The following is a 144179-nucleotide window of genomic DNA, read 5'->3' as shown; positions in this document are numbered from 1 at the left end:
GCCTTTGAGGAGGAGCACTTACAACATCTGAAGCAGGTGTTTGAACTGTTATAAGAAAATAAGTTATATGCTAAATAATCAAAGTGTGATTTTCTCAAGGAGGAGATTCACTACTTAGGACATGTTATTTCAGCTGATGGGCTACACATGGATCAATCCAAAGTGGATGCCATTAGGAGATTGGCCCTCTCCTAGAAATCTCAAAGAGCTTCAGATTTTATTGGGATTTGCGGGTTTTTATTGAAGGTTCATTTAAAACTATACTCATATTTCTCTTTTGATGACAGACCCCAACTCAAAGCCAAGGGGAAAACCTTTCAATGGGGTGCATCTCAACAACAACGTTTTGATTCTTTCAAGGACACATTAGCTACATCTCTTATTTTTGCTATTGTGGATCCTTTGAAACCATACGTTTTAGAAACGGGTGCTAGTAATCATGCTAGTGGAGTTGTCTTTCTATACGAGGGAAGGCCAGTTGCATTTGAAAGCAAGAAGCTTGATTCAGCAATCATCTTTTAATCCTAAGCAAAAAATAGATTAAAGAAAACCAATAAGTTTTTGAAAGTCTTTATAGAACAAACTCTATAAAACCAATGAACTAAGTTTTTAGCACGCTTTGGAAGTGATGGCAAACTAGGCCATGATTAAGGGCAAATATACTAAAAGCGTTAAATGGAGCTAGATAAGAAAATTTTGTCACATCTAAACAATAAGTGGGCTTATAAGTTCCCCGCCTTTTTTGGATTAACTTCTATTGATCTTGACTGTTACCATATACATATGGTAGTGATGTGTGTGAACACACTAGGACCGCCAGGGCATTTTTCCCCTCTTTAGGAAATTTTCCCCCCGAGAATTGTATATACGCCCATCACTCTAGGGCTATCTATCTTTCCATTGCACGCTAAGTAACAAACTCTCTATTGTGTGCCTTGAGCTTCCTTCATCTTCTCCAAGCTGTGTGCGTTTATCTACAACCCTAATTCCAACAATTAGTATCAGATCACGTTACATCCTCCCGGGCTTAGTCGCTTGCTGCTCCAGCACACGCCTGCTCACTTTCTGCTCAGAGTTTTGATTCACGCTCATTTCAGTCTCCGTTTCCACTACAGGCAGGTTTGCATAGGCAATTTTGTCATTTTGTGCAGAAGATCTGTCAGTGCCAATTTCTTCATAACAGGTGACTTACAGTCTTCTACGGCTTGCGCTATATAGCACGTGTTGTTCTCGCTTTGTTTCTCCTATTTTCGGGCAGTTTTCACATCAAGTGCAACATTTACCATGGCTAACAACAACACAAATGTCTTCAAGATGTTTGTTGCTGAGGACAGGTTGGATGGGGACAATTACCCTATGTGGGCTTAATAATGCAACACGTTCTTGTGTCAAAGGGCGTCTGGAATATTGTGCAGGCCATTGATGTACGACCTGGTTCCAAGGATGTAGGCGATGTTGAGGATGTTGCAGGTCTTGCTGCAACAATTGCTTCTATTAGAGTTGTTTTGCCTACGGAAGAACAAGCTCATTGGGATGTAAAGGATGCACAGGCTCATGCATTGATTTCCTTGTTTGTGAAGCGTACCATTGTTCCTCACATCTGTTAAGCAAAATTTGCAAAACAAGCTTGGGATATTTTGGTTGGTCTATATGCAAGTTGCAATGAGGCTAAAATTGCTTTGCTGCGTAAAGAGCTGGAGTCGAAGATTATGCATGAGGAAGATGATATGGACACTTTCCTTGCTAGTGTCAAGGATATCAATGAGCAACTTATTTCTGCAGGTGAAGTCATTTCTGACAGTTCCCTTGTGCAGACTGTTCTTGATGCCTTACCAGATTCTTACCAGAATTTTGCTAGTACTTGGAGACTTATGACCAAAGGAAATCCTGAAGTTGTCAAGTTTGATGCATTATGCACATTGCTGTTGCAAGAGTCACTTTCTAGAAAAAAACAAGACTAGGCAGCGTGCAGTTGAATAGGCTTTTATTGATTCTCACAGAAAGGGTGGTAACAGCAATACAGCCACTTCTTATGGTTTTGTTGTGAGTGGAAAAAATTATGTTCCTAATGCTTCAGCTGGCAGCAATTCATCTGGAAATTCTCGTGATAAGGGAAAAAAGAAAATGCATTGCCATTATTGTAAAGCTAATGATCACTTGATCAAGTCGTGTCCTAAGTTGAAGGCCAAAGAGGCTAAGAAGAAAGAGGGTGGTTCCACTGCAAATGTTGGTTCCACTACAAATGTAGCCATTGTTGAGTCTTCTGTGAAAGGAGACTGTGTTGCTGATGTTGATGCAAAATGGGCTTTTAGCGTAGAGTACACTTACAATCGTGTTGTCCATGATGCATGCTTGTCAGTTGCTGCGGATTCACATGTGTGGTATTTTGATAGTGGTGCTACAAAGCACATTACCTCACATCGTGAATTGTTCACCTCTCTCGAGTCTGTCCCTCATGGGAATTCAGTCACTTGTGCCAACAATTCCTGTTATCCGGTTCAAGGAGTTGAAAAGATTGTGCTTACAGCTGCAAATGGAAGTTCCTTCACACTTGTTGATGCACTTTATGTACCTGGGATCAAGAAGAATCTCTTGTTTGTATCCGCACTTGCTACACTTGGACTTGTAGTCAAATTTGTGGATGACAGATGTACAATTCATGATCTCAGTTTTGGTGATGAAATTGTTGCATCTGCTCTTTTGTGACGTGGGCTATATAAGCTCACTTTGTATGACAAGTGTGGACAAAATTTTACAAATTCTGTTGTAGATTCAAGGGCTATTTCAGATGCAAAACTTTGGCATGCACGTTTTGGTCATCTGGATTTTGCCAGTTTGCTGCATTTGTAGAAATCTCATATGGTTGCTTCTTTGCCGCCTCTGAAGCACCTATCAAACATGTTTGTGAAGGCTGTATTTTTAGGTAAGATTCTAAGTTTCCAAAGGATGGTTTCAGTTCAGGCCACATGTAGGTTGCAGCTTGTGCATAGTGATGTTTGTGGGCCCATGCAAACTCCGTCCTTGGGCAATTTCCTTTACTTTGTGACTTTCATTGATGATTGCTCCAGGCATGCATGGGTATTTCCGCTGAAAGAAAATTCCAAAGTTTTAATGGCTTCAAACAATTTATGGCTATGGCTGGAAATGTCTCGAAATGTACTATGGGTGCCCTCCGTTTTGATCGAGGGGGGGAGTATATGTCTCATGAATTCAATGCATTTCTGGCTAATCGTGGGATAAAACACCAATGTACAGTGCCTTATACACCTCAACAAAATGGTTTTGCTGAGAGGAAAAACAGGTCACTTACGGAAATGGCACGATGTATGGTCAAAAGTCAAGCTTTGCCGCATTCTTTTTGGCTTGAGGCCATCATGTGTGCCACTTATGTACTAAACAGGTTTCCTATGAAAGCTTTGCAGTCTATTACTCCATATGAAGCATGGCATGATAGAAAGCCTTCTATTGAGCACATGCGTGTTTTTGGTTGTTTGGCATATGCTTTGGTGCCACAAACACCGCAGAAAATTGGATGATAAGGCTGTCAAATGTATTTTTGTTGGTTATAGTGGTGAAAGAAAATGTTATAGGTTTCTGGTTTCACGGGATGTAGTGTTTGTGGAAGATTCTGTTCAGCCCTTGCTGTCATGTACTAGAGATAGTAATGTAAGCTCACACGACATTTATGACACTTTGTTGCCTCTTTTCAGTGGTGGAAATACAAATTTAAGATCCAATGAGGCAAATGTACAACCTATGGGGGTTTCTGAAAATGTTTTAGATCAGCCTATTACTGATGCAGATGTACATGATGTACTTGATGAGGAAAGGGTTAAAAATTAGCAGGCTAGAGGTATGCCAAAATGGCTGGTGCACACTTTACGTGACAGTAAATTGGATGCACCTTTGTCTAGTCGTACTCGTTCAGGCTCTCGCCATGCATCTTATGCATCAGATTGTTATCCTTTGGCTGTGTCTAGCTTACATGATGTTGAGGAGCCTCTATCTTTTGATGAAGCACAGAATTCAAAAAATTGGATGGCTGCCATGCAATCAGAATATGATGCACTTATAGAAAATGACACATGGACTTTATGTGATTTGCCTCCTGGCAAAAAGGCCATTGGTACAAAGTGGGTTTACAAGTTGAAACGCAAGCCGGATGGTGAGATTGATTGCCATAAGGCTCGACTTGTTGCAAAAGATTATGCACAACAAAAAGGCATAGATTATGAAGAGACTTTTGCTCCCACTTGTCGTATGACTACTGTGCGTTTTCTATGTGCATTGGTAGCTCATTTTGCTTGGGATGTACATCAATCAGACATTGTTATTGCTTTCTTGAATGGTGACATATTTGAGGAAGTTTATGTAACACAGCCTCACGGTTTTGTCATAAAAGGACAAGAGGACAAAGTGGGCAGATGTAAGAAGGCTTTGTATGGGTTGAAGCAATCTCCTTGTGCTTGGTATAAGAAAGCTAACATTCATTTGGTCAAACGAGGCCTTCGTAACAGTCCAACAAAAAGCACATTGTATGTAAAGCGTGAGGGTGATGTAATTCACATTGTGGTTCTTTATGTCGATGATTTGTTGATCACTGGACCAAATGAGAGACATATTGCTAAATTTAAGGCTGATTTGAATGCTACTTTGAAGATGAAAGATTTGGGGTTGTTGCATCATTACTTGGGTATACAGTTTAAGCATTGTGATGGTGGTATTGCCTTGTGTCAGAAAAGTTACATAGAGACATTGTGATGGTGGTATTTCCTTGTGTCAAAAAAGTTACATAGAGACATTGCTATGTAAGTTTGGACATGAGGATTTCAAACCTATTGCCACTCCCATGGAAACAGGTTTGAAGTTGAGTCTACATGATGCTGGCGATCCTACTGATGTCACATTTTATCAAACAGCTGTTGGTTGCCTCATTTATGTATGCAACACGAGGCCGGATATTCAGTTTGCAGTCTCACAAGTCAGCAGATTTATGAATAGCCCAAAGTCTAAGCAGTGGCAGGCTCTCAAGAGGATTCTACTACCTTAGTGGCACATTACATCTTGGCTTGTTTGTTGGAATTAGGGTTGCAGAGAAATGCACACAGCTTGGAGAAGACAAAGTAAGCTCAAGGCACACAATCGAGAGTGTGTTATTTAGTGTGCAATGGAAAGATAGAAATACCTAGAGTGATGGGCGTATATACAATGCTAGGGGGGGAAAAAAGTCCTAAAGAGGGAAAAAATGCCCGGGTAGTCCTAGTGTGTTCACACACATCACTACCACATGTATATGGTAACAAATCCCCCCTGGAGTGATGCGGTGAACGAGAGCTGGCACATGAGTAAAGGGAAGTGCCATGCCCTAAGGACATGATCAATCCACAAAGGGGAGTAAGCCCAAAGATTTGCATAAATCTTCAAGCTTCTCACGAGACAATACCTTTGTGAAAAGATCTGCAAGGTTGTCCTATGTTGGCACATAAGCCAAGCTTATCTCTCCTGCTGAGAACCTCTCCCTGACATAGTGGTAATGCACCTCAATGTGCTTTGTGCGAGCATGAAAAAGTGGGTTCCTCGCAACTGACATGCTCTCTGACTGTCAGTGTAGATAGTGTTGAACACCATTTTAGATAATTTGGGAAAATCCCGTTTTCCAAATTCTAAACGTATATGCTAGGATTGTGTTATTTTATGATTTCTAAGCTCTAGTTGCCTTTAATTTAGATAAATTATCATGATTGTATGAGTCTATTTTAATTTCTCTACTATAAACTTTAAGAATAAACCTCCAATATAGTGTTTGGAAAGAGGATTTGTATGACATCAGTGCTTTTCAAAATTCAACAAATGCTTCTAGAAGTAGCTTCTCAAAAAATGAGGTGTCAAAAAAACCAATTGATATGATTTTAAAGCTGCATTTAGATTGATTACAGCAATTAAAAAAGATAATATGTAAAGGCAAATACTATTAAACACTCTTGTCATAATTTCGTGACCTTAATCCATGTATAACAAAATATTTGGTCATGGTTTTGTAGCATGCTATCAAGTTTTAAATACACGATAATTTAAACAACATTCAAACTAATATTTCACACTTAAAAAGTCAAAATAATACTATATAGTATCCTATGGCTATAAGACCATGAGATGCCATCTATTGCACCTATGGCCTTAAGGCCATATGGTGCACTTTGTAGACATGTCTATGACTTTAAGATAATCCAAAATATGTCTCTTTATGACCTCAAGGCCATAGGGTTAGGATTGTTAGCTGGTCCCAACATATAAAGAGATCCAGTGCTTCAAAGCCATATGGGACTCTATTTATGTGCCACCCTATGTCCCTAAGGCTGTAGGTTGTCTTAGGGCCACAAGATGTTTTTTATGCCAATAAGAAACCCTTCTATGCTCTATGTTGGCACTCTATGTCCCCAGGCGCACAAGGTGTGCCTTGTATGCTAGTTAGAAACCCTTTATTCTATATGGTGTCACCATATGTCCTTAGACCATAGGGTGCCCTCTGTGCTAGTAAGAAATCCTCTATACTCTGTGTTTGCACCCTATGGACCTAGGGCCACAAGGTACCCTCTATGCTAGTAAGAAATCCTCTACGCTCAATATTGAGACCATATGGCCCCAAAGCCATAGGATATCCTCTATGGTAGTGAGAAAAACCCTCTATGATCTATGTTCACAAACAATTAAAAAATCTAAACAATACTATAGAGTATCCTATGGCCCTAAGACCATAAGATGTCATCTATTGCACCTATAATTCCATTTGGTATTTTATTTAACTATACAAAGTTACATGAGGCACTTACTTAGATAAACTATCATAATTATAACTTTGACTTTATTTCTTAACATAAAACTACAATATGAAAACTCCTAATATAAGTTTGTGCCAAAGAATCAATGTTAAGATGAAGATTTTTTACATCAAGTACATGCTTTAAAACTTCACTCAAAGGTTTTAGAGATGGTGTCTCAAAAATAGGAGGTGTTTAAAAACACCATTTGATGTGAATAATACGAATTGTATACATTGATTATGTCAAAATAGTATAAAGTATAGACATAAAGATTACCACCAACTTGACAGTTTCATAAAAATGATGGTCTTCATCGCATGTACAATAAAGTACTAACTAAAAAGAGTATGATATCTCCAAGATTGAGGGTGTTCAAAAAACACCGTTTTGTAACACTACCAAATGTCAAGAACATTTCGATTGTTTGGATTACTTAATAAAGACAATTAATAAGAAGAAAAAGTTAACAATACCATAGAAGCATCAAACAATGAAACCAAAGAAGTTGGATGAGAGAAGTCTCCTCACAATAGGATGCACTTCATTAAAAGAATAGTTTAAAGATGTTTCAAGATATCCCACAACATTCCATAAGTTTAAATTTTAAAAAGTACACAATGCCAAATACTTGGTAGATGCTATTTAGAATACTTAACTAGTACACTTAAAATGACCTCCTTCTCTTGAGATTTTGAGTCCTTTGAGACATATAACATTGCATTACATAGTGAGTCTTAGGTTCAGGATGGAACATTACAAAATTTCTTATGGTATAGTCTCTCTTGTCTTTAGCATACAACCATCCACATAACCATGGAACAATTTCATCTTTTAAAAAACTTTGAAGCAATTGAGTAAGTTGGTTCCAAAACTTTGGAAAAATCATATAAGTTCCTTGCATATTCCACATCACTCGATATGGACTATCATCAAATATTATAGTGTTGCCCCCATCTAAATAATCAAATAGCTTCCATATGGTCGAAAGATTTTTGTGATAGGCTCTTTTGTAACCGATCATGAAATTTGAATTTTGGCAGCACCGTTTATCCATAATCATCTTGAATTTGTGACTTTGTGTAGGAAAAACAGGTCTTGATTATGTGTTGGGCTTTTTGTAAACTATGGGAGCTCCAAATCCAAACCTCAAAGAACTCAAAGCAAAATCTTAAGAAATACTCTGCATCTGGATGCACCGCATACACCTCATTGTTATCTTCTACAATGCACATGTACTTGGTCCACGTTGGCCTTGATTGAAGCTCAAATGTTGCAAGAAGCACACCCTCTAAATCCAAGATAAGCATTCTTTTGTCCTGTTTGAAAGATGTTCATAGATAATGAAACCATTGCTCTTGGTTTGAATGTGATATTTGATGTAATATGAAAGGGAGCTCCTCTATTTTGTGAAAATCTAATAGCAAAACATTTTTTCTTAGAAGCCATGAAATTATTTTTTAAAAAAAAGTTAATATAGAGATCTTAAGTGTGTTGTAGACCTTAGGGACATAGGGTGCTTATTTGTGGTTACACTTAGTAAGTCCTATGCAAGAACATATGCCAAACTATGACCCTATGGCCTTAGAGTCATAGGGTGTTGAGACCATAAAGTGAAATTCCCCCAAGGTTATAGAGCAAGATTTGACCTTATGAGCATGTAGATTGTCCTTGACGGCACAATGAACTCAAATTTCAAAGAAAACAACTATAAAAGATTTTTTAAAAGAGAGCATTTGGCACATGAAACTCAGAAGTTACTTATAGTATTGAAAGACAATTTTAAAAACTATTAATCATTTACATCTTCATATATCTTGAAACCCTAAGCACTCTAACAAAGTCTGTAAGTACATAAAGATCTTTGTAAATGACAAAATGTTACAAAACATTGCTCCATCATTTCTTAATATAGGGCCATTTGAGATCATACTGAATTTTTAGATGCTTTATATAATTCCTGGCTTCATGTACTTTGATCACAGGCTCCTTGTATCCCAATTTTTGGGCAAGCATGATTGCTTCTGTACCTTTCAAGGCTGATAATGATTTGATATTCTTTAAGACCCTTACTTTTTCTCGATCACGTGCTGAAAATTTCTAGTCTTCACTTCGAGTGGACATTCCACTAGTGCTAGATGTTGTAACTTTCTCATCGTGAAGAGGACGAGAAACTTCTGGTAGCCTTCCCGTGGAGTAGGTTTTTCCTAGAAAAATTAGATTTCTCTCCTCCCACTTTGCAACAACCTTGTGTATATGGTTATAAAGCTCATGACCTTGAGCAATGGGTGCTTGTCCATATAAATGAGACCATGTAACTGTGCGAATGTTATTAACATGATTGAGAGCTTTGAAATATGGTAGCAGCTCCCCAAGGAGGATATTATCCTCCTCATCATCAACATTAAATGATGGTGGAAAAATACAATTCAATGCAGGATTCACACATCCCTTTTATGGTTCATCATCTACAAGAAGCAATCTTCTTGCATCAAGCCCAAATTTTGATGATGCAATAGCCAACGGTTTGAAAAGTGCTTCTACTCGTGGATTATCTAAGCGAGTGATCCTTGATTCTACGCATGGTTGACATTGTCTTTTCCCCCAGATCATAAAGAATGGAAATTTTTCTTTAGCTTCCTTTTCTAAAATCTTGATGATGTCCACAACATGCATGTCATTAGCAGCTGACCATATCCCTACATTGAAATTGCTAAGTAGAGCCTTTAAAAACTCAATGCATCCTGGACGAAGAACAATATGCTCATGTCCAAACTTTAAGCTCTTCATTTTCTTGGACTTTTGCCAGCATCTCCTCAGGAACAATCCACACAAGCTCACTATTATAGTCAGCATTAGTTTGTTGGTGGATGGAAGGTATGACTCACCATGCACTTCAATTTCCAAATCCTGTGGTGCTAAAATATTTGTGTTGGATTCTCCTTCTGGCGTTGCACATGTTCTGGAACTTCCATTGCCGTCTACTTTCATTGTGGTGTCATGCAATCCAATTCCCAACTCTTGGGCTACTAGAATATTTTCATTGGATTCTTCTTCTTTCCTTGCACATGTTCTGGAACTTTCATTGTCTTCTTCCATCGGATTGCTCTTTAAATTTATCTCCAGTCGTTGTAGCAGCTGACCTTCAAAGACTTGTAGATTCTTGTCATCTTCGTCAAAAACTCTTTGGTTGACATGGAGATTGATAGAATCTTTCTCAGTAGGGTCAATGGAATTAGCATCCTCTATACCAACTATCTCGAGTAAAACTTTGTCAGCCGTAATATCTTGTTGAAGGACTGCAAGTTTAAAGAACATCTAATTTTAGATTCCAAAGTATCTACATTTTGATAACTCTTTTTTGTCACACTCTTAGAAAAAACTAGTCGCAAATAGCAAATTTACTAACTGACAACACATCTAGAATGAATTTATTTTTATGCTCCTTATTGTCTAGAGATTCCTAATCTTTATCTAGCTACATTAGTTCTTTGTCCATGATGGTGGCGCCTAGAAGTATACTTGGAGAAACATTTATGCCTTTAATCTCTAGAGCACAAGTCTTATTTTCTATTGCCATGATCTTCTTGCATTGGATGATTTCCTTGACTAAGTTTCTTATGGCCTTCAGGCCGTACGGTTCTCTTTGTAGATATCTCTATGACTTTAAGATAATCCAAAATATGTCTCTGTATGGCCTCAAGGCCATAGGGTTAGGATTGTTGGGAGGTTCAACATATAAATAGATATATGGCTTCAAAGCCATATGGTACTTTATTTATGTGTCACCTTATGGCCCTAAGGCCATGGGTTTTCATAGGGCCACAAGATGCCCTCTATGAGCACTAGTAAGAAACCATATATTCTTTATGTTGGCACCCTATGACCCGAGGGCCACAAGGTCTGCCTCTTATGTTAGTAAGAAACCCTTTATGCTACATGTTGTCACTCTATGGCCTTTGGGCCATAGGGTGCCCTCTGTGCTAGTAACAAATCCTCTATGCTCAATGTTTGCACCCTATGGACCTAGGGCCACAAGATACCCTCTATGATAGTAAGAAATCCTCTATTCTCTATTCTTGCACCCTATGGACCTAGGGCCACAAGGTACCCTCGATGTCGGGCCATAGAGTGCATCAAATGGCTCCTAGGCCACAGGGTGCCCTCTATGCTGAAAAGGAAACCTCTGCGCTCTACATTGACACTCTATGGCCCCAAGGCCATAGGGTGCCCCTTACGCCTAGTATGAAACCATTGAAACTCTATATTAGCATCTAAAGACCGTAGGCCACAAGGTGAGCTCTATGTTAGTAAGAAACCATCTAAACTCTATGTTGGTAACCTATGGCCCAAAGGCCATAGGATAGCCAAGGAACCCTTTAGGAGCATTCCCCACAAAGACCACCTTATGGCCCCATGGTGATTTAGTGGCCTAGGTGCCCTTCTTAAGACTCTTTTATTTTTTGTATCATATGGCCCCAGGGAAATAAGCTATCCTCTATGCTATCCAAAAACCGTTTATGCTCTTTGTTGGAATCATATGGCCCCAAGGCCATAGGGTGCTCTCTATGCTAGCAAGAAACCCTCCATGCTATATGTTTTCACCCTATGGCACCAAGGACACAGGGTGTCCTCCATGATAGTAAGAAACCCTGTATGCTCTAAGTTTGCACCCCATTTGACTATGTTGACACCCTATGGCCCCAGGGCCATAGGGTGCTCCCTAGGGCCACAAGGTGCCCTTGAACCTAGGAAGAGACCCTTTATGCCCTATATTGGTACTCTTTGGCCTGAGGGTCATAGGGTGCCTTCTATGCTAGTAGGATACATTATATGGTCTAGGTTTCCACTCTATTGCGTAGGTCTAAAAGGTTTGCTCTATGAAGAAACCATGTATACTATATGTTGGCAGTGTATGGCCCTAGGGATAGAAGGAAACCCTAGGGCTATAGGGTGTCCTCTATGCTACAATCATATGGTCCAAGGGCCAGATAGTGACCAAGGTATCATGTGTGTGAGAATTCTCTACTATATATACAAAAACCACTTTATGGCATTATGGCGTCCCAAGCGCAACAAGGTGCTAATAAAAAGCCCTCTATGCTCTATGTTGGCACCCTATGACCCCAAGGCCATAGGGTGATCTTTATGCTAGTAAAATTCCCTCTATGCACTATGTTTACATGTATACTTATAAGAAGCCATTTATGCACTATGTTGGCGTCTTATGACCCTAGATCAATAAGATGTCCTCTATGGTAAAAGAGAAATCGTACATGGGATATGATGGAATCCTATGGTCCTAGGGCCATAGGGTGTCCTCTATGCTAGCAAAATGTGTAAGTTAATACTGCGATAAATATGCAATCCAATATACAAAATTGAATCATTATCATACATCATACATTTGTTGCTTTGCCACACAGTTGAAGGGGTCTTTGCCTTCAAATATCATCATAACATTCAAACATTTAAATCAAATTTGCAAGTACTTTAATTCAAAAATGCATTGATCTGTTGGTGGATGGAAGATCCGGCTCACCATGCACTTTGATTTACAAATCTTGAGGGGCAAAAGTATTTGTGCTGGATTCTCCTTATGGCATTGCACATGTTTTGGAACTTGCATTGCCTTCTACTTCCAATTTACAAACTTAAACAATGGTTATACATTATACAATCATTTCTTTGCAATAAACCTTGATACAATGTTCTGATTGCTACATGACAAGCTAAAAATTTCTACTAGTCCTAGCTTCCCTCCATTGAAAAAAATTCAAGATATAAATTCCAATTCTCTACTTCATCTAGAAGAGAAACAAAATCATAGTTTTGAACAAAATACTGGCACTTTATATCTTTGAATAAAATCTTGTTACAATTAAAGAACTAGATCTTCACATAATCCAAAGGACAAATGCTTTAATAACCATTTATACTCAATGTTTACTATCTAAGCAAATAATTGACATTTACAACAAATGTTGAATATATGTTTAATCTAGTTAGTTGCAATACAAAGATAATTATTTCAAAGCGAATATGTTTAATCTAGTTAGTTGCAATACAAAGATAATTATTTCAAACTCTTACACCATCAATTCACAATAGAAGAACTTACACCTAACAAAAAATGATCATACATCAATTGTTCAAACTCTCATTTTGGAATTTTGATGACTAAATACTTTTTAGTTTTTTCTAGCTTATTTCATTCTCAATAGAATATTAAACCTTAATCACAAGATAAGAAATATATGTCCCTAATGTATATGGACACAAGATATAAGGCCAAAGAAAAATGTTTTTGAAACACTTAAAGAGTCTTTAGGTGACCTAGAATAACCAACCTATGGTCTAAAGGCCATAGGGTGTCATGTGATGTTTTATAAGATGTGTCCATAAGAGCTAGGTGATTTGCATCCATGGGGTGGTTTAAGTGCCCCTGTGGAGATTCTATGTCACCACCCTATGGCCCTAAGGCCTTAGGGTATCCCAAATGCTCTTGGATAACTTATGTTTCCTTCTAGAATAGCCCAAATACTCATGTGCTTGTTTAGAGACTTTATGTAATCACTCTATATACATAAGATTGTAGGATAGCTGTGTTGACACCCTATGGCCTTAAGGCTATAGACTAGCTCAAATGCTTATGTGTCCTTTTAAAGACTCTATGTAATCACCCTATATCCGTAAGATTGTAGGGTAGACAAATGCTTTTGGGGGATTCTATGTTGACACCCTATGGGCCTAAGGCTATAGAGTAACCCAGATGCTTATGTGTCCTTTTAGAGACTTGGTGTAATCACCCTACATCCGTAAGGTTGTAGGGTATCCCATTTTCTTTTGGGGGATTCTATGGCCCTAGGGCCATAGGGTGTCATGTCTATAGAGAACTCTATGATCCTCAAGTCTACAAAGAACTCTATGATCCTCAAGTCATAGGGTATTCTTCCCAAACCTCATATGATCAATTAACTTTAAGTATTACATAATATATATCTTATGACCATATATAAATGTAGATTTCTATTTACCACAACATGTCCATATAATATCATACACTTAAGTCTAATTCACTTATTGTGAAAAAACTCAAACTCACAAGTTCACATTTTTTCAAAGATAACAAATTGAGAAAAATAACGAGCCAAACATCAATGTTTTTAACAGCATGGGCAGATTTGAGATGGGACAAATAAAATAAAATGACAACAATAATAATCTAAATATCAGTAATGTAATATCATGGGTGGTTAGCTTAACCTGTTTCCTATAGAATTTCTAGAATGGACTCAACACTTGCATCCAATGGTTCTTCAATTTCTTCTTCCTCTGAATCATTGGCATTGACTTTCTCTGTGTTATCCACGCCTACCCACCTTCTAAGATCAAGGTCTTCTTCCACTATGAAATGGAAAAGAGATTCCAATTGTGTTATTTGATCACTACTACATGCAACTGATATCACCTTTCTCTTTTTTTGTAGTGCCTCTTTAGTCCCATAGCCTAATGAGAAGATTTCTATTACTCGATCATCTTCTTTGAGACAGATGCATTTGATTGCACGACGTACAAAAAAGGATTTGGTCATGGTCACAGCATCATACTCATCGTCATTGATGCAAAGAGTATGCATTGGCTCCAACGGTGACTCTTTAACACTAGAGTAGTTGGTGTACTGCTCTCCTTGACTAAAAAATGCCCAAAACCCAAAAATTACTTCGAGAAGAGCACATGTTTGGATGGTCTCTGATCCCATTAAGGAGCTCAAAGGTAGAACGTGCATTTCATACCATTTAGCTTTTTCAAAAATTGCCTTCTCTAGGGAAGCAGCATGCTGATACTTGACTAAGCCGGCAATTAAAAACTCTGATGGTTGATGTGCTATCCCATATACTCCATCAATTACTTTACCAAATTGGGCAGCACTCCAACCACTAGATGTAAGACTTTTGTGTGTTGTATCTATGATGCAAACACCAACACGAATTTTAGAGCTATTCTCACTGCAGAGAAACTCAATGCCTTCCAAATTCTTTCCAACACACTTGATTGTCCATGGTAAAATGAATTGAAAACTAGAAGTGCCATTCTTTTTTGCAATGATCCACTGCACATATCCCCTAGTGATCTCAGGAATTGGCTCTTTCTCCTTTCCTTTTTGTAGTAGGAGATTTAGCCATTGCGTACAACTCGTGAAGAGAGATTTGTAAATCTCATCTATAATGTTATAATGAGACTTATATTTATCCCATGAAGTAACTATTATTGCTGATGTATCTATCTCTTTAAATGCCATCAACATTTGAGGCTCAAAAACCTTGGTCTTCTTTAAGACCGTTGCACGTGCAGTGAGGTCGAGCATGCCCGCTTGACGTGGTTGCTTCACTAGGCAGATCTTCTCATTTGTCAACTCCTGTTGTAGTAGCTTGACATCATTATCTTCTAAACCATTTAGGCATCTAAAGGTTGTTATGTTTGGTTGTCGCCCACGAGCAGTTGATGTCTGATGCTTCTCCAAGATGTTTATCCACTGATCATAGATTTCATCCTCGTACATGACCATGTGTGCTTCTTTGTTGGCAAATGATTTATGGTTGAACACAATGTTTGCCACATTTACAAAGGCCTTCAAAACAAAGAAAAGAAAATTAACTTTATTTCAATACATATTTATAACAAAAACAAGCATAGGGAAGTGGAACTTACATCCCAACCTGCTCGACGTGGATGACCGACAGGAACACCTGCCTTGGGTTTTGTTGGTTTAGAATATGCAAGCCATTGACTATGGCCATGCTTCAAGACCTCCACATAAGGCTGGTGTTTCATTGTTGTTATTCTCTCCATGTTGTCCATTTTGGAAATTCGAACAGCAACCTCTTTCGGAGTGGCTACCACTATCCTTGCAGTTCTAAACTTGTAGAACTCTTTTCTCAAATCATACTTAGTGCTGTTTTTACACAAAAAAGCTCTAGCCGCTATGATGGAATGCTGACCAGCTAGAATCCAGTAGTGGTATGTTGATAGCTTGTCTCCATGCACTTCAGCTGTTTGTAAAGGCATTTTTGTAATTGGGTTATACTGCATCAAGTCTGTTGCACTGGAGGCTGGCCTAGAGTGCCCTGCAAATTGCTTCAAGAGATATTTCACATACACATCTGACAATGTTCTGCATTTATAGCCATCTGGTGCAAGGTTGCATTGCTCAACTAGGATCAATTGGGTAAATTGTACACCAAATTTAAAATAGTGTGAAATTCCGATGTATCCATCTAGCCCACTCTGAGAAGGTTTGGCAACTTCTTTATCAAGATCTTTTTCTTTGGGCTGTATAATAGAGTCCAACACAGCTAAGGATGCTGAGTCCACAACCACTGCCATTGAGGGGGTTCCAACTGTTAGGGTTGCAAGTCCACTAGAATCTCCTGCTTCTTGAGTCTGTAAGGGTATAACTGAAAGATTTTCTTCAGCCACATTTCCACTATTTTCTCCAAGTGAGGGAGTCTGACTCTCCTTGAGCATCTTAGATTGATTTGATGTACCTGTGTCTTCATTCTTTCGCTTCTTATTCTTCTTTGTGCTGCTCAATTTACCTAAATATTGATTGACTTTCTTAAAGCCCTCAATATATAAGTCTATAAAGTTCTCACTTGGAGTGTTGTCTTGAAGCTCCACCCACCCTGCTTTTGTCATTGTCACTCCTTCATAATCAACCTTCACCAATTTTTGAGCAAAGGCCACAAGCTCCAACAAGTAGGAGTCACCATTGAGTAGTTTTACTCCAAGGCATGGAGACATTTCAAGATCTGAACAATCTTTCTTTATAACCTTGACAATACCACAGTCCTTGAAGGGCAATTGCTCTTTATCTTGAAAGAACAAGTGGACTTTCTCATCACTTCCACCATTTGGTAAGTGAAAATCTAGATACCAAGAACTTGGTGTTGAGTTTGTTGCATCAACTGACTTTGACTTTCTCTTCTGAGACATTTTCTATAAAAAGAATGACATATATTTAGACAAGATGGATATTATTACATCCATATTGACCTAGGGCCATAGAGTCCCCTCTATGTTAAACCATGTGGTCTTAGGTCCAAAGGGTGCCAACAAAATGGTTGTACAAGTGTACCTAGGCCACTCTATGGTAGTGTGATCACATGTTCTCTTATGACATTAGAGGACCCTCAAAGAAGTATCCTTTGAATGGCCTAAATACCCCTTTAGAGCCTCTACACCAACACCATATGGCATCATGTGGCTTGAAGGCCATAGGGTCCCCTGCATGCTAGTAAGAACCTCTCTACGCTCTACATTGGCATGCTATGGCCCGAAGGCCACAAGGAGGCCTCAATGTTTTAAAGAAACGCTTCATGAGGATTTTCTGGTAACCTATGACCTCTGGGACATATGGTGCTCTCCATGCAAGTAAAAACCACTATTTGCTCTATATTGAGGAGACCTTGTGGGATGAAGTCCATAGGGTCCCCTCTATGCTAGTAAGAACCTATGTTTACTCTATAATGGCACCCTGTGGCCTGAAGGTCATAGGGTTCCTTCCCTCTATGCTACTAAGAATCTCTTTGTGCTCTATGCTCTATGATCTATATTGACTTCCTATGTGCCCTCATTGTTTCCAAAAACACCTCATTATTTTTCTATGGCCCCAGGGCCATAGCTCTCTATGCCGATATAAAGCACCATTTGCTCTATATTAGCTCCCTAAGGCCTGAAGGCCATAGGGTTGGCCACAAGGGCCCCAAGGGTGCTCTGTATGCCAATGAAAAATACTATTTGCTCTATATTGAGAAGACCTTGTGGGCTGAAGGCCATAGGAACCCTTCTATGATGGATTTTTAACAACCAATCCCCCTAGGTCAGGATGTTCTATATGCTAGTAAAAAAACTATTTTCTCTATATTGGCACCATGTGACTTGAAAGCCATATGGTCCCCTATATTCTAGTAAGACCCTCTACATGCTCTATATTGGCACCCTTTGGCCTAAAGGCCATAGGGTCCAATCTTTGCTAGTAAGAACCGATATATGCTCTATATTGGCACCCTATGGCTTGAAGGCCATAGGGTCCCCTATATGCTAGTAAGAACCTCTCTATGCTCTACACATCCGATGACCCCAAGGCCACAAGTTGCCCTCTATGTTTTGAAGAAACCCTTCAGGAGGGTTTTTTGGCAACCTATGGACCCAGGGCCATAGGGTGCTCTCTATGCCATTGAAAAACCCTCATTGTTTTGGTACCCTATGGCTCCAGGTATAAAGCACTATTTGGTCTCTCTATGCTAGTAAGAACTGATCTTTGTTCTATATTGGCACCCTTTGGTCTGAAGGCCATAGGATCTGCTCTGTGCTAGTAAGAACCGATCTATTCTGTATATTGGCACCCTAATTCAGGCCATAGGGTCCCATGTATGTTAGTAAGAACCTCTCTATGCTCTACACATACTATGACCCCAAGGGAACAAGGTGCCCTCTATGTTTTGAAGAAACCCTTCATGATGGTTTTTTGGCAACCTATGGACCCAGGGCCATAGGGTGCTCTCTATGCTAGTAAAAACACTATTTTGCTCTATATTGACATCCTATGGCCCCAAGGCCACAAGGTGCCCTCATTGTTTTGAAAAAACCCTCATTGTTTTGGCACCCTATGGCCACATGTATAAAGCACTATTTGGTCTCTCTATGTTAGTAAGAACCGATCTATGCTCTATATTGGCACCCTATGGCCTTCAAGCCATAGGGTCCCCCCTATGCTAGTAAGTAACTCTCTATGTTCTACACATCCTATGACCCCAAGGCCAAAAGTTGCCCTCTATGTTTTGAAGAAACCCTTCATGAGGGTTTTTTGGCAACCTATGGACCCAGGGCCATAGGATTCTCTCTATGCCATTGAGGAGACCTTGTGGGCTGAAGGCCATAGGGTCCCCTCTATGCTAGTAAGAACCTCTGTCTTCTCTATGTTGACACCTTGTGGCCTGAAGGCCATAGGGTTCCCTCTATGATAGTAAGAAGCTCTCTATGCTCTATGCTCTATGCTCTATGCTCTATGCTCTATGCTCTATATTGACATCCTATGGCCCCAAGGCCACAAGGTGCCCTCATAGTTTCGTAAAAACCCTCATTGTTTTGGCACATTATGGCCCCAGGTATAAAGCACTATTTGGTCTCTCTATGCCAGTAAGAACCGATCTATGCTCTATATTGGGACCCTATGGCCTTCAAGCCATCGAGTTCCCTGTATGCTAGTAAGAACCTCTCTATGCTCTACACATCTTATGACCCTAAGGGCACAAGGTGCCCTGTATGTTTTAAAGAAACCCTTCATGAGGGTTTTTTTGGCAACCTATGGACCCAGGGCCATAGGGTTCTCTCTATGCCAGTAAAAAACACTATTGCTCTATATTGAGGAGACCTTGTGGGCTGAAGGCCATAGGGTCCCCTCTATGCTAGTAAGAACCTCTGTTTTCTCTATATTGCCACCCTGTGTCTTGAAGGCCATAGGGTTCCCTCTATGGTAGTAAGAAGCTCTCTATGCTCTATGCTCTATGATCTATGATCTATGATCTATGATCTATGATCTATGCTCTATGCTCTATATTGACATCTTATGGCCCCAAGGCCACAAGCTGCCCTCATTGTTCTGAAAAAACCCTTATTGTTTTGACACCTTATGGCCCCATGTATAAAGCACTATTTGGTCTCTCTATGCTAGTAAGAACCGATCTATGCTCTATATTGAGACCCTATGGCCTGAAGGCCATAGGGTCCCCTGTATGCTAGTAAGAACCTCTCTATTCTCTACACATCTTATGACCCTAAGGGCACAAGGTGCCCTGTATGTTTTAAAGAAACCATTCATGACAGTTTTTTGGTAACCTATGGACCCAGGTCCATAGGGTGCTCTCTATGCCAGTAAAAAACACTATTTGCTCTATATTGAGGAGACCTTGTGGGCTGAAGGCCATAGGGTCCCCTCTATGTTAGTAAGAACCTCTGTTTTCTCTATATTGACACCCTTTGGCCTGAAGGCCATAGGGTTCCCTCTATGGTAGTAAGAATTTCTCTAAGCTCTTTGCTCTATGCTCTATATAGAGATCCTATGGCCCGAAGGCCACAAGGTGCCCTCATTGTTTCAGATGGAATGTAGGGCACCTTGTGACCCTCGGGAACATAGGGAATCCTATGGCCCTTGAGATTGTAGATTGTCACCCTATGGCCCTTGGACCACAAGGTCTTTAGATGGGACAGGGGGCATCCAAGGGCCCAAGGGTGGCCTATGTACATAGGGTACACCATGGTGCATATTAACGGGCACCATGGAAGCCCCATGCACCTAGGGCTCTAGGGCCATAGGATCTCCAAAAGGAACATAGGGAATCATATGGCCCTTGTGATTGTACATTGCCACCCTATGGCACTTGGGCCATAGGGTCTTCAGATGGAACGTAGGGCACCTTGTGACCCTAGGGAACATAGGGAATCCTATGGCCCTTCAGATTGTAGATTGTCGCCCTATGGCCCTTGGGCCACAAGGTCTCTAGATGGGACGTAGGGCACCCTGTGATCCTATGGCTCTAGGGCCATAGGATCTCCAAAAAAAACATATGGAACCCTATGTCCCTTGAGATTGTACATTGCCACCCTATGGCCCTTGGGCACCAAGGTCTCAAGATGGAACATAGGGCACCTTTTGATCCTATGGCCATAGGTTCCTTATGTTCCTTTTGGAGATTCTATGGCGCAAGGGCCATAGGATCTTCAGAAGGAACATAGGGAACCATATGGCCCTTGAGATTGTACATTTCCATCCTATGGCCCTTGGGCCACAAGGTCTCTTGATGGGACATAGGGCACCCTGTGATCCTATGTCCGTAGGGCCATATGTTCATTTTGGAGATCCTATGGCCCGAGGACCATAGAATCTCCAAAAGGAACATAGGGAACCCTGTGATCCTATGTCCGTAGTGCCATATGTTCATTTTGGAGATCCTATGGCCCGAGGACCATAGGATCTCCAAAAGGAACATAGAGAACCCTATGGCCCTTGAGATTGTACATTGCAACCCTATGGACCTTGGGCCAAAAGGTCTCTAGATGGGACATAGGGCACCCTTTGATCCTATGGTGCAAGGTTCTTTATGTTCCTTTTGGAGATCCTATGGCGCGAGGACCATAGGATCTCCAAAGGAACATAGGGAACCCTATGGCCCTTGAGATTGTACATTCCCACACTATGGCCCTTGGGCCACAAGGTCTCCAATAGGTCACCCTTTGATCCTATGGCCCTAGGTTCTTTATGTTGCTTTTGGAGATTCTACGGCCCTAGTGCCACCCTATCTCCAAAAGGAACATAGGGAACCCTATGGCCCTTAAGATTGTACATTGCCACCCTATGGCCCTTGGGCCAAAAGGTCTCTAGATGGGACATAGGGCACCCTTTGATCCTATGGTGGGAGGTTCCTTATGTTCCTTTTGAAGATCCTATGGCCCGAGGACCATAGGATCTCCAAAAGGAACATAGGGAACCCTATGGACCTTGAGATTGTACATTCCCACACTATGGCCCTTGGGCCACAAGGTCTCCAATAGGTCACCGTTTGATCCTATGGCCCTAGGTTCTTTATGTTGCTTTTGGATATTCTATGGCCCTAGTGCCACCCTATCTCCAAAAGGAACATAGGGAACCCTATGGCCCTTGAGATTGTACATTGCCACCCTAAGGCCCTTGGGCCACAAGGTCTCTGGATCGACGAGAGCACCATGTGATCCTATGGCCATAGTGCCATATATATGTTTTGGAGATCCTATGGCCCTATGGCCATAGGATCTTCAATAGGAACATAGGGCACCCTATGACCCTTGAGATTATACATTGGCACCCTATGGCCAGATGGGACATTGGTCACCCTATAGTACGATGTGAGACTACCCTATGGCCTTATGGTCATAGGGTGCCTTAGGGCCATATGTTACTCTTTAGTATGAGGTGAAACCCTATGTAGCCACACCTTGTCTTCCCTTCTAAAGATTCTATGTCTAGTTTTATTTTAGTGACTACAAATGAATTTTAAGAAACTATATTACACCATATCTTACAAACACATATAGTGTACACTTTCTTTCCCACCTTTTTGCGTCTCTTTTTTTCCATCCTCGTGCAAATGAACCCTAATCCATCCTCATACAACAACGCGCTCTACTCGTCCTCTTACAACGTGTGCCCAACTCCCCACAACCCAATTACAGGTATCCATAGTTTCAGCATTTTCTGTAGTTATTGTTTTTTGTATTTGCAGGTTTCTAATTTTTTTGTAATTAGAGATTTTTGCAGTTAGAGTTTTACAGTTTTACAGTATTAGGTCACTTATGAGGAGTTTTTTGTTTTACAGATTTAGGCTTCTAATAAGAGTTTTTTGTTTTACAAATTTAGGTCCCTAATTAGTGTCTTCTGTTTTACATTTTTAGGTCTCTAATTAGAGTATTCTGTATTATAGTTTTAGATCTCTAATTAAAGATTTTTTTTTTTATAGTTCTACAGTCTACAGTTTGAGATGTAATTAATGATTTTTGTTTATTGTTTTAGAGAGAGGTGATTCACAACTTAGCTAAAACGTAATTAGATTAAGAACAGTTAAAATCGAATTAAGAAAAAAGATTAGGGTTTCTACAGGTTACCTATGAGTAAATCTGTGTTGATGAAGAGAGGCTGCAGCAGTAGCAAGCAGTCACTTAGGTGTGTTGAGGCCGCAGCGATGATGGCAACAGATCTGTGTTTGGGAGGTCGCGGCAGCAACCCTTCTATTGAAGGTTGTGGAGATGGCTTCGCGTAGATCTGTGTGCGTCGCAACGATGGCGTAGAAATGTATGCGTAGGGAGAGAGGGAGAGAGAGACAGAGAAAGACAAGCTCTATGCAGGTTTCTGTGTAGGTTTCGAGCAAGAAATGAGAGAGAGAAAGAGAGCGACAGCGAAAAAAATTGTGGTAGAGAGAGAAAGAGAGAGATAAGGTTAGTTAGATAAGGTTAGAAATTCAAAATCCGAATTTTGAATTTAGGGGCTGTTCTCACGGGGTTGCAGTCGAGATTACTAGAGTTCTAGGCTTTGTGCAAAAATGAGACATAGCTCATCGGCTCCGAAATTGAAAGAGCTTTTCAGGAAAAAAAACAAAAAAGAGTATGGAAAAAAAAAAGTTGGTGCAAGGCTTTGTCAATGTCCATATCTTTGTAGTACGAGTGGAACGACACCCATGAAGCAAAATTTGACTCCAGAATCAAAATTTGCATAATAAAAAATACACTAAAAATAGCTAAATTTAAAAAAAATTATCCCAAAAATTGTGCGCTATTTTTTTATCCGATATCAATAAGTGTATTTGAAAACCCATTATGACAAAGTTTGCCGCAGCGTAAATTTTTTTTAATTATTTTTTGCCACTTGCGGATATCCCTTGAATGGCTGAAATTATTATGAAGACACCTCAGCCACCCCCGGGCTCACACATAGGGCGGCAATGTTGGAGGTCAAGGATCAAAGCGTGCACTTAGTTCCATTTGAAAATCCTATGTCGTAGGGTTTTCTTCTTCTATCTTGTGAGATCCTTGTGGCCCTATGGTGGCAATGTGAAAGCTTGTGGACCTAGGGCCATAGGGTGGCAATGTATAAGCTCAAGAACCATAAGTTGCCCTATATTCCATTTGGAAATCATATGGCCCTAGGGTTTAGGAGTGACAATGGATAAGCTCCAATACATAGCCCTATGTTCCAGTTGGAGATCCTATGGCCCTAGGTCCACGACAATGTATAAGCTCAAGAGCCATACGTTGCCCTACTTTCTAGTTGGAGATCCTATGGCCCTAGGGTCATGGGGTGGCAATATGTAAGCTCAAGGTCCATAGGGTGCCACATGTCCCATATGGAGATCCTACAGCCCTAGGGCCATGGGGTGGCAATGTATAAGCTCAATGGCCATACATTGCCTATGTTCCATTCGGAAATCCTATGGCCCTAGGGTAATGGGGTGGCAATGTATAAGCTCAAGGGCCATAGGGTGCCACATGTCCCATATAGAGATACTATGGCCCTAGGGCCATGGGGCTGCATTGATATCTTGGCCACCCTTGAACCTGCACCCTTGAGCTTAGGGGACTTAGGTTGTCTTATTGTATGTTGTGAGATCTTGTGGCCCTAGGGCCATAGGGTGGCAATGTATAAGCTCAAGGGCCATACATTGCCTATGTTCCATTTGGAAATCCTATGGCCCTAGGGTCATGGGGTGGCAATGTATAAGCTCAAGGGCCATAGGGTGCCACAAGTTCCATATAGAGATCCTATGGCCCTAGGGCCATGGGGCTCCATTGATATCTTGGCCACCGTTGACATCTTGTCCATAGGTTGTCTTTTTGTATGTTGTGAGATCTTGTGGCCCTAGGGCCATAGGGTGTCAATGTATAAGCTGAAGGTCCATATGTTGTCCTATGTTCCATTTGGAAATCCTATGGCCACAGGGCCATGGGGCTGCATTGACATCTTGGCCACCCTTGAACTCACACCCTTGGGCTTAGGGCCATAGGTTTTCTTTTTGTATTTTTAAAGTATTGTGGCCCTAGGGCCATAGGGTGGCAATGTATAAACTCAAGGGCCATACATTGCCCTATGTTCCATTTGGAAATCCTATAGCCCTAGGATCATGGGGTTGCAATGTATAAGCTCAAGGGCCATACATTGCCGTATGTTTCATATGCCGATCCTATGGCCCTAGGGTCATGGGGTTGCAATGTATAAGATCAAGGGCCATACATTGCCGTATGTTTCATTTGGAGATCTTATGGCCCTAGGGTCATGGGGTGCCATAGGATGTATATATACTTGACATGAAACTCCGTGAGGTGATCTTGAGGACAACCCTATGGCCTTCAGGCCTTAGGGACTAATATATAGCAAATAGTGCTTTATACCGGCATAGAGAGCTATGGCCCTGGGGCCATAGCAAAACAATGAGGGTGTTTTGGAAACAATGAGGGCACCTTGTGGTCTAGGGGCCATAGGAAGTCAATATAGATCATAGAGCATAGACGATAGAGCATAGAGCACAAAGAGATTCTTAGTAGCATAGAGGGAACCCTATGACCTTCAGGCCACAGGGTGCTTCTCATGAAACATCTACATACATACTTGTTATGCTTTATGCTACGTAAATCAATATACTCTGGAAGCGGTTTTTTTAACAAATATTCTTGCAAATCTTCTTCCAGGTATGGCTAATTTCAATCATGGTGATAGAGTGTGCATGTTTGTAGAGACACAAAAGGTTGCCATTGGGACTGTATTTGAAATAAATCCAAGTGCATATTGTTTTGGCATGCTTATTGGGGAAGGCAATGTATCGGTGTCAATTGATTTGTGTTTTGAAAAGAAAGCACTCATCCCTTTTCCAACAATGGATGCATTGACAGTGGGAGATGCTTTTCATAGTATTGTGAAATGGAGTAGTGGGTTGTTGCAACATATAAATGAGATGCAGTACAAAGGGGCTTCTATGCATGAGGCTGACAAAGCAGAAGGAGCATTGGATGAACAATGGAATGGAATGAGCTACAGAGAGGTTTGGAAGGATAAGAGGGTTCAACTTTGGGATGAAAGCAAAACACATGTAGTAGCCGAAGGGGTTGTCATGTATGTGTGTCTGTTTGACTCTATAAACTTTGGTGAGCTAGGTGAAGATAAAATTGGTATTGGTATCAAAACATCCTATGCAAATGAGGCTACTATGTCTGCAGAAGCTAGTGTATGCAGCATTAATCTAGTTTGTTGGCCTATGAAGAGAGTAACAACTATGGATGGAAAAGAATTGCTATGCTATGAGGATCTACATGATATGCATGCATTACAAGACACATGCATTGAATCAGCTTATTTGATAGAGCCTATTTCAAAAAAGCGGAAATATTGCTTTGTAAATAGGAAGCCAAAAATGTCAGTGAAAGCTTCCAAGAGATCCAATCAAGCATCTCTAGCATCTGTCCCGCTTGTTTCAACCATAGATTGTTGTTCCAAAAGGTGATGTCAATATGCCAATTGAGATAAGGTCATGGCTATGCGCAATGAATTTTGGGGACAGAGTTTGCAAAATAGAACAAACTATGTGTATGATACAATGTTGACTGCATGGTGTGAGAACAAAACAGCTACAAAGACATGCTATGTGTTTTCTTTTAATGGCAGTGAGGTTTGTAGTAGAGCTTGGTACGAAATTCATGGCATTCCAAAAACTTCATTTTATCGTTACCGTGAACATTTTGAGAATGGGGTTAGACGCTCAGTGCATGGTAATGATGGTGTCATGAGAAAAGGAAGAGACCATACAGAAATGGGAAGAGCATTGATGAGATCTTCAGTTGATGAAAACTCGGAGAGAATGCCACATAAGAGTAGAACCATGGAAGATGGTACTAGGGAAACTTTTCTTGCAATACCAAACACGTACAAGCAAGTAGACATTTTACATGATGTCAATAAAGCACTTGACACTATGAGTCTCAGGCCAATGTCTAGCACGACATTCAATAGGATTTGGAATACAGAGTTTGCTAATGTGACATTGTCAAAAACAAGTGAGTTCTCCAAATGTGTTGTGTGTAGTCGGATAAAGTCTCAACTAGAGTCAACAAAGGATGACGAGATGATTGCACGTTTGAAGGATGAACGTCGAATTCACATGTTGCAACAACAAAGTTGTAGGAATGTGTACTACACCTGGCGTAAGTTCTCCCAGTTTCAAAAGGATAAGTATTTATGCATTATACATGATAAAATGGATCAAAAAAAGACAGCGATACCTACGTTGCGTGTGAACTCAAAAGATTATGCGAATGCATATCAATTGCAAGTATCATTAACAGGTATGATAACACATGGACATGGTCATGGAATGTATGGTCACTTCTCACTTAATGGTCTATGGTCTTCAGATCCCAATGCTACAATTGGTTCCCTTGCATTATACTTACAGAATCTGGAAAGAACAGAAAACCATGGACTAGGAGATTTATGCCATGACGGTATGCCACGCAGCAATGTAACATTATTCAATGCATTGAACTCAAGGAGAGCACTAGACCTCCAAAACAAAATGAAGTAAGAGCGTGAGAGGAATGCATCAACAATGACACCACCGTTGGCCATCCAAGGATGTAATGAAGAGATTGTACACATACAATCAACTTCCTCCCAATGTGTTGTGGATACCATATCCACTCCTGTATTTCAAAAATTGCTTGAGAATCTTTTGCTACAGCTAGATAATTGTGCAGGAGAGAATAAAAATCGATATTTATTTGCATACCTTTCCTTGTTAGTAGCAAAAGGAGTTTTCAAAACCGTGCATTTGGGATTCTTAATGGTGGGTCATACACATGAGGACATAGATGCAATGTTTAGTAGGTTCTCAGAAAGATTGCGAACAGGAATGACATTCACTTTTCCACATCGGATGGAACATTTTCAAAAATGTGAAAGCTCAGCTCCAGCACCATTTTTTATGACACAAGTTCCCGACTTTAAATCCTTTGTGCAAGGGTACATGTGTGACGGACAAGATGCTCTAGTCGGACACTCTAAGCCACTTCAATTTTTTTTCTATATGCAAGGTGAAGTCCCAGTAATGCAGTACAAAATTCATCCCAAATCACCCGATTGGATGCCAAAGGAGTCGGGAATTGAGTTGTGTAAAAAAGATGACCAAGGAAAACCAAAATTACCAACAGGCTGTCCAGATGTGGTACCTATAGCAGACTATGTGAGAGATAGTCCGCTTGTTATTCAAGGGATTAAGTCATATCTTGAATTTTGGAAAAGATGTTCTCTATTAAAGGGAAAGGACCATGACTCCACAAAATACATGGAGCCAGTTATCATTTATTGGCAAAACATAGTCAATGAGCTTGAACAACCAACCAATAAACACATTGGTGAATATACAACATTTTGGCCAAAGACTATAGGGAGTCATCGAATGCAAGAGATAGAGGAAGACAGAGATGAGTTTCAAGGATATGAAGAATTGAATGATCACTATGTTGGTCCTCAAAGTGCAAGGCCACAAGAGGCCTTTAGGCCTCAAATTGATGTAAGAAAAGGGGATCTTGTTCTTGTGAGACCCGCAGATCCTGAATATCCGATATGGCTAGGAGTGGCAGAGTCAAACGTTGATGTAGACAAATCATCTCCTAACTACAAGAAATTTTTGATTCAGTATTGGGCCCCAAAACATCGAAAAATAAATCCCACAATCCAAGAACAGTATGAGGATTGTTGGAAAAAGATTTGGTGCTGCAATCTTGCTGACCCAAAGCACTGGGAGTGTGTTGATACAATTGTATGGTCATGGACTCCAAGGGGTGGAAGAATTGCGGAAACAATCAAGATCCCATCAAATGTCGTGGAGAAGGCACAGGCTAGCTTATTAGGAGAAATTGAATAGCATTTCATATCTGGCTCATTGTTTTATTTCCCCACCTTATGTATGATTTTATGAAGTATTTTTAAACACCCACATAAAAATAAAAATTCTAAAAGGTGTTTCTCAATACCACCATTTTCTTGAGAATCTGTCTCTTTTATGAAGTGTTTTGAAACACCCACATAAAAATAAAAAAATTAAAAGGTGTTCCCAAATTAAATGAAATTTTTCCAAATTTAATGGGAAATAGGAATCCATAGGCGTTGAAATTAGTCCCAAAGTTGTGGGATTTTCCCATTTCATCTAAAATGGTGTTGTTGGCAGTGTCTTGTCCAACACCCAAATCAGCCATAAGGCATCTGAGCCATACACACTCAACCGTAGCTGTGAAGACTCCCCTGTACTCAGCCTCACAACTCGAAGTGGCCACAGTAGGTTGCTTCTTGCTCAACCATGATATACATGAACTGCCAAGCATGAAACGAAAACCATGTCTGGACACTCGTGTGTCAAAACAACCAACCCAATCTGAGTCCGAAAAAGCATGTAAGTCTGGTGGCAATGATCCCCCCTTAGGATAAAACAAGCCAAGATGTAAAGTGCCACTAAGGTAGCAGAAACTCCTCTTGACAGCCTGCCAATGCTTAGACCCTGGGCTATGCATAAATCTGCTGACCTGTGAGACTGCAAACTGAATATCTAGCATCGTGTTGTATACATAAATGAGGCAGCCAATAGCAATTTGGTAAAGAGTGACATCAGCAAGATTTCCAGCATCATTTACACTCAACTTCAAACCTGTTTCCATGGGAGTGGCAATAGGTTTGCAATCCTCAAGTCCAAACTCACATAGCAATGTCTCTATGTAACTTTTCTGACACATGGCAATACCACCATCACACTGCTTAAACTGTATACCCAAGTAATGATGCAACAGCCCCAAATCTTTCATCTTGAAAGTAGCATTCAAATCAAACTTAAATTCAGCAATATGTCTCTCATTTGGTCCAGTGATCAGCAAATTATCTACATAAAGAACCACATTGAGAAGTTCATCCTCACGCTTTACATACAATGTGATTTTTGTTGGACTGTTATGAAACCCTCGTTCAAGAAAGCAGTAACAATGTCTCATTGATGTGCATCCCAACAAAAATGCGCTGCCAAATGCACATACAATCACACAATAGTCATACGACAAGTGGGAGCAAAAATCTCTTCATAATCTATGCCTTTTTGTTGTGCATAACCCTTTGCAACAAGTCGAGCCTTATGGCGATCAATCTCACCATCCAACTTGCATTTGAACTTGTAAAACCACTTTGTAAGAATGGCATGTTTGCCAAGAGGCGAATCACGTAAAGTCCATGTGTCATTTTCTATAAGTGCATCATATTCTGATTGCATAGCAACCATCCAATTTTTTGAATTATGTGCTTCATCAAAAGAGAGAGGTTCCTCAACATCATGTAAGTTAGACACAGCCAAAGCATAACAATTTGATGCATGGTGAGAGCTTGAACGAGTACGACTAGACAAAGGTGCATCCAATTTACTGTCACACAATGTATGCACCATCCGTTTTGGCATACATCTAGCCTGCTCATTTTCATCCCTTTCCTCATCAAGTACATAATGTACATCAGCATCAGTAATAGGCTGATCTGTAACATTTTCAAAAACCCCCCTAGGCTATACATTTGCCTCATTGGAATTTACATTCGACCTTCCACCACTGAAAAGAGGCAACAATGTGTCATAAATGTCCTGTGAGCTTACATTACTGTCTCTAGTACATGACAGCAAGGGCCGAACAGAATCTTCCACAAACACTATATCCTGTGAAACCAGAATATGCTTTTTTTGTGGATGATACAACCTGTAACCTTTTCTTTCAGCACTATAACCAACAAAAATACATTTGACAGCCTTATCATCCAATTTTTTGCGTTGTGTTTGTGGCACCAAAGCATATGCCAAACAGCCAAAAACACGCATGTGCTCAATAGAAGGCTTTCTATCATGCCATGCTGCATATGGATTAATAGACTGCAAAGGTTTTGTAGGACACCTGTTAAGTAAATAAGTGGCACACATGATAGCCTCAAGCCAAAAAGGATGCGGCAAAGCTTGACTTTATACCATATATCATGTCTTTTTTGTAAGTGACCTGTTTTTGCCTCTCAGCAACACCATTTTGCTGAGGTGTATAAGGCACTGTACATTGGTGTTTTATCCCATGACTAGCCAAAAATGCATTGAATTCATGAGACATATACTCCCCCCCTCGATCGGAACGAAGGGTGCCCATAGTACATTTCAAGACATTTTCAGCCATAGCTAGAAATTGTTTTCAGCACATAAGAACTTCGGACTTTGCTTTAAGCGGAAATACCCATGCATGCCTGGAGTAATCATCAATGAAAGTCACAAAGTACATATAATTTCCCAACGATGGAGTTTGCATGGGCCCACAAACATCACTATGCACAAGCTGCAACCTGCATGTGGCCCGAACTAAACCATCCTTTGGAGACTTAGAACGTTGTATCTTACCCGAAATACAACCTTCACAAACATGTTTGATAGGTGCTTCAAGAGGTGGCAAAGAAGCAACCATATCAGATTTCTACAAACGCAGCAAACTGACAAAATTCAGATGACCAAAACGTGCATGCCAAAGTTTTACATCTAAAATAGCCCTTGAATCTGCAACAGCATTTGCAAAATTTTGTCCACACTTGTCATACAAAGTGAGCTTATACAACCCACGGCACAAAAGGCCAGATGCAAATATTTAATCACCAAAACAGAGATCATGAATTGTACATCTGTCATCCACAAATTTGACTACAAGTCCAAGTCTAGCAACTGCGGATATAGACAAGAGATTCTTTATGATCCCAGGTACATAAAGTGCATCAACAAGTGTGAAAGAACTGCCATTAGTAGTAGTAAGCACAATCTTTCCAACTCCCTATACCGGATAAGAGGCATTGTTGACACAAGTGACAAAATTTCCATCAGGGACAGACTCAAGAGAGGTGAACAATTCAAGATGTGAGGTAATGTGCTTTGTAGCACCACTATCAAAATACCACACATGTGAATCTACAGCAACTAACAAGCATGCATCATGGATAGCAGGATTGGAAGTGCACTCTGTTCTAAAAGCCCATTTTGCATTGACATCAGCATTATAGTCTTCTTTCAAAGAAGACTCAACAATGGCTCGATTTGTAGTGGAACCAGCATTTGCAGTGGAACCACCCTATTTCTTATTAGCCTCTTTGGCCTTCAACTTAGGACACTGCTTGATGAAGTGATCATTAGCTTTACAATAATGGCAACGCATATTTCTTTTGCCCTTATCACCAGAAGTGTCAGACGAAGTGCTACCAGAAGAAGCATTAGGAACAGAAGTTTTGCCACTCACAGCAGAACCATAAGAAGTGGGTGCATTGTTGTTACCACCCTTTCTTTGAGAAGCAATCAAAGCATGTTCAACTGCACGCTGTCTAGTTCTGTTTTTCTGGAAAGTGACTCTTGCAACAGCAATGTGCATAATGCATCAAACTTGACAACTTCTGGATTTCCTTGGGTCATAAGTCTCCAAGTACTAGCAAAAGTCTGGTAAGAATCTGGTAAGGCATCAAGAACAATCTGCACAAGGGAATTGTCTGAAATGACCACCTACAGAAATAAGTTGCTCATTGATATCCTTGACACTAGCAAGGAAAGTATCCATATCATCTTCCTCATGCATAATCTTCGACTCCAGCTCTTTACGGAGCAAAGCAATTTTAGCCTCATTGCGGCTTGCATAAAGACCTGCTAGAATATCCCAAGCCTGTTTTGCAGATTTTGTTGAACGGATGTGAGGAACAATGGTGCGCTTCATAGACAACGCAATCAATGCATGAGCATGCGCATCCTTTACATCCCAACAAGCTTGTTCTGTCGTAGGCAAAACAACTCTAATAGCAGCAATCCTTGCAGCAAGACCTACAACATCCTCAACATCTCCTACATCCTCAGAACTAGGACGTATATCAATGCGCTGCACAATATTCCAGACGCCCTTTGACACAAGAACATGTTGAATCATATAAGCCCACATAGGGTAGTTGTCCCCATCCAACCTGTCCTCAGCAGCAAACATCTTGAACACATATATGTTGTTGTCAGCCATGGTAAATGCTACACCTGATGTGAAAACTACCCAAAAATAGGAGAAATGGAGCGGGAACAACACGTGCTATATAGCACAAACCGTAGAAGATTGTAAGACGCCTGTTATGCAAAAATCGACAATGACAAAAATACTGCACAAAATGACAAAATTGCCTATGCAGACCTACCTGTAGTGGAAAGGGAGGTCGAAATGAGCCCGAAATATTTGTCGACCTGCGAACACTCACCAAACCTCACCGTAATCGAAGAAAGTGAGCAGGTGTGTGTTGGAGCAGCTGGCGACTAAGCCCAGGAGGATGTAACCTACTCTGATACCAATTGTTGGAATTAGGGTTGCAAAGAAACGCACACAGCTTGGAGAAGACTAAGGAAGCTCAAGGCACACAATAGAGAGTGTGTTACTTAGTGTGCAATGGAAACATAGATAGCCCTAGAGTGATGGGCGCATATACAATGCTCAAAGGAAAAAAACTCCTAAAGAGGGAAAAAATGCCCCGGCGGTCCTAGTGTGTTCACACACTAGAACACTAGTGATGTGTTCACACACATCACTACCACATGTATATGGTAACATTGTTTTATCCCAAGGGGGGATCATTGCCACCAGACCTACATGATTTTCCGGACTCAGATTGGGCTGGTTGTTTTGACACTCAAGTGTCCACAAGTGGTTTTTGTTTCATGCTTCACAATTCATGTATATCATGGTTGAGCAAGAAGCAACCTACTTTGGCCACTTCGAGTTGTGAGGCTGAGTACAGGGAAGTCTTCTCAGCTACGGTTGAGTGTGTATGGCTAAGACGCCTTATGGATGATTTGGGTGTTGGACAGGACACTGCCAAAACTATCTACACTGACAGTCAGAGCGCATTGGCAGTTGCAAGGAACCGAGTTTTTCATGCTCACACAAAGCACATTGAGGTGCATTACCACTATGTCAGGGAGAGGCTCTAAGCAGGAGAGATCAGCTTGGCTTATGTTGCCAACACAGGACAACCTTGCAGATATTTTCACAAAGGCATTGTCTCGTGAGAAGCTTCAAGCTTTCCGCAAAGCTTTGGGCTTACTCCCCTTTGTGGACTGATCATGTCCTCAGGGCATGGTACTTCCCTTTACTCATGTGCCAGCTCTCGTTCACCGCATCACTCCAGGGGGGATTTGTTACCATGTACATGTGGTAGTGATGTGTGTGAACACACTAGGACCGTCGGGGCATTTTTTCCCTCTTTAGGAGGCTTTTTCCCCGAGCATTGTATATACGCCCATCACTCTAGGGCTATCGATTTTTCCATCGCACACTAAGTAACACTCTCTATTGTGTGCCTTGAGCTTACTTCGTCTTCTCCAAGCTGTGTGCGTTTCTCTGCAACCCTAATTTCAACATTGACCCTTCCAAAAGAAGAAAGATTAAAAATAAAATTTTATGTTACAAAAATGAACAAACATTTTTCATAATTCTCTTGAAGGAGTATCCTTTCTCAATAAATAAAGAAAAAGATGGCACACTTGAACAACAAAATCAAACAAAGATTTTTTTTGAAATCTAAATAGCTATGAACAAATAACACCATATTTAGAAGGAAGAGAGATGCTTCAGGAAATGTAAGGCATACAAAAAATATTTGGGTTTGCATCCTCTAGTTCAAGGCATTTATCATAGATAAATACTTCCAAACCCATGAGAGAGGATCCATTTAGGTCAAAAAAGCACAACAATCATGCAATTAAGTTCACAAACCTCCGTAGGATAAATTTCTCCATTTAGAGACCTTGAATTCAAGTTCTTGAAAAGAAGGAAGTCAAGAATAAAACAATCTGTTACAAAGTGATCTATTAGGCAAGAGTTAGCGAGGACAGAATGCAATTTAAAATCATAGTTATATGTCAAAAGACAAAAATTAGAGAGAAATATAACTCGATCGGTCCATAGAGATACCAATTGATTGTTTGAGAAGAAAGCCCTTGATAGTATATATCTAAATTTTCCAAAAGAAAATCTAGTCACAACATGAATTCAATGTCATCTACAATCTTGGTGAATCTCTTCATCCCTTGTTCTATGTCTCCATTGATTTTTACCTTTTAATGGAAAAAAGTCAAAGTTCCAAGCTGATTTTCAATTGGCAATGCATATTGTCCATCCTTTAAAACTTGTAAGTAAAAAATTTTACGATCAAAAAATTCATTCTCTATTTATAACCCTACAAATCAATTTTATAAATAGATTTGTAATGTCAAAAGTTTGGAGACATCAATGAGAGAATTTCCCGAAGATATCAAAAACATTGTGGCATGTTTTTGAGGAATAATGTGGGACAGACTTTGAGAGATGTTTTTTAATGCTTTTGGACCTCATGGATTTGAATAAAGGATGCTTGTACAAAATGTACAAAGGGGTTGTGTGCCAATTGTCTCTACGAGTGTGGGCCATTTGTGAAGGGTACATAGTTTTGTTGTTTTAGTATATAGAACTGTTGAGACTTTAAAGAGTGAATAAGTTCTTTTAAAACATGAAGAAAAGTAAAAAATTTATCATCTTTTGGTCTTGATTGAAGTGGGAGTTTTATCAAAGAACAGGAATCTCCATGTTTATGCAACGTGCGATGAAGGTTGGGGGTTTTCCTATGGTGATGCCCCTCTTGCTTTGCGAGAGCTTGGTGTGGTGAGCTGAGAGTGTGTCTCTCCTCAATAGGCTGACTAAAGTAGGTGTTCATATTGACCTCTCTTCATCTTGGTTTGGGGTATGGTAGCTATGTTGTATGCAGCTCCATGTGGTGCAACTCCTCAAGGGTAGAGTATGCATTGCAATACCTTGCTTGAATATATGTGAAAGGGCAAGGTTTCCCCCAAGTTTTCCATCATTTTTTTTGAGATATTTTGCTGAATTTTGTGGGTTTTCAAATTAGGCTTGATTTAATTGGGTTTTGGTCACCCTATTTGTATATATGGGAGGGCCTATGGAGTTTCTACTAGCACATGGAAGGGAATTTAAAAAGAAGTGAAGCCCTTGATTTTATTAGAAAAAGTGTAGAGATTTCTATTGTTTTTTCTCACATTTTTTTTAAATTTTATTGATCCCTTTTCTTCCTTTAGTGCAACCAAGCATAGTGGGATTTGTAAGAGAGGGAGGCTAGTGGAGGTTGAGTGTATGTAAGGTTGAAAACATTTGTGAGCAAAGATCAAACCGTATTCTTGTGACAAAGATATTCTCTTTACCCTGTTTTCTTTGTGGTGGTTTTAGGTAATATAGAGGCCAACCCCCACCCCCTCCCCCCCCCCGGGGGGAAAAAACATCCTTCACATAAATTGGTGGCCCCACTAAGAAGAGAGTCCTTCTAACAACGTTTTGATCTACAGATTGGCATCCATTTGAAGATCAACTCAAGGCCTATAGCGGGAGAAAAATATGGTCTTTAAAGGTGGAAAAGGAGAAGATGTGGAAAAGTTCATCCAAAGGATCAAATTGATTGCATTGAAGAGAGATAGGGATGATGGTGCATTCAAGGTGGCTTGAAAGTGAATGGTATGAAGATAAACTTGAAGATGAGATAAAGGTCAATTGGAATCTTCTTAGCTTTTAGAGAAGAGTTTGAGAAGGATGATGATCTCGAGGATTTGTAGAGAGAGCTAAGAAAGTTGCAACAAGGAGAACATGAGGACATCAATGTACACATAAATAGGTTTGAATCTTCTTGGAAAGGATTATAAAGGGATCTGAAGAAAACCAAATGCCCCCTAATTTCTTGAGGAAAGATATTTTCTTTATTTTTTTGCATCAAGGCATTAGAGACAAAGTGGAGCTCAACGACCCACGGACCTACAAGGAGGCAAGGAAGGTTGCTAAAGAGAAATGGAGAAAAAAGGTGAGAAGACATGAGATAGAAAATAGAGAAAGAGAATAAAATCTACATCAAAGGGATGTTTATGTACCAATGAATAATGTGGTTAATCCTTTGCCTCTGGATATGCATGTTAAAAGGGAAATCCCTGTGGAAGATCCAAGAGTGGACAATAGAGGACAAGAAGCCCTCGACTACGACATCTAAAGATTGACAGAGAAAATAGGAAATCTCACTAGCTATGCAAGCTATCCAGCAAGAAGTAAGGTGACCTCAAGGAGACCATCCTCAACAGAATAGAGGTGATAATGTACCATGTTGTAATTGTGGGGAGAGATGCCATAATAAACCTAATTGCACTTGACCAAGGAGAAATCTAGGAGGTATATACCCTATCATAAAAAGGCAACTAGGTAATGAAATTCATATCAATGGAAACTTGCAACCATTGCAAGGCCAAGGACATACACAAGCCCGAGCACCTCCATAGTTTAATGTAGGGATTTTGGAGGCGGTTGATGAAGGAGGTGAGGATGATGAGGTTTATGTCTTTAAAAATAAGAGAACAACAGCACAAAAATTAGAGAGTGAAGGCCTTTTCAAAGAGTGAAGAGCAAGGACAAATCCAAGGAGGAATGTAGATAAAAGCAAGGCACCTATGGAAGAAGCTGAAAGTAATAAGCAAGCAAGGGTAAGGGCAAGGAGAAGGAAGATAGGCATGGATGATTTTCAACTTGGGAAGGGTCATTCATCCTACAAATCTTAAAAGAATCAAATAATGAGAGGTCCAAAATATCATATGGCAAACTCTTGCATTTGAGCTCAAGTATGAGAAGGTAGTGGCATAAACTAGTTACTGCTAGAAGGGTGAAGGTGAAGATGCATGATGCACATGTAGTGTAGCTTCATAAATACACTAATGTCTTGCATGGATTTAATTCTTAGATGCATTGAAGAAGGGTGAACAAGTATTACATAGATGGTGGAACACAAGTATGCGTTATGACAAGAGGAAACAATGCAACAATTGGGATTGTAGATCACGGACAAATCTTTGTTTAGTGTGAAGATAGAAAATAGTTGTAGAGTGAAATTCTTGGGAGTCATTCATCACTTTGAGTTTAATTTTTTGGTTCAAAGTTCTATCATGGACATTCATATGATTGTTGCAAAGCTTAGGGCATATCCAGTTATATTGGGTAGAGCTTGGTTGATTGTTATAAGGTCGCGAGCAGCACGTCTGGTACGGGAGATGTATTGACCTCTTTGTGGATAGGCCTAAAGAAAAGAGGATTAAATATGATATGAAAACATGTAAGGTTTTGGAAATTGATGGTGAATTGGCTATGCATCAATATTTATCTCCATCCACGTATGACATGTGTGATAGTAACTTACGCGAGTGCGTCCTCTACATGTACTGATGATGAGACTTATGATGAAGGTCTTCTTGAGCTTGATGTAGATCTTTGTGGGGTACATGTAAATGATGAGAATGTTGATTAAGGGTTTTCTATGAAATCATAAAATGACCATGGGGCTGATCATGAGCCACAGGTACCAAAAGTTGATTTAATAGATATACTTGTAGATGATCTCACTAGCCAAGAGAGAGAGAGGCATACGATGCATTATTTGATAGGTATCCCAAGTTTTTTGAAAAATATTATGCTCAAATGAAAGAGAAAATAGTGTTCTTCATGAAATAAATCTCAAAGAAGGTGCAAATCCTGTTGTTCAAAAGTTAAGGAGATTTGGCACCATTCACTGATGACAAGTATTGGAGATAGAGGTGAGCAAGAAGTGAGAAAGCTTCAAAGGCTGATTTTATTTACATTCTAGACGATGCAAAGTGGGTTCCCCATATGGTTATAGTTCCAAAAAATGGTGATAAGTGGAGGATATGTGTGGAGAGTGTGTAGACTAGAATCCATTAAATGTTGCAACAAAGAGGCATCACTATCCACTTCCCTTTTAGGATGAAATTTTGTACGTTGTTGCAGGTCATAAGAGATATTTTGGTATGTGATGGGTTTAGTGGGTATTTTCACATTGAAATCGCTTATAAAGATCAAAAAAAGATCCATCTTTTTTATCCCATGGAGGGTGTTTTGTTATAGGATAATGCCCTTTGTCTTTATGAATGCTTATGCTAGATTCTAGAGTTGGATGGACAAAGTCTTAGGGCCTTACCTTGGAAGCTTTGTAAAAGGTCTTTATGAATGATTTTTGTGTTTATAGCTATAGAATGCTTCAAGTGCTAAAACTTTCTATGATTTTTAAAAAGGATTGATGATGATGGGGGTCAACTCAATCCTTTGAAATGTAATATTGCAAGAGCTAGAGTGATACTTCTTAGCTGTGAGGTAAATGAGAATAGGAGAGCTGCAAATCCTTCAAAAGCGGAATGTTTTTTTATGATGAAGAATCCTAAAAGTACAAAAGAGTCGATGATTTATGTACAAAAACTAAGGTTCTTGTCTAGGTCTTCTTGTATGCTTGTTGAGTATGTACATCCTTGGCAAAAGGAAACACAAAAAGACCCTTTTGTGTGGATTGAACATGAACAGACAGCTTTTGAGGATGTTAAGGAGAAGCTATCTACATTACCTTTGAGTATGCCTCCTTGTTGGGATGAAATGTTTTACTTGAGTTGAGTATGGGTGAGCATGTTACTGGTGCAATATTGATGCAAAAAGGAAAGAAGCAGTCTTACATAAAACTCGTTTACTACATAAGTAAAGTGGAGTGATGTTAAGAAATCTTGGCATGAAATTGAACAATTTGTTTGGGCTTTGGTATATGCGACAAAAAGGTTGAAGTCTTATTTTACTTTTAAGCCTTTTGTGGTATTCACATCACGTAGTTTATTGCCTCATGCCCTACGGTATCATCGAGATAGTCCTAAATTGCAAAAGTAGGTACTTAGCTTGCATTAATTTGACATGATTTTTATGAAAGAGGATATAGTGTGAGAGAAAATATGGTGGATATGCTCACTATTAAAGATTCATGCAAGTAATGAGTTGAAGAAATATTTGGAAAAGAAGATAGTATCAAATCCAACTATGCATGCAGAGCTTCAAGATCTGGAAGGCACCTTACACTTTGATGGGGCTTTCAAAAGGAGCATTAGCAACAACATTGTTGGTTATGTATTTGTGAATAAAATGGGATTGAATGTTGGTCTAAAAACCAAAAAGTGGATGTGAAGGTAAATAATGAGGTTGAGTATGCAAGCCTTTGCTTGGGCTTAGAGAATGTGTCAAAAGGCATGTAAGGAGTCTTCTAATCAAAGGTCATGCTATGTTGATTTTACGACAAGTTCAAGGTACATGGAAGGTGAATCAAGAAGGCATGAAGAGTTGGTTTTAAAAGTGAGGAATTTGTTACAAATATGGCATGTACCTCAAAACATGAATGTAAGAGATCATGAGTTGGCAGAATAGGTGTTTGCAAAGGATGTGCATGTAGTGAGAATTAGAAAGCCAAAAATTCTTGGAAAAGAGTCCTTTCATGAAAAAGAGTATGTATTATAAAGGTGTTTTCAAGGAAAGTATTGGCTTCTTAGCAAAGTCATGCAATTCCACGAAGGGCTATGAGATATGTCTTGATTGGAGAGCATATATATCAAAAGGGGACTCATAGTGTTGTGAGAAAAGTGTCTACCATGATGAGATTTTTTATCACTTAAAAGCTTATCATGAGGAGATATGTGGAGGTCATTTTGGGGTGAAAAATACATGAAAAAAAGTGTTGAATGCTTAGCTTTTGTGGCCAAGTATGAATAGGTATATTGTGCATTGGTGTAGAAGTGGTCGCGAATGCCGAATGTATGAAAAGAGGAAGTTGATGTCTGAGCTTTTGAGGCATATTGTGAGCTATGGACCTTTTTAAAAGTGGGATGTGGATATAATACATCCTCTTTTGAGCACCAATAATGGGAAGAACTGTTGGGATGCGAGTTTTGTTGCATCTCTTATGTGAACAGTCTCTTCCACCTAGAAAAGCCTTATGTGTCAAGCCATGTGAAAAGCCTCTTGCAACCTTTGTAAAGAGAAATCCACTTGTACTGTGCATTGGAAGCCACCTTTTGTGCTCATGTGTCAAAGACTGCCTATTTGTAAAAGCCTATATAGAGGCAGGTTCTGCTGAATAATATTAAGATTTATCATTTGCAAGTATAGCCTATTGTATTGTGCAGTAGTTTCTCTCTCTCAAGCTCTACACTAACCTCTCCACCATGCTTATGCCATGATTGGCACACTCACTTATCCACCTTAACCCTACAACTGGTATCAGAGCTATTCCTAGATGATCATTTCCTAATCTAATTAGATCCTAGGCATCCCCTCCTATGCTAGGTTGCATTGGCTCTCTCTCCCTAAGCCATTGCAATTGCTAATCATACCTCCCATGCATTGCATAATAGAATTAGCACTAATCTATTTTCTAATTTCTCTTGCTTTTGGGCATATTCTTGGTGTATACCTTGGGCCACTACCCTTACATGAGCAATTGCGGTAGAATTTTGTGCCTAATTAGCATTCATTTTAGCCTACTTTTTCTTCTTCTTCTTGGTGTGATTTTTCTTGATTTTGCACATAATCAAAAATTCCCATTTCAATCTTACAATTGTGTGCTTTAAATGTGCTCTGTGAGAGTTTTTAGCAACCTACTCAAGCTCTGAAAATAGAGGACAGTAGCTCCCTCAATTGCATGGTTGGTTGTGTGTGTGTGTGTGTGTGTGTGTGTGTGTGTGTGTGTGTGTGTGTGTGTGTGTGTGTGTGTGTGTGTGTGTGTGTGTGTGTGTGTGTGTGTGTGTGTGTGTGTGTATAAGGACAAACGGTGTGGGAGCCACCCCTAAAGAGGACAACTGTGGCCAACTAGATGCCCAAACCTTGGTCAAAGGAGGCCTAATCGGGCGGATCTCAAAAGCAGCAAAGTTGGGTTTTTTGCCCTTTTTCGGGCCCGAATGGATCGGCCTGCCTCGTTTATTTTTCGTCCGCTCATGGCCAGTCGGTGGCTCCCAACCGATTCCGTCCGTCTGTCCGTGCTCTACCCGGATTGCCGACCGCCCTGCCCACGCGCTGCCCGAATCTGACCTGTTGTCTGCGCGCTACCCAAACTGCCCAGAGTGCCCGCACGCTGCCCAATCTGCCCGGGCCTGCCAGTCAGCGCCCTAACCAGACCCCCTATTACACATCAAACATCACAAGGCTTCACCTCCAAAGGCCATAGGTAAAAACCTCCACCTTCATTCTCGCTTGCCATGTTGCTTCATCACCAAGTCGAATAAGCTCATTCCCTCAAGCCTGAGTTCCTATAACCCTCCAGATATCAGCATATCAACAGAAAATCCACGAGCCTTAACCTTTGATCTCGCATTATATTTTGTGCTCGCCCTACACAAAAATTTTAAAGTTTTGTAAACCCCAAATCAAACATCTCCTAAAACTTCAAGCATATTGAGAACTTTGTAAAGAGGTGCTCTGTAACATTTAATGGTCTAAAAACTTATGTGTAGCGGAAATTAGCATGAACATAGTGGGCATTTCATTAGAATAGATTCCTAATGAGAATTACAAGAGTGCTTGGGTGGAGAGAGCAACAAAAAGCATAACACCTAGTTAGATAGCATCAACAATACTTTCAAAAGAGAGAGAAATTAAGCTATTGACAACAATTGAGGACCGGATTTGCATGGAGCCGGTCCCCCCTCCAAAAGGCTTTGTATTATGGTTTCTCCCATCAAGAGAGACATTGTACAATACAATTCTTTGTGTTCCTTCAAGACTAGCTAGTGCAATGAAGATGAAAGCTTCATACCAAGCAAAAAACTTAGCAAACACAACTTTAATTATCCCCGTTCTCAGACCCAAGACCTCACACACCTTCGAAGATGGTGAGAGCTAGCAGGGTATGAGAGTAGATTGAGCGGAAGAAGGAGTATCTTACGAGAAATATGTACATCTCCTCACATAATCACTCATATTAGCATAGCTTTAGCTTAGTAATTAGCTTGGTAGAGGAGATGAGCATGCATTGAAGCTTGGCTCTTGGTTGGATTTGCATCCACATGCCAAGAGAGTGTTGATGTAGGCTTCTATCTCACAAGCTTGGAGTAGGTGATGAGTTCTCCATTAAAGCTTGGGAAGAGATAGTCTTCTCTTTCTTCACACATGAGATTGTGTGAGTGTGTATGTGTGATAATGCCTTGCAAAAATCAGCCCCCTCTCTCTCTTGGGCGAGCCCCCTTGCTATTTGCTCTTGCTCCAGCCTCATTGGCCCTCCCCAAGTCAAGCCAATGACTATTAAGCAGCATAACTGATAGCCTTTTGACATGTGTCCCCCTTTCCCCTTTTGTGAGAGCTTAATCAATTAAACTTAATTGATTTAAATGAATTAAATCCCCATTAGACCTTTCCCCATTCTGACCAATAGGAATTAAGTAGCCCATTGGGCTACTCAATTTCTATTGGACCCCTTCACAGGTTGTCCAATAATCATCCAGGAGACTTAATTTTCATTGATTCTTTTTATTAAGTGTTTTAAAATTAATTTTGCTAAATTTACTCTAGCCTAATTCTCATTGGTCCACTTCAAGGGTCATCCAATAGAAATTGGGCATACCTTGTGGGCATCTGGCCTAGGGAGCTAACATGTGTCCCTCATTCCCTTTGTCTAAAGGGGGCTTGTGTGTGTGTGTCTTTCTCTCTCATCCCCTAGAAGAAGGGCTCGCCCCCTCCCATGTAGGGATATGTGTTGACTTTGGAGAGCACACAAAGCATCCAATTCCCCCTAAGCTTTAACCCTTTGGACACAACCTTTGAATTTTGGAACCTTAGCATTTTGGAAGTCTTAATGGGCTGAACCTTAGGGTCTTTTTGGCCCATTGTTGCACATGGCTCTTTTGCAGATGGCCCCCCCTTTGGATCCCTATTGTGGCCGGTCTGCTAGCTTAACCAATATTCTAGCTTTTTCTCCCCTGGCACTTCCCCACATTAAATGATCAGTTTAATATGAGAAAATAATTTAGGAGAATTAGATATTGATTATTATGACATTACCTCTCTCTTGAAATCATAGTCGTCTTCGACTATGGTGTAGAGAAGATAAAGCATATTCATGAGTCCTTTTCTTAGCGGGTAGAGGATCCCTATGTTACCCTACGACATCATTCCTCAATGGATGACTAGTCCATTTGGTGCTTGAGAGCCTTAGGCTGCCACAAGCATGTCTGCACATTAGTCCTATCAATCTTCCATAGTAGAGTGACAAGCTCTACTTGGTGTTTGGGAGACATCATCTCCGCAAACTTGATCTAAGCATGCATACTACTTCATTTTTGTGCACAATAAAGAAAAAGAGAGTCTTATAAGAGAAAAAAACTTTGTTCATTTTTAACATTTTGTACATTTGCTTACTCTTGGGAAGCATTGTAAGCATTGACAAGGTTTAGGTTATCCTTTAATTGTATGCCTTGCATCCATCTAGCATCTTCAAAAGGATAATTCTTAAACTTAATAAGATATCGTCGGATAGTCTTACCGCCTCTTAGTACTTCATGTCGGAGAATAGACTCGGGCTGCAGCACCTCCTCTTGGTCATCGATCTCCGGTGGGTCTTCAATAGTTGGTTCTTGAGGTGGCTCTCCTTTGTAAGGCTTTAATAGGCTCACATGGAAAGCATTGTGTATGAGCCATTGATTGGGCAACTTGAGTTGATAGGCCATCTCATTGATTGGCCTAAGAATCTGGAAGGGACCATAGTACCTTTTTGCTAGTTTAGCATAGTACTTTTGGTGGCCCGTAGGATTCTTTCCCGTCATGTGCCTTAATCGAGCCTTGGGAAACTTTAATAAGATCCAATCGTTTTCTTTAAAGGCTTGGGCTCTTCTGTGCTTGTCAGCAGCAGCCTTTTGCCTTTGCTGTGAGATAGAGATAGCATCCTTAATCTTTTGAAAAGATTCTTGTAGGTCTCGGCTATACTCATCTGCAGCGAAGATCTTCCCATGTACCTTAAGTAGTAAGGGACTTTTTGATCTCCCCTCAATTACTTCGAAAGGTGCTTTTCCCGTGGAAGTATGTACAGTGTTATTGTAAGCATACTCCACTAAGGGTAAGTACTTCTCCCATTGGGATCTTTGATCTACTTCCGTTACATAGGATTTTAGTAGATCGAGAATTGCTAGGTTAGCTATTTCACTTTGGCCATCCGTTTGTGGATGATAGGCCGAAGAGAAGTTTAGCCTTGTCCCTAAATTCTCAAAGAGACCCTTCCAGAAATTATTGGTCATTCTAGGATCTCTATCCGACACTATGGACATTGGCAAGCCATGGTACTTGAAATTTTGTGAAATGAAGAGGGTTGCCATTTGATGGGCTTTGATAGTTTTTTTGACAGGTATAAAATGAGCTTGTTTACTGAACCTGTCTACTATCGTCCATATTCCCGTATTCCCATGGATAGACTTAGGCAATCCAAAGATAAAATCCATGGATATTCTCTCCCATGGTGAATTAGGGATTGGCAAGGGTTGAAGCAATCCAAGTTGCTTCCCTCTATCAAATTTTGTCTTTTGGCATACCACACATTTAGAGACATACTCTTGTATGTTCACTGTCATGGTAGGCCAATAGAAAAATGTTTCAATTCCCTTTAAGGTAGACTGAATCCCTCTATGCCCCGCATAAGGTGGAGCATGAGATTCATACATTACTTTCTCACGTAGTGAGTTAGTAACGCATAGTCTATTGCCATATAGAAGATAACCATCTTGTAAAGTACATGGTTCTTCTTTCTTCCCTAATGCAAGGGCTGAAATCACATCTTTAAAATCAGGATCAATAGCATACTCATCTATCATTGAAGATAGATCATTGTGAGTTGCTATGGAAACCGCATTCACTCTCAGCCGTCTTGAGAGTGCATCAGCTACTTGATTATGCTTGCCAGCAATGTGAGCAATATGAAAATGAAATTGCGAAAGGAAATTTGCCCACCTCATTTGTTTATCGGAGAGCTTGGTCTGCGTCATGAATTACTTAAGACTTTGGTGATCCGATCGCAGAATGAAAGGAGTCCCCAATAAATAGTGATTCCATGAGTCTAAGGCATGTAGAACTGCAAGGAGTTCCTTTTCATATATGCCTAGAGCTTGCTCAACAGGGTCGAGCCTTCGACTCTCATAGCCTATGGCGTGCCCTTCTTGGAGCAAAACAGCTCCAAGGCAATCACCACAAGCATCACATTGGACCTCAAATGGTTTTGAGAGATCCGGTAGTGTAAGCACAGGTTGAGAGATAAGCTTTCCTTTAAGCTTTTGAAAGCATTGTTCTCCTTAGCAGACCATGTATACCTAACGCTTTTCTTTGTTAGGTCATGTAATGGTCCCGCAATTTGTGAGAACTTTTCTATGAAGCGTCTATAGTATGCGCACATACCTATGAAGCTTCTTAGTTCATGAAGATTCCTTGGTTTAGGCCATCCTTTTATTACCTCTAACTTTGATGGATCCATTTGGATGCCATCTTGAGAGATAATGTGACCTAAATACTGAATCTCTTGCAAGAAAAATTCACTTTTCTTTCGATTAACATAAAGTTTATTCTCTCTCAAAACTTGAAATATTACCTGGAGGTGTTGCTTGTGTTCGTCTAATGAATTAGAGTAGATGATAATATCATCAAAGAACACTACAGTGAAGGTTCGATGAGGCCTGAACAGCTTCTCCATCAAGCGGCTGAATGTGGTTGGTGCATTGGTCAAGCCAAAAGACATGACAATGTATTTGTAAAGACCAAAGGTGGTGCGAAATGCGGTCTTTACAATGTCTTGATCAACTATCCTTATTTGATGATAGCCACTTTTTAGGTCAATCCTACTGAAGTAGGTCGATCCTTGTAGCTTATCAAATAGGTCTTCTACCCGTGGAACAGGAAACCTATTCTTGATAGTGATCCTATTCAGTGCTCTATAGTCGACACACATGCGATATGTGTCGTCTTTCTTTTGCACTAATAGCACAGGTGAGCAAAATGGAGACGAGTTAGGCCTAACCATGCCCTTCTCAACTAACTCATGCACTTGCCGCATAATCTCCTCTTGTTGAGCTTGAGAAACTCTATAAGGAGGTTTGTTAGGCGGTGAACTGCCTGGAAGAAGTTCAATTGCATGGTCATCATTACCTCGTTTAAGAGGTAGCTCACAAGGGATGTCGTCAATAAAAACATCTTGAAACCCCTTGAGAAAATTGGATAACTCTAATTCCTTTTGGTTGCTTTTATTTTCTTTTGCTAAAGCATTAGCTTCATTTTGAAAATCTTTAACAAAAATCATGTACATGGAAATAGAGCTCTTTATTGACTTGTTGAAAGCTGGTGTATGTACAATGGGGATAGTGTTACCCATTTCCTTAGCATCTATATACATGTCTTTTTCCCTGAACTTAAAGGAGATTCTTCTTTCAAGAAATTTAACATCGGCAGCCAGGCGGTCAAACCATGGTGCCCCTAGGATTACATCCTCATGCTTGAGAGGAGAGATAAAGAAGTCCTCTTTGTCCACATAGCCTTGGACATGAAGCCTCAATTTCCCGATTAAGGGAGTGACTGAAGCTTCTTGCCCCTTGAAGGCACTGTCTGCGGGTAGGACATCTCCCATCTCGTAGGATTGTATGCCTAGCTTGGTGGCCAACTCTATAGATATAAAATTGTGAGTAGAACCAGGGTCAAAGAGAATAAAAGCATCATGTTCTCTTACCTTTCCCCAAGCATGGCATAGAGGAGATCCTTTGTGATGAGTTTGGTGAGTCTCCTCCTCTTGGATTTCAACCAAGGAAGCTCTAGGAGGATCTTGGCGGTTGTTCTTTTGGGGACAAGCGCGGTACGCATGCCCTTGTTCACCGCACTTGAAACACCGGTTATCCTTGCGATAACGCTCAAGCTCTTCAGGAGAGAGTTTGTTCTTACCTTTGTAAACTCCCTTCTCTTTAGCTTTGTTGGAGTTGCCCTTAGGAGACTTTTGGACATTGTCCTTCCCCTTAGGCTCATTGGAACCCTTGTTTTTTGGGGGCTTATTATTTCTTTTAGCCCTCGTTTGGAAATTGATTCGAGAGGCCACCATAGTATGGTGTATTACCGCCGATATGGTACGTGGCCTTTGGGAGTTGCCATACTCCGCCATTTCTTCGGTTAAGCCCGCACAAAATTATTGCTTTTGCTCTCCAAAATCCAACTTTTTGAAGACAGTGGCTTTGAGTTGTAGGTCCCAAAACTTTTCTACATATTTGTGGATGGATTCATTGGGAGAGAGCTTTAAGCTTCGCCATTCGGTGAGTACTTTGTCTTTGGCATCGGTGGCCAAAAACTGCTTCATAATGAAAGCTCTTAAAGCTTTCCATGTTCGTGGAGCTTCACCGTTGGCTCGTAGGCTAGACCACCATTATCTGGCGGACTTTTGAAAGTGCATAGCTACATGGCGTAGCTTAGAGGACTCCGTGAAGCCCTCATCTCCAAACGCCGCATCGATTCTTGGATAAAGGCCAAGACTTTGTCCGTAGCACCAAAGGTACCATCATAGGTAAGGAAAGAAATGCTCTTCCCTCCCTCTTTGAATTTCTTCAGCTTGGACGACCTCTTCCATGTGGCATAGGATTTCCTATGGCCTCTTCTTTTTTATGGTTCAAAGGTTGCACCATCAATTTCTTCAGAAGGTGAAGAATTTGAAGAAGGTGGAGAAGAGGGTGACCTCTTTCTCGCCTTTTTCTTGTCTTGATCTTTGTCGTCTTCACCATCGCTTTCATAAGAGGAAGAGGATGAAGAATATGGAGAAGAGGGTGTCCTCTTTCTCACCTTTTTCTTCTCTTGCTTTTTATCATCCCTCTTTGAATTGTGGTGAGGAGAAGAATACGATGGTCTTCTCCGCTTTGGTGGTGATGGAGAGCGTTTAGCCCGCCGTCTTCGTGGAGCCATCTCCGCCGAGGTGGCGGGAGACTCACTTCTTTCTCATTCCTTCGGTGGAGGCTCTTGAGTTCTCCTTTGGAAAGGAGATGCATCGTCAAGAAGTAAATTCTTGAGCCCTTAGTATGGATTCTCTTCTTCTTTCCGAATCGGAGAGAGACCTCTTTTGGTAGTCTCACAAGGAGGCTTCCTAGGTGTTCTCTCGTCATGGTGATGATCTTGGAGAATACCGTGAGCACGGAGCTGCCGTTGCACTTCACTTTGGAGAGATGGATTGCCCATGGCTTATTGAAGCCTAGAAACAAGATAGTTAACAAGCATTGAAGCATCATTAGTAGCTTGCTCATGAGCAAAATCAAAGTTATCAACATTAATTTCACTCTCTTTACTATCGTCAGCCATTCTAACAACTTTTAGGTGTAAACTTTTTAGGTGTACTTTGGCACTTCAAGCCCTAGTTGCTACTCCTCTTTACCCCTTTAGAAAAAGCACTCAAGCTACTATACCCGCGGCTCGAATACCATTAATTGCAAGGAATAGAAGAGAGGGTCTTTCGACACCAAAATAGCATCGGCTCCTGTCAAGCTTCTAATAGCTCAATACTGGTTAAGCCGTAGGCAAGCCCCGTAGGACTCCACTATTAAGACCATAGCTCTCGAAGGTGATGCCCTGTTAACTGCACGAAGGCAGGCGCACTACAAGGCTAAAAAATCCCTATTCTACTTACTCACAGGCAATTAATAATACCAACCATTTATAGCTAGCTTGAGGACCTCCCTTCTTGAGCAAGAAAAGAGAAACCTTGTGCTCTGATACCAATGTAGCATTTAATGGTCTAAAAACTTATGTGTAGCGGAAATTAGCATGAACATAGTGGGCATTTCATTAGAATAGATTCCTAATGAGAATTACAAGAGTGCTTGGGTGGAGAGAGCAACAAAAAGCATAACACCTAGTTAGATAGCATCAACAATACTTTCAAAAGAGAGAGAAATTAAGCTATTGACAACAGTTGAGGACCGGATTTGCATGGAGCCGGTCCCCCCTCCAAAAGGCTTTGTATTATGGTTTCTCCCATCAAGAGAGACATTGTACAATACAATTCTTTATGTTCCTTCAAGACTAGCTAGTGCAATGAAGATGAAAGCTTCATGCACCAAGCAAAACACTTAGCAAACACAACTTTAATTATCCCCGTTCTCAGACCCAAGACCTCACACACCTTCGAAGATGGTGAGAGCTAGCAGGGTATGAGAGTAGATTGAGAGGAAGAAGGAGTATCTTACGAGAAAGATGTACATCTCCTCACATAATCACTCATATTAGCATAGCTTTAGCTTAGTAATTATCTTGGTAGAGGAGATGAGCATGCATTGAAGCTTGGCTCTTGGTTGGATTTGCATCCACATGCCAAGAGAGTGTTGATGTAGGCTTCTATCTCACAAGCTTGGAGTAGGTGATAAGTTCTCCATTAAAGCTTGGGAAGAGATAGTCTTCTCTTTCTTCACACATGAGATTGTGTGAGTGTGTGTGTGATAATGCCTTGCAAAAATCAGCCCCCTCTCTCTCTTGGGCGAGCCCCCTTGCTATTTGCTCTTGCTCCAGCCTCATTGGCCCTCCCCAAGTCAAGCCAATGACTATTAAGCAGCATAAGTGATAGCCTTTTGACATGTGTCCCCCTTTCCCCTTTTGTGATATCTTAATCAATTAAACTTAATTGATTTAAATGAATTAAATCCCCATTAGACCTTTCCCCATTCTGACCAATAGGAATTAAGTAGCCCATTGGGCTACTCAATTCCTATTGGACCCCTTCACAGGTTGTCCAATAATCATCCAGGAGACTTAATTTTCATTGATTCTTTTTACTAAGTGTTTTAAAATTAATTTTGCTAAATTTACTCTAGCCTAATTCTCATTGGTCCACTTCAAGGGTCATCCAATAGAAATTGGGCATACCTTGTGGGCATCTGGCCTAGGGAGCTGGCATGTGTCCCTCATTCCCTTTGTCTAAAGGGGGCTTGTGTGTGTGTGTCTTTCTCTCTCATCCCCTAGAAGAAGGGCTCGCCCCCTCCCATGTAGGGATATGTGTTGACTTTGGAGAGCACACAAAGCATCCAATTCCCCCTAAGCTTTAACCCTTTGGACACAACCTTTGAATTTTGGAACCTTAGCATTTTGGAAGTCTTAATGGGCTGAACCTTAGGGTCTTTTTGGCCCATTGTTGCACATGGCTCTTTTGCAGATGGCCCCCCCTTTGGATCCCTACTATGGCCGGTCTGCTAGCTTAACCAATATTCTAGCTTTTTCTCCCCTGGCACTTCCCCACATTAAATGATCAGTTTAATATGAGAAAATCATTTAGGAGAATTAGATATTGATTATTATGACATGCTCCATGACTTTGGAGAGTAACTTTACAAACTATTTGTAAAAATCATTGAGATTGACTTTGCACGAGGACTAGACACTGCCCATACAACCCGGGTAAGACCTTCCTTTCACGCACAATTAAGGGTGCACCATTATGGGGGGAGAGAAGAGAATCAACAAATTCAACGGCCATGGTTTCCGCACGTGGCAGGCAAAAACCAAGGGGTACTTAATGCGAAAGTAGTTATGGTCCATCATTAAGCCACCAAATGACGATGACAGAGGGGAAAATGTGATAGAGCTTAGCACAGTTTTCAGCTAAAGATGAGCAAGCTCTCGGCATTTTACTCACTTCACTTGTCGACAACTTTGTGCATTATTCAGATGATTGCATCACTACACATGATGCATGGAAAACTTTGGAGCAGCATTTTGGTGCTATTGCCAAGCATTCCAAAATTGCATTAAAAATACAACTTTATGGACTGCTTATGGAGCCTGGAGAAGGTGTGTCATCTCTAGTCAATAGGCTTAAAAGTATTTGCACAGAATTGACATATATAAAATGCCCTATAGGTAATGAAGACCAAATTGTTGTGCTTCTCAAAGCAGTACCAGATGCAGATTTTCGCCGAATTGTAACAGTACCCAAGCCCTAAAATTTAAGATGTAATAAACTCTCTTCAAGAGCACGAAAAGAAACTCAAAAGCAGTCAACAAAAATCAAGTGGTGCTTATGTGGTCTCATCCAACCGCTACAACCGCAATCACAAAAGCAACTTAAAGTGCACACATTGTGGCAGAACAAATCACCATTCAAAGGATTGCTATGAAATCAACCCTTGTCGCATCTGTGGCAAAAACATCCATGCTACAAAGTATTGCAGACTCGACAATAAATCTTCACAGGTTACCAATCACAAGGAACATTTCAAAAATCAACCAAAACCAAAAATCAACCTTGCCACCTCTAGAAATTCTGACAAAAATAACGACAACAATATTGGCTTGGTTTATGATGATGTACTGTGAGCATTCTCTCAATTGTACCTTACCCTCTATTTGTGCCAGGGAAGGCTTGTTTGTGCCTACACCCTGATGTTTTGTGTGCCTATACCCTTTGTGTCTAGGGGAGGCAGATTTGTGTCTAGGGGGAGGCTTGTGAATTGTGTGCCTCACCCTAGTGATTTTTGAGGGGAGGTTTTGTGTGAGTGATATGCAACCAAAACCCACATAGGGGAGGATTGTTGGGATGCGAGTTTTGTTGAATCTCTTATGTGAACAGTCTCTTCCACCTAGAAAAGCCTTATGTGTCAAGCCATGTGAAAAGCCTCTTCTTGCAACCTTTGTAAAGAGAAATCCACTTGTATTGTGCATTGGAAGCCACCTTTTGTGCTCATGTATCAAAAGGCTGCCTATTTGTAAAAGCCTATATAGAGGCAGGTTCTGCTGAATAATATTAAGCTTTATTATTTGCAAGTATACCCTATTGTATTGTGCAGTAGTTTCTCTCTCTCAAGCTCTACACTAACCTCTCCAGCATGCTTATGCCATGAATGGCACACTAATTTATCCACCTTAACCCTACAAGAACTACATACTTAGTGCAGTGGATTACATGACAAGATGGCCAAAAGAAAAGGCTAGGGCTACAAGCAAAGATGTATGAAACTTTATATTTGATTGCATACGTTGTAGATTTGGAGTGCCATTGACAGTTGTAAGCGATCAAAGAAAAGAGTTTATGAATGATCAGTGAATTTGTAGAGAAATTGGAGATCAAGCACAAGTATGCTACTCCTTATTATCCCATGATGCAATGGGTTGGTACAGGCATTCAATGGAGTTTTACAAAACATATAGTTCAAGCTTGTGGAAGAGCATCCAAAAGATTGGCATGTGGCCACAGCGGAAGAAAAAATTTGCAAATTTACCCCAGTTGAGTTTGAATGGACGCTTTTCGACCATTGTATCCTTAGAATTAACCGAAATGCCAACTAATCAATTAGTGTAGGGATGTCAGTGTCCCACAAAATACAAAAATGATTTGTGTTTTCCTCCAACCTAGGAGGGCAAATGACCTTGCCCAATTGAAATCCACAACTGAAGGAAGGAAGTGACGCCAAGTAGGAGGAAAATCCACCACCTCAATCGAGATGGGGCACTTATGATGAATAAGGCTCAGATAATCCTTAGTGAGAGCCCAAGCCAAAACATGATTCATTTGCGTATTATAGAAGAGAAGAGTTATTCCAAGCAAGGAATCTATAGCATCCATGTCTACTAGTAAGACCTCATAAAACCCTCTTGCACCAAACTAAACCCTCGGACTCCTTTTCCGCTTAAGCACGAAATCAACCCATGGCCTAGTAGACATTTTTCCCCGGAAGAAGAGAATCATTGCATTTAGGGCATATTGAGCAACGGGATCCATAAGCTCCTGCACAGGAATACGCACTTTTGTGGCACGCATTGTTTGATAAGAGTCAAGTCATCCATAGCCAAATCTTCCATGGCTTTCAAGCGCTTGTGAATGCATTGTTCATGCAAAACCATTGGTACACGTATTCATACACCCAAACCTGTGGCTAAGTTGGGTATACCACGCACACTACACGTTGTACACAACCGCACGCGTGCACACACACACAAAAATGCAAGCACACTGTAGCTGCGAGCAAGTCATAGGGCACACACACACACACACACACACACACACACACACACACACCCGTAGATCTTCCAGAAGCTATTGGCTACCCAACGCCGCGGATGAGGGAGACGGCACCAACACGAACATGCAAGGGCAGATAGCCACTCTAGGAAGATGGGCACAAAGGGACTTGAGTGGTGCAATAGGACACGCAAGGCAGAAGGTTGTCAGTGTCTCTCTCTCTCTCTCTCTCTCTCTCTCTCTCTCTCTCTCTCTCTCTCTCTCTCTCTCTCTCTCTCTCTCTCTCTCTCTCTCTCTCTCTCACACACACACACACACACACACACACACGAACCACTAAGTCTAGCACAACAATGCAGCTCTCAACAAGTGGTTTATTTAAGGGAGAGAGTTGATTGCACATGGGTAGACATCTCCTTGGGTGCCAAAGGACATAAAAATCATTGTGGGTCTCCTCAACATCACCATGTGGTATTCGTGGGTACCACCACACACACACACAGACACACACACACATACACATACTTTTTTTTGTAAATCTTTGGGATTAATTTACAAATGGGAAACCTCGATGCGAGGAAAACCCATAGAAAACATCACATACAAAGCAAAGAACACTAAACTGTCTGAATGAAAAGAATGGCTAAAATCATTCATAGGAGAGTTGGTGTATCTCTGAGGTGATATCACCAACATCCAAGGCAAAACATAAAGATTTTCTAAGAGAGAGCTTAAAAAACTAGAAAGGATGTGCATCAAAGCGGTGGAACATATAGCCATTACGTTGGCGCCACAAGGTCCAATAAGCCCAATATCTTACTCACATGAGGAAGACCGCAAATCACTGTAAGGAAGGCAAGAGAATGCCAAAAGCCCATAACCGTTGCTGGAAGAGCATCGAAGGTTAAAAAAAAGCCACATACAAAGGTGATAAGTGTCGAAGAAAAGCTCTAGCAATGCAGTAATTCTAGAACATGTGACTAGCATCCTCCTATGAAGTCAAGCAGCACACACACCGTGAAGAGCAGATACAATGTGCACCAAGAAACGTGCCAACCGGGAGAACTCCAAGCAAGCATCTCCAAAGAAACAAACGCTCCTTCAAAGGCAAGTGGCTCTTCCAAAGGGCAGAGAGAGGCTTCCTCCACCATCACACTTGTGCATGGACCGTAGGGCATTACAGTGATCAGCAAGTCAAGGTCGCGGTAGAAGAAGAGCATAAACTTTACTGGCAGAAATAGCCTCAAAAGGCGTGTGCCAGAACTTCCAATCAGCCAAAGGTGGAATGGGTAAAATTCAACCAACATATATTGAAGCTCTCTCCAAAGCTGATGATAATGCATACCCAATCAAAACCGGCCAGCAGCAATGGAAACGGAATGGTGTAGCCTACCTCATCAACCACATCATCAACTACACGAAGGTCACGATAAGAGAGGAAATAAGTTTGGCAAGGCGAACGGTCAACCAAAGTAAGAGAGAATGCCCGACTCCAATAAAGACTCTCCAAACGAAGCAAATTCCCTTCCCGTTGTTGTCGACCATGCCATGATAAATGACTTGTTGGATTCATCCAAGCCAAAATCAAACTAGAAGCAAGAGAGTAGCCAGGAATGTGCCCTTCCATCTTGCCAAACACTACCTTCCAGAGAGATGAATGCCAATGCCCAAAGGAGGAAGTAACCACATGCTGACACAAATAGGTAAGCATAGAAGTCCAAGGCTGAGTTTGTTGCACAAGGGTAGGCAACAACATAGCCTTCCTAGCAAGCGCATGCCTGCACAAGTCCAGGATATTGAGGCTCCCAAAGCACTTAGGAGTGCAAAATTTCCCAATCAACATTAAATGCGGGCCTTTTTTGTGAGTATGGGTTTTCGACAATTGAGACGAAATAACTGACATAAGAGAAGTGAGACAATGGTGAAGCCAATTGCATCAATGGCAATAGAACTTAACATAAGCCCATCAAAACACTTTGAACGATTTGCAAGCGAGCATGCAATGGCCAAGGGAATAATTCCAATAGTACAATTTGGCATTCAAGCGTTGCATAACCCAATTTACTTTTTGAATGTCAGTGACACTCCATCCAATTGGATACCATCCCATTCGGAGGAACAAACTCACTTGGCCGCAATAGATTATGTCAATCAGAAGGGTTAAGCGACACAAGCTTTGATTTACAAAATTGACTATAAAAAAGCAATCGCAAGTCCCATATAGTTCCAAAGTGTCCATAATCCTTGGACATCAGACTAGTGACGTGAGGCATAAACAACGAGTCATCTGCATAGGCCTGCCAAATAAGTTCTTACCCGAGAGTAATTGCAAGCCATAAAGACGACCATATGAAGTCAAATGATCAAGATGCATCGATAGTGAGTGAGTTGCAATAGCATATAGCAATGCACTGATGGGGCAACCTTGCTTGACCGAAAAGCCAAGAGGCCAAGATTCCGTCCAAAAATCCACGAAGACGTACTGCGAGCATACAAGAAATACACGATATTATCTAACTCAAGACCGAACCCAAGACGCCGCATAGTAGCACCAATGTAATCGCATTGGACAATATCAAAAACCTTTTGAATGTCAACTTGCATAACAAGCACATCTTGTTGCATGTATATTACATTTTCCATGCCAATCAGAACATTAGCCAAGTTGTAGTGATTTGGTGACGTGCGATGGAACCATACTGAGCGTAATGAATTCCGACATCTTCAATCCAATTCACCAACAACTTAGCCAATAGCTTGTAGACTACAAGCATCAAAGTAATTGGCCGCCAATGAGAAAATTGCTCGCAATTCCCATGCCACATTCAACATAAAAAGCAGTGGCTCTTTGAGTGACTCCCAAAAGGAGAGGAAGAATTCCATAGTAAGCTCATCCCAGCCAAGGGATTGCCAACGGCCCAACGCAAGTAGCACACGTGCAATTCAAAATCAGTGAAAGATTCCTCAAAGCATTGTGCATCATGTGAAGAAAGAATTGGATGTACATGAGAAAGCAACAATTGTTGAACTACTATGGAGGACTGGCGAGGAGCAGCAAAGACTTGCGGATAATGTGAGACCATGGCCTTAGCAAGTTCTTGTTTACATGATGTCCAAGCGCACGAAGGAAGCAAGACTCACTTAATGTCTTGGGAAACTCTCGTATGATGCAAATGCTTGAAAATTTGTTTCATAGCACAAATTTTATCCACAAAAGCCCATTGACAAACATGTGTTTACTATTTATCTAGTTTTCACTCGTCATTATTTTGGATACATACACAAGCTTCACACAACTCTTTCACTTCAGAGTCCAACAAAGGCCGCAAATCAATCAATACTTCCAACTTTACATGTTTCACAGTACAAGCGTCCCCCCAAGTCCGCCGATGCATGTGATGCTTACCATAATCATGAATAGCACATTGCACCCACATAATAAACCGAGAACAAGAAACATCAAGATCAAGATACATGTGATAAGCAAGGGGAGACAAGTTCAGAAATCATATCTCGAAACCCCTCATGAGTAAAATAAGCATTGTTGATATTCAATGGTCGATCATAAATGGATTGCCCAAAGTACAAAGTCAACATAACAGGATGATGATTAGATAGCTACAAGGTGTAATTCATCCTCATATCGCATACAAAGTCTACTGCACATTCGAACGATTGAGACGTGCGTGATATGAGGAACAAGCATCATGTCGAAAAGTAAATCCCAAGACATCCCGATGCAAATAACACTAGAAATCAAGCATTTGTGCAAATGCAAGAAGATTATTCCATCTCCTCCCCGCAACCAACATGTGTGTTTGCAGTGGTGCTATCATGCATATCTCGAGTATTATAAAAACACCACAAAGGAAAGCATTGGAGAGCCATGTCTCGCCATTAGGGAACCCTTTGCCCAAAGGCTGTATAAGCATAGATGCCTCTAAATTCATAGATTTGACCATTCAACAAGTATTGCACAATTGTCCAACGGCCACTTGGGTTGCTCCTCACAAGAACTAGATGAAGTTCATGACGAACCATATTAATAATCCTGAACAACCATACAAACCAACATACGCAATCCAATAACCCACAAAAATAGGAATACTAACCAACAAACTTGTGTTGATTGTGTTCTTGCAAAACAACTATATCTGCTCTACATGTATTTACATAGTGCCAAATTAGTCGCCATTTATCAAGGATACATAGCCCACATACATTGTGTGAGATGCATCTAATGCGAGTATGCATTGAAGAACATACTGACAATTGACAAGAGAACGTAAGGAATTAAGTAGAAGTGCCCATGGACACATCTCATCATGCTAGAACTGATCCACTGATTCAATGCATGGAACATTTCCACGGAATTAACATGAGAAGTGGAAACCTCACCAATAAGTACATTCTTGTAGGAATGCATCGCTTTTTCCCATGCGTCAATCAACATACGATTATCATTACATGGAAGTTGCTTGAACAACGCTTTCTTATTAGCATTGACAAGCGAAACATAATTACGAGAGGAGGGTGGAGTGCGAATTTTCACTGTCTTTTTAGGCACCTCCCAAGCCCACAACATTCCCATTTCCAAGGACATAGACTGCGCAGTAGGCATTAGGCATTTTCCCTGGCCATCTTGCGCAGTGGATCCACGAACTGCCAGTATTTGTTGATTAGCCAACACTATGTACGAGGCTACAACAGGTGCAGGTGGTTCGCGCGACAGAATTGGGGCAGGAATTCGCGCGACAAAGCTGGGCAAGAGGTTCGCAGGTCATAGTTAGGGGCAGCAGATCGCGCCATAGAGCTCCTTCACCACACACACATGCCCAAGCCCCATATACACAATCCCATGAGCCATGTTCACTCTGCAAATGAAAGAGTGTAGAACAAATGCAACAAAGTTTCCTCAAGGGAGTATACCTACAAAAGTGACGTAGTTGCAACTTTGTTTCACATTAAGACTCCTCCAAAATCTTAAGTCTTGACAAGACTATAGTATGTTCCCAAGTCACTCATAGCAATATAATACATGCCTCAGAAAAAGATTCACAACTCAAGATTAACAGGATTTTTACCCTTCCCATCCATTAAGGCTGTCAAATGGCCTAAACATGAGAGAAAATGCTTGGAAGCCCCACTTGGGCACTAACAAGTTCATCTGCATTACTATTTCAGTTGAAAAAGGGAGAGCGCCAAAGCCAGCCCTGTATGCTTCTTATATGGCCAAAGCAAACTCTTCTATCTACTTGATCACCATTTTGTAACTTTGCATTGCACCCAGCCGCGACCGCAAATACTGAAACGGACTCCTCAAGACCCTCGAAAAAGTATTCTACATTTTGTCATGCCTGCTTGAAGCTGAAAATCCTCACAGCATGATCAGCTCCACATGAAGCTAGCTGCATTTGCTCCAAAATTACTGGTTGCTCACCAGGCTTCCTCCAAGCTAAACGGTTGACACTAGCAACATGGCACAAAAATGCATCAAACTGGTAATATCGAACGCTTTCGAAGCCAACTACACCGTCTATGAACGCAGTTGTGGTCTCATCTGCTGCCTTAGCGAGAATCGGTTTCACTTTCCAGAGTTCAATAAGCCCGTCTTCCATCCCTATGCCTAGCAGATAGCCCTCTCCTACCATACATGGAGCCCAAGCTACTGCTGTCACACTACTCTTAAACATGGGGAACACCCCCATTTGCTTTGCTGTACAACCGCCATCCTTATCAGAGACACCCCAAATCTTCACCACCTTGTCTCTTGAAGCAGTTGCAAAGAACCTATCACAAGGGCTCCAGGAACATGACCAGATAATGCGCTTGTGTGCCTCCACTCTACAGACAAGCTCATATGCAGAATGCTCACTCGGTATACTCATGTCTGCAAAGGAAATCAATCAATAGTGATGAAAGCCACAACAATGATCATGCGCATATGAATACAACAGTAGCATACTTGTTCCTGGTGCCCGAAAAAGAGAGAAATGGCGGTCCCTAGAAACAGACAGAAGAAACTTGTCATCGTGTGAAAATTCCATCTGCGTTACAGTTAGGGAGTGAGAATGTAGCTGTTGAAGAGCTTTCCAACTGTGAACTTCCCATAGCCAAATGTCAGCCACATTTGCAGATTGTCCCTGAAAGGAAGGAAACTTGACCTTAACACGATTAAAAGCATAAGAGTCAAAATCTCCCAGCTACCACAAACTGACCCACCTTGCATGCAGTCGCCATTAGACGCCCACAGTAATCACTGCACATTGCAAAGAGCTCATTCCCATGACCATACAATTTATGAGTCTCTGGCCATAGTGTGTTCCAACCAAGGTCCTCTTCGAGAGGCGGTTTGCTGTGTACAACTGGTACTGCATCCGGAATTGCCTCAATATTTTCAACATTGGCATTCACAGATTTGGAGCTTTGACTTCCTGATAAACCATTCAATAATGTCAGTTGATTCCACTCTCAGAGAGCAACAAAACCAGCAGTTCATTTTTAACAAGCTGGGCAAAGACACAATTGTCTGGAGAGACTCTTTGTGTGTTTGAAAAAGTAGCTGTATACTGAATGCAAATAGACCTCTAAGGATGCTCCTATAGGCATGTGTGGTTGGCCAGGAAAAGATGTGAATTGGGCATCCACAGGAATAAACATGATTCTAAAGATTGCTCAAAATTTCACTGCATCTACTGGACATAGATATTTGAGTTGGCTAGCTTGGATCTATGAAATTACAGAGATTCTTTTTTTTCTAATTGATTGATACAAGCACAAGCATAAAGGTTTACCACAACAAAGGTGGGTTGCGTGGCCATGGGAACAGAAACATGCCTCTGAGATCCTACAAAGTTACAATGCACCAGATGACCCATATGCACAAAAGGCTGAGACAGGATGCTATGATTTAATTTAATCATCTGCATTGAACAGTAAACAAGGCAAGAAATGAACTTTTTTGATGGCACAACCTGTAACGTAGATAGGTTTCTGAGACAGCCCTAAAGCAGACATGTTAGCTCCAAGAACTTTAACATCCTCAGGTCTAATAAATTCTCCATTGCCATTATCTCTGCACTTGCTAATATGCTCCAAAGTCATCAGAAATGACCCTGGAGCTTCAAAAACTCGGGCAACCTTTTCCTCTGCCCCACTGACATACTGGTAGTTGCCTGTACCTTTGATTACTGCCAGGCAATTTAAATCGTGTCCATGAACCTGAGGCCGCGCTATCTCATGCCATGACAGCACATTCCTCGTCTCACCTGCTTTACTCTGATTCCATGATGCATAAAGACGAGTAGTCTACATAGTTGATAGATCATGTTAGCATAAAAACATACAAATAATCGACTCCAAAAGCAAAATACATTTGAGACTTTAAGACCTATGAAGCAGACCACATTGAAACTGCACATGCAATTTTGCTTGTTTTCCCGCACACAATTGATCACAGCTGTTGCAATTCACGACTTTCGCAAATCAGCAATAAGCGCGCTGTAATTAATAAAAAACAAGAATCTAATTTCACAATTTAGAAGGAGAAACAAAGAGAGGGATTTACATCCTGTCAAAGGCAGTTTTGAGTTTCCTACTAACCAGTTAATTAGATAATACCTGGTCATGACTTGTTGATAGTAGAAACTGACCATTTTTGGCCCATGCAATATCTGACACAAAACCTGCATGCCCAGATGGTACAAGCTGAGGCTGCCATTCAGAAGCTTGCATGCCAACATCCTTCCATAAGTGAAAAGATCCGCCAAATGCATGGGCTAAGATGGCATCCCCTGCTGGGCTCCACAAACCTCCATAAAATCCAAGTGCAGTATGACCCAGCTCCCCAACAGTAACTTCGTTCAACCATAAACCTGTCAACGGATCAGGACGCCAAATCATCATTGTTCTATCCATAGAAGCTGACAAGATGCTCATTTGTTGCGACTTTCCAGATGATTTTCTTGAAGAATCAGATGGAGGTGGCTGCCATTTCACTGAATAAACCCAATCATCATGACCAGTCAACAAGGACTCCATGGAAGCTTGGTACAGAGTTGATCCTGCTCTGAAAACAGGCCCTTCAATATACATCTTGATGCTCGGAGCTTGCTCCTGTGAATCTGCACTTCCAGCTTTGTTAGTTTTTGCACCGATCCTCCAAATCCTTATATTCCTATCCTGTCCAGCACTCGCCAAATAGATTACTTGCCCAACTCCTTTATCGGATACATTGTATGCAAAGTCCAAAGAACGAACCCAGTCCTGATGGCCTTTTAAGATACATGCAGGTACAAACTACAACAACAAAAAGATGTGTTAGAAGCAAACTTACAACCAATAAAAAATCATGCTAGAGACATGTACTTGTCCATCTTGCATTGCAGAATGAAGGTGAATGTTATTGTCAAGTCCACCCATTGCGAGCAAAACACCACTTGCAGAATCTGGAAGTAGAGCCAATGAAACTGCCACAACAGCTCTAGAGCCAGTTGCAATACATTGTAAAAATGACAGCTTGCATTCACCTAAGAAGGAAAACATATTGACATCAGTTTTATTTTGATTTTTTAACAGTTTAAAATATTACTAAAACATCAGGAATAAAAAGTACTACCTCCAACCTCTGAAGGTAATGTTGCCCTCCATACACGTACTGTGCAGTCGGAAGAACAAGAAGAGAAAAGGGCTTCGCATGGAGAAAGCATAAGTCCTGCTAAGCAAGAGACAGCTTTCAGATGTGAATTTGGCAACTGCTGTACACTTCTCCACTGCAAACAAGTTGAAATTGTCAAAAATGAGCTAGTGCAAAATTGCCATACACAAGATTGTGCCAGCAATGTAAGTGAACATGCACATGTTTGTGGTGTATGCACTGCAGTGCCTGTGTAGCTTACCTTATTTTTCATTGGATGGTAGGCCCAAAGGATAATGATACCATCGGCACTTCCCGACAATAGATAATGCGCCTCACTTTTGAGACCATCTGCAAATCATCCAAATTTAGCTGAGAACTTTAACCACGGATATCCAACACGTTGGACGAAAGTCCCACAATGTAGGTCCTGCAACTACAATAAAACATAGTAACAGACTCAAAAGAGATCTAATCATGCAATAAAAGATAAAAAATATTGCCGCACATACATGAAACCAGGTAAAGTAAGCTCAGTAACCAGACTTAAAAGGACATCGAGCCTTCAATATGAAGGCTAAAAGAAACCCTCTGAAAAGAGAGGGCTGAAGATGGGGTTAGACAAGGATGTGGAGAGCCCAAATAGAGGCTTAAGGATAGCACCAACACAATGTTGAGTGAAAAGGCAAACTACAAGTTAATTTAATATATAGATTGCTGAAATATCAGTTGCACCAGTCAGCCTCCAGTGGTACATTGATACTAGATGAGGTCCCCAACTGATGAATATGGTATGGTGTCCTCACCCACGTTTAGGACATATGATACAATACTGGAAATTCAACGGTGCATAATACAAGAACAAAACAGTGTAATCCCTTATTTAAGAAGCTGGAGCGGCAGTGTTTGGTATGTGCTCGAAGCATATCCCTCATTGAAGGAAGGTGGAGAAGTGCATAGTGTTTGGCATGTGCTAGAACCATGTAGCAGGGCTACAGTGTCACTGGCACGGACAGGCAGTTAGTCACAGTTGGCCACTAGACGGACTCTCTTGCCGGATCGGTGACACGTGGCGAGGATACGGGTGGTGGTCCAGTCGACACCGGGGTCAGCGCACCACCACCACAGTTCAGAGATATGCTTAACTCGATTAGATATTGGTGAGCCATTGGTGGCTCTTTATGGTTGTATATATCCGTAGCTGTTGGGTTTTATGTATCATCTACTTTTTTGTGGTCAGTTATTTGGAGTCTCTCATCAGAGTTGTACACAGCATGTCTGCACAATCCCTACACAGTTGAGCCTCAACACCCCCACTGTACCTATGGGATCTGGGCTGGAGCTGAGTGCGCTGCCATGCCAGAGTCTGTATCGGTTTCTTTGAGTTTGTCGATGTTCGCGTTGTTCATGATCTACTGAGTCGTATTGTTCTTGCTCTATTGTTCTTTGTCTTCTATGTTTGTGTTTTCATTCTGTGGAGTGAGATATCATGCACATTGCAATGAGGAGCACCCCGTACAAAGGCCACGACACATTATCTCCGCTACAGGTGCTCTCATTTTTGGCACGCCCGGTGGGACCTCAACTGAAGTTTCACTCCACTATGCCTACAGGTCGAGGAGCTAGCTCTAAGCTCTCGCCTGTGTTAATCTGAGCTTGGTCTGTCCAGCTCAGCTAGTCTAGGCACTCGTCCTAGCTCGTCTTGGTCTAAGTCTCTCGTCCTGGTCTAGTAGTCTCTAGGCTAGGTCTAGTCCTCTCTCGTCCAAGTCTAACCGGGAGGTCTAGTCACTCGCCCTGGTCTAGTGGAGTCTGGATCAGTGTGCAGTAAGTAAAGGTCTTCGCGCTAAAGGCTTGGTGGGCTTGTGGTTACTGCATGACACATACAAGGCAGTCAAAAGAGGGACAAAGCCCATTACTAAGTCCTTTGAAGTACTACCACAGGAAGCGTCAACCCTTCCTGCCAAGCAGAATTCCACCAACCCAATTACCCCTACCTTCCCTCTCAGCCAGTTCTACACCTCCCCCGTCACCCCCATCAATTAACTTCTTCTCCTATACCTATCCCTATTGCAGAAACTCCACCACCAGTATCTCCTCCACCAAAGAGGCATGCTCCCAGTCCACCACCAGCAGTGCCACTTGCCAGCCCTCTCCCACCTGACAATGTTGCGGACAGTTCCGGACTCTACATCACTTTTTCGCCTATCTAAGGATATATTGCAGGAGTCCGAGCAGGCCATTGCTATCATTGAGCTTGTGGTAGAGCGGCTGGTAGCTACACACTAGCGTCACTCAGCTACTTACGCAGCTATGGAGGGATCTCTGCGAGTCGCTGAGAGCACCATTGCCGATCGGGATGCTACTCATCAATTAGCTTCACATTGAAGACATTGCACTCCTAGAGGTAGGAAGGGCGAGGGTTAGTGCTTAGGTCAAGGTGTAGAATGAACTAGCAAGGGTGATTCTTGAGAGAGGAAAACCTTAATGAAAACTCGTTTGATTATGACAATCTGAAGCTCTACACGGATAGAGCACAGAGAGAGAGAGAGAGAGAGAGAGAGAGAGAGAGAGAGAGAGAGAGAGGGTATAAACTTTAGGGGAGAGCAATGGTAATAGAGTGACTCAAAAGCCGCACTTAGTAAACATTGAACAAGAAGAAGAAGGAACTCAGTAGAACTAGAAAGAAGAATGGAAAGAGAATGATTGCGTACACATGTTTCCTAATGACCTAACGTGTGTTACATTAGAGAGACCCATTGTGAGTGTCAAACAAGACTGATGATACAAAGCAATACAAGGTAGTCTGGAAAGAATGAGCTGGTTACAAGAAGTTCAGGACGAAACAAGCACCCCAGTAGAGAAGGTATACCGAGGACATGCATAGTAGAGACTGATAGCAAAGACTGAGAGTGTGCAGGGACATTATGATAACACCGACTCTGGTGCAGAACCTATACTATACTATAGGCAGAATAGCTACAGAGATCGAAACAGCTGCAGACGGCTTACTCAGAGGGATAATAGCATTTGATTCTGGAGTCATTTGCCAGCGGCAAAGGAACACCTTCCAAAGTTACTAGTTGGATTGCTCCTTGTGGCAAGATTTCCTGTACCATGAATGGGCCTTGCCAAGCTCGGACCAACTTCTATGCTTTTTTCTGATATCTAGCTTGATACAGTATCACCAGTGAGCCTTGCATAAATTTGGCTTTCGGAGATGGCGATCATGCCAAGCCTTGCGACGAAGCTACTTTGCTTCAAGAGCTTGAGAAGCCAAACTACGGCTTTCTTCTAATAGGGTGAGACGAGAGACGGAGGCAGACCCCAAACCCCCATTGGCACGCAGACTGCCTACTCACGGAGATCCCGAGTTGAATTCAAAGGGTGCTATTGCTTCCAAACCGAAGGCTAACTAAAATGGGGTGTGATTGGTCGTGGCTTTAAAAGAAGTGAGATAAGCCCAAAGGGTGCCGTGGATAGCTTGAGCCCAAGACGGCAGATGGAGATGACATGCTTTCCGCAGAAGGGCTATCAGATCCTTGTTGGTGCTCTCAGCCTGTCCATTTTCTCTACTTTAATAGGAACAAGACTTACGATGAAAAATCTTGTAGTTGGCTAGCAAGGTTGAAATCATTTCATTAACAAAGTGACTGCCCCTATCACTTGTGATCTCCAAGGGATATCCAAACCTGCACAAAATATTTTCATACAGAAACTTGGCTACAGTATTGCCAGTGCAATCACTTGTCGCCAGTACTTCTGCCCACTTAGTTGCATAATCTATAGCCACCAGCAGATACTTCAGGTTACCTGGTTGGGCCGGAGGAGCAATTAGACCCACAGATCCATGCCCTATCGCTCAAAGGGCAACCATGCCATAGAGACCTGCAGAGGACGGTTGGATTGCTTGCTTGGTATAGGTCCATATCGTTGACACACATCACATACTTTCACATAGGCAATTGCATCTCGAAAAACATAGGGCCACCATAGACCACTCTGTAGAATCTTCTGAGCGGTCATGCGACCAGGGTAATGCCCACCAGTGGGACCACTGTGGGCATCCTCCAAAATATTCTCAACTTCATGAGGGGAGACACACCGTCTTAGAACACCATCTGGTCATAACTTGTAGAGCTGGCCTCCAATCAGAGTGAATGGCCTAGATTTTAAAAGCAATCTTCTCTTCTGCAGTGGAGACGCATTCTCAAGGTACAGACCAGTAGATAGCAAATGCAAGACATCACCGTACCATTCCGGAGTGGTATCCACCTTAAAGAGACTGCTATCTGGAAAGTCATCTGCAACCCCTGTTGCTTCTTCACCTGTGTGAATGCGAGAGAGGTGGTCAGCAAGAACATGATGTTTGCCAGGTTTGAGTATCACTTCGAAATCAAACTCTTGAAATAACAATAGCCATTGCCATACTCGACCTGCAATTTGCGGCTTATTAAGCAGATAGCACAGGGCATGATGATCAGTAATAATTGTGAAGTGGACCCCTCATAAATAATGGCGAAAGTTTTGTAAAGCACACACAATAGCCAAACCTTCCCTTTCTGTGGTGCTATAGTTGCGCTCTGCTTTGGTGAGCAGGCGACTTGCATAGTGAACAGGGCGATCCAAGTTGTACTCCTTACTAGGCTGAGTCAGCACAGCACCCACAGCCAGTTGACTGGCATCAATATCCACATGAAAAGGAAGAGACCAATCGGGAGCCACTAGAAAAGGTGCTTCAATGAGGCGTTTTTTGAGGTATGCAAATGCTTCAGCCTCAGTTTTGGACCATTGGAACGGTACGGTAGCACTAGTGAGTCGGGTCAGTGGTTGAGCCACCTGTGCATACATGCATATAAACCTGCGATGATAGCCTGTATTGTCACGTGCCCATCTACCCCTATGTGTACGTGGACAAGCTACTTCATGACTAGGGTTCAGTTCAATTAGCTTAGGAAGTGTTATGGCACTTTTGTGAGTCTGTTCGCAGACCGGGCATGTCCAGGTACTTAGAGTAGATGCATATCCTCTGGTTGCACACAGCATGATCATCAGCAGTACCATCATAATCCATCAAGAGCATTTTACAATGCAAAAAACCTAATTTCCCTATTTTAGCCATTTTTCACTTATTATTAATAAGTGACTTTGTTCGAAAACTGGGTAGGGCAAAGCACCTTCTCAGCAAGACCCCCCCCCCGGGCAGAACTCCTAGAGTTTTCAGCCAACAAAGAAGCCAACGTTTTCAGGATTGCAGATCAGCCCAGCGTTTTGCAGTTGCAGATGGGGCCTGGCGATAGCAAGACACAACAAGATCCATAGCGTTTTTGCATCAGACCTCAAATCAGCCCAGCGTTTTTGCATTTGCAGACTTCCCTCAGCATTTGCAGATTCCCGGCAACAGAACACCTATCAGCGTTTTCAGTTTTCAGCATATAGACTCCGTACCGCAGTCCCCCAAACCTCGCAGATCTCACCTTCTCACAGTAGATCCTCGCCGCACGGTCACATCAGCCAGCGTTTGCAGATTCAGCTCGGAAAACGCAGATTTCAGCATCTGCGATTTTAAGCACGGCGGTGTCGCATCGTCGTCACCGACATAAAGCCAAAATTCAGCAGATACAAGATTTACAGATTTCAGCCCCTAGCGTTTTCAATTTTGCCCGTCTTGTCGTCGTCCTCATCATCGTCGACATCGTCAGGAAGACCATTGCATTGTAGAGATTTGTGCAATCAATAGTAGACCGCGCTCGCCATAGAGAGTGGGGCCTTCGAAGGAGGGTTTGACAACATTCTGGTGTCGTATTCTTCTCTCTCTATCTCTCAGTCTCAGCACCTTCATTCACAATATCTTTCCACTTTGTTTATGATCATTTGCACTCTCTCACTAAAAGAACAGAAGGCTCTCCCTTCCGTAAGTAAAAGGAACCCTTGAGCACAGTTCGGAGCTCTCATCTTGAGCAAAGTCCAACATTCACATCCATTGCACCTTATATTGGTATTAGAGCTTTGGCAGTGTTCTGTATTACTCACGGAAAGAACCAAAAGAAATTTTTTGCTTGTTGCGCTCGCACGTAACCCAAGTCCTCTTGGGCGTGTCGATTCCTAATCGTGTTTTTGAAGAGTGAAAGGAAACCCAAGAAAGAAGGGCTTGTCCAGCCTCCCCTTGTTTCTCTTTTTAGTCATTGAGAGTGGACCGTGCACTTAGCGGCCGGCCAATCGACGTGAGGTGGGAAAAAGCAACCTTGGTGTGAGCGCAAGGCCGCCAAGGGGTGTGCCCACGGGAAAGAGAAATGTCCGGCTCTAACACAGATTGCAAGCTAAAGAAGAACCTCAAGACTCAAGACCGTCAAGACCCTCAAGACACTCAGACCCTCAAGAACTCAACGACCCCAAGAACCTCAAGAACTCGAGACCCCCAAGAACCCAAGAACCACAAGAACCAAAGTTCCTCGTGAACTTAAGAACTTAAGATTTCAGTGTATGGTCATCACCCGAAGCAGAATGGATACTTCGCATGGAGGTGATGAGCATGGAGGTGATGAAGAAGAATTTTCCCCACCAGGAGGTTTTTCCGACCCTCCCCATCTATGCCAAGGATTGCACCAAATCCTATGGAGGCTTTGGTCAAGACGATGATGGACATGATGAGACAACAAGAAGCGTCACGCAAAGAAAGAAAGGCAGAATTGGATCGTGAACACGAAGAAAGAATTGCAGCCTTAGAGCGTGAGCACGAGAAAAGCGCATTTGGCGGCAACGCAAAGAGACCAACACATGTAAGAGTTGGTCCTACTATTTTCTAATGTGCAGGTGCAAACTGAAAAGAATCAAGAGAAGGAGACTCAATCAGTCTTTTCTTCTCCAAAGCACAACACACATGATTTGCATGATCAAGATGTGATTATTCACGAGCATGATGAATTGCATGATAATGATAAGCATGATGATTTGCATGATAAAGATGTGATTGTTTACAAGGATGATGGTTTAGTTGATGCTTTTTCTAGTGAAGCTAACCTCATTGCAGATTCGATCTATCACGACGAACCGATCTTGGCTCTCGAGTCGAGGTCCAAAGAACCCCCACAGAAAGTATTATGTGTGCGCATGATTAGTCAACACGCATTGTTCGACTGTTTCATGCATTGTTCGACTGTTTCATTCGTGCTGGTTTCCTGTATTTTAGTCACCGTCCTTATGTGATCCCTTTTCATAGGCATGACATATTGCACGATGAACACGATTCACTCATGAATGAGCATAGATGTATGCAGATTACTCATGAAAAGATGAAATGTTTGCACCCAAGGAATTCACATTCCATGTCTCTTCCTTGGCATGACACGGTATCCGAAAGAGCACAAGAAGGATTGAGCATCAAGCATCGGCATTTCCATTGTGATTTGCCACAGTTGATAGATTTAGATCAGAAAGACAAGTTTCAATTCCATGGTTTGCGTGTGTTTGATGAACGGTTCATCTACATTGCATGCACAATTTTTTCGAAAGAATAGTCTTTTTCCAGTCACTTTACATGGAATGGATATGTTCATGTGTTTGTGCTGGAAGTGGTTTCAAGAATTTTCATCCTCTAAGATACTTGAAGAAGGTAGACGCATGACTATAGACGAAGTTGAAGCATTGCAGGAGCCACAGATGACTTTGTGTCGCTTCCGACGAGGCCCAAAGAAGCAAGCGTTCCAGACCTTTACGAAGTTCAAGTGTGCATGACCCACGCATCAAAGTCGGCCGGCGAAGAGTCCTTTCCAGGATTCTAGACGCTGTTGGCGATCTCTCTCGACACCATACAGTTCGGTACCAATACCTCACTTTGAAAAGGAAGGGATGTCACGTGCACATCTACCCCTATGTATACGTGGACAAGCTACTTCATGACTAGGGTTCAGTTCAGTTAGCTTAGAAAGTGTTCTGACACTTTTGTGAGTCTGTTCGCACACCGTGCATGTCTAGGCACTTAGAGTAGATGCATATCCTCTGGTTGCACATAGCATGATCATCAGCAGTACCATCGGGAGCATTTTACAATGCAGAAAACCTATTTTCCCTATCTTAGCCATTTTTCACTTATTATTAATAAGTGACTTTGTTGGGAAACTGGGTAGGGTAATTGCCTAAGGATATATATAAGAAAACCTAGCGCTAGCAGTTTCTGACAGAAGAGGCAGCAAGGACCAAGTGTCCAACAGAGCACCTTCTCAGCAAGACCCCCCCCCCCCCGGACAAAACTCCTAGTGTTTTCAGCCAACAAAGAAGCCAGTGTTTTCGCATTGCAGATCAGCCCAGCGTTTTGCAGTTGCAGATGGGGCCTGGCAATAGCAAGACACAGCAAGATCCATAGCGTTTTTGCATCAGACCTAAACTCAGCCCAACGTTTTTGCATTTGCAGACTTCCCTCAGCGTTTGCAGATTCTTGACTACAGAACACAAGATTTGCATTAGCGTTTTCAGGTTTCAGCGTATAGACTCCGTATCGCAGCCCCCAAACCTCGCAGATCTCACCTTCTTGCAGCAGATCCTCGCCGCACCGGCAGATCAGCCAGTGTTTACAGATTCAGCCCGGAAAACGCAGATTTCAGCCTCTACGTTTTCAGCGCATCGTCGTCGCATCGTCGGCATCGCCGTCGTCACCGATATAGAGTCAGAATTCAGCAAATACAAGATTTGCAAATTTCAGCACCTAGCGTTTTCAGTTTTCAGCCCGTCTCGTCGTCGTCCTCATCGTCGGCAAGACCATTGCATTGTAGATATTTGTGCAATCAATTGTAGACCACTCTCGCCATAGAGAGTGAGGCCTTCAGAGGAGGGTTTGACAACATTCTGGTGTCGTATTCTTCTCTCTCTATCTCTCAGTCTCAGCACCTTCATTCACAATATCTTTCCACTTTGTTTATGATCATTTGCACTCTCTCACTAAAGGAACGGAAGGTTCTCCCTTCCGTTGTCGTGCCGGGGCACGTACATAGTGTGAAATAAAAACATTTGCCTCACTCTTGACACTTCTCAATGTATACAAATAAAAGCAATCATGTACATACTGTGATATATGTTGAAGCGTCCACTGCGGTAATTATCATGTACATACCTATCCGGGGAGTTGTGCCCCTGGATGTGGCGCATTTGCGTGCTTTTCCACTTAATAAGATGCTTAATTTGGTTTGACAATGTACATAGTCCAAGTGTTTCATGGTGGAACACTCATCTCGCCTATAAAGACTGATGCGGGCAAAAATAGCAGCTAATAGCCATCGTTGCAGAATTGCATGGAAAGTGACCCAACATGGTATATTGATGAAAAATGATGCATATCTGTGCTTTTTTTCTTATGCAAATGATCCCACAAATTTAGGGATTTTTCTGACTCTGTTTGGCATTTTGTACATCAAAAATGACATTTTTGGGTCAAAAATAACATGAAAATGACCTAGTTTTGGTCCAAAGCAGCAAAATGGCCCAAAAATTGACACATCAGCTGAAAATGCCGTGGGTAAGAGAGAGAGGGCTGCTTTTGACAGAAAAGACCAACAATTTTTCTCTGTTGTGCAATAGCTTCCATGGTTGCCCAATCTATGTGTGCTGCAGTCCCGCCTCTTCGCAATCTTGTATCTGAGCTTATGAGGGAGTGAATTAGGGTTTCCCCTTATCAAAATGGTGTTTGGGCTTCACTTTAGAAGCTCATAAATCTCTGCAAAATCAGAAAATGGTCCTCGTGAAGGTGGAAAATCGAGCATTCCTTTCAACTGTTTGATGTTACGACTATGTAATTGGGGGCAAGGCTACATGATACCATGAAAGAGGTTTGGGTTTAGATTGAAAATTGTACTTGTATGAGCATTGAGGTTTCATGGCTGAAACTTTAGTGTCTTTAAATGGTCTTTTAAAGTGAAATTGAATGTGATCTGGTGATCCTCTCATCATAATCCCGACTACGAGAACAAGCAGACTCCAAGCACAATAGGAAAGAGGGTTTGTGACTTTGCTGTCACGAACACTCTTAGATTTTCTGTCACCCTTAGAAAGAGGGTTGGTGATTCTCCACAAACGCTTTCTCACAAAGTGTTTGTGATGAGATTTCTCACAAAGTGTTTGTGACTCTCATCACAAACTCTCACAGCCAGAGATTATGCACCTTCCCAGCTAGACCGCACACTTTCCGACATTTCTAGTGAACCTGACGCGAAGCAGCTGGGGTGGGGGTTCAAAAACTTGTTTTGAAAGGTTTAATTACAAATAATTAAAGCTATGGATCAACAAGAGCAACAAGGCATGCGTTTTGATCAAGGCACAATGCAAATGTTTCAAGCATTTGCCATGTTTATGCAACAACAAGAGGCTGCAGAAAGAAGAGAGGTGTCAGAACAAAAGCCCTTCAAGCTATTGTGAACAAAATGAACCAATTTGAAGGGAAAGATGTCACAAAGTTTCTTCGTGGTTATGTAAAGGAAATGGAGCTACAACAGGTTCCAGAGGTGGACATGATTCGTAGTTTTGAGCTTGTTGTGGTCCCCGAGATTAGAGACCATGTAAGGGGAATCAGGGACGAGCATGGAGAATGCTGGGAGCAATTCAAATCAACCCTAGAGGAGGGATACTTCATGGAGGACTCTGAAAGGGTTACAAAAAGAACCTTCTTGGAAGGGGTTGCAAAGCCAAAAGAAGGACTTTCCATCACCAAACTGTTGAGAGAGTTTGAGCGGCGCTATGCTCAACTATCAGGAACAGAGCGGGCTACTTTAGATGGTGAAAAGACCGAATTGTTCCTTCAAGCTGCAGGTCATGAGCTCCAAGAAAAGCTAGAGCTACTCCTTGAAGACAAGAATACAGAACAGGGTCTAAAAGCTGAGTGGAAAGAGGTTGAAGACGCGGTCTCATTGCTTGCTAAAAGGAAACGTCGTAGGGACAAGATGGTGGTGAATGGTACTACCTCTCCTCCTAGCATGTCAAAGATTCCACCAAAGCCTACTGTTGTGAGTCCAAAAGGTAATAATTCAATGCTTGATGAGCTTGTTAAGGGCATGCAAGAAATGAAGTTAAAGCTAATAAGGCTTGAAGAGAAAGGACAACCTGCTGCAGGACAAAAATCCCAAAGCAAAGAAGGATTTGTGCACAGATGCATATGGTGTGATGGCACAGACCATGGCAGAAGGGATTGTGATAGCTTTAGTGATGCCTTAAAAAGAGATCTTATGTTGTTTAAGGATGGCAAGATCTATCTGCGGGAGACAGGTATGCCTTTAGGAACTAACTTTGGAAAAGGAGGTATGCGGAAGTTAGTGGAGGATATGGCAACTAGTCATGCTATTTTTGCAGTGGAGGCTGCTACCTATGGGGCAAAGATAGAGCTAATTCCAAAGAAAGTGTTAAAGTATACTCCAGATGATTTTGAGGAGTTTGATAGCGTGTGGCCATATGCAGTAGCCTCAGCCGAAAAAGGGAAGGTAACTAAACAAGTATTACATGAAGCTGGCGATTGCATATGCCATACGACAGGTTGGGATGACCCTGTGGACTCTTTATCAGTGCATGCCTATCTTGCAAAATGCTATAACAATGAACCAATTGCGGAAGAGATGCGCAGACATGAGAATGGAGATGCAGGTCCTACTTCAAAGAGGGTTACAAGAGCTGGTGGAAGAAAGGATCCAGGACCTTCTTATGAGGCTCCACCACATGTGCCTCCTCCTCTTGAGATTCCTATGGAGGAGGCATCTACAGGGAAGAAGAAAGAGCAAGGAAAAGCTAAATCAAAAGGCCCTGCATACAAACTACAATCTGACATTGAAGCTGCCACAAACTTAAAGCAGGTATTGGAGGAAAGGATTTTGAATAGCAAAGTTGAGTTTACCTTGGGTGAGGTTCTTGGCATTGCGAAACACGAGTTTCATGAAGAAATTATAGATATCATAAAAAGAAAGAGGCAAATTATAGATATCATAAAAAGAAAGAGGCAAACTCTCACTGAGTCTATTCCTCCACAGACTGGGGGTGAAGGGGAGTCACTTAAGGCACATGGAATACATGTCCAAGAGAGTGATTGTGATGAAAGTGTGGTAGGATGCTACCAGTCTTCTCGAAGAGATGCACATGCTAGATTTGCAGATGATGATGATGATGATGAAGCCTCCTATAAAAGCCACTACTCCAAAAGTCGTTGGGCAAGAGCTACAACAGAAACCTTAGTCAAGGTGGGTGATCTTGAGGAGCCATATGTTGCATTGATAGATCATGGCTCTGAGATCAACCTTATGTCCAAGAGTCTTTACATGAAGGGTAAGTGGCCGATAGACACAGACCATGCAAATAACTCATCAGGAGAGCTGTATGAGGCTTGTCCAAATGTGAAAGTGACGATTAGTAATGTGAAGGATGAGCAAAATTTCTTTGTGCAGGAGATGTCTACCTATCCTCTTATCCTTGGCCAGCCATACATCACAGCCGTTCGCATGGAAACAAAGGTCTTGGATGATGGTTCTGCTTATGCTAGGGTAAAGAGCACAGATGGGAAGCGAGTTGTGCAATTTTTTATTGTGTGTGTGAATCACGAGGGAACCGCAATAGTCTTCGTGAGTATCCTCTACCAAAAGCGAACAAAGAGTTCAAAGAGTACAGGGAAACAAGGGGTTTTGGCCATGTACCATTGTGAAGCGGGATTGCAATGGTACAAGAAGAAAAAGATTCTCGCCCGACCCAAAGCGAGAAGAAGCTTTTTCTACAGGTTTCCAGGCATTAACAGAGCATGGGTCAGTATGTTTTATGAAGCTTGAGGATATGAAAAGAAGTGCACGACAATATGTATATAGTGTACAGTGAATACATTTCAGGTTTCTTTGAACAAGTTTCTCATGTAGATACTATGCTTGAGCTTGAAGCTATAATGGACTCTAGCATGCAAGATGGAACCCACATTGTGAAAGTATGCTCTATGGAAATGTATGATGTGATTGAGGCTTTTGAAGATCGGAAAGATTTCAATGCTAATGAAGGACCGGAAGTGCGTGTGGAGACCAAGTACAAAAAGGTGGCAAAGAAAGTGAGACAAGTGGCCTTACCTTTACCATCAAATTGCAAGAAAAAGCTAGAGCAAGCTTCTTTGCAGCCGAGTCTCAGGGATCCAAAAAGAACTTGACACAAGTTCACAATGGAATCCCTAAAAGAGATAAAATTTGGTTGTGAGGAGTTTTAAACAGAAGAAGAGAAGAAGAGTTTTAAAGAAATGCTTTCAAGACATGGTAAGGCTTTTGCTTTCCAGCCACATGAGATAGGGTGTGTTGATCCTAATGTTGTTGCACCTATGGTGATCTTCACTATCCCTCATGTACCTTGGAATCTACGTCCAATTCCGGTTCCAAAAGCACATTTGCCAAAGTTAATAGAACTACTCAATGAAAAGATTAGCATGGGTATCTTGGAGCCTTCTTGTGCGCCATATTCAAACAAGTGGTTCAATGTGCCTAAGAAGAATAGCGCTTTGCGGTTCATACAAGATATGCAACCTGTAAACAAGGTTACCATCAGGAATGTGGGTACGGGACCTATAGTGGATGAATTTACAGAGGCGTTTGCAAGAAGGTCAATTTACTCATTGGGAGATCTCTATTCAGGGTACGATCAATTTCAGCTAGATGTTGAGAGTAGAGATCTGACAACTATGAAAACACCTTTGGGACTGGTAAGGATGTGTACCTTACCTCAAGGAGCAACAAATTCAGTTGCACATATGATGAATGGGATGAACAAGGTTCTACGTGACTTCATACCTCAATCACAATGCCATTTCTTGATGATGTGCCCATCAAAGGATGTGAATACAAAGATAAAGATGAAGCTATGGATTCAAGGCGGTGCCGTAAGTTGACGCCATATCGAAGATTGTGAGAAGATTTTGTCAAAGCTGGAAGAAGTTAATCTTACCCTGTCAGGGCAAAAATCTGTATTTGGTGTCAATGAAGTGTTGACTGTGGGGCATATGTGTGGTCCTTATGGTAGAAGGCCTTGTCCAAAAAAGATGGATGCAATAAAAAACATGAAAGAAACATGTACAACTATAACTGAAGTTCGAAGATTTCTTGGTGCTTGCGTCTTCTATCTTATTTGGGTACCACATTATGCACATGTAGCAGATCCCCTTTATAGGTTGTTGAGAAAGAATCAGAAGTTTCGATGGGAAGAAGAGCACACAAAAGCCATGAGAAAGCTAAAGAAGCTACTTCTTTCATCGCCAAATTTGAGAAAGGTAGACTATGCATGTGAGAGACCTATCATTGTGACAGTGGACACGAGTCCTACAGAGATAGGATGGGCAGTAGGGCAAGATGATGATGAAGGAAAAAGGTATATGGTGAGATTTGGAGCCAAGATTCTAAGTTCTCGCCAACGAGATTATGCACAAGTAAAAAGGGAACTATGGGGGGTGGTTACAGCATTGAGGTGTGACAAGGAGTACTTGATAGGGGCACCAGTGGTTGTGGAAACTGATTGTTTGCCTCTTCTTGGAATGATCACAAACTGTTCGACTCCTGATATTGCAATGCTGCAATGGATAGCCTACATAAAGTCCTTGAATCCTGAGTTCAAGCATATTGCAGGGAAAGACAATCAAATGGCAGATATGCTATCTAGGGCAAGGTATGAAGATGAACAGGACATGATTATTGAGGGAGATGATGTAGGCACAAAGTTTTACACTATTGATCATGCAAAGAGTAGTCATGCATGTTTTGTGTCTTCACTTGAGTTCTTTTTGGAGGAACTAAATGAGGATGAATGGCTCTTGATAGGTCGCTACTTAAGTACTCTGCAGAAGCAGGATGATTGGACTGAGTAAGAATTCAAGAGGATAAGAAGAAAAGCATACGGATACTTCTTGAGGATGGCTAATTATGGAAGCATCCTAAACGAAGAGTTGGAACACCATTGCAGGTAGTATACGATAAGGTTACTACTCAACAAATCATCAAGGAGTTCCATGAAAGTTTATGGGCAGGACATCGAGGTGTATGGGCAACATTTGCCAAGGTAAAAGAAAGGTATTGGTGGAAAGGGATGTATAAGGATATGGCTGAGTTTGTGGAGTCTTGTGTGACATGCCAAATGTATTCAAATGTACGGCATCGTGATGGACTACATCCTACTTATCCATTAGCCATGCATTACAAATGGGTTGTGGACTTGGTTACAATGCCTTTGGGACTTTGGCAAATGAGGTATTTGGTGCTTGCAAGAGAAGATTTATCTAATCAAGTTGAAGAGCGTGCATTGAGGACAAAGAGTACACAAGCTGTATGTAAATTTCTTCTTGAAGATGTGATCTGTCGCTATGGGTGTGTGGGAAAGATAACTGTAGATAGAGGAGAATAGGATGCTGATGAAGCAAGGGAATTCTTCTCTAGAATGGGCATCAAACTAGCTTTAACTTGTGCTTATAACCCAGAGGAAAATGGCAAAAGTGAAAGAGGGCATCCTCCAATAATCAAAGCTTTAGCTAAGGCTTGTGAAGGTAAGCTTGGAGAGTGGCCAAGGTTACTGCCATTTGCATTGTGGGCTGACCGTACAACACATAGTTCAGTCACTGGCTATATGCCTGTTGAATTGATGTATGGTCAAAAACCTGTGATGCCAATTGAAGATGTAGTTCTTACATGGAATGTATTGCCATGGGAAGATGGAATGAGTAGAGAAGACCTTCTTGCATTGCGCATACAGCAATTGGAAAGAAGGCCTCAAGACATTGAGCTTGCAAAAGCTCGACTAAAGAATGCAAGGTTGAAAAACAAAGACAGATTTGACAAGATGCATAGGGTCAGACCAAAAGACATTGAAGAAGGCGATTGGGTGTTTGTGTACGATAGTAGCCTTGAAAACAAGCACTCTACAATAAGGAAGCTTGCAAAGAGATGGTTTGGTCCTTATGTTGTCAAACATGTGCATGGAAATGCAACTTACACCTTGCGTGAACTGGATGGGACAGAAGTAAAAGTTCTTACTACAGGAAAAAGAATTAAATTATTCAAAAGAAGAGGGAATGTTGATCCATTTGATGCACAACCAAGTGAAGAGGATGATGAAGCCAACTATATGCAAATTGAGGATGAAAGTGAGAATATGACATCTGACCATGAGTTTTAATGCTCTACAAATGTTGTTGTGGCACATACCGGAGGATGTGCAGGTTCAGAGGGGGTGGATGTCGTGCCGTGGTACGTACATAGTGTGAAATAAAAACATTCACCTCACTCTTGACACTTCTCGATGTATACAAATAAAAGCAATTATGTACATACTGTGATATATGTTGAAGCGTCTACTACAGTTATTATCATGTACATACCTATCCGGGGAGTCGTGGCCCTGGATGTGGCGCATTTGCATGCTTTTCCACTTGATAAGATGCTTAATTTGGTTTGACAATGTACATAGTCCAAGTGTTTCATGGTGGCACACTCATCTCGCCTATAAAGACTGATGCGGGCAAAAATAGCAGCTAATAGCTGCCGTTGCAGAATTGCATGGAAAGTGACCCAAAATGGTATTATCTATGTTTTTTATGCTTATGCGAGTGATCCCACAAATTTAGGGATTTTTCTGACTCCTTTAGGAATTTTTTGCATCAAAAATGGCATTTTTTGGGTCAAAAATGACATGAAAATGACCTAGTTTTGGTCCAAAGTGCCAAAATGGCCCAAAAATTGACACATCAGCTGAAAATGCCGTGGGTAAGAGAGAGAGGGCTGCTTTTGACAGAAAAGACCAGCAACTTTTGCTCTACTGTGCAATAGCTTCCATGGTTGCCCAATCTATGTGTGTTGCAGTCCCGCCTCTTCGCCATCTTGTAACTGAGCTTGTGAGGGAGTGAATTAGGGTTTCCCCTTATCAAAATGGTGTTTGGGCTTCACTTTAGAAGCTCATAAATCTCTGCAAAATCAGAAAATGGTCCTCGTGAAGGTGGAAGCTCGAGCATTCCTTTCAACTGTTTGATGTTACGACAATGTAACTGGGGGCAAGGCTACCTGATACCATGAAAGAGGTTTGGGTTTAGATTGAAAATTGTGCTTGTATGAGCATTGAGGTTTCATGGCTGAAACTTTAGTGTCTTTAAATGGTCTTTTAAAGTGAAATTGAATGTGATTTGGTGATCCTCTCATCATAATCCCGACTACGAGAACAAGCAGACTCCAAGCACGATAGGAAAGAGGGTTTGTGACTTTGCTGTCACGAACGCTCTTAGCTTTTCTGTCACCCTTAGAAAAAGGGTTGGTGATTCTCCACAAACGCTTTCTCACAAAGTGTTTGTGACTCTCATCACGAACTCTCACAGCCAGAGGTTCTGCACCTTCCCAGCTAGACCGCACACTTTCCGACACCGTAAGTCAAAGGAACCTTTGAGCACAGTTCGGAGTACTCATCTTGAGTAAAGTTCAACATTCACATCCGTTGCACCTTACATGTATGGCCTACAAAGCTCTGAACACCTTTAGGGTTGATTGGAGGCGGTAACTTCAAGATTGCTACTATCTTCTCTGGGTCAGGCGCTAAACCTTTAGCAGACACTACATGGCCTGGAAGTGTACCTTCAGTGACCCAAAAATGACATTTGTTCGGATTGAGCTTCAGGCGTGCCTCTCTGCACTTGAGAAAGACAGCAGAGACCTGAGCGAGGTGCTCCTCTAGATTCTCCACTGGGGTTGAACATTGAGCACCAAAGAAGGTTGAAAAATCGTCCATGAAGATGTGAAGATGATCTGTAAGCAAGGGACAAAATATGAGGTATACTGTGCGATTGAAGGAAGGTGGAGCATTTTTCAACCCAAACGACATTCTAGTGTAGATAAAAATACCCCAGGGAGTCACGAAAGCCGTTTTAATCTAATCACTCGGATGGATGCCCAACTGATTGTATCCACTGAACCCATCCATGAAATTGTACAATAGATGCCTTGCTACATCTTCTAGCACACGCTTAGTGAAAGGTGTGGGAAAACCATCTCGGATAGTTACCTTGTTCAGAGCGCGGTAATCTACGCACACACGGATTTTATTGGACTGCTTCTTAAGCGCTATCACCATGGGTGATAACCACTCAGAGTGCTCCACAGGTACAATGATCCCTGCCTCTTGCATTTTTTCTAGCTCTGACTTGACAGCTTCTGCAAAACCAAGCTGCTAAGAGGATGTACTGAGGGTTGTCACGATCGCCCAGGTTGACTTCTTTGACCGGGTCAGGAGGTGTAGCTGGAGAGAGCGCCTCAGAAGATGAAGAGTGAGTTGCCTCTTGGAGCTTCGAGACATCATGGGCTGGTGTTTGATCGATTGGAAACTCCGCATACTCCTCTTGTAACCATCCTGGTGGAAGCTCCTCAAAGGATAAGTCTTCAGACACAGCAGAGTGCTTTGGCGTGGGCGGGGCGTCAGACCAGAGGGATGTTAAAGGAAGAGGTGGAACGTTGGCGAACTCATGCAGAGGAGATTTCTTTCCCCTTCGGTGATGTGTTATAGGTTCACTAAGGCCGACGACTTCCATCAGAGGAACACTTGAATCATGGTCATCAGGGACTAACACACTTGCTTCTTGGACTGGCACACTTTCTGCTGTACGACTTGGGTCACTGGTGTCAGCCTGAGGATCCAGGAGAGAGAGTGTATCCACAGGTAAGGCTTGAATAGAGACCACGTAGCACGGCATCGATGTGGTAGCTTCCAACCACTGCAGCAGCTCTTCGTCAGACCCATCAGGTGGGGTAGGCTGCTCGAGGTCGAGGTTGGACTGTACTAACAACGAGCTGTGATGAACTACTGGATCCATACCTCCTTCAAGTCGAATTGGTTGCATGGGGGAGCCAAGAGTATGTATCCACATGGCGTCGTTTCCCCAATCATGAAGTGCCTTAGTATGTCGCAGCCATGGTTTACCAATAAGCAAGGGAATCCCCCCTCCACCTGGGGAAGACTGACCACCACAAAATCCAAGCTAAAGGTGAAGTCTTGTACCTTCAGAGGCACCTTGTCTACTATGCACATTGGATAGACTGTCCTCTGGTCGGCCAATGTAACAATGAATGGAGCAGTGCAGGAAGGCTGCAACCCTAAAGCCAACATAGTGAACTCAGGCATCAGATTGATCCCAGAACCACCATCGACTATGACGCCGGACAATTGATGCCCAAGAATAGATACAGTGAGACGAGGACTTTTGTAATAGGTGAGAGATGCTGCTGGATAGGAAATCATGTAAGACTCTGAGGGCTGTACACGGAGGTGCCTGCCGCTAGGCCATGCACCCAGGTACAGAGACTGAATGACTGAGAGGGTATCACTTCTGAGGGTTGCATCGAGCAAGAGCATATCGTAAAGGGATAATTGTTGAAAGGTGTTCTTCAAGATTGCTTCCGTTGTGGGCTTAGCTTCTGCGATCTCGGCTTCCCCTGGAACTTTGACCTGTTGCAAGTCAGCCACTTCTTCCAAGAAGGCTCCATCAATGTCTGATAGTATAGAGACTGGCCTGCTCTTAGCACCAATGAAGGGCTCTTCAGTTGGGTCAGGTTGTGGAAGTGGCGATGGACGCGATGGACTTGTTGGCAAGCTGTGTCACAAAAATACGGAAGCGAAAACTGACTGTTAAATGCAATTTATATACTCAAGAGACTTTGGAGAGAAAGAGAGAAAGCTTGACACATCATTGGGGACCAGAAGATGGGCTGGTCCCCCCCCATAAAGAGAATATCTTTATTACTAAGGGAGAATTCTTTACAAGCACAGGAACTGGGCGAAAGCCCGTCCTCAATTCTTTCTTGTCCTCCTTCTTCTTCTGACTGAGAGAGTAGAAGAACTGCTCTCCTGACTACTAAGAGGATCTTTCCTCTTCTGTGAGATTTTGGGAAGCTCTCGTAGATGAGAGTCTATCTTCCACAAAACTCATCGGAAGCTCTCAAAAACGAGAGTCTATCTTCCGCTAACTATGTCTCTTCGGACATGATCATTTCTGCAATCAACCCACGAAGGAAACATGCAAAACACACGCACACGCGCTTGCTGTAATTTTCTGCACATAACCAGAAATTGTTACCTGAGCGCGTTCCAATGCCGAAACAGAGGTCCTTTTCGCGACGGAAATGCTCCAAACTTTGTGTGTGTGTATAGTAGGTAGAGAGGAATAGTTTCCTACTAAAGCTTTGCTGAAATTCACCCTAATACAGGTGATTAGGGGCTGAAAACAGAGAATTTGCAGCAGCTAGTAGAGAGAGAAAAAGAGTTTTCTACTACTTTACGCGATGAAACTTCTCCCACAACTGCCTATGACCATGAGAGGCCTTGTTCTAGGTGATGGGTGCACAGAGGCTCCACATACACCACAAGGTGCTGCTCTCAAGCTTCAATGGAGAGCTTCACTGCGTAGAGGACGTTCAACTTAGGGGGGTAGTGCACTGCCAACCTGGCAAGAGGGGGAGGGGCTGCTCTCTTAAAGCCTCCCAGAAGAGGGGGCGCTAGCATGAAGAGAGAGAGAGAGATTGCATGGGAAAGTGTGCCAAGTGACACACTTACTTTAAAATTTAAAAACCATTCAACTTTTGACTTTAAAAATCCTATGCTAGATTTAATGAATACTTTAACTAACTTATCCTAAGGCCGTAAAATAATCAGGCCTTAGGGTTATTATTCTAAGGACCCCATCTCATTCCTATGCTTGCACTAGCGCGCGTAATTTTCTGAGCCTGAAATCTGAGGCTACTATCTACCCCTTCATTGAAGACCCGATTTCCCAATCGCTAGGGCTTCAGGGTATTTTCTGCTAGGGTCTCCCTGAGGACTGGCCCAAACTTGGGCACACCTGAGGCCCCAGAACTGCTAAATCTATTCCGATGTGCACACAACTAATTAGATAATTCTTTTCTCGTAAATAAATTAATTATTTACAAAGTCTGACTTAGTTACAAGCTGAGACCAAGAGCTGCTATTTGTGCCCAAGTGAGGACGCCAGCGGGCTCCCTCACTTGTTGTGGCCTAACTATATGAGTAGCGGGTGATGGCTGAGGGATGGTTTTCACTGCGATCACATTGATCTTTGGAAATGTGAATTCTTGTTGGTTCTGAGATGGGACTGAAGATGAGGATGCCCTTTGCTTGGGACAGTCGTAAGTCCTTACTGTAGTGGTCCTTAGACTCCGAACAATATCGGCAAGGAGGAGACCCTTCAGGTAAAGGACACTTGCTTTGGTAATGCCCATATTCTCGACATCTGTAGCATAAAATGGGCCAATTTGATGGACGAAACGGGAGACGAGATGGTCTCTGCTCTTGTTGCATAGAGTTGGAGGTTGATGTGTAGAAGCTCTGAGCGGCTGAGGCAGCATGGATATAAAATTTTTGAGACGGAAAAGTACTTGACATACCTTGGATAGTAGGGGTATTGAGCAAAGGTGGCATGTAATTTGGATGGCCATAGGGAGAAAGCATATGTGATGTTGGTGCTAGCTCTCGTTGGAGAGAAGGACCGAGACTTTGCTGTATTTGCCGCAATCCCTTGATATAGTAACAATCCTTGTCTTCATGTCCAAACTTTTCGCAGAAGTGGCAATAAGCACGAAGGGGACAGTCCTGTGGAGGGTGTCATGGAGAGCGGCATGAGTTGCACCATACCATAGCCTTAGTCTCCTGCTAAGACCTAAGCTCTTCTAGCTCTCTCTTGATTTGATCCAAAGCCTTATGATGTGGGGCTTCTCTTGTCTAAGAGAGATTGATTTCTCCTCTTGAAGAGCGCGTTGCAGTTTTAGGGCTTCAAGTTCCCTATGTAGAGAAGTCAAAAGGTCAGATGGACTCTCCAAGAGTACAGAGGCAGTCTCTACCTGAGAAGAGTTGGTAAACACCTTCCTTGCCCCCTCTATCCTAGAAACAGCCGCAACAAACTCCTTCAAGGTGGCATCAAGTCGGAGATTCTCTCTCAGTTTTTGCTAAGAAGTCTCTGGAAGAGCCTTCTCTACCCATTTCTTGACCATGAACTCACCTGGTGGCCGAGGAAGCTTGGCGACCGGAGACTTTGTTCGGGTCATGAGTTCTACAAACGTCTCTTTGAGCTGAAGCATCAGGTTGGCCAACTCATCCAGAACCCTTTCTTGGAAGTCCCCTGGTCTGAAAGCTTCACAAAATTGTTGTCTTAACGTGGCCCAAGTAGTAAAGGGGTTCTCTGCAAACTGACTATACCACTGATCTGCTAAGCCATCCAAGGTAGATTGGAAGAGTACGTAGGCATCTTCTCGGTTGAGCCCATGACCTCTGCAAAGAGAAACAAACCTCCAGGCATGGTCGTCAGCATCCTCTGTGGAGAGACCCTTGAAAGTTGGAAAAATAATATTCACCTTAGCTAGAATGCTTGTGAACTCGTCCATGTGTGTCTGTGCAAGAGCTTGTTGTAACACAATGGATGAGAAGTTAATTGATGGGGGTGACGGGGGAGGTGTAGAACTGGTTGAGGGGGAAGGTAGGGGTAATGGGGTTGGACTTCTGCTTGGCAAGAAGGGTTGACGCTTATTGTGGTAGTACTTCAAAGAACTTAATAATGGGCTTTGTCACTCTTTTGACTGCCTTGTATGTGTCATGCAGTAACCACAAGCCCACCCAAGCCTTTAGCACGAAGACCTTTACTATTGCACACTGGTTCAGACTCCACTAGACCAGGGCGAGTGACTAGACCTCCTAGTTAGACCTGGACGAGAGACGACTAGACCCACCCTATTCTGGCTAGACCTGGACGAGAGGACTAGACCCAGCCTAGAGACTACTAGACCAAGACGAGAAACTTAGACCAAGACGAGCCAGGACGAGTGCCTAGACTAGCTGAGTTGGACAGACCAAGCTGGACTAAGCTAGTCCAGACTAACAGAGGCGAGAGCTTAACGAGCTAGCTCCTTGACCTGTAGGCACAGTGGAGTGAAACTTCAGTTGAGGTCCCACCGGGCGTGCCAAAAATGAGAGCACCTGTAGCGGAGATAATGTGTTGTGCCCTGTGTAGTGGGTGCTCCTCAGTACAATGTGCGTGATATCTCACTCCACAAAATGAAAACACAAACACAAAAGACAAAGAACACAGTAGCAGGGTCACTAGCACGGACAGGCAGTTAGTCATAGTTGGCCACTAGACGGACTCTCTTGCCGGATCGATGACACATGGCGAGGATACGGGTGGTGGTCCACTTGACATCGAGGTCAGTGCACCACCACCACAGTTCAGAGATATGCTTAGCTGGATTAGATATTGGTGAGCCGTTGGTAGCTCTTTATGGTTGTATATATCCGTAGCTGTTGGGTTTTATGTATCATCTACTTTTGTGTGGTCAGTTGTCTAGAGTCTCTCATCAGAGTTATACACAGCACGTCTGCACCATCCCTGCACAGTTAAGCCTTGACACCCCCACTGTACCTATGGGATCTGGGTTGGAGCTGAGTGCGCTGCATTGCCAGAGTCTGTATCGGTTTCTTTGAGTTTGTCGATGTTCGCGTTGTTCGGGATTTGTTGAGTCATACTGTTCTTGCTCTGTTGTTCTTTGTCTTCTATGTTTGTGTTTTCATTCTGTGGAGTGAGATATCACGCACATTGCACTGAGGAGCACCCACTACAGAGGGCACGACGCATTATCTCCGCTAATAACCATAAGCTACGTAGTACTCAACTGTTTGAGATTAAAGGTAGTATGTGGCTCTCTACTAGCATATAGGTTGAATCCAGCCTAATTTAAGCATATTTTAAACTTACCGTTGCGGCCCCTGCTCCCATTCCGCTTTTTTGGGGCCCTCCCATTCCGGAAACATTCCAGAGGCCCCCGTCCGCGTTCCGTGTAACTTTGTGGTAAGAGGGACTTTACACAAGCCCCCTCGCCTGCCCTTGGAGTCCTCCATCCGGCTTTCCCTATCACCGGAAGAAAAAGCGAGCCTTGAGGCGGAGGTCGCCCGAATTCAAGCAGCCTCTGTTATTTGCAAAATTGCCAACACTTACCCCAGTCAAGGGGAGATTCCAGATTTGGTGCAGGCCCACCTCTTGAGGCTGGCAAGCTTATCGATGTGCAGATCCTTGGCCAAGGCTACTACCAGATAGAGTTTGAGGGGCCAGAGATGGTGGCCGAGGTACTTCAGATCAGTCCCGTGGCTCTCGGACTTCCGAAGCAACAGACTTTCTAGTTTCAGTCAGACAATCTTATTGCCTCCTTTATTGAGTCCTTGAGAACCGTTGTGATAGTACCGCAAAAGTGGCAAGTATACCCACTATTCAGGTTCAAGCTCCAAGATCCCCATGCCCTCACAAAGGAGATACTACTGATGATGATTGGTATTGGTTGGATTAGATAGACAACTGAGTACTCAGGGCTGCCAACTCAGTGTTTTATTTTCCGGATGGGACATATGGCAAAGACTTGTCCTCGCTGGAGACCTTGTTCAGCACACCAACCCTAGGCCTAGCTGCATCAGCTGCATGGCCAATAGCATATAGCTACTACCCTAGCAAACCCCTAGCCATTCACCTCCACAGCACAACATGACTAGGGTTGGAAGGAGGTACAAGACCGTTGAGGCTTCCAGGTGTCAACAAGCGGGGAGAGAAATTGATGGGATTGGTCGATGGAAAGTGTTTCTAGTTGCATTAGGACCCAGGTCTTCATATTCTCTCATCACTGAGAAAATCGCGATTTTTTTTTAAAATGTTTCGCTTGGGGGCGTTTCGCCTTCGAAACGAAACGTTTCGGCATTTCAGGCCTTTTGCATTTCAAGGGGGCCTCAAACACATTTCACAGTGACACTAGCACTTCCTCTTCATGACATCCTTGCTTATGCGATCTCAGTCAGAGACGAAGCATCTCTTTAATGGTGCAAGCATAGGAGAGGAGAGAAATCCAGTTCTCTAGAGGGCAGCCATAGATGGCTAGCCTCGAGACATGTAGATGTCTCTCTCTAGATCTGGGTTTGTGTCAGGATCAGGAGCATCTTGGGGTTGGATGCCTTTGTCGAGGCCGTGTTAGTGATCTCGTGTGCAAGAGCAGATGGTAGTAGCAGTCATAGTTGTGTGTACCTTGGGTCTATCGATTGGGGCATGTCGGCCGATGGTCACTTGTTTTGGCAGTTTGTTATCAACATGGAGAGAGCCTTTCCCATCTCTCTCTCTCTCTCTCTCTCTCTCTCTCTCTCTCTCTCTCTCTCTCTCTCTCTCTCTCTGTGCCAATTTTGAGGGGTACTATCATTTATGTCTAGGGCCAGAGAAAGAGCTACACTACACACGTCACTACCCAGTGTACTATGAGATACGAGGCCGCTTCCATTGTCTGTTCAGAGAGGGTTTTGGACCATTTTCTAGAGTCATGAGATATGAGAATCAGAGATGTCTTGGATTGTTTCTACTAGAGCTGCGCAGACATAGAGAGAGCTTGTTCATGCCACGAGACGGGCACTACGTGCCAACGGAAAAGAACAGACTGAACAAACTTTTAGCACTTCAATAACAACTAAACCAAAAGAGATAGACGACACAGGGAGTGGCGGAGTTCCACCCCAAAAGAGCATTGGCCCCAAACCTTGGCACCCCTTTCAGTATTTCTTTATAATACTTGAACTCGGTACTCGTACTCACGCTCTGCACCCACCCAAAATAGTGCCAGAGAATGAGCCCTCTGCACATATTTAAAGGCCCTTGGCCTTGAAAAGCATTCAAACTCAAAAGCATATGGGATCTGCAGGTTGGTTCCCTTATTCAGTGGCTTGACACGTCAACAATTTGTGACACCCCACCCTTCTTGAAAGAAAGTAATCGTCCGCAATTACAACATATCTGCAAAACAATTCAAGTTAGCTCAAAAAATTTTGAGGGTCATTCTGAGGAACATTCCGAGGGACAATATGAGGGACAATCAATTTTCTCATTCCAAATCAAAGCTCTTGATTTCTTGCGTCGTTGGCTTCCCAGAAGAATCTCATCCAATAAGGAGTCTCATTCGAGATTGGAACTCGATATCTTGGGTCGTTGGTTTCCCAAAAGTATCTCATCCAATAGGAGTCTCATTCCAGATCGGAACTCTTGATATCCTGGGTCGTTGACTTCCCAGAAGTAACTCATCCAATAAGGAATATTCAGTGGTTGGCACATCACAATGCAACACAAATGCTTACATATGCATGGTACAAGACACAATGAACAGCGCCGCTCAGCACTCCCCCAAGACAGACGGTCTGCAGTTTGAAGCTACTCAACAACTACCTCATCACTCCCCCCGCAAATCGTCACAAACAAATGACGTGGCATGACCACCCGGGCAGGACTATACAGACAGACAATATGGATGCTGACGTGGCAGAGACCATACGGAATCCCGGACTTTGCGTTGATGTGGCAGCTTGTATGGAATCCCGGAATTTGCACTGACTAATGACGTGGCAAACTGTACAGATTTCCGCAAAGTGCGTTCATTGCTTATGGCAGTTTGTGGAACAAGTTGCTTTTGGGACAATTGCTTTTGAGTTTAGAAGCTTTTGGGGCTTTGCTTTTGGGGCATCCCTTGTAAGACTAAATAGATCCAAGGGGCCTCACTCTTCAGAGCATCTGGACGCAAATTCTAAGAGCAGAGGACCCCGCAGGTGTTGTACTTTGCTCAAGCATTAATATAAAAATAAATACCGAAAGGGATGCCAACTTTTGGGGCCAATACCTCTGGGCATGGAACTACGCGGAGCCGTGTCGGCTCAAATTTTTAAGTTGTGAAGTATTTTAAGTGATTCTTTGGTGTGTTGTGCCAGATTTTCGACTTGGGGTGTCCAAGTCTGTGACAGTGGTATCAGAGCACAATTGATTTCTCTTCTACTAGGAAATCTGATCCTCTTACCACAACACACATGGATACAAATGACGAACCCTGCAAAAAATCAAGCGAAACCTCTTGACGCTTCTGAAACAGGAGGCAGCACGGGAAATTCGAATAAACCAACAGACCCAGAGTACGGGGCCCCTCGGTCCATGGGGTATCAATTGATGGAGATGCAGCGTAAACAACAGGTTGACGATTGTGCAAAGAAGATGCTTCAGTTTGCAAAGGATCCCCAGTATGCCAACTTTTTGACCCGACACCCGATTGATGAGGTGCATTCCCATTGGCAGAAAGCCATCGATTCCTCGATAAAGTCAGCCCTCAAGAAACCTCCTGTCCCACGGATGTTTACTGAAGATGAACTTGAGGACGTTGTCAAAAGACTAGTCAATCAATTGCTGGGGGCAAAGAAGAAGCAATTGAAGAAACGCAACAAGGGAACTAACTTCCCTAGTTACTTGGGCCGAAAATCCCCTTTTGTGTATGCAAGGAAACAAAAGAAGCATGTACGTTTTGAAGGATAGTCCAGTTCGTCCTCATCCTCTTCTGACAACTTGGACAGCTCATCCTCTTCTGACTCGAGTGATGAGGACAAAAAGGGCAAGAAATGACAAAAGGACCATACGTTTTACTCAAGAAGGAAGCAATTTTACAGGGCCAATCAATATGATTTTCTCGACGACAAGGGCAAAAAGACCAAGGAATTCAAAGAGGGTGAACAAGCAGTAAAGTTTGAATACTATTCAGGGTTTCGAGATGCTCCCAAGGCTTTAGCCTTTATCCAACAATTTGATATAGCATTTTCTAGAGGCCGCTATACAGAGCACTCCAAGATTAGACGGGCAGCATCCTTTTTGAAAGGCAATGCACGGACATGGTGGTCCACTCTTTTGTTAAGAAAAGAAGCACCGACAAAGTGGCTGAAATTTAAGAGACTCTTTATTTCTTCATGCCTCACTCAAGAATACGAACGGGACGTGATTACTGACTGGAATCATCTTCGGATGGTCAAGGCAGAACCCTTGGATACTTACTGTGAGAGATTTTGGGATGTTTTTCTACATGCTTCATACTTTAAGATCAGTTTCAAGCAACAAATCGAGCGGTTTTGATGTGGACTTTCCAAAGAGATCTGAGATTACTGCCTTGAGCAAAAGTCCGAGTCCATACAACAATTGATGGAACATGCTAAGCGGGAATTTTCTATACATTCGAGTACCTTGACGTATCTACCAAATGAACCTTCAACAAGTCATAACAAAAGCAAACGATAGAGAGATCTACGATATCGACTGACAGAAGAACAAAAAGATGAATATTTCAAAGCGGGAAAGTGTTTTGAATGTGGAGAACAAGGATATATCTCTGCACGGTGCCCCAAAAAGGCACAAGAATGAGGATGACAGACATATTGAAAAATAGAACGGGGTGAGAAGATGCTCGTTCCAAAACAGATATTAGATAGAAAATTATGGATGACCTAGCATTATTTTGCTTTATGGATTTATGAATAAAATAGGACTTTTTGAAGATGACTTCGATTTATATATGAAACTAATGTTTTATGGAAGATCCTACTATTGTGAGCAAATAACAGGATCGAACGAGATGATGATGATTTTGGAGCAATGAAACTCCAGAATGAACCTGATTACGAAAAGAATCATGAATTTTGAATCATGAGTAATGATTCGATGGAATTGTCGTGAGCGCATCAACAATTCCTGCGGGATCAGATACCCACACAGCTAAAACTAAATGATTAAAACACTCCATTCAGTATGAACTTAGTGTCTGATTGATGGATTGAGTCCCCGGAATTGATTACTCGCACATGACTGTGCTCGAGTGCAGATGGAATGATTGACGAAATGACTGCAGCATTTCAGTCTCGAGAAATCTATGAACATGATCGCAATATGGGATTAGTTAATCCGACATCAATGAGATCCGGGATGGATTTAGATGCGATTACTGAATACATTGCCAAGAATCATGGTCCTAGATCAGAACGAAATCCATGGACATGATCGCAATATGGGATTATAAACCTTCATAAGTTCAGAATAGTATGAACTCACGAATTATAAGAGGGAATAAAGCGCTCATAAAACTATAAAAGCAAGGGACACAAGAAAAGAAAAGAAAAACAAAAACAAAAACAAACAAACAAACAAACTCAATCACTTTGTTTGCTACAAAACAAAACTAGATAAAACAAAACATTATTATCTTTATTAAAAAATTTAGAAAAGGCATGTGTAAAATAAGTTGACGCAACGTATTTGGCTTAAAACAAGTACTCAACTTTAAGCAAAAAAAAGATAAGACATCTTAAAAAGTTAATCCTAGAAATCAAACTTCACACAACAACTTCTAACGAAACACGTTCTTAAGTCCTCAGGTGAGCTAAATACGAAATCGAAAAATGAATACTACTACAAACCTACGAAGAGCAAAGAACCAAACTTGACAATATGTGATCTCAACTTCGCTGCTTGTCCAAACAGGAAGAATAAGATTATCACCTTTATCATGCATAGCTTGGACAACAGCTATGACATCCCTACTCACGTCGTCAGTGCCCAAGAGTAGGTGCAGGTTTATATAGAGGTCATTCATGCTTTGAACGTACTCTACAAAACCAATGAGCTGAGTTTCTATCACCCTCCGAAGGTGATGGGCATACTCAGCCATGATAAAGGCTAGCATTTGTCAAGCTATATTAAAAATACTAGAAGCGCTAAAGATCAAAACAACAACATAAGGTGTTATTAAGTCAAACAATAAGTGGGCTTTTTAGCTTCCCACTTCTATTGAATTTACTACTAATTATCTTGAACATTCCAAAGGAAGAAACATTAAAAATAAACTTACTACGATGCAAAAATGAACGAACGTTTTTCATGATTCTTTTGAATGAGTATCCTTTTTCAACTAGTAAAGAAATAAGATGGCAAGATTGAGCAACAAAAGTAGATTTACTCGAACAAAGACGAGAAAATCTAAATAGTTGAGAGCAAATGACACCATACTTAGCTAAAAGAGAAATGTTCGAAGAAATGTGAGGCATACGGATGATTTTTAGATTGCATATTCTGGTTCAAGGCGCTTATCATAGATATCTACTTCTAATCCCAAGGGAGTCTGAAAAATCTTAAGGTCTAAAAAGGCACAACAATCACTATTTATGGTACAGTTAAGTTCACAAAACTCCTTGGGATAAATTCCTCCGCCTAAAGAACTCGAATTCAAGTACATAAAATCTTGAAAAGAAGGAACGTCAGGGACAAAAAGATCATCTACAAAGCATCTTACATTACATAACTTGTGCAAAAATATTGGGCAAGTGTTAGCAAGGACAAGACGCTCCATAAAATCAAACTCATAAGTAAAAAGATAGAAATTAGCAAGAAAAACAGCATAATTGGTACCCATAGGGATACCAATTGTTTGCTTGAAAAGAGAGTCGCCGATGGTTATATATAAATTGTCCAAAAGAAAATCTAACCAAGATATGATGTCAATGTCATCTACAATCCTGGTGAATCTCTTTCTTCCTTTGTCTACATCTACATTCTTATTTTTCAGCCATAAGAAGTCAAAGTTCATGGACATGATCGCAATATGGGATTCGCTAATCCGACATCAATGAGGTCCGGTGCGGACCTATATGCGATTGCTAAATACGTTGCCAGGAATCATGGTCCTAGACTCTATGTGATATGATTTGAATGTGATGTGATGTGACGTGACTGTTGTCTTTGTACAAGTGCTGATTTGTGTCGTCTAGTGCGTCGGTACTTAGAGTCAGTGTCTATTGAACTGGTTTATTGCTTATGTCTGATTTTGCAGGCGTAATCGAGGGCAATTATAATTCTTTCGAGAGTGGGGTATGTCACAAAAAGATGACGTGGCATGACCACCCAGGCAGGACCGTACGGACAGACAATACGGATGATGATGTGGCAGAGACTGTACAGAATCCTGAACTTTGCGCTGACTGCTGACGTGGAAGACTGTACGGAATCCCTCAATTTGCGTTGGCTGATGACGTGGCAGACTGTACTGATTTGCAAAGTGCGCTGACTGCGTATGGCAGTTTTTGGAACAAGTTTCTTTTGGGACTGTTTGCTTTTGAGTTTAGAAGCTTTTGGGGCTCTGCTTTTGGGGCATTCCTTGTAAGAATAAATAGACCCAAGGGGCCTCACTCTTAAAAGCATCTGGACGCAAAGTCTGAGACCAAAGGACCCCGTGGATGTTGTACTTTGCTCAAGCATTAATATAAAAATAAATACCAAAAGGGGCGCCAGCTTTTGGGGCCAACACCTCTGGGCACAGGACTGTGCAGGGTCGTGTCGACTCAAATATTAAAGTTGTGAAGTATTTTAAGTGATTCTCTCGTGTGTCGTGCTAGATTTTCGACTTGGGATGTCCAAGTCTGTGACACAAATAACCTAAAAAGGTTCGAGCCCTGAGTTCAGAGGACTGGTACAACCAAACGCTCCCCAGGCATCCCGTCTACGTCGTTCGGAGGTTTTCCAACATACTTCAAAATGCTCCCCAGAGATCCCGTCTACATCATTCCGAGGTTCAGACAATACCAAAACAGCATTTCTCACTACACCAGGGAGTAATTCACCAAGCATTGAAACCATTATTCAAACGAGACAGGTTCAAAACAGATACCATCCATTTCAAACAAATTCCAAATAGGATCACCAAACAAGTTCTCAAACAGATTCAAACTCAGTTAAGCTCGAAAAGACGATTGGCTTTCCATCCTAAAACCTGCAGAAAAATTAGGGTTAGATTTCTTCCATAAGGTTGTAGCACCATGGTCCATATAAGTGGTGATGATAGTCTCCAGGCATAGCAATCACACTTGACCTCCAAGGTTATTAGTTCGAGAAGAGACACCTGTTGAAAGATGTCCAAAGACTGCAAGTTGTAATCTACTAAGTTTTCCGTGGCAAGTATTTTAGGATACGCCACTCTGCCAGAAGCTGCACTTCGAAGGAAGATGTCAGAAGCCATGTAACTTCGGACAAAAATTTTCTTGAAAGCTTGCCAAGTCCTTGGAGTGTGCGGCTTGGTAGCTGTAGACTTCCACCATTGCATCGCACTGTCTCTGAGAAAAAACAGCAGCTTGAAAAATCCTTGATCCATCTCTTGCAAGTGATCTTTATGCCTTATGCCTTGTAAGACAGAGCGATGAAGACAGGAGCGCCCCCAAAGCGAGATGAAGTAAGGGTGGGAGTGGCTAATACGTCCAAGGTCGAGACACAAAGCTTTTTTTCTAAAATTCCTATAAAGCTTAGAAGCGCCATCTTGCTCCGTCTCCTCTTTGGTAGGTATGCTTTCAGAAAAGCACACACCTGAAGCTCTGATACAACTATCATGAGACAGCTACCACGAGCCAACGGAAAAGAATAGACTTTTAGCACTTCAATAACAACTGAACTGAAAGAGATAGACGACACAAGGAGTGGCGGAGTTCCACCCCGAGAGAGCACTGGCCCCAAACCTTGGCCCCCCTTTCGGTATTTCTTTATATTACCTGAACTTGATACAATGCCGATACTCACGCTCTGCACCTTTACCCAGAAGAGTGCCAGAGAATGAGCCCTCTGCACATATTCAAAAGCCCTTGACCTTGAAAAGCAGCTACATAAATAGCATTCAAACTCAAAAGCATATGGCCTAAAAAGCTGGCGCTGAGAACTGCACAACGTAAATCATGAAAATCCGTACAGACTGCCACGTCAGCAGGTCAGCGCAAAGTGCGGGCGTCCGTACAACTGCCACATCATCAAGTCTTTACGCAAGAGATTGTGAGTGTGTGTGTGTGTGTGTGTGTGTGTGTGTGTGTGTGTGTGTGTGTGTGTGTGTGTGTGTGTGTGTGTGTGTGAGAGTGTGTGAGATTGTGAGTGTGTGTGTGAGTTTAGGTCTCCTGGGCCCCATTGGATGGGGTCCCATAAGTTGGTGGGAACTTCTTTTGCTGCTTCTGCTTCTAGGGTTTAGGCCCTCTCGACCGGGATCTACGGGTTGGCTCCGTTCTTCAATGGCTTGACACGTCAGCAATTTGTGACGGTTGAGGACATCAAGGGAGAGCCAATCTCAGAGACAGATCACAGACTTCTTTACACCAGCCAGAGGAGCAATCATCACAGCAGATCTCAGATCCCACTTACACCAGAGGTATGTTGATTGATCGAGCCATTGAGCTAGGCAGATCCAAGCGCCCACGACCACGAGGGGGCATCACATCATCGACGGAGGTGGCAGCAGAGGATCCAGATCATCCTCGCTCGACATGCGAGACGACCTGTCAGAGTAATGACCATGGAGGATATTGAGAAGATTCGGCAGCAACCGATGAGGGATCTCATTTGAGCTTGACCCGCCTACCTCTGATGATTTGTATCTCATTTGCATTTGTATCACTAGTGATGTGTATCCATTAGCTAACCCATTATATCAACCCTAACCCCTCACCCCTCCCCACCTATTTTGTTTCAGCTTCAGTTTTTTCAGCTTTTTGTATTTTCTGTACTCAGACATTATATCATATTCACCAATTGTAACTTTTTGGTCTCATAGATCACTTTGGACTCTTGAAGACGTTTATATAACATTTCATTTCATCTCTCTCTCTCTCTCTCTCTCTCTCTCTCTCTCTCTCTCTCTCTCTCACTCTCATTTTCTTAGATGTCCTGTCTCTTTCTACCTCAATGATCTCTCTTCTTCACAGGTGCCTTGTTCATGTATGTGTCATTGCAGATGTTCTCTGGATCGTGTCGGAGTGGATCCAGATCATCAAAGTCAAGGTGTCCACCGGATCACACGCCCCAATTCTTGTCTTCGTTGCATCTTCCGCTGCCTGTTTTGACACGAAAGAGATCTAGGAGATGTCCCGGGATCTCCTCTCTCTCTCACACACACACACACACAACAAAAACATAAACACACACACAAATAGCTTTTGACCTTTATGAAAGCATTCCTTCTCAGAAAACTTTTTAGAAAACAGTAAGATACTTCTGATTCATAAGGCACTTTGTCTAGAACGTTTAAGGCAACCTTCTTGAGCAATAAATCTGAAAATTCTAGCAACAAACGTGAAATTCCAAGCTGTATCCATGCACACCTTCCAGGTTGAGATGATATTTGGGCAGCCATTCAACGCAGTTAACAAGATCTTTGTGACCCGGAAGAGTCCAAACAATTTCAGCCCTCTGTAAGAAACATGCAAAAGTTCAAAAAAGATGAACCATACAAGATTCGTGATGATTACAAACTAGCAAGTAATTGTCCGTAAATAATATATAATACACATACCATATGTTTGGCAAAGTTTTCTGCATAATAAAAACAACAAACTTAATTGACTTAACTTCCTATATACGTCTTTTGCTTTCAAACTTCACACAAATTTTTGCTTTGTTAAAATGCACACCCTCTATTTGCTCAGCTTCTTTTCTAAACTCTCATCGCACGACGCAGCCCCAAATCTTGTCAAACAGAATGGACGTGGACACGAGAGCACGGATAGAGAAAAAGGTGGGACCGAGGGAGAGAGAAGACGTCGGGGAGACAGAGTAAGAGAGAGAGAGAGAGAGAGAGAGAGAGAGAGAGAGAGAGAGAGAGAGAGAGAGAGGCTCTTCTACAGGAGGTTTTTATAGAAGATGCTTTATACACACCACTGGACTTTGTGGTTTTCGCCACATCACCTAAGGTAAATAGAGCTTTGGGTAGATTTGTGTAGACTTGATCACAATCCAGATAGCTACATTTCACCATCTAATTAGAGTATCTTTATGCCTAGATGTATCCTGTGGTTTGTTTTGGATTTTTCACCATGATCTCATTGTATATCTTTTAGGGTTTTTCCCATATTTCTTGTTTACGAACCTATTGTCTTTAAATGTAATGCAAAGAGGTCAAGCCCCAATTTTATTGCAAAAGAAAAAACAAGAGAAAATGCGCGGGCAAGAGAGAGAGAGAGAGAGAGAGAGAGAGAGAGAGAGAGAGAGAGAGAGAGTGGGGCACAAGCCTTGCAAGGCTGACTCGGAAGGGAGTACAACCGCTTCTCAATTAATGATACCTGCCGCGCCGTGCAGCACAGCGCTGTGCGTGGGAGGGCCGGGGGAGGGGGGGGGGGGGTACTCATAGTGGACATAAATAGTAAGACCAAGTCGATGAAGAAGCTACCATGGACACCCCAGCAGTTGCAGACTACTGGATACACCTCGGATTTGCTACCCTCAATTTTGTACCTTAGAAGAATGTCATCTTGAGCATCGGTTGCCTTTTAGAAAAATTGAGTTGTAGACCACACTACTTCCAAGAATCCCCATTCGTGAGCTGTGAACACATCACGTCCAAATACTCCTAGATAATGAACTCAACCATAGTGTTTTAAATATGCCTGATTGGTTCCCTGCCAAATGCAGGTACCTTGAATGCAGGTACCTTGAACTCTCACCCACGGGTTCAAACACTAGTAACTTGAACTCCAACACAAGGGTCCAAATTAATTATAAAGAGCACTTCTTGCCCCTCTCTGCCATTCACAAGCCTCTCTCTAGCTGAAGCTAGTGGCGGCAACTCCCCCTTGACTAGAAATCTCGTGTCGTGGCACGATGGTCGCCACCACGTGTGCCATGCCAGACCTCATGGTACCGAGGCAGCTAACTGAGTACTAGTACTACCATTCTTGTCAAGCTTGCCTTTGCCTTTGTCCTCTAGCGAGCTAATATATTTCCTTGTGGCTTCACAATCTTGAGCCAAACAATTTACCGGTTTCCTTAGAAACCATGGTTGAGCATAGGCCGCTAGCTAGGTGTTGGTTGATCTACTTTCCATAGCCGATGGTTGGTTTTGGTCGTTGTTGTCGCGGGCGCTCGAGCAAGGGGGGGCCATACTGAAGTTGCAAGATCTAGAAATCTTTGGGTTCCTTCTTGCCCTCCAGGTGGTGGTCGTAACAATTCCACCAAGCCACTTCGCCCTAAGCCGATTCTCTTTCACACCTCTCCTTCCAAGCCTATACAACACGCCTTTGGGGCTTTTGTAAGCCGCCTTCCCAAAGCCAATCCTTTCCTTCCAAGCCGCTTCTCAAATTAACACTCCCTTAAAAAGAGGACCTCCCTCAAGGAAGAACGCTCGCAGGTGCTACAATCCCCCCCCCCCCTCTCTCTGCTGCGCTACACGTAAACCAGTGCCCTGTCCTAGCCTGTCGCACCGCCGCTGCCCTCAGCCAGGTGAACTTGCATTGCCCCCTGCAGTCCCTCCGGCTCGTTTTCCAGCACCCCACCCTCCCCAAAGCCCGCCTCCTCTCTCCCTAGCTCTTATTCACTTAAAGTAAGGGCGTCGCCTTCCACATCGCCTCAGTGTTTGGTCTCGCCTACACTCCGTTCTCGTTCGCCATTGTAGCAGCAGACACAAATGGAGGATTCTGCTCCGCCACAGAGGGATTGGACGGAAGCCCTCTCGCCCAACTCCGCGGAACCCACCATCCGACTTGCTCTTTTGTCGCCAAAGCAAGCGAGCTTAGAGGCAGAGGTGGCGCACCTTCAAGCCACCTTTGTTATCTCCAAGATTCTCGGCACCAGACCCAACAGAGGGGAGGTGTATGATCTCCCCAGGCCCTCCTTTTAGCAGAGGTGGGCAAGATCATCGACGTTTAGCTTCTTGGGCGCGGCTACTATCAGATAGAGTTTGAGACTCCGGAGATGGCGTCCAAGGTCATTGCGATGAGCCCCCCGGCCATCCGAGCAATTAGAGCTCATTTACAACAGTGGCACCATGGAATCGATCAGGCTACTGATGTTCTAGTAGAGGAGGCAGACCTTCCCTCTCAGTCTGCTTCCCAGGCTTGAGGAGAGAGCACCTCCCGCTCCTTTCCAGGATTGGTTCAGAGATCGGGACTGTCTTGGAGACACCTCGCACGGTAGCCTCTGTATCTACCAAGGCAGCTGGCATACCTACAATACACGTCCTAGTTCGAGACACCCACACCCTCCCAAAGGTCGTTTTGCTACCTCGTGTGAGTGGTCGTTGGCTCTGCCAGAGTGTGGAGTATTCGGGCCTCCCGAATCAGTGCTTCATTTTTCTCCAGATGGGCCATCTAGCGAAGGCCTATCCATGGAGGAGGCCCCGAACTTTGGCACAGACCCAAACCCAGCTTCAGTAGATAGAGACACAGGAAGCTCAGGCAGGTTCCTCCTCCAAGCCTGGTGCCGAGGAGGGCTGGTAGCAGGTCTGTGGTCAATGTCGCCAAGGACCACTACACCAGTTCGACCCCCCTATGATCGTCCTGCACCACGCCAACAGCAGTGGGTTTCCCACAGGGTACTGTTTCGACCCCCTAGGGTAGGACAAGGACCTAGTTCCACCCTCCACCTCAGCTTCACCACCATCAAACCCTCCTCCCCCCGTGCCACCCACCGCCCAGCCTCCATCTCCTCCACCACCCCCCATTCCCCCAGTTGCTACCCCCTCCCCTCCCATTCTACCCACTAGCGCCTCCGCTTCATCATCCTCTCCTACTCCTGCCCCACAACCAGCTCAGAGGATAGGAGCTTCATCGTCTGCTAGGAGGTCTCTTGGCAGCACTGAGGGCCGCTTTTCAAATTTTGGTCCACCTCTCTCTTGGTATGCACTTGACGGCAAGGCGTCAAGGCTTCGTGGATGAACGCCCACTTGAAGACTCAAAGCTTGGAGGAAAATCTCTTAGGAGAGCTTGCCATGGGCGGATGGTCAAGAGGGTGCATTATGGTCAAGCATTGGCGGACCCAAGAGCATCTTCCTTTCCCGTGTTTTTCTTCGCATAGGGGTCCACTCTTAATTTATTTAAGAAATATAGTATCTATAGTTTGAAAATAGGATGGCCAATAATGAAACCAAAGTCAACAAAAGAGGAGGGAGGGGCCTCCTTGTCTCCTCTCCCTCTCTCTCCCTCAGCCCACCACATTTCTCTCTCTCGCTCTCTCTCTCTGACCAACAAAAGAACTCTATCTCTCTCCTACACACACACACACACAAAAGCTGAAAATAGCCAATTTTCAGCACACACACACGCGCACACACTCTTCACTCTCACTCTCATGTTTTCCCCAAGCTCTCCATGGCTGAAACTTCTCTCTCTTTCTCCCTCTCTAAAAATCAATGGTTCTCTCTTCTTCCTCTCTCATGCACACACACTTGCACGCACACATACGCATGCATAAATACACACCTCTCTCTCCCAATGCCTCTCCCTCTCAGGCACAATTACCCACTCTCTCTCTCCAGGCTTCCTATATCTCGAATCAGCCATAAAATGCGAATAAGCTTATTTTCAGCCATACATACTTGCATACACTTGCGCACACACCGCCTACACGCACACGCACATTTTTCCTCGCATAATCACCTCCAAAAAATCTTTCAAAATTAGCCCATGAGTAAGAAAAAACAGATTTTCAGCCATCTCTCATTCATATACTTGCACGCATACGCACTCCTCGACGAAGATCTCGACAAGAATGATGGCGACCATGACGACGACAACTGAAGCGCACGAATACGGTTGCAGACAATCTAGAGGCATACTTGGAAGGACATCACATCACCAATTGAGCACAACGGGTATATCGCAACCCGCTCGCACAGGCCTTTGGCATCGTCTTGAATGGCACGACCACTTGTAAATTTCTTGTTTACTCTACCTATCATCACCCTTACTTTTTTCCTGTAATTTTTTTTATAAAAAAAAATTCATTGTATATTCTCCTTCTCTCTCTTGCGGTGGCCACCCACCGACTAGAAAGCATCTAGCCTGCATCATCATCCCTAAATAACGCCAAGGCAATGGTCTTCCTAGTAGGGTCGAACCATGTGCCAGGGCCCTCTTGTCTGGCATTAAAAATTGCAAAAAAAATCCTCCTCTCTACCAATATAAGGAGGGTTAAAGGTCACTCTCAGGACACAGAGAGACGATTACCAACACAAGATCATCACACACCATATGCATTTCACGTAATAATCATGCACTAAGGGGGGAGTAGGCAAGCACTTGAAGGCACCTAGGACAATGATCGACAACTCCATTCTACTCTTGGGCATTCCTAGCACTTGTCATCGCTCACGATGTTGCCAGCGTTCCTATCCTCATGATGTTTCCTATACTAATCTTACCGCTAATCCACTAACCTTCTAACTCTGGAAATTGCCATGCACCATATGGCGGTCCGTACTCCTTCACGCATGCTCTACATCACGAGCTCTCTCTCTCTCTCTTTCCCCCCTTTCTTGGATGTTGGTGTAATCTCCAAACCACCATTGTAAGTAGCATTAAGAAAATAAGTTCGATCTCCTCATGCTTGTATGTGATTCTCCATCTCTCCCTAGCTGTCCTGATTCTCCATCTCTCCCTAGCTGTCCATTTGGGATTATGCTCGCCAATGTCTTTGCAAGTCACGTTGTCAAATGCCTCACACTACAATGCCATCACTAGCCAGCTACCCCTGTCAAACAAGCTATGACGTAGACCACTCAGATGTGCCATGCATATCACCGTGTTGAGTGTGCTCCTCCTACTCCATGTATTATGAGTGTTTCCTCATCGATTGTGTGTCATTCCTATCGTCTTGGCTGTCTACATTTGTGTCCTAGCCGCATCCCAAGCTAGGTGGTGCCCCTATTGTGTACCTCCCATGATGAGGCCATTGTGCATAGTCTTGGTGTAGGGGCCACCACGTCTGTTTTGCACTTCCGCCTCTCAACGCTTTTGGCACGAGCTGCCTGGCAAGAAAGGAGCAGACTTTCCTATGGACCTCCCCCTATCTTGCATAGATCGCTTCTACACCAGTGACCACATCTGTGCCACTACGAAAATAAGTTGAAGATCAAGACAAGTGACAAAGAAGTAACAACTGTGTTAGAAGTCTCTAAGATAGAGAATGCTCACTCTCTTTTCTGTGAAACTTCATCAACTACATGGGAAGCACTAGAAAAAAAAATTGGAGTTAGGAAAAAGAAGAGCAAAGTGAGCTTAAAAAAAGATCTATACACATTAAAAATAGAACATAACGAAGATATTGCAAGCTTGGTCAATCGCCTTAAAAGCATGACTACACAACTAGCTTATGTAGACACTGCAATACACGAGGAGGACAAAATTGCAGTTCTTCTAGCAGCCTTACCACCTAGCTTTGACCAAATAATGACCATCATTGAGGAGAAGGATCCAACACCAGATTTCCAGAATGTAATCAACTCTTTAATGTCTGAGTAGAAGCGAAGGAGAAATGCTACTTCAGGGGGAGAAGCTTTTGCAGTTAGCTCTAGTAACAAAACTTGTTTCAAGTGTGGCAAAGAAGGGCACATAGCAAAGGACTGTCTAACAGCGAAGACTTGCAACATTTGCAGGCAGAAGGGTCACCTTCCTTCCAAGTGTTTCAAAAAGGACAGAGGCAACAGTAGCAGAAATCCTAAGCCCAAAGTCTATTTGGAAGAAGAAGACAAAGATGAAGATGAAGAAGAAGGCCGCAATAGCCTTCTAGTCTACAACGACATTCTCTAGTCTAGCTTTTGTTTTGCCTTTCCCCTTCAATTGTATTTGTCTAGAGATAGCTTGGACTAGCTTGGTCTCAGTTTTGTACATCTATTTGAGAGGAGGTGTTGAGTGTCTCTTGGATTAGAGATAGTTTGTCTCCTCGATTGGGGATGGTCTAGAGATCGTTTGTCTCCTCGATTGGGAATGGTCTCCTAGATTGGAGATGTTCTTTCTGCTCTTAGATTGGAGTGTGCCAGAGATGTCAGTTTCTTCAGTTTCCTCCTAGTCCAAACCTCAAGGGAAGGATTGTAAAGTGTGAGCTTTGTCGTAGAGTACCTAGAGTATGAGTCGAGGAGAGAAAAGGTGGAATTATTCCACATGTATTGGTGCAAGGCTGTAGAGCTACTTAAAGCTCATTTCATGAATAAACAAATCCATTCTATTTTGCATTACATCTCTCTTGTTTATGGTGAGCTTGTGATGGCTTAGCAACTACTCAAGATCCTGTTTATGAGTCCAAGTTAATTGATCTTAGAACCTAATTCGCTTGAGTGATAATCTAGCCAACACACACTCGCTTGTGTGCACGATGTTTGTCTTTCATCCACCCTAGCTAGCACGATCCCATTCCCATCAAAGAGTAGAGTCAAAGCTTTACCCAACGAGTAGACGGGGTCCTGTAAGTTGGTCGGAACTCTTCTTTTAAAAAAATAGGCCACTCGACAAGACTTTGCAAGTTGGTAAAACTTCTTCTGCAGCTTCTGCTTCTTCACTTAGGGTTTAGGCCTCTCGACTGGAATCTACAGGTTGGCTCCGTTCTTTAGTGGCTTGACACGTCAGTAGTTTATGACATCAAAGGCAAGCTTAATGAGGACTACACTAGCAAAAGTTCTTTCCGTCTAGCAAATCGATGGGTCCCCCAACATGCTTCGGCTAGAGATAGGCATGTCAGTGGCAGAGAGAGCCAAGTGGAGCTTCCAATACTTACACGGTGGTCATAATTTTTTGAGCAATTTGGAGGTTTGATTGAGTATGTGCCTGGAAAAACTAACCCTATTGCAGATACGTTAAATCGCAAAGGATAGATTTTGGCTCTCGAGTCAAGATCCATAGTTTCTCTTCAAGGTGTGTCTTTTGACAGCATGAAGAACCAGTACACAGATTCCGAGTTTGGTAAGCAATGGTTGCAGGCTCTTGCTTCCCAAGGGCCTAGCAACTATCTCATTCGTGATGGTTTGTTATATTTTCGTCACCGTCTATATGTGTTGCCCTCTCTCAAGACAACCATATTGCACGATGCACATGACTCTCTCACGGGAGGGCACAAGGGAATGAACACCGCTTTGGAAAAAATAGAACGAGTCTTTTATTGGCCTAAAATGCGAAAACAGGTATTTCGTTACGTCACACAGTGCACTATTTGTCAAAAGGTAAAAGCTCCTCGAGATAACCAGCAAGGCCTCTTGCTTCCGCTACCTATTCCCAACGAACCTTTTCAGGATATTTCCATGGATTTTGTGACTAACCTTCCACCTAGTCTACATTCAAGGAACACTCAATGTTTGACAATTGTTGATCGTTTCACCAAGTTTTGCATGTTAATTCCTTGTAAGGCCACAATCACCGCACAAGATGTAGCACGGTTGTTCATAAAGCATTGGTACCCCCTCTGTGGTTTCCCAAAATCGATTGTTTCAAATAGGGATGTTAAGTTCACGTCCAATTTTTGGTGCGCACTCCTAAAATTTTGGCACTAAGTTGAATTTTTCATCTACTTTTCATCCACAATCAGATGGTCAGACAGAGATGTACAATCAGTTGGCTTTTGATGTTTTAAAGTCATATGTGCATGATTAGCAGTCTCATTGGAGCTCTCTCTCCCATTGGTTCAGGCTATTTTGAATGACTCTTTTTCCTTTGCCATTGGTCAAACTCCGTATGAGGGAGCTTTTGGTCGTCCGTTCCAGTCACTTTTGACTCGCTCCGTCACTCAAATCCCTGATGCCAATGCTGAAAGTCAGTCGTTGGATGAGATTTCTGAGAGTATGAAGCTTCGGCTAAGCAAGGCTCATGAGTCTTACTTATGACAGGCTAACAAGCATCGTCAGGATGTTTCGATCAAGGAAGGGAATTGGGTTTATTTAAGAATCATGAAGCAATGTCTTAAGCAAGTTGGAAAGAAGTGTCCAAAGTTGTCTTTCAGAATGTATGGTCCATTTCTTGTCATTAAAAACATAAATGAAATTGCAATTGCCTAACTCATGGTCAATGCACAACGTTTTCCATGTTTCTTGGTTGAAAGTGTTTCAGGGAATACCTCCGAAGGACATTTCGAAGATGAAGAACCGGAGATCATCGATGAAGCTGAAGTCATGAAGCCGGAGCAAGTATTGTTGCATCGGTTTCGCCATGGTTCAAGGAAGCAAGTGAGACAGTACTTTTTGAAGTTCAAGAATCAAGGAACCCACGAGGCAGTGTGGGTCGATGAAAAGTTTTTTCAAGATTAAGCCAAATTGTTGGAAACCTACAAGGAAGCCATGCAGATCGGTACATGTACCTCACTTTAAAAAGGAGGGGATATCACGTGCACATCTAACCCTATGTGCATGTGGACAAGCTACTTCACATCTAGGGTTCAGGTCAGCTTAGGAAGTGTTTTGGCACCCTTGTGAGTCTGTTCGCAGGCCGTGCATGTCCAGGCACTTAGATTAGTTGCATATCCTTTGGTTGCACACAGCATGATCATTAGATTACAGTCAATAGCCATCATGAGCATTTTACGATGCACAGAACCTATTTTCCCTATTTTAGCCATTTTTCACTTATTATTAATAAGTGACTTTGTTGGGAAACTGGGTAGGGCAAATCTTGCAAGTGACTATATAAGAAAAGCTAGCGCTAGCACTTTCTGGCAGAAGAGGCGGCAGGGAACCAAGTTCTGACAATGCACCTTCTCAGCAAGACCGGCAGGAAGACTTGGTGTTTTTCAGCCATCGAGAAAAGCCTAGCATTTTCAGCAATTGCAAAACAGCCCCAATGTTTTGCAGTTTGCAAATCAGCCTGGCGTTAGCATTTTGCAGCAGATTCCCTAACGTTTCTGCAGCAGATACCTCATCAGCCCTATCGTTTTTGGGACAGCAAATTGCCTCTAGCGTTTGCAGTTTCTTGGCAACAGATCCCCCATTTGCATCAGCGTTTTCAGTTTTCAGCAGTCAAACTCCGCACCGCAACCCCCAAACCTTGCAAATCTCACCTTCCTGCAGCAGATACTTGCCGCACTGTCAGCTCAGCCAGCGTTTACAGATTCAGCCCGCTATTTGCAGATTTCAGCATCTGCGTTTTCAGCGCATCATCATCGCGTCGTTGTCATCGCTGTCGTCACCGACGTAGAGTTAGAATTCAGCAGCTACAAGATTTGCAGATTTCAGTCCCTAGCGTTTTCAGATTTCAACCCATCTCGTCGTCGTCGTCGTCATCGTCGGCAAGACCATTGCATTTAGACCATTGTGGAGATTTGTGCATTCAATAGTAGACCTCTCTCGCCATAGAGAGTGGGGCCCTTGGAGGAGGAGGGTTTGACAACATTCCGGTGTCGTATTCTTCTCTCTTTCTTTCAATCTCAGCACCTTCATTCACAGTGTGTACCCACTTTGTTTGTGATCATTTGCACTCTCTCACTAAAGGAACAGAAGGCTCTCCCTTTCGTAAGTAAAAGGAACCCTTGAGCACAGTTCGGAGCACTCATCTTGAGCAAAATTCAACATTCACTTCCGCTGCATCTCTCTCTCTCTCTCTCTCTCTCTCTCTCTCTCTCTCTCTCTCTCTCTCTCTCTCTCTCTCTCTCTCTCTCTCTCTCTCTGTCTCTCTCTGTGTTGTGCTGCCACACCTCAGCCCCCCTCTCGCTCTTCATGTAGCCCTAGCGCCTCGCGCCCCCCCCCCCTGTTGGCCCGCCCCCCCTCGTCTCTCGCTCTCCCCCCCTTGCAGCCCCGCCCCCCTCACGCTCTCTCGCTCTCCCCCCTCTACTGCCACGCCCCCCCCCCCCCCCCCCCCCCCCCTCGCGCTCCCTCGCTCTCCCCTCCCCTGCAGCCCAGCCCCCCTCGCACTCCCTTTGCACCACCAGCCCATCGCCCCCCCCCCCCCCCCCCCCCCCCCCCCCCCCCCCCGCCTGCTGGCCCGTGCGTAGAGAGAGAGTTCGAAGGGAAATTAAGCGTAGAGGGAGAGGGCCCATACGTAGAGAGATAAGTGGGAGAAAATTTAAGCGTAGAGAGAGAGAGAGAGAGAGAGAAAAGCGTAGAGAGAGAAATTATGCCTGCGTAGAGAGAGAGAGAGAGAGAGAGAGAAAACATGCGAGCGTAGAGAGAGGAAAAAAAAACTGCACACGTAGAGAGAAAACCTGCGCGTGTAGAGAGGGAGAAAAAAACACCATACGTGCATAATGTGGAAACATGTACGCATAGTGTGGCTCCCGTTGGCGGCGATTAAGCATGAGGAAGCAGAAAGATAAGGCCGACCCCTTAGAGGATGCCATTCAAAAGTGCAAAGAAGAAATGACGGAAACCATTAGCAAGATGAACCGCAACCTATTGGACACAATAAAAATTGCTCGAAGGACACGTCTTGATCCAAGAAAGCAAGATAAATGCATTGGAAGATCGTGTGACGGCTCAAGATGAAGAGATTGCGTCACTCAAGAAGGATCTCGTTGAAGCACAATCAAGAAACACACTTGAAGAGGGAGAATTGCAACCCTCAGTAATAGAAGAACTAAACACGATCAAGGAGCAAGTACGGGCCATCAAAGAGGGAGAAGAGAAGCACAAAGAAATGACAACTTCTTGGGTGAATGTTATTACAAAGACTCAACAGAAGGCGGATGAAGCCGAGAAATGGATCGAGGTTGCCAAGAAAGGAAAAGGCAAGGAAATAATGTCCACGTCCACACCCACTATTATTGGTCTGACACTAGAGGAGGAGAAAAGAAGACGTGTGCGCGCTTTACATGTGAGAATTTGCGGCCTTGAAGACAAAGATAATGTGGACGAAGAGGTAAAAGAACTCATGGCTTTGATGGGGGTTCATGAACCGATGCACACAAGAGCTTGGAGAGTGGGCAACAAGAAAAATAGAAGCAATGGGGAAACCTCGAAAGAAAGGGCACTCATTCTTTGTTTTCCCTCCATGGAAGCGAAGGACTTTTTGAAGAAAAGGCCAACTCTTAAGAAGACGGGCATCTTTCTCAGAGATGATCTTACCCTCTCGCAGATCACTCATATGCAGGAGGTAATGCCGGAGATTAGAGTGGAAGGGAAAAAGACAAGATTGCCTTTTACCGAGATGGAAGAGTGGTAATACTGGAGCGACGCGCCACATGACGGTGCGAGACCTATGGGACCACACTCAAAGTTGCCGCTTGGAATTGTAATGGATCTATGCGCCTTGATGTGGATGCTTTTGAGGACAGTTTTACTGGAAGAAACATCATCTTCTACTCTGAGACACATCAAGCCCCTGGGCAATCTATGCCTCACATTAGCGGATACAGTATTACAGTTTAGGCATCTCAAGTGAACTGCCCAATGTGATCCCATTATTTAGTTTGGCTTTTAGGTATTTATTTTACTTATTTGTCAAAGTCTTGGGTAGGGCAATTAATTGGGATTGCTATATAAGCAACCCCTTGCCTCCATCGTATACATTTTCAGTTATGGTTGATTGGTTTAGGAGACTCTCTCTCTCTCTCTCTCTCTCTCTCTCTCTCTCTCTCTCTCTCTCTCTCTCTCTCTCTCTCGTGCTCACTCCCCTTGGTCTCTACGCTTCCGCATCGTCGACTTTGACATGGTATCAGAGCCCTTGGTGGAGCTCTGTGTGGCTTGAAGCCCTTGGTGGCGAAGCAGTTTTGAGTAGAGAGGAGACCTCTTCCCTTGTCGTCATCGGCGTTTCTCCTCCCCCCACTGCCGCTGCCCTTTTCTTTGCACTTGCGTTCCAAAACGCTGCCCTAAATGCAGCTTGGCCCTAGCCTGCCAGCAGTTGCCCTATACAGCCCACGGGTCCCTTTCCCTCCTGCGTTTTAAAACGCTGCGCAAAAGGTGGCCATGGCGCTGTTGTCTTATCCCCCGGCGGTGTCCCCCTCCCGTCGCATTTTGAAACGCTGCTTCACTGTCAACGAGCTCCCCCGTCCCTTGCGTTTCGAGACACCCTGCAGCGCTACCCACCCTCTTTTCCCGCTAGCGTTTTGAGACGCCCTGTCAACGCCGCCACTACCCACCCCCCCTGAGGTCGTCCCATCAACGCAGAACGTTTTAAAACACCATCCCTTTGTATTGCCGACTTTCGCCCCTCATTCTTCCCCTCTTGGTGACACGACCCTCAAGGCACCCAAAAATTGCTTTAGGATGACACTCAGAGGAAGGCATTGAGGAACCTCATTGCTTGATCTGCCTTGGGATAAGTGAAAGTGGACACGCGAGCCTTGAGCAGCAATTTGGGATCGAGGATAGTGGAGCCCATAAAGGGCCTTGCTGAGCGACTTGGAAAAGGCAGATTGTGGAGCGGTTTGGGGGATGAAGCGGAGTAGTTTGGCATTAAGAGAGGGACAACTTAGAGTTTGGAGAAGGCAATAGAAGCAGAGGGGGCGGCGAGCATTGTACGTGAGAGCGGCTTCGTGCCAATCTTGCGGCTCGAGAGAGACGACCAGTTTGGCGCTTAACAACGGGATATCAAAGAGGTGGAGCATTTTGGCATAATGCCGTGGAGCGGATTGACATCGGCTTGGACGGAATTCTTAGCCATTGCTATGTACAGTTTATTGTGGAGCTTTGGATTTGTTTGAGGCCTACCACAGGGCAAACGTGCGGAGCGGATATCGGCGACAGTTTCGGATGTCAGAGAGGGATAGCAGATTGTGCGGAGCCCATTGCGTGTGGAGTTCCCTTTGCGGTGGACTTGAATCGGCTTGGATATTTTTCGGCTTGGTTAGTACGGCCATTTTTTGGAGTGCGAGAAGGTACCCAATTACCAGATCTTGCAACTTCAATATGTCCCTACCTTGCTCAAGGCACGACGACATCGACCAAACCCAACCAAAAGCTATGGATAACAAATCGTCAACCATCCATTTAGTGACCTATGCGCCAGCACAGTTCTCAAGGAACCCGACAATTTGTTTGGCTCGAGTTTATGAAATCAAAAGCAAATGGAGGAGTTCGCTAGAGGACAGCGGCAAAGGTCAGTTGGATAAGGATGGCAGTACTAGTACTCAGATAGTTGCCTTGGTACCCACGAGGTACGACCAGAGTCATGATTGCACAGTCATGATTGTGATTCAACGCTTTGTTTGGCTTGAGAGTTTGAAGCCAAAGGCAAAAGCAGGAACTCACAGATAGACAAGGACAAAGCTTGACAAATAGACAAGGACAAAGGCAAGCTGGATAGAGATTACGGTAATAAAGATCTGGCAGAGGAGATCGACATGGCACTCGTGGCGGTGATCACAATGGCCTCAACGTCAGATTTCCAGTCAAATAACAGGTGTCACCACTAGCTTCAACCAGAGAGAGGCTTGTGAGTGGCAGAGAGGGGCAATGACTGCTCCCTATATTTAATTTGGACCCTTGTGTTGGAGTTCAAGAATATTGGTGTTTGGATCCATTGGTCGGAGTTCAATGCACATGCATCTAGCACGAAACCAATCAGACGTCTAAAACACTATGGATGGGCTAGCCAATTCATTGTCTTGGAGTTTTATATTTTGGACGTGATGTTCACAGTTCACGAATGGAGATTATTGGACGTAGTGTGGACTACAGTTCAAAGTTTCTACAAAGGCAACCGATGCTCAAGATGGCATTACTTTCACGTACAAAGTTGAGGAGAGCAACCCCCAGGTATATCCAGTATCCCGACCGGTGCCGGAGTGTCCATGGTAGCTTCTTCATCGACTTGGTCTCACTATTAATGACCACTATGAGCTGCAAAGAGGGTGTTAAAGTTTAGGCATCTCAAGTGAACTGCCCAATGTGATCCCATTATTTAGTTTGGCTATTAGTTATTTATTTTACTTATTTGTCAAAGTCTTGGGTAGGGCAATTTATTGTGATTGCTATATAAGCAACCCCTTGCCTCCATTGTATACATATTCAGTTATTCATTGCCAAGGTTGTGTCACGTGCACATCTTACCCTATATGTGTACATGGACAAGCTACTTCATGACAAGGGTTCAGTTAGCCTAGCTTAGGAAGTGTTCGAGCACTTTTGTGAGTTTGTTCGCAGATCGTGTACGACCAGGCACTTAGAGTAGATGCATATCCTCTGGTTGCACACAGCATGATCATCAGCATTACCATCAGAATCCATCAAGAGCATTTTACAGTGCAAAAAACCTATTTTCCCTCTTTTAGCCATTTTTCACAAGGAGTGCATAGGCAACTACATCAGATAAGCCCAGCGTTTTCAGCATCCATTCCCACGTCGCAAATCATCCTTTGGTCTAGCGTTTCCACAAGCATTTACAGCAGAAAAATCAGCGTTTTTGCAGTAGGCGAATCAGTGTTTTCAGCCTGATCTACTGGCGTTCTTTAGCTTACTGTCCACAGATAAAACCAGCCAAGAGTAGCAGCGTTTTTGAAACAGCCACATCAGCGTTTTCATAGATCTGCATCAGCGTTTTCAGCAAGGTCAAACCAGCGATTTTCAGCCATAAAAGACAGTGTTGTCGTCACCTCGGCGTCGCCGTCACCGCCACCATCGTCACCGACCTAGGACCTCATGCATCATAGCATCAAGAACATTGCATCAGCACCTCTATACCAAATTTGTGCAATCAATAGTAGACCGCTCTCGCCATAGAGAGTGGGGCCTTCGGAGAAGGGTTTAACAACATTCTGGTGTCGTATTCTCTTCTCTCTCTATCTCTCAGTCTCAGCACCTTCATTCACAATGTTTATCCACTTTGTTTGTGACCACTTGCACTCTCTCACTAAAGGAGCGGAAGGCTCTCCCTTCCGTAAGTAAAAGGACCTTGAGCACAGTTCGGAGCACTCATCTTGAGCAAAGTTTAACTTTCACTTCCGCTGCAACTTACATTGGTATCAGAGCTTTGGCAGTGTTGCTGTATCACTCAAGGAAAGAACCACAAAATTTATTTATTTATTTTGCTTGTTGCGGTTGCACGTAACCCAAGTCCTCTTGGGCGTGTCGATTCCTAATCGTGTTTTTGAAGAGTGACAAGAAACCCAAGAAAGAAGGGCTTGTCCAACCTCCCCTTGTTTCTCTTTTCACTCATTGAGAGCGGACCGTGCACTTAGCGGCCGGCCAATCGACGTGAGGTGGGAAAAAGCAACCTTGGTGTGAGCGCAAGGCCGCCAAGGGGTGCGCCCGCGGGAAATAGAAGAGCTTGGGTAAGAGAAGGTCCTTCTCTAACACAGATTGCAAGCTAAAGAAGAACTCAAGAACTCAAGACACCAAAGAATACAAGAACCAAGTTCCTCAAGAGCTTCAAAACCCAAGACTTCAGTGTATGGTCATCATCCGAAGTGGAATGGATACTTTGCATGAAGGTGATGAGCATGAGGGTGGTGAAGAAGAATTTTCCCCACCAGGAGGTTTTTCCGACCCTCCCCCTTCCCCATCTACGCCAAAAATTGTACCAAATCCTATGGAGGCTTTGGTCAAGTCGATGATGGACATGATGTCACAACAAGAAGCGAATCGTGTTGCCTTGGAGCGCGAGCACGAAGCGCGCAAAGAAAAAAAGACAATCTTGGATCGTGAGCACGAAGAAAGAAGAGCGGCCTTGGAGTTAAAGCGTGATGCGCTTAGACCAACGCATGCAAGAGTTGGTCCGACAAATACTCACCTCGAAGTCCAAGCCGGTCAAAGAAGTTGGTAGTTCTTCAAGTAGCACAAGCAGAGATTCAGACTCCAACAACCCCGTCACAGAGAAGCTAACATTCACTAAGTATGAAGGTAAGATGGATGCTACTATTATTCATTCTTGGTTGCATCAATTTAATGCTTACTTTGCGACAACTAAGAAGATAGGAAATAGCAAGGTTTTGACGGCAGCTATGTACCTTGCCAGTGATGCCATTAATTGGTACCACGCATGGCAAGAGGCACAGTTGACCGTGCATCTAGAGGAAGCCGAGGAAGGCGTGCCCTTTTCTTTCAATTGGGCCAACTTCCAAGACAAGCTCAAGGCGCGGTTTATGCCACCCTAGTACCTCGCACGGTTGAAGGACGATTGGCGCGGTCTCAAGCAAAATGGTATGCCCGTTATGTCTTTCTCTAATCGTGTTTTGCAGCTCGGCACCCAATTACGCAAATCGGATGTTGTGCGCAAGGAGGCATTCCTTTATGGATTGGACAAGTATATCGAGTATGATGTCGAGGTGCTCGATCCAATCGAGTCTCGACCTCAACAAGGCAGTAGCAATTGCTCTCACACAGGAGCTGAGGCACAATAAGGGAAAGCCCAAGGAGAACAAGACATCTCAAGGAACCTCTCAGACCTCTCAGAACCCGCAGAATGGTAAGAACGGTAAGAATAGTAAGAATGGTAACTCTTCTAGCCCATCTTCTTCTAATTAATCGAAAAAGAACTCTAACAATGAATCTAAGGGTAAAGCTAAAGCACCTACAAAACCTAAGCTAACCCCGGATGAAAAATCCGCAAAAGGAATTATAGGAGGATATATAACGGCTGAAGAACAAGCGATTTATGCTCAGGAAGGTCGTTGTTATCAATGTCACATCAAGGGTCACATTAAAACGGCTTGTCCTAAGACAGCCCCACCTAAAGAACCTAAGGCACCCACAGCAACCACAAGCACTTTAATGAACCAAGCTAAATCTTCTCATGTCTCTAACACACACATTGATAAGTCTCTCATGAAGTGTTATGGTCATGTAAAGGGTCAGCGTTTTGTCATATTGTTTGATCCAGGCAGTATGCATGATGTGATTAGTGCCTCTCTTGTAGAGAGAGCCCGCCTAGAGGTTAGTCAAACATCTCCTCTCGAGGTGTCTCGCTTCGATCCCGGTATGGACCTCTCAACACGCAAGAGTGCCTTGATATGTTGTTTACAGTTCGACAAGCAACTTTCTGTAGGAAATTTGTGGTGTCTCCTCTCTCAGGATGTGATATGCTTTTGGGCATTAGATGGTTTCGTACGCATAACACTCTCATTGATTGGGAGGTAGTTTGCATTCAAGGAACACTTAATGTTTGACAATTGTTGATCGTTTCAACAAGTTTTGCATGTTGATTCCTTGTAAGGCCACAGTCACCGCACAAGATGTAGCACGGTTGTTCATCAAGCATTGGTACCCCCTCAGTGGTTTGCCAAAATCGATTGTTTCAGATAGGGATCTTAAGTTCACGTCCAATTTTTGGCACACACTCTTTGAAAATTTTGGCACTTAGTTGAATTTTTCATCGGCTTTTCATCCACAGTCAGATGGTCAGACAGAGATTTACAATCAATTGGCTTTTGATGTTTTAAAGGCATATGTGCATGATCAGCAGTCTCATTGGGAGCTCTATCTCCCATTGGTTCAGACTATTTTGAATGACGAGTTCCTCTGCCATTGGTCGAACTCCGTATGATGCAACTTTTGGCCGTCCGTTCCAGTCACTTTTGACTCGCTCGGTCAGTCAAATGCCTGATGCCAATGCTGAAAGTCAATCGTTGGATCAGATTTCTGAGAGTGTGAAGCTTCGGCTTAGCAAGGCTCGGGAGTCTTACTCACGCCAGGCTAACAAGCATCATTAGGATGTTTCGATCAAGGAAGGGAACTGGGTGTATTTAAGAATCATGAAGCAACATCTTAAGCAAGTTGGAAAGAAATGTCCTAAGTTGTCTTTTCAAATGTATGGTCCATTTTCTGTCATTAAAAATATAAATGAGGTTTCAATGAAATTGCAATTGCCTAACTCATGGTCAATGCACAACGTTTTCCATGTTTCTTGGTTGAAAGTGTTTCTGGAAACACCACCTAAGGATATTTCAGAAGAGGAAGAACCGGAGATCGTCGATGAAGCTGAAGTCATGGAGCCGGAGCAAGTGTTGTTGCATCGGTTTCGCCATGGTTCAAAGAAGCAAGTGAGGCAGTACTTTTTGAAGTTCAAGGATCGAGGAACCCATGAAGCAGTGTGGCCCGTGGGTTGATGAAGAGTTTTTCAAAGATTATCCCAAATTGTTCGCATCCTACAAGGAATCCATGCAGATCGGTACCATTACCTCACTTTAAAAAGGAGGGGACGTCACGTACACATCTAACCCTATGTGTACGTGAACAAGCTACTTCATGACAAAGGTTCAGTTATGATTTGCAGGAAGATGATGTGATTGTTCACAAGGATGATGGTTTAGTTGATACTTTCTCTAGTGAAGCTAACCTCATTGCAGATTGGATCAATCACGAAGAACCGATCTTGGCTCTTGAACCTAGGTCCAAAGAACCCCCTCAGGAAGAACCGATCTTGGCTCTTGAGCCTAGGTCCAAAGAACCTTTACAGGAAGTACTATGTGTTCGAATGATTCGTCCAAAGAACCTTTACAGGAAGTACTATGTGTTCGAATGATTCGTCAACACGCATTGTACGAGTGTTTCATTCGTGATCGTTTCCTGTATTTTAATCACCGTCTTTATGTGATCCCTTTTCCTAAGCATAACATATTGTACGTTGAGCACGTTTCACTCATAAATGAGCACGGATGTATGCGAATTTTTAATGAAAAGCTGAAAAGTAGTCCATATCTCTTCCTTGGCATGTCACAGTTGTAGAAAGAGCACAAGAAAGAGTGAGCACCAAGCATGGGCATTTCCGTTGTGAATTGCCACGGTTGATTGATTTAGATCAGAAGAGAAAGATTCGCTCTCATTGTTTGCGTGTGTGTGGTGAACGGTTTGGCACTCCGTCTATTTGTTCATCTACATTGCATGCACGGTCTTTTAGGAAGACGAGATTTTTTCTAGTCACCTTACATGGAATAGGTATGTTCATGTTTTTGTGTTGGAAGTAATTTCAAGAATTTTCAGCCTCGAAGATTCTTGAAGAATGTGGACCTACGTCCATAGAAGAAGTGGAAGCATTGAAGGAGACTCAGAAGAAAGAAGCAAGCGTTGCAGACCTTTATGAAGTTCAAGTATCGCATGACCCACATCAAAGAGGGCCGGCGAAGAGTCCTTTCCAGGATTCCGGATGTTATTGGCGATCTCCCTCGACGCCATACAGTTCGGTACCAGTACCTCACTTTGAAAAGTAGGGGATGTCACGTGACACATCCAACCCTATGTGTCCGTGGACAAGCTACAACATGACAAGGGTTCAGTCAGTCCAGTCAATCTAGCTTAGGAAGTGTTCTGGCACTTTTGTGAGTTTGTTCGCAGACCGTGCATGCCCAGACACTTAGAGTAGATGCATATCCTCCAGTTGCACATAGCATGATCATCAACATTCCCATCAGAATCCATCATGGGAATTTTCCAATGCATTAAACCTAATTTCCCTATTTTTGACATTTTTCACTTCTTATTTTAAGTGACTTTTGTTGGAAACTAGGTAGGGCGATTTTGCTAAGATAATATATAAGCAAACTAGAGTTAGCACTTTCTGGCAGAAGAGGCAGCAGGAACCAGTGTGTTCACAGGCAACTTCTCAGTAGGACCCCAAGATCTCTAGCATTTTTGCACCACAGCAGATGGGCTAGCGTTTTTGGATCAAGAACCCAGATCAGACAGCGTTTTTGTATCTGCAGTAGATTGGCGACAGCAGAAGACAGATCAGCCCTAGCGTTAGCAGTTTGCACCACCAGATCAGCAACGTTTTTGCAGATCAAGACTAATCAGCCCTAGCGTTTTTGCATCAGCCTGACCCTTCAGCGTTTTTGCATATCTTCGCGACGGAATCTCCACAAGCACCAGCGTTTTCAGTTTTCAGCAGTCAGACTCCGCACCATAAGTCCCGAACCTCGCAGATCTCACCTTCCCGCAACAGTTCCTTGCCGCACGGTCAGATCCAAAGTTTGTAGATTCAGCACGGCAAACGCAGATTTCAACATCTGCGTTTTCAGCGCGTCGTCGTTGCATCATCGTCCTCGCCATCATCACCGACATAGAGCCAGAATTCAGCAAATAAAGATTTGCAGATTTCAGCCGTTAGCACTTTCAGATTTCAGCCCGTCTCGTCGTCGTCCTCATCATCGGCAAGTCCAAGCATTGTAGAGATTTGTGCAATCAATAGTAGACCGCTCTCGCCATTGAGAGTGGGGCCTTCGGAGGAGGGTTTGACAACATTCTGGTGTCGTATTCTTCTCTCTCTATCTCTCAGTCTCAACACCTTCATTCACAGTGTCATTCACTTTGTTTGTGATCATTTGCACTCTCTCACTAAAGGAACGGAAGGCTCTCCCTTCCGTAAGTAAAAGGAACCCTTGAGCACAGTTCAGAGCACTCATCTTGAGCAAACTTCAACATTCATTCTGCTGCACTTTACACATGATGCAGCAGCAGAGGCATACCCACACACTCAGCCTGAGCAGAGACGCCATTCTCGGAGCATGCCGCAAAACAGTTGGTATGATGTGGAATGCCGCAAGACTAGAGCCAGACTTCAAAGGGAGTGCTTTTGGGAGACATCACTCACAGACAGTCACAGATTGACTTCTGATGCCTAGTGCGACGGAAGAAGAGGGCATTTTTGGCTCGACTAGAGTAGGATCTATATCAGCTATTCTTGAGTCAGGACTCACGTGAGGCATGGCCGCTCTTTCATGAGCACTCTCCCCCCCCCCCCCCCCCCCCCCCTGCTATTACCTCTACAGAGGCCTGGGGCCAGTATGCTTCATCTTTGTACACAGTTCCTGGACAAACGCCCCTTCCCGACCCTCCCGATTCATGCCCACACGCATGTGCTTTTTTCACCGCTGAGATGGTGAAGAAGGTCATTGACAGGATGAGGACTAGGAGAGCATATGATCATGATGGCTTAGTGGCTGAGCATTTCATACATGCCAGAGATCTACTAGCAAAGCTTCTAGCGGTTATGTTTAACTATGCCATGTGTGAAGGCTTGCCTGATACTTGGAGCCTATCTACTATTGTACCTATCTTCAACTCGGGAGACCCTATGGAGCCTGGGAATTATCGCACTATCATGATTGGACACACATTGGCACGGTTGAACGCATCCATTCTTGAACAGCAACTCAGTAGATGGGCAGAGAGAGAGAGAGAGAGGATACGCGCAGCCGGGCAGGCAGGGTTCGAGAGAGGTTTTTCTACCCTTGACCATATCTTGCCACTTAGAGCCATCATTGAGGAGGGCAGATCACATGGGAGACGGATCTATTGTAGCTTTCATTTGACACAGTCCCCAGAGCTAGATTGATGTGCAGACTAATAGGAGATAGGAGTGCCTACAGAGCTCATTTGGGGGATCATGGCATTATATAGGTCAGTAGTGGAGCATGTACGCACCTCAGAGGGTCTATCGACACCGGTTCACTCCACTATTGGGGTGAAGTAGGGCTGCCCACTCTCCCCTACTCTATTCGGTATATATGTGGATGAGGTTTCTGACTACATTGAAGCGATGGTGATAGAGGTGCACAGCTGGCAGGGACATGGATTCCACTATTGTTATATGTTGATGATATTGTGTTGATCTCCGACTCTATCTCCGACTCTCAGGAGGGGATGCAACGTCACTTGGATGCTTTGCATAGGTTTGCCCGCAAAAGTGGTTTGTCTGTCGACCTTGGTAAAACCAAGGTTATGGTGTTTAATACTACCCCACAGTGGATCGGAAGGTCAGCACCTACATTCACATACAGCCAGGAGACCATGGAGTATACGCCGTACGGATGCTTACACTTACCTTGGAGTGGTTTTTAGCGGACCAACATTTTCATTGAGGAGAGCAGCAGAGACCAGATTGACTAGAGCCCATGCAGCATTTGGTAGATTGGAGAGGATGTGTTCGCAGGTTCAGTTTCAGGAGCCTCGGACGAAGCTCTGGCTCTCTGACACTTTGGTGGCCTCTACATTGCTCTATAAAGCTGAGATATGGGGACCTTCATTGGATCATCTTGCGGCTCATTAGAGCCAAGGCTTTAGTACCACGTGCCATTATCCAAGCAGAGCTAGCGGGCCTACCCACTAGTGGTTGAGACGCTCACCAGATCAGTCTCCTTCATACACCGCATGTGGGAACTTCCCAGAGACAGATATGCCCGCCTTGCACTTGAGTCCTCTCGACAGTTAGCCATGCAGGGAGATACATCATGCTTTTATGAGGAGATGACATCATGGTTTCAGGCGCATGGGTTCAGCATAGACAGGTTGCCACCCTTCAAGTACTCATTGGATGCACCATCTCTCACTCTTACACAGTTCGAGATCACCAGGCACATCCGCCAGGACTTGACTCAGCTAGACACCATGGGGACATGGATACAGTCAGCACAGGAGCTGGGCACAAAGATGACTTTCTATAGAGAGCATCTTCTCCAGCTTACGAAGGACGGTTTTGTGACGAGATCCAGATACATGGACACCCACCTCTCTCATGGGATACGATGTGCTATTGGCCAGATACGCACATTTCACACCGAGTACCAGCAGAGGCCGGGACATGCCCCTTGTGTGACATGGAGCCTGAGACAGAGTTGCACTACTTATGCCACTGCCCCGTCTACTACGAGATACGAGCTTTCATTGCTTGTTTAGAGAGGGTTTTGGATCACTCCAGAGTCATGGGGTACGAGGATCAGAGATGCCTAGGTTTGTTCCTACTCAAGTTGTGCAGACACAGAGATAGACTGATGAGAGGAGAGGCTAGCCAGTCTCAGAGATGGATCACAGATTTCTTTAGAGAAGACACTGGACAGCCAAAGGAGCTACTCCCACGGCAGAGCTCACATTCGTCCTGCACTAGAGGCAAATTGATCAACCGAGCGATTGAGCTGGGGAGTTCCAGACGCCCACGATTGCGGAGGACTACACAGCATCGACAGAGGCTGCATCAGAAGATTCGGATCACTTTGGCCAGGCATGCACGATGCACGATCAGACTACTGACCATGGATGAGATTGATGAGATCCACCAACGACAGACGTTGGATCTCCTATGATTTAGCTATAGCTTTCCCAGCCAGCTGCTTACTTTGTTTACTTCACATCGAGCAGCTTAGGATTCCATAGTATTTTTGTTTTGTTATGTTGTTATTTTTGTTACTCTGGCCTTTGTATCAGATCCACCATGTTGTAACTTTTTGGTCTCATAGGTCACTTTGGCTTTTTGAAGCCATTAATATAACATTTCATCTCTCTCTCTCTCTCTCTCTCTCTCTCTCTCTCTCTCTCAAGAAAATAAAAGGAACCATCTCTCGTGCTAAGTAGCACACATTCAAGCAAGGAAAGAAGTAAAGGTTTGTGGAAGTGTAAAGTCTAGATCTTCACCATTTCAATTCCGCTGCACCTGACAGAAACGTCTTGACTTACTGGTCTACTTGGTCTAGTCTTGCATTCCAGGCCCCTAGCCATAAAGCTCCATCCTCATCTATGTTGCCCTCTCCCAGCTATCTTGGATCTAGCTAGATAATTAAGATCATGTTTGAACACCCGATGCATCTAGTCTTGCATCTAGCCATGTTCAGTCCTCATATACATTACTCCAGTCAATCACCCATCGCTGCTCACTTTGTTGGGACATTAGAGGTGGTACCATAGTTATGCATTGATTTGTCTCATAGGCCAAGTTTGGCTTCTAGATGATGTTAATAAAATCTCTCTCTCTCTCTCTCTCTCTCAGAAAAGCATGCACACATGCACCTGCACGTGTGAGTGCACGCACACGCGCGCGCATGCAAACAAGCAGGCACAGACACACCTGTGGGGAAAAAATAGCAACTGCGTTGTGGGCAGCGAAGGCAACCAGGTTGGAAGGTCCCCAAGCAGCGGCATTGACGCACCTGTTGCACCCACAGCTCACGAACGAAGCATATACCTCCATTCTGTCAACCTCGCCCATCGCAGCGCAAGGCATTAAAAATTCAAGTAAGCGAAGGCTATTCAATTGTGTCCAAATTGTCCATGGATGCCACATCAGTCCATTGTCCTTGTCGTCAAGACTAATTGGCACGGGCATGAGAGGGTGGGATCTGCGACAGGGGCATTGTGGGCCGTAGATCGCCGATAGTAATTTGGAATATCTTAGATTACTTTTTAAAATTAATCTAGGGTACTTTTGGCTACTGCCCTTGTGCATACATGTTTTAAGTAAATTAAGGCCCCCACATTTCACAACACGTGCATGACATAGTGGTTAGGGTGTGTGCCTCTCATGGGTGAGGTCACAGGTTCAAAACCCATGCCCGCAAACTTGGATACCTTAGATTGTGGAGATGTAGGTTACCCCAAGGATGGGAGCAACCATGGGCCATTGATATGCCATTTGTCAACAAAATAGTATTATGGTAAGAGCCTTGACCCAATAGAATGTCTAGCCTTGACACAATGAGGACCTAGAGGGTAGTTATCCTTTTGATCTCGTGGTTTTAGTTAGATGTGGTGGTGTTGTTGTGGACATCAGCATAGGTGGTGGCAGGTCTATGGCATTGGTGGCATCCCAGTGATCTTTCAGATAAATTTGATACGACAATAGTAGCTTGTTTTAATTATGTTTCTAGCTATGTACAAGGTTGTGACTTATTGTAAATGCGAACATGTGCTCATGGTTATGAATGGTATGGTGCTCATGGATTTGAACAGTTTAGTGTTCATGGCAGTGTGTCTACATGAGCTTGAGTTGTACTTTTTTGGTTTTTAATCTAAAATAGCTCACTCTAGTGAGCATTGCTTTTTTTTAAAACAAAAAATCTTAAACGAATTTGATTAAATAAACTTCATTTTCTAGCACAACCTTATGAAGGTTTTAGAAAGCTAGAATAAAGTGAGGCTTAAAACATGATTTTTCGATTCTTAAATGTCATGTTTGATTTCAAAGGCATGGTTGGCTCTTAGAATGTTAAATAATGGTACGGTGTTTGTTACATCCAATATGTTAATAATAAAATGTGTCAAATTGCTTGTTTCTTTAAAATAATTGAATACCTTAGTGGTACTACGGGCAACCTTCTTGGAAGGGGACCCATAAGGGGTAACTAATGATGGGTAGGGTATTGTGTGTGTGTGTGTGTGTGTGTGTGTGTGTGTGTGTGTGTGTGTGTGTGTGTGTGTGTGTGTTTTTGGTTGTCCAATCCAAACCTTGTAGGAATTATCGACAATGGGTTTGTCCAAAGACCATAGACAAAGTGTTCTCAGCAACCAGTGTCCCATCCCACCCAGCTACTTAGGAGGACCTTGTAGTTAGCTTTGTGTGGTTGTTGTTTTAAATAGATTACATACACACAAAAGAACACCATGTTCAAAAGACAGTCGGCTCTAAACAACATGACATATTTGCACAAAAACATTTATGTATTTAAATCATTTCGTATAATTTGGTTTGAAGGAAGAATCCATCCAATTGTTCTATACATCAAGACAAGAGTGAGTTTGTATATGAACCAAGTTTTCATCATCACGGTCAAGCAGACTATAGTAAACCTAAACATCTTTAAATCCATGTCAGTACTTAAAAATAGTCATACTAACTATTGTCCTATCTAGTACAAACCTTAAGAGTTTGATATGAAAAAGTTAAAAGTGAATGAAAACCAAATGTACAAAATATGTGTGTGTTCATGTACTTATTGCTAGGGGGTTGAACATTGTGTTTTTAACTAGTGTATGAGACTAGTTCCAACTATTTTGATTGATTGGGAAAAGAACCTTAACGTTGTTTTATGAGGCCTCTTACTCATGGTGATAGTCACCATATGATGTTTACAGTTGTCCACAACTAGAGTTGGGGGAGGAACGTTGTCATGAAGTCCATAGTAACCCCTAGTCAATTAAAGAATGTTAGTATACTCTAAATAATCTTAAGGGAGCTTTGTGATTTGGATGTTTTGGTTATGTAACTATTTAATTCATATCATTTTGTCATAACTTGTCTCTGAAGATATCACTGCATGAAGTCATGGCCATGATAAAAAACATTGGTCTTAATGTTTTCATTCTTCTACCATTTTTTAACAAGTTTGATTCTTGGTTCAAAAAAGTAACAAAGTTTTTTTGGCATCTCTTGTTGATTGTTGGACAAAATCCTCCATCATACTTAGGTCATGTTGGTTCTTATCATGCATTTTAAAGAACTTACTCATTGATTTCACTTTCGCTCACAATTCTTTTGAAAAGAAAACTATTTGTTGAATAGAACCATAAGAATTTTAGTAGACTCAAATGCATGTGTTTCTTAAACCCTTCTTTTTAGTCGCTAGTGATGTTGGTGGGTCACAACTAGGTATTTTGCAATCACCTTTGGGAGTCATATATTGAAACCAATTATTTTATTAAAAAAACTTATGTTACTTATAAGGAATTGATCTTTGTTGTTCATCCTCTTGGTATGTGGAAGCATTATACTAGAGTTTTGATTTTTTTAAATTAAAACTAATCAACGTAGTGTTTGATACCTTTTGACACAACCACTCATCTTAGATTGACACATCAACTGGGCTATTTTTATTCAATATTTTTCAACATTTGATCTATTATCAACCTACTCATGACATGTTATTACAAATGCACTTAGTAGATGTCCTTCATTAATATTTAGTCACCAATATTATGCTTTTTAATCTTATGCATGACTCTTATCATGATGATGTTGATTTGCTTCTATCCTAACTAATATGTATCTACCAACAAATTGTTAAGTATGGAGCTTGATTTACCCCTTGTAATTTTTATTCTCAAAAATACAAATTTATAAGGCCCTCGGTCGTAAGAAAAATCACTAGCCACATAACCAAAAATTCATGCCTGATCAAGAGCCGAATATTCTTTTTTTCATAATATTGTAGTCAGACGAAAAGTGATCAAAAAATGACCGATTGGGGACCGGTTAGCCAGTGGTTGGTGGTCAATGGTCGACTAATCAAAGGTTGGAAGTCTATGGTCGATGGCGAATTGAATGGCCGGTGGCTGATTTCTAAGTGGACTTGTCTACCAAAGAGCGGCTACACATGGGCGCATGGGCGAGTTCTACTTGGACTTGTCTACACAAGGGTGACTACACACGGGTATCTCTCATGAGCAAGGATAGCCCATAGAGGCTCCTTTTGGCCTATAAAAGGAGGCATCTTCTACACACAAAATGGCTGTATGGTGGAAAATGTGTGAGGTGGCGTCCCGGTGGCGTAAGAGAGTGAAGCAAGGTGGGAGTTCCATTAAGGGCTAATAATCCCTTTGTAATTACTTCTACTTCGAATTGCAAAGCCATTGAGTGGCTGCTTTCTCGTGGATGTAACCCACACTTGCATGAAGCACGTATATCGTGTGCTCTCTCTCTCTCTCTCTCTCTCTCTCTCTCTCTCTCTCTCTCTCTCTCTCTCTCTCTCTCCCCTATTATCCCTCTTATGTGTGAAAATTATCTCTCTCCATTAAGTAAACCACTATAATCTCTACTTAGCTACTCCTTAATTCCTAACAACTGGTATAAGAGAGGGGTTTACTAGTAGCTAAAATATACCGGGAAAAGGATTTCTTGAATTGAGTGGGAGTGATGGTAGAGGAAGGTAAGCTCAAAATTGAGAACTTCAATGGCAAAAACTACCAACACTGAAAGATGCAAATCAAAAACTACCAAAAGAATCTCTATTTGACATTAAGCGGTCTGCAAGCTTCTAAAGAAGCGTGCATCAATGGAAGATGAATGATGAATCTTGAAATGTCCTTGATTGAAAGGTGTTGAAAAGAATCCGGCTATGCTTGGCGTGGCCTTTAACATTTTGAAGATGAAGAGCTCGAAGGACTTGATGATGTCCCTTGGCTACCTCTACGAGAAACCATCCACATCAAATAAAGTATTTCTCATGAATCAATTGTTCAATCTAAAAATGGTAGAGAGTGGTTCAGCTACAGAAAACCTAAATGACTTCAACACCAACATAAGTCAGCTTCGTTGAAGGTCAACTTCGATGATGAAGTGCAAGCTCTCCTAATACTATTGTCTTTTCCAAATAGTTGGATAGCCTTGTGATGGTTGTAAGTAACTCAATATCTAGATCTTTTGAGTAAGGAAATGCGACAAAGAAGCACATGAGAATCATCAAGTGTTGCACTCTCATTGGAAATGAGAGGACGACTAGAGGAGAGGTTCAAAAACCAAAGAAGTCGTGATCGCTCAAAGTGGAGCAAGTCACACAAAGTCATTTCTTGAGCAACAGAACTACAGCAACAAGAGCTAGGTGAAGAAGGATTGTTGGTCCAAAAAGAAGGAGGTGGAGTCTTGAGACAACATGCCAACATCAGAGGCCAATGTGGTAGGCAAAGTAGAGCAAGATGCTCTAATTCATTCATTGCATAATTCTTGGATAGTAGACTCCGAGGCTTATTCCATGCAACAACCACCAATTATACATATTCAAAATTACACCAAAGGTTATTTTGGATATGTTTACTTGAGAGATGATGAAGCTTGTGAAATTGTCAAAAAAAGGTACAGTTTTTGTCAAAACTGCAAATGGATATGAATGGAAGCCTAAACCATGTTAGGCATATTTCCTCTCTTCACAGAAACCTAATTTTTGCAGGTCAATTAGACAATGAAGGTCACAATGTTGCATTTGAAAAAAGAAACAATGGAAGGTCTCAAAAGGATCTTTGGTGGTTGCAAAAGGAGATAAGGTGAGTACACCTTACTCGTGTACGGTGAGCGTGCAATCTTCACTTTGTGCAACATCTACATAAGTTGATGGTGCGGTGTGGCAGTATCAGCTTGGGAAGATGAGTGCCAAAGGAATGCAAATCCTTCAATCAAAGAAGCTTCTACCAGGTTTGAAAGAAGTGGACTTGGAGTTTTGTGAGGACCGTGCTTATGGTAAACAAAAGAGGATAAAGTTATGTGAGGATTGTGCTTATGGTAAACAAAAGAGGGTAAAGTTCCTTAAAGTAGAAATTGAAAGAAAAACCAAAAAGCTTGAATTGGTTCATATGTATGGGTGTGGGTATACCATCCCTTGATGGATTGTTGTATTATGTAACATTTATAGATGATGCAACTACAAAAACATGGTTTATCCAATATAAAATAAATCCTATGTGCTATTCAAAATTCAAAGGTGGAAAGCCTTTGTGAAAAATAAAGTAGGTACTAAGCTTAAATGCTTTAGATCCGACAATGGAGGCAAGTATTACAGCCAAGCTTTTGAAAGCTTCTATGCTAGCAATTGCATTCGAAGGCAGAATACAATCCCAAGGACACCTCAACAAAATGGAGTTTTGGAAAGGATGAACGGGACAATCAACAAGGAGCATGATCCTACATTGAAGCATGTCGCTTAAGCTTTGGGTGGAAGCAGTACATCTGTGTAGTTGATTAACTGATCACCCTCAACGACAAAGGATGAAGGAATTCTAGAAGAAGCGGGGACAAGTAAACGAATGAATTATGCTTTTCTCAAAGTATTTGGATGTGAGTCTTTTATACACATGGAAAAAATTCTAAGGTCCAAACTAAATGCACATTCCAAACAGTGTTTCTTCATTAGCTATGGAAAAGTGGAATTTGGGTCTAGCATGAGCATGTCAAAAAACTCCATATTGCTCATCTCTGTGGTAAGAGGCATTTGTGTCCTAAGAGGATCAATCCGACGTGTCTTGCTAGAGCATGTCCACTCTAAATCTACATCTACAGACATGTCATGCACAACACTCTGGAGCTCATCCGCAAAAGTACATGTTTGCAAAGTCACTGAGATTGCAGTGTCTTGCACATGTGACTCACTGCTCTACTCCCTAATTGGCAAAGCATCGAAATCCATCACCACCACTGGTGACTGCTCTAGTCATGCACTCAAAGACCTGTCCTACTCTACATGTATGTCCTCAGACCCTACATGCACAACAAGCGAAGTGTCACACTGCTCATCACCAAAGTGTACTTGCCTAGACTGCAAATGTCTGCATGGAAACAAACTCATAGAGACTATGGAGTCTCTAACACCAAGAACATAGAGGAGTTGAATGAGCACCACGATGGCCTCGCGCTATCTCTAAGCTGTGAGATGGAGATCAACTTCTATGAGCACCAAGCACATATCGAACATCATGTATCACAAGCATACTCCCATTGGAAAAACACAAATGAATGTCACCCACATCATGAACACCATCTTGTCTTAGAGCAGAAAACATACTAAACGGCTCCCTGTGAGGAGTAGCATGGCATAAAGCACTATTGTCCAGCTTCTAATTGTGAGACAAATTCCACGCATGCCTAGGTGAACCTGTAGAAGTAGGAGTGTCTACCAAACTCTTACTCCCAACATCCAATGTAATCCTACATTGTCTCCTCATGTTCCTTGGTGTGCCACAATGCCAGCAAACCACATGTATGTGCCTCTGGGATCTGCATGATGTACCAACCTGTGTATCCAACGACAAGTTGCCACTCCAATATGCCAACTGAGCACAAAATGAGTTTATACATTAGCCCACACAATATCTAAATGCATTGTCCACAAGAGCATAACCGCTCAACACAATGCAAAAGAAAACCAAGGATCAATTACGCATAAGTAGTGACCATATGCAATGACAGCACAAGTGAAATGACCATCTGCATAGGCACAAGCCAAAACTTGGCTAAAATAGCTCTCTAGCACCTGTCACAAAACACATAAAACATGGTGAAAAACCGACAGAGTCTCCTATGTAATTTGAGTAAAATCTCAATGCAAATCTCAACCATAAAACCGCATCTAAGATGTCAAAGTGGGAGAAGCTCTCGACCACTACAAACATACCAGAATCTATCAATAAAAGTTCTGGCAAAGTGAGAGTAAACCTTGACCACTATATGAAATAGGACTCTAAACCATGAACCATAACACTACTCAATGCCGATGAGTAGAAATGCCAAAATGGCTCCACAACTTTACATACAATGGAATCCACACTCAACGGACATCCACGGAGTGACCGTGCATAAACAAGCACCAAAAGAGTTGCAATCCAAAAATGTGATCAATGCAAAAACAATGCTCTCAAAAGAGCTCAATGGCACTAAAAAATGCTCGCAAAAATGCATGTATAATGGGCATCAATCAGGCATCCTAACCATATGCAAATCCATTTGCAAAGATCATGAACCAAAGTACAAAATCATTGTCAAAGTGTCCTATGAAAACCTGTGAAAGAAGCTCCATCTATGTGCTAAAAAAACCGTGTCTCTCAAGAGACCACTTCAATGGTGTGTAAATGCATATGTGCTTCGTTGCCCAAATCTATCAAAAACCCTCAAACCACAAGCTTTGCACAAGCTGAAATTGTATTTTCAACTTAGAATTTATGCACCCAACTTTGAGCACTTGCCGTACTTCCAGAAAATGCATCAAACTCGCACACTATGTGAAAACAAAAAAGGTAAAATTGTTGTATATAGGCAGTCTGAGCTAAATATCAGCAAAATGGTGATGAATTTTGTAGAAAGTTTCTTTTGCAAAGTTGTAGATCACGTCGATGCCGGGCAAAATTTTCAAATCTGCATTCTACAAGGAGAAAAACGAATCTAAAAACAATGTTGTTGTGCACACCATTTTAGGGCAGCAACCTTCACTTACACACAATCTTTTGCACTCTTTTATGAGCTTCCACAAGAGTATACATCACTCTCAGCTGAGCTCACAAGCTCCTATTGCATTCTCACAAAGCTTCCAAGCTCTCTTAATCTCTCCACCACCAAGAGCGAGCACGCTACTATCTCAGAGATTTCAACACCACCAGGCTCCCTACCATTGCCAAGTCGTAGCTCTGATACCAATTGCGAGTGCACGAGTGTGGTGCATGTGTAGAGAGCGAGAAGGAGATAATGAGAACACATGATGTGGATGGAGCAGCTCAACACTATGTGTGTGAGAGAGGGCTCTTATTCTTCTATCTAGTAAAGAATAAGGTGTGTATAAGTAATGGGTGGTTGGACATCTCTGTTGTGGCTAACCGGGGTAAGAGGCACACCGCCTTTACTCCAACATCCTCATGGCGTCTTGGAGGAGATTCACATGCTTCAACCAAAGGGCTATGAAGAAAAGGGTAAGGAGAAAATGGTTTGTGAGTTAATTAAGAGCTTGTATGATCTAAAGCAAGCATCAAGACATCGATACGGATGTTGGATCATGGATTCAAAAGATGCAACTCAAAAAATTGTGTGTACACGAAGAATTTGGGAGATAGGAAACTTATCATCCCAATGTTGTACGTTGATGACATGCTGATTGCAAGTGCTAACATGCAGAATATAAGAGACTTAAAAGAAGAGTTGTCCAAATCACTTTCAATGGAAGATTTAGGTGTTGTAAAGCAGATCCTTGGTATAAAGATATCAAGGGAAAGGGAGCAGAAGACACTAACACTATCTCAACACGATTACATCAGGAAGGTACTAGAAAGGTTTGTGATGCAAGATGCAAAATAGGTTTCTAAACCTTTGGCTAGTCACTTTAAACTAACCAAGGGCAAGTGTTCAAAGGCATAAGAGGAAATAAATTATATAACTAAAGTTCCATAGGACACATTGGAAGGTTCTCTAATGTATGCTATAGTCTAGACATGGCCATATATTTGTACTTGCAATGGGAGTTATGAGTAGGTTCACGGATAATTTATGTAAAGAACATTGGCAAGCTGTGAAATGGATACTTAGGTATCTAAAGGAGACAACCACGAATGCTTTATGTTTTGTAGGCACTTACATTTTCTTACAAGGGTATGTTGATGCAGATATGGCAGGTGACAAAGATACTCGAAGGAGAACTACTGGCTACGTCTTCATGATTGGAGGCACAATAGTAAGTCGGGCTTCAAAGTTGCAGAAACTTGTCTCACTTTCTACAACGAAAGCATAATATATAGCTCTTATGAAGGCAAGCAAAGAGATTTTATAGCTTCATAGATTTTTGGAGGAGCTTGGATACAAGCAAAACAATTGTGTCTTGTACAATGACAGTCAAAGCGCCATTCATCTTGCAAAGAGTTCACTCTTTCACTCAAGGAAGAATCATACAGAGGTGACATATGAGTACATACATACTCTTTTAGAAGAGGGACAGCTAAAGCTTGAGAAGGTACATACAAAGAAGAATTTTACAGACATGTTAACAAAGGTGGTTAACAAGGAGAAGTTGAGCTTTTTCTCATCTTCAATCTGCATTCAAGGATAAGAATCCAGGATGGAAAGTAGTCACATGTATGGTAGGAAGATCGGTCTATAAGTGAGAGATCAGTATGGAGCCCGATTCACCCTCACCCCTTGTAAGTTTTATGCTAAAAAAAGCACATTTGTAAGCCCCCCGCTATTAGGAGAAGCCATCGTGCGTGAGAAAAATCACTCGTCCAAAAAACCAAAACTTCATGCTTGGTTAAGAGCCAGAATATTCTTTTTTGTCAAAATATTATGGCCGAACGGCGATCATAAAGTGACCAAAAAATAGGCAATCACCGGCCAATGTCAATGGTTGGTTGGTCACTGGTTGGAAGTCAATGGCTAGTGGTCGAATTCAACGGCCAATGTCAATTGTTGGTTGGTCACTGGCCGAAAATCAATGGCTAGTGGTCAAATTCAACGGCCAATGGTCGACGTTGGCTAGTGGTCGAATTCAATGGCCGATGGTCGGCGTTCAACGATTGGAGGCCAAAATCTAGGCGGACTTGTCTACCAAGCTGCAGCTACACATGGCCGCATGGGGGAGTTCTACTTGGACTTGTCTATATAATGGCAACTACACACGGTTATCTCTCATGAGAGAGGGCAGCCCATAGAGGCTCATTTTGGCCTATAAAAGGAGGCCTCTTCTATACACAAAATGGTTCTATGCTGGAAAATGCGTGAGGTGGTGTAAGAGAGTGAAGCAAGGCGAGAGTTCCATTAACGACTGCTAATCCCTTTGTAATTACTTTTAGTTTGAAGTGCAAAGCCATTGAGTGGCTGCTTTCTTATGGACATCGCCCACACTTGGGTGAACCATGTATATCTTGTGCTCTCTCTCTCTCTCTCTCTCTCTCTCTCTCTCTCTCTCTCTCGTCTCTCTTATGTGTGAAGATTATCTCTCTCCATTAAGTAAACCACTCTAATCTCTACTTAACTACTACTCGATTCCTAACATAACCACTTACTCCTATTTTGATGGTTTTCTTTTTTTCCATGGTAAGCTATGCACATGTATGCTTTTGTGGCAATTCCTATTGCAAAAAAATACATTGCCACTATATATGGGGCATAGGGTATTTCAACCACATTTTAAATTTTTGTGATGAACAATTGTATTGGTCCAGCATGCAACATAATGTTCATCACTTTGTGCCTATTTGCATGGTATTTAAGCATGGAAAATGTGCACACGGTAACACTCATGCCTTTGCCTATTAACAGCAATGCGCTTAATGCATCAAACTTGACAACATCACGATTTCCTTGGGTCATAAGTCTCCAAGTACTAGCAAAAGTCTGGTAAGAATCTTGCAATGCATCAACAACAGTCTGCACAAGTGGACTGTCATAATGACTTCGCCTATAAAAATGAGTTGCTCATTAATATCTTTGATACTAGCAAGAAAATTTTCCATGTCATCTTCCTCATGCATAATCTTTGACTCCAGCTCTTTACGCAACAATGCAATTCTAGCCTGATTGCGACTTGCATAAAGAGCATCCAAAATATCCCAAGCCTATTTTGTTGATTCAGCTGAGTGGATGTGAGGAGTAACAGTGTATTCCATAGATAATGTAATTAATGCATGAGCTTGCATATCTCTAACATCCCAACGAGACTGCTCAGCCGTAGGCAAAACAGCTCCTAATAGATTTTTCTAGAAATCAAAACTTGCAACATCCTCAACAATGCCTATGGCGGGCGAACGCAGTTTGACACAATAAATTGTTGCGTCATTTAAGCCCACATTGGATAGTTATCCCCATTCAATTTATCATGAGCAATAGCAAACATCTTGAACACATGTGTTTTGTTGTTAGCCATGGCGAGTGACTGCACCTGATGTAAAATTTACTTGAAAAGAGGTAAAACAAAGTAGGACAAGCACATGCTATATAGCACAACCCAAAGAAGATTGTAAAGGACCTATTCCACACAAAAAATTGCACTGACAAAAATTCTAGAAAAAGGGACAAAATTGCCTATGCAGTATTGCTTGTAGTGGAAATGGAGACCGAAATGATCCCAAATGAAAATTCTGAGTAGACCTAGCTCTACAAGCCTTTCTAAAGTATTTTTGGCTTGTTGAGGCTCACCAAAGCTCACCCAAATTAGAGAAAGTGATCAAGCAAATGCTCACGACGCTAACAACTATGCTCGGGAGGTACCAATTGTTGGAAATAGGGATGTAGGGAAACACACACAACTTGGTGGAGAAGATGAAGAAGCTCAAGGCACACAACAAAGACTATATTGCTAAGTGCACAATGGTAAGATGAGTTAGCCCTAGAGTGATGCCCATATATACAATGCACGGGGGTGGAACCTCCTATTGAGGGAAAAAATTCAGTGGTTGTCCTAAGTGTGTTCACACACATCACTATCACATGTATATGGTAACAATTTTGTCAAGAAAGGATATGAAAAGAAAGTGTACAAATATAATAAAGCATTGTATGGTTTAAAGCAATCTTCTTGTGCTTGGTATGAGAAAATGGACAACCATTTGACTACAACTGGCTTTCAAAATAGTCAATCTAAGAGCGCTTCATATGTAAAACATGCAAATGATGTATATCTAATTGTTATCATGTCTGAGGATTTATTGCTCACTGGTCTGAATGCAACACATATTGTTGAATTTAAGGCTAACTTGAATGCCATGTCTAAGGCATCAGATTTGGGGCTTTTGCATCATTATTTGGGCATTCAATTTAAGGAGTGGGAGGAGGGTATTGCGTTATGTTAGGCAAAGTATGTGCAAACTTTGCTAAACAAATTTGGACTTGAAGCAATTTCCATTCTTATAAAGATAGATTTGAAGCTATGTCTTCATGATGTTGGAGATCTTGTAGATGTTAGACTTTACCAAATAGCTCTTGGTTGTCTCCTTTATGCATGCATTAAAAGGCCATATATTCAATTTGCAGTCTCGCAAGTGAGCAAATTTATTTATAGCTCAAGGTCTAAGCATTGGCAAGTACTAAGAGGATTTTTCACGACTTGAGTGGCAATATGCATTTTGGGTTGATTTATTCCAAGGGGTGATCATGTTAAAATCTATAGAATCTCAAGTGGATAGCCTATTGTGATCCCAATATTTATTTTGTCTTCAAGTACTTATTTGTCAAATCTTTGGTACGGAAATTTGCTTAGGGGTTACTTATGGCCCCCAAGGCTAGTATATAAGCACCCCATGCCCCCATTGTAACATATCAATTCATTGCCAAGGTTGGCTGGTTTAGAATTCTCTCTCTCTCTCTCTCTCTCTCTCTCTCTCTCTCTCTCCCTCCCTCCTTGGTTCATCTCTTTCGCATTGTCAACTTTGCCATTATATCAAAGCCTTGGAGAAATAACCACCCCCGTTGAGAAGTTGTGAAGGAGGAGAAGCTATCATTGATGTCCTTCTAAAATACAATATCAATAATCTCTCTTAGCCCTCTCTCTTTGTAGCATTTCAAAACGCTATCGCAGACTCTCTTCACAGACAGCCATAGCTCACCCAAAAACAATTTAAACTACTACCTTTTTTTGCTCATTGTTGTCCCCACACTACTTCCTATTGTAGCGTTTTAAAACGTTACTTTCTGTGTTGCACATTGCATCAACCATCACCCTTCTCCTTTGCATTTTGATACACAGCTAGTGGTGGAGGCTTGGCATTGTGGCATCCACAACGTCGTAAAATGCTACTCTCTACATTACACATTACATGAGCACATTGCATCAACCACCACCCTTCTCCTTTGTGTTTTGAAATGCAGATAGTGGTGGAGGCTTCGCATTGTGTAACTCCCAATGTAGTGTTTTGGAAAGTTGAGATTTGTGAGGGATTAACCAAGTTGGGTATCTTGGGAAGCTGAAGTGCTTTGACTAGGTCGTGAGGGGTTCCTTTTGAGATAGCTTTGGTGTTTAAAATTTTTCAAAGGTAGTGGAGAGCTTTGTCTTTTGGAGCAGGTGGGTGGAGCTTTTTGCAGCCCTTTTGAAGTGCAAGAAGGGACACTTTTCTAGATCTTGCACTGCAACATGCCCCCCTTGCAAGAGCACCAACAACAAACTGAATAGTGATGATTATGCTAATTGAAATTTGATTGTGCGACTCTGGTTGTTCACACAAAAATGCTTATGGGATATAGTAAACTCAAAGATGCATCCTACAAGGGATGCCAATAGTAGGTACACCCGCCTGAGCACCCAAAATCATGTGTTGATTGGGATGCGAGCTATGTGAAGGCAATGTCGTCCATTGCTGAATCTCTTACTTAGGAAATTTATCCAACCATACATACTTTGAAGATTGCCATGTATCCAACCATACATACTTTGAAGATTGCCAGTGCTATGTAGTCCAAGATTGTCAAAATGTTTTATCAAGATTCTATGATGCTTGTGGTCACCCTTCTTGGACAATTATTGGCCATCAAGTTTCCAACCAGAAGTTCTATACAGTCTTTTCTTATGAAGGCAAATGTTATTCATGATCAACTATTGGATATAAAAAGTGCATTGAAAAGTACTCATTTAGTGGCTTCTTTGGTACTCACGAAATTGCTTGAGGACTAGGAGAGAGTATCTAGGACTCTACACATACAAATCATGAAGGAAAAGCTAGAATTTGATGATCTTAGCTCTTTTCTCATTGAGGAGGAAGCCATGTTAATCACTCACGGAAAAATTCAAGTTTCTGACAAAGATGGTGAAGCACTTGCTACTTTGGATTCAAGAAAGAAGTCCATTAGACATTGTTACAACTATGGGAAGCATGGTCGTTTGTCTAAAGATTGCAGATCCAAAAAGGCAAAGACAAAAGCTCTAGAAAGAACAAATGCAAAGGTAAGCATGATAAGAAAAGCAATGATATAATGACTTTGGGAAGGACAATAAGGAATCTGCTCATGTAGTAGAGAATACATTGGCAAGGACTCCAACCTTCTAGCCAATTGGAGAATGTTGTCGCCACCAACTTCAACAAGGGAGAGGCTGTGAGTGGTAGAGAGGGGCAAACAATGCTCCCAACAAATGATTTGAACCCATGTGTTGATGTTGGAGTGTCCATGGTAGCTTCTTCATCAACTTGGTCTCACTATTTATTTCCACTATGAGCTGCAGATTGGGTGTTAAATTTTATAGCATCTCAAGTAAATAGCCATATGTTATCCCTATATTTATTTTGGCTTTAGGTGTTTATTTTACTTATTTGTCAAATCTTGGGTATGACAATTTGCTTGGGGGTACGTCTAGTATATGAGCACACAAGAGCCCCATTGTAAAATATATATTCATTGCCAAGGTTGGTTGGTTCAGAAGTCTCTCTCTCTCTCTCTCTCTCTCTCCCCTTGGTTCATCGCTTCCGCATTGCCAACTTTGATAGATCATTGCCGCTAGATTTACATACTTTTTCTCACTTAAATTGGGCTGGTTGTTATGACACACGAGTGTCCACGAGTGGTTTTTGTTTCATGCTCGACATTCCATGCATACCTTGGTTGAGCAAGGAGCAAACTACTATGGCCATCTCTAGTTGTGAGACTAAGTACATGCCGGCTTTCACAACTACGATTGAGTGTGTGTGGATCAAACCCCCTTTATGACTGATTTGAGAGCCGGGACACTCTCATCTACATCGATCGTCAAAGTGTCTTGACAATTGCAAGAAACCTACTCGCACAAAGCACATTCAGGTGCATTATCACTATGGCAGGGAGAGACTCTCATCAGCTGAAGATATCAACTTGGCTTATATGTCCACACAGGATAACCTTGCGGATTTGTTCACAAAGGCGTTGCCTCATGATAAGTTCAATGCTTTTCAAAAAGGTGTGGGCTTGCCTTTGTTTTTGGACTGATCATGTCCATAGGGCATGACACTTCCCTATAATTATGTGCCATTGCATCACTGCCAAGGGGATTTGTTGCCATGTATATGGTAGTGATGTGTGTGAACACACTTAGAACCGTCGGGACACTTTTTCCATCACAAGGAGGTTTTTTCCCCGCGTGCTTTGTATATACGCCCATCACTCTAGGGCTATGTTATCTTATATTCATACTTTTAGCAATACACTCTCGTTTTGTCTGCCTTGAGCTTCTTCTCCATCTCCAAGCTATGTGTGCATTCTTGCAACCTTAACTCCAACAAAATTGAGTATGAATCGAGGAGATCCTCTACAACGGAGTCCTTCAAATTGCCATTCCACATGTGAATGCAAACATAGTAGGATGCGCACCAATGCTCAAGAAAGGACCCATAAACATTGAAAGAAGTGGTCTCTTCAAATTAGATAAGGAGGAACTAATACCCTCTCAAATTTTTCTTAGGATGCCTTATGACTACAATGAGGATGTAGGAACCCTCGAAGTCCATTCCAATTCTCCCTATTCACAATGTGCATCATTCATGGACAAATTCAAGCCTATACTTGATTCTATAAACCTATGAGCATTTAACTTGTAGCTTGGTTCTGCATTTTGCCTTGCCTGAACTTCTGGTGGGTCTGGATATGGAACCCTTACTATTTAAGCAGTCCACCAAGACTCTGCACTCATCGCTCTTTTCTTGCATCAAGTCTAAGGTCTGTGTCACACACGGCGACGCCCATTCATGACATGGCACGCTTGAGGAGGGCGCCCATGTTTGGTGGAAAAAAGATGTTTGAGTACCCAGTCGAACAAGGTAGACGAAAGTAATAGAAAAAGAATTGACATTGCAAGAAAATGATGAATCACAGCTATCAAAATGCTTCTTAGCTGCATGTAGGCGGAGTGGGGAGGTCGCCCAATTGTGCGGGGTTGTTTCCCATGACATGGCATGCCAGCAAAGCACGAAAGGAGAGGTCCACGTGTGTGAAAGGGAGAAGCGATGATATGCTTGGATTGGTCCAACAAAGCATTAGCGAAAGGTATCCAAAAGCGCCTGACACGGGCCTAAATCCAACCTTAGCAATACATATTTTATACACATTGGATTTTTATAGTCAGATGTGATAGGACGGCTCTATCCATTTTTGAGTCCCAACCTGCATCTAGGGTAAAACCCCCAATTGGAGGCCACCGAAGAAATGACGCTTCCTACTTAGAGGGTGCAACACCATTTTTGACTTGGAAAGGTGCGTTCAAAAGCAGAGAACAAGCCCTACATGTAGGAAAATTTTCAGCATTGGCAGAGAAACTCAGATGTGACAGGCTGGCTCTATCTATTTTTGAGTCCCAACCTGCATCCAGGGTAAAACCCCCAGTAGGAGGCCACCTAAAAAGGACTCCTCCTTCTCAGAGGGCATTGTACCATTTTTGACTTACAGAGGTGCATCCAAAAGTAGAGCATGAGCCCTACATGCAACAAATTTTTCAATCTTGGGAGAGAAATGCAGACACAAAATGGGGACGAAAAGTCAACTGCTTGTATCAAAAAATGGAGGGGAAAGCAAACTACACCGGGGCAAGAAGTCAGCCATTGATCTACAAGGGTTTGGACCCTTCATTTGATGGTCAAGATGCAGCACATACTGTTCTAAACCACCCAACCACTTTAGCATTTGAGGCTTTCGCACGGAGCGTTGGGCATAGTAGGATGACGTCTCAACTTCAACGCTCCGATTTTTGCATGGGTTTTTTGGCAGCTTGTGCACAATGAAGCCTTTGAGAGCTCAACTCTACCAATTTTGGCAGAGTTGGCTTTGAAAAATCCTTGTTGGGAGAGAAGACAATGCCCTCTTCTTTTTGCAGGTTGGAAGCAGCCTTTCCAAGGCACACAAAGACAAAAGAGGGGACATGAGCTTCAATGCAGCCAATGTTGCATGTGAAACCTATCTTTGTGTCCTTCCACTAGGAAGTGCACTAATGTACTTAGGTGGTGGTCATGCGAGGCTCAATTATCAGTAACTTACGCAAATAACTAAGCCTACAATGTGATCACGTGTATCCTACTGAGCCAGCTTAGCACTACCGAGCATAGCCTTTTGTAACTGTGCTGATTTTGTCATAGTTACACTAGGGGGTGTTTGTAATATATTTAATGCGGGTAGCTTTTAACAACATTCTCTCTCTAGATACTCTCTCTTCTCTACCTGCTAGCAAAGATAATATCCTCCATGTAGCTTTTGTTGATTGTCACATGCAGGTAATCGTTGATAATTGTGCTCACGCGTGATCATGACCATGGCTCCGTTATCACTCATTCAATGCGCAGGAGGTCTACTACCCATATGATAACTGATCCCTCACATGACCATAGCCTTATGCAAGGTCAGTTACATCCTCCCTTAAAGGTGAGGCTTTCTATTAGGCCCTTTACCCTAGGGTAGAGGGGCCAGTAAGGGTACGACCCCCAAAAGAGAGACAAAATCAAGGGATGTCACTTCACGTTTCAAAGTAAGATAATTGTTCATTAAAGACCACTTTACAAAGTGTTCTCATAAAAAATATATACACCACGTCCAATCCCTTCTGAGCCTCTACACGTACGCTACACTATACTTTTCCTTCAATTGGTTCATGCACAAAAAAGTGTTGGTCCAGCTCCACATCATCCTGGCGCACAATCTACCTCCAAATAGCTCACGACCTACATATAATTGCAACAAATGGATGCATGGAAGTGAAGGAGTACGAGCAGAAGTGCGACGCAAGAGAGAGTGCGAGAAGAAGAGCATGACGATATGGTGAACTCGCTCTACTGTAATGTGTAGAGCATAGTGAGTTCTTATTAGGTTTTTACAAAAGAATATGTGTACATACCTGGCGGCCCGCCCACTTACCTAGACGACCACATTGGGCTTTATACCCCAACAACCTCCCACTTAAAGTCCAATGTGGTACTTTAAATGTGAGAGAAGCTACTATACAAGCTAATATACAAGAGATGTAGAGAAGTGATGTACTACCCTACACCTAACTGCTTGTGAAAGTGTGCAAAGCTCTCTCAGGGAAGTCCTTTTGTAAGTAGATCAGCGGGATTTTCTGTGGTGTGAACTTTGACAAGCTGAATTTGCTTATCCTCAAGCATTTCCCTGATGAAATGATACTTCACATCCACATGCTTTGTCTTTGAGTGATAAACTGGATTGCGAGCCAGTTGTATAGCACTCTGACTATCACAATATAACACGGGCATCTCTTCTTTGATTCCAAAATCTGTTACTAGTCGATTAAGCCAAATTGATTCTTTGCATGCCTCTGATGCTGCAACATATTCAACCTCTGTAGTAGACTGAGTAACACAATCTTGTAATTTAGAACGCCATGATACTGCTCCACCAGCCAATGTAAAGACATACCCTGACGTAGACCTTCGGTTGTCTAAGTCACCTGCATAATCTGAGTCTGTAAAACCCTTTACACTTAGCTCCTAACTCCCATAGCATATACGCATACTCTTTTTAGCTTTCAGGTATCTCAATATTCCTTTCACTGCCTCCCAATGTTTCTTGCCTGGGTTTGACATGTATCGACTTACTACTCCCACTGCAAATGCAATGTCTAGGCGAGTAGCAATCATTGCATACATCAAACTACCCACTGCAGAAGCATATGGAATCTTATCCATTTTAGCCTGTTCTTCCTCAGACACAAGACAATCTTGTTTGCTAAGTTTCACATATGGTGGCAATGGAACACTCAATGCCTTTCCCTTCTCCATATTGAAACGTTGCAAAACCTTGTCAATATACTCTGTTTTAGATAACCAAATCAACTTCTTTGATCCGTCTCTCTCAATGCGCATACCAAGTATATGACTTGCCTCACCCATGTCTTTCATGTCAAACGATTTTGCCATCTTTGACTTCAAAGCTGAAATTTCTTCCAAGTGCTTGCCAGCAATCAACATGTCATCCACATACAAAATAAGGATCATCCAACTGCCATCCTTAGCCTTCTTTGTATATAGACAGTGATCGAACTCACTACGTTTGTAGCCTTGAGAAAGCATAAACTTGTGGAACTTATGGTACCATGCCCACGGTGATTGTTTTAAGCCATAAAGACTCTTTAACAACTGGCATACCAAATCTTCCTTGCCTTTCTCAACAAACCCTTCTGGCTGCTGCATGTAAATTTCCACATCTAAATCACCATGCAGGAACGCTGTCTTGACATCCAACACCAAATCTAATATGGCAACCAATGCAAGAAAGCATCTCAATGTAGTTATCTTGACCACAGGAGAGAAGACTTCATCAAAGTCAATGCCTTGTTCTTGCTTAAAGCCCTTGGCAACAAGCCTTGCTTTGTACTTTGGCTGACTATCATGAGCGGTGATCTTATACCTGTAAACCCATTTACAAGGTAGAGCCTTTTTGCCCTGTGGTAATTTAACTAGCTTCCATGTCTAGTTTTTATGCAGAGCTGTCATCTCTGACTGCATGGCCAATTGCCAATTCCCGGAGTCCTTCATTTGCACTGCTTCCTTGTAACATGAAGGCTCATTGCAATCAGTCAACATGACATAGTTCATAGATGGAACAAACCGATCAGGAGGTTGCGTGATACGTCCAGATCTACGCAAAATAGGTGGCTTAGGCTCAACCACAACCTGTGGTTCCAATCTATCTTGTCCTTGCTCCTCTTGAGCCCTGACATTTTGTCTTGCACGTGCAGGTCCATCTTCTTGGAAGACAACTCTTCTAATCTCCTCAACCCTCTCTGGTTTAGAATGATATTTGGATTCATTAAAGTGAACATCATTGCTGCGGATAACCTTTCTGGATTCGGGATCCCAAAGTCTGTACCCCATTTCATCAGAATTACCATAGCCTAGAAAGATGCACTTTGTACTCTTTGGCTCAAGTTTGTTCCTAAATTCCTTTGGAACGTGAGTATATGCCTCACAGCCAAAGACTCTGAGATGCTTGTATGAGGGCATTTTGCCTGACCATACCACCTCTGGCATTGAATCCTTCTGTAAAACCTTGCTAGGAGATTTATTTAAAAGATGAACAGCTGTTGATACAGCTTCAGCCCAAAACCCATTTGGCAGCTGCGCATTAGACAACATACTTCTGACCTTCTCTTGTATGGTCCTATTCATCCTTTCAGCAACACCATTTTGAGGAGGATTGTAAGGAGCGGTAAGTTCACGTTTTATACCTTTTGACTCACAAAAGTCCTGAAAGGCCTTTGAAACATACTCTCCACCATTGTCAGTGCATAAGCATTTAAGCTTCTTGCTACTCTGATTCTCCACAAGTGTCACAAACGTTTTGAAAACAGTAAACGCTTCATCCTTGTGCTTGAGAAAGTAAACCCATACTTTCCTCGAGTGATCATCTATAAATGTCATAAAGTAAGAATCTCCCCCTAAAGATAGGTTAGGCATAGGTCCACACAAATCACTATGAATAAGTGCCAACTGTGTATCTCTTCTACTACTTCTATGCTTATGTGGCTGCTGTGTTTGCTTACCATACAGACAATGTTCACAGAATTCAAAATCATTAAATGAAAATCCAGGCAAATAACCAGAACGAGACAAGATTTCCATTCCCTTCTTGGACATATGTCCTAACCGGCTATGCCACAAAGAAACGTTCGGCTGCTCGGTTACATTGATTACAATTTTAGAGACATTTGATACATAAATCATGTAAAGTCCTCCGGACTTTACTCCATGTGCTACTGTCATAGAACCCTTGGATATCTTCCACATGTTTTGTCCAAAAGTGGTGACGTAGCCAGCATCATCAAGTAAACCTGTGCTAATCAAGCTCTTTGTAATTGCGGGAACATGTCTCACATTTTTCACCGTGAAAGAAGAGCCATTCTGAAACTTCAATTGAACATCTCCAACACCTAAGATCTCACATGTCTGCCCATTGCCTAGCCAAACATGATATTTAGTGGTCACATAAGAGGTAAACCACTCCTTGTTTGGAGACACATGAAGTGATGCCCCTGAGTCTATAATCTAGTCACTCAGTGCATTTCCATCAGATGTTGTAAGAAGAGCTGAGTCCATTGTATTCTTCAAGAAGTAGATGTCTCCTGACACTAGACTGTCATCCTCTGCAACAGTGTTTGTCACATTTATTTCTTGAATCTTCACTGAGGACTTGTTCTTCTCACCATGGTCTTCAGCTTTCTCTTTGCCTTTTTCTGCTTCCCATTCTCTGCAGTCTCTTTTCATGTGACCCTTCTTGCCACAATGGTAGCATTCTATGTCACTCTTGCCTTTAGCACTGCGGGACTTACTACGAGACTGATTCCTCATTCCACCTTTGTACTTTTCTTTGGTCCTTCCCCTGACAACTAAGGCTGTTCCTTTGCCTTTGTCCATTGTCTTTCTATTGGTTTCTTCAGTAAGCAGACTTCCTTCTACACCTGCTATGTTCAAACCATCTGGAGGTGCATAATTACTCAAAGCTGTGCGAAAAGTGTCCCAACTTTCCGGCAATGTGATCAACAGGAACATAGCTCTAACAGGTTCATCAAACTTGACACCTTGAGCTGACAACTAACTGTAGATGGTGTTGAATTCATTCAGATGATTGGACATAGGTGTCCCTTCTTTCATCTTCAAGTCAACAAGCTTCTTAAGCCAGCATACCTGTGAAGCTGCACTCTGCTTCTCATAAAGATTACTCAGCTTTGTCCATGCTTCATAAGCCGACATCTCGTCTGCTACATTGAAGTAAATGCTTTCTGCCAAAGTCAGCATAATGGTAGAAAGTGTCAATTCATCCATTTCGCTCCATTCAGCTTCGTCCATATCTTGTGGTTTTATCCCCTTGAGCTTTATAGGTTTTATCTGCTTCTTTTGTACCAACGCGTGCCAAATCTGCTTCTTCCACAATGGGAAATTGGTTCCATCCAGCTTCTTGATATTGTAAAGAGCAGTGTCCTGTGATCTAGCCATAGCTACGCTTCACAGTAGTTTACTTTCCTGGGAAAAATTCGGCAGAGTTTCCCCTGTAACTGACCTCTGAACCAATATCAACCTGTCAAATGAACCAAGAAAGCTTCAGATTCTGCAAAAATTTCAGCTGAGTCTCCTTTGTAAAATGGCTCTGGTGTACTCAAAAACAGACCAAAAAACAGCTCAAAAAACCATTGTCTCTCTAACACTGTAAGCTGTGGGTAAACCTGTCTTGCATCTGTACTGTCTCTCACTGTCCTGTAAGCATAGACTGCGACAATGCCTCAACGGCAGTAAAGCAAAGATGCAATCCCAACTGTCTAACTCACAGTCAATACATCCTAGCTGCCTATCTAAGGGTGCTCGAGGGATCGCTCCAAGACCTGTATCACCGAAAGGATCTCAACATTCGAGAATCCCCCAACTCAATAAAACCTCACTCGACCCTCAACAAAGGCCGCAGTGAATCTGACAATACATAGACTTCCCACAAAATCATACATCCACAAATTTCCCACTATATGTTGTAACCGCTACGGCGGTTGTTTGCTGCGTGACTCACAGCCAGCAAACCCTCAACAGACATACATCATCTTTGACAATACATCCCATGTGGAAGTACCTGCAATGTCAGGATGAAATCTGGAATATCAAGCAACAAACACAAGCTACCTGATGAACTAGTGGATGTCGCCTACAGTCGGTGTGTAGATTCGTCCGTGTCGTATGTGACACACCTCCAAGAACTGAGCTGTCCTTCGTTGTGTAGACAGCCACAAATCAACACTCTGGGAGTGCCGATATCCTCAGCGCCTGCAGTCGTAGGCTGAAACCCCAAATTTGCAGAGTCGGATCTACACCCGCTGAGACCACGTAGTCGAAAATGGCATGCGCAAAACTTTGTCGAAGCCGAACGGTGGCCGAGATGACCTCAGAATGAAATTCTGAGAACACCGTGTCCTTCGGGCTCACCCACAAGATTTGGGGCCGTGTCTTCGCCTGTCGAATCTCACTCCAATCTGAGCAGGTGACTCTGGCTACCTGCAAATGCTGCCCCGAGCCTCAATCTGAGCTCTGATACCAGTTGAAGGAGTACGACCGGAAGTGCGACGCAAGAGAGAGTGCGAGAAGAAGAGCACGACAAGATGGTGAACTCGCTCTACTGTAATGTGTAGAGCATAGTGAGTTCTTATTAGGTTTTTACAAAAAAATATGTGTATATACCTGGCGGCCTGCCCACTTACCTAGGCGACCACATTGGGCTTTATACCCCAGCAGGAAGACCCTGCAAAATACCAAAGACAACAAACTGCAATCCATGAAACACACCAATCTGTATACCTGGCAAATCCCATAGAGCATATAAAAAGTCGGACGCGAACAAAGAGAGACAAAGAGCAGGAGAGAGAGAAAGAAAGTGTACAGGCGCACCTCCTAGAGTGGAGTGCTACGTTGGCACGGTGAAAGAGAAGGGAGGAGAGGAGAAGAATAACGCAGACACTGGGTGCAATCTCCCCCCGTGCAAGAGTGACCATTTCCCTCTTACACGTATTTGATTTATAGATTTCTTGAATGGTCAAAGTGAGTACAAACTAGCCAGCCGGTCATAAATGGCCAAAGCTCATAAAAGAGCACTTGAATAATAAAAT

The 144179-nt window shown here is 42.6% G+C and overlaps 1 protein-coding gene across 4 annotated transcripts; it reads right to left on the bottom strand.

The window, feature by feature from the left end:
• Window positions 1-58231: 58231 nt before the first annotated feature.
• Window positions 58232-120443, bottom strand: ELP2 (elongator protein 2). 4 transcript variants are annotated; one of them, XM_086492612.1, is made up of 11 exons: window positions 120342-120383; window positions 95975-96062; window positions 95555-95707; window positions 62238-62326; window positions 61958-62111; window positions 61708-61868; window positions 60961-61638; window positions 60315-60648; window positions 59563-59774; window positions 59306-59483; window positions 58232-59230 (listed from the first exon to the last, which is right to left on the bottom strand). In XM_086492612.1, exons 4-11 carry the CDS (start codon window positions 62247-62249, stop codon window positions 58692-58694), a joined length of 2268 nt encoding a protein of 755 aa, XP_086348738.1. In that variant the 5' UTR covers window positions 62250-62326; window positions 95555-95707; window positions 95975-96062; window positions 120342-120383; the 3' UTR covers window positions 58232-58691. The 4 variants fall into 4 exon arrangements, with proteins under 4 accessions (XP_086348738.1, XP_086348737.1, XP_086348735.1 ...); XM_086492611.1 differs by lacking the exon at window positions 120342-120383 and adding an exon at window positions 120260-120310; XM_086492609.1 differs by lacking the exon at window positions 95555-95707 and having other exon boundaries at window positions 120260-120443.
• Between the last annotated feature and the right edge of the window lie 23736 nt (window positions 120444-144179).

Source organism: Adiantum capillus-veneris, chromosome 20 (assembly GCF_014529385.1).
Source record: "Adiantum capillus-veneris isolate H3 chromosome 20, ASM1452938v2, whole genome shotgun sequence".
Classification (NCBI taxonomy): Eukaryota; Viridiplantae; Streptophyta; class Polypodiopsida; order Polypodiales; family Pteridaceae; genus Adiantum; species Adiantum capillus-veneris.
The sequence above is the reverse complement of the archived record's forward strand: the minus strand, read 5'-3'. Positions and strand labels throughout refer to the sequence as shown.

Bases quoted from the DNA above. Each gene is read 5' to 3' on its own strand.
- ELP2 (XM_086492609.1), bottom strand. From the start codon at position 120,415: ATGCCTTGCGCTGCGATGGGCGAGGTTGACAGAATGGAGGTATATGCT. The intron at 61,639-61,707 runs GTACATGTCTCT...TTGTTGTTGTAG, and splicing joins CTGCAATGCAAGATGGACAA to TTTGTACCTGCATGTATCTT. The intron at 60,649-60,960 runs GTATTATCTAAT...TCAACTATGTAG, and splicing joins TATCAACAAGTCATGACCAG to ACTACTCGTCTTTATGCATC.